The sequence below is a fragment of the Gopherus evgoodei genome, chromosome 4, assembly GCF_007399415.2.
Source record: "Gopherus evgoodei ecotype Sinaloan lineage chromosome 4, rGopEvg1_v1.p, whole genome shotgun sequence".
NCBI classification, from domain to species: Eukaryota; Metazoa; Chordata; order Testudines; family Testudinidae; genus Gopherus; species Gopherus evgoodei.
The window spans coordinates 121,349,947-121,458,295 of NC_044325.1; the positions used below are offsets into that span (position 1 = coordinate 121,349,947).

Genomic DNA, 108,349 nt, shown 5'->3' on the forward strand with positions numbered 1-108,349 from the left:
CCTCTATTTGCATATATTTTCATCCTGAAACTGCATTTTTCTGCACATTTACTATTTGAGCAAAAAATGTCACCCAGCTTTACTGGTATCACAGCAGTGGATCTCTCTTCCTTTCTCTGCAGGAGGAGACTAGGTGCCAGTTCTTGGGTGCATGGACAATAACACTGTGACCTCAGGAGAAAGAGCTTAAATCACATCACTGTGTGCCAGATTTTCCAAAGAACTCAGCACTCACAACTGGGGCTGGATGTTCAAGGGGACTGAAGTCCCATTTACCCAGGGTGCTGCTGGCTTTTCTGAAAATCTGACCATAAAAGTCACAAGCTACTGCATGCTGAGCACTTTAGAAAGCCTGGCCCCATGTGAAAGGAACACCTGTGAAAGGAGCCCACTTGTAACTTACCCCAGTTTCTGCAGTTTGCAGTTTGGGTGTTTCAGTCCTTCACATAACTGTTTCGCACCTGAATTGTCCGTTGTTTTCTCTCCCAAAATCAGCTCTGTCAGTGTCTAGTTGGTGCTGAGAGCAGAGGCGAGATCCCCACAACAAGCAGCTGTGAAATGGCAACGCTCAGTCTGCAGGAGCCAGAGAGATACAAAGATTTGTGACTGCTTATTTTTGCCCCATTCGCTGGCATCAGCAGTTTTCATTCTAGGCATGTACAGTAAACCACAGTGCTCTGAGAGGAGCCTTTGGGATTAGTCATAAATTCCAGGGCCTGAAGGGCCCACTGTGATCATCTGGTCTGACCTGCAGTACAGGACGTCCCCCAAACAATTCCTGTTTGAACCAGAGCAGAGCTTGTAGACAAAAATATTCAATCTTGATTTTAGAATTGCCAGTGATAGAGAATCCACCACTGCCCTTGGGAAATTGTCCCAGTGGTTAGCTACCCTCACGGAACCTTATTTCCAGTCTGAATTTGTCTAGCTTCAACTTCCAGCCATTGGATCCTGTTATACTTTCCTCTGCTAGACTGAAGAGCCCCTTATCAAATATTTGTTCCCCACGTAGGTACTTGTACACTGTGATCATGTCACCCCGTATCCTTCTCTTTCCTAAGCTAAGTAGATCGAAGTCTGTCACTATAAGGCAGGTTTTCCCATCCTTGTATTATTCTCATGGCTCTTCTCAGGACCCTCTCCAATTTATCAACATCCTTCTTGGACTGTGGGCACCAGAACTAGACACAATATTCCAGCAGCCATCACACCAGTGGCAAATACAGAGGTAAAATAACCTCGACTCCTATTCGAGATTCTTCTCTTTATACATCCATTAGCCCTTTTGGCCACGGCATCGCACTGGGAACTCATGCTTAGTTGATTATCCATCGTACCCTCTCAAGTCTTTTTCAGAGTCACTGCTTCCCAAGATAGGGTTCCCCATCCTGTAAGTGTGGCCTACATTCTTTGTTCCTAGATGTACACATTTCTATTGGTCTGTACTAAAATGCACATATTGTTCTCTTGCATTCAATTTCCCAAGCAATACAGATCACAATAATGTAGAGCAGAGACTTGTGCTCTATATTATTTCCCCTTCAGCAATTTTTGTTTTATCTGCAAACTTTATCAGTGATACTATGTTGCCTGCCAGGTCATTGATAAAAATGTTACAAAGCATAGGGACAAGCGATCCCTGTGGGACCCCCATAGAAACACACCCTCTCGTCTTAAACACTGCAAGCCCTGGAGGGAATACTTTACCAAGTGCAGGTGTTGTGTCAGTTACTGTGTGTTCTATATGCGATTGTTCAGATGAGTTGAAGGGACAGATAGATTGAGGTGTGTGATACAGGAGGGCGTGGGAGCAGTGGTAGAGTGGTAGCCCTAGGCTAATTAAGGTGTAGTTCCCTGTACACTAGGGAGGGTTGCTACAGGTTAATTGTAGCACCTGTAGTCAGTTAAGGCTCTATCAGGAACCTAATGAAATCCCTTGCTTCAGTCAGTCAGGGGAGGAGGAGGAGGAAAGAGAGAGGACTGGAGCTTGGAGGTGTGTTTTGAGATTTGAAAGACCAGAGAACCAAAGTAAGGAAGACTCCCTCCCCCAACATCTAAGGACTGAGGATAACCCCACCCAAGGGGGAAGGGGGTAAGAAACCCACAGAGGTTGAGAGGGACTCAGAGTGAGGAGAAAACCCAGGCCCCTTCCCCGCTTCCCTCCTCTACCACCTTTCCAGGGCCACTAGTGGGGCCCTCGCCAGGGGAAAGGGGTGGTGTCTTAGCCCTCCAACCCCCAAGAAAAGCGCAGGACCCGCCACACAAACATTGGCCCTCTTGTCACAGGTGCTATTTCTAATGGGAGGGGTAATTCTAACAATATGCTGTAATGACCTGCTGGTTCCCTACTGGCTACCCCTCCCCCATCTAGAATGATATGAAGAGAAAGGACTAAGCCCTTGGTTATTCTGGTAGAGGAAGAACTTAGATTATCATCTCACCAGTAAGGGGCGCTGTGTTAACCAGAATGACAAGGAAAGAGAAGTGACATCCTGTGGACAGAAGGGATCAGGCTGGGAGAGCGAGATGGCCAGTGTGTGGGGGGATGAGCAACAGACTAGGCAGCGAGGACTGATAGCCTGGCAGTGGTCTCCTGAGAGCCAGGGCAAGAAGGCAGGTGGGAAGGTGAGAGCTGATCAGAGAAGCAGGCTGTGGCTGGCGGGCTGGGAGCAGCAGCACCAGGACATATGGGGGTGGAGCAGCCTGCAAGCAGGAGGCGAGAGGCAATTGCTAAGGCTAGGTGACACAGGAGGACAATGCACAGAGATGCTGAGGAGACCAGAGATGACTGGGCTGAGCTTTGGCCAGTGGGGTTGCAGATCAGCCCTGAATTAGCTGCCATGAGAAGGATGGGCCAGAAAGGGCACTGGGTGCCAGCCCACAGACGGTTCTCAGTGACTTACTTGCTGACTAGGCTGTGTTATCAGTAGCTAGGGTGACAGTGCAGATTTGGCCACGCACTGCTACAGGCTGGGGACCGACTGTCTAAGCAGCAGTTCTGCAGAAAAGGACCTGGGGATTACAGTGGATGAGAAGCTGGATATAAGTCAGCAGTGTGCCCTTGTTTCCAAGAAGGCTAATGGCATATTGGGCTGCATTAGTAGGAGCATTGCCAGCAGATCGAGGGATGTGATTATTCCCCTCTCTTCGGCACTGGTGAGGCCACATCTGGAGTATTGCGTCTAGTTTTGGTCCCCCCACTATAGAAGGAATGTGGACGAATTGGAGAGAGTCCAGCGGAGGGCAACAAAAATTATTAGTGGGCTGGGGCACATGACTTATGAGGAGAGGCTGAGGAAACTGGGATTATTTAGTCTGCAGAAGAGAAGAGTGAGGGGGGCTTTGATAGCAGCCTTCAACTACCTGAAAGGGGGTTCCAAAGAGGATGGATCTAGACTGTTCTCAGTGGTACCCGATGACAGAACAACGACTAATGGTTTCAAGCTGCAGTGGGGGAGGTTTAGGTTGGATATTAGGAAATACTTTTTCACTAGGAGGGGGTTGAAGCACTGGAATGGGTTACCTAGGGAGGTGGTGGAATCTCCTTCCTTAGAGGTTTTTAAGGCCTGGCTTGAAAAAGCCCTGGCTGAGATGATTTAGTTGGTAATTGGTCCTACTTTGAGCAGGGAGTTGGACTAGATGATCTCCTGAGGTCTCTTCCAATCCTATTCTTCTATGATATTGTGAAATGATGGGTAATGATCAGAGGGGAGTCCCAGTCCCTTTGTGGGAAATTAATGTTGATGCAGCGAAGAGTCCTGTGGCACCTTATAGACTAAGGCCATGTCTACATCTAAAATTTTGCAGCGCTGGTTGTTACAGCTGTATTAGTACAGCTGTATAGGGCCAGCGCTGCAGAGTGGCCACACTTACAGCAACCAGCGCTGCAAGTGGTGTTAGATGTGGCCACACTGCAGCGCTGTTGGGCAGCTTCAAGGGGGGTTCCGGGAACGCGAGAGCAAACCGGGGAAGGAGACCAGCTTCGCCGCGGTTTGCTCTCGCGTTCCCGGAGCCACCCTGCAAACCGCAGGGAAGGAGACCTGCTTGCTCGGGGTTCCGGGAACACGAGAGCAAACCGGGAAAGGAGACCAGCTTCGCCGCGGTTTGCTCTCGCATTCCCGGAGCCACCCTGCAAACCGCAGGGAAGGAGACCTGCTTGCTCGGGGTTCCGGGAACGAGAGAGCAAACCGGGAAAGGAGACCAGCTTCGCCGCGGTTTGCTCTCGCGTTCCCGGAGCCACCCTGCAAACCGCAGGGAAGGAGACCTGCTTGCTCGGGGTTCCGGGAACGAGAGAGCAAACCGGGAAAGGAGACCAGCTTCGCCGCGGTTTGCTCTCGCGTTCCCGGAGCCACCCTGCAAACCGCAGGGAAGGAGACCTGCTTGCTCGGGGTTCTGGGAACGCGAGAGCAAACCGCGGCGAAGCTGGTCTCCTTCCCCGGCTTGCTCTCGCGTTCCCGGAACCCCGAGCAAGCAGGTAAGGAGAACCGCTTGCTCGGCGGTTCGGGGAACGAGAGAGCAAACCGGGAAAGGAGACCAGCTTCGCCGCGGTTTGCTCTCGCGTTCCCGGAGCCACCCTGCAAACCGCAGGGAAGGAGACCTGCTTGCTCAGGGTTCCGGGAACGAGAGAGCAAACCGGGAAAGGAGACCAGCTTCGCCGCGGTTTGCTCTCGCGTTCCCGGAGCCACCCTGCAAACTGCAGGGAAGGAGACCTGCTTGCTCGGGGTTCCGGGAACGAGAGAGCAAACCGCGGCGAAGCTGGTCTCCTTCCCCGGCTTGCTCTCGCGTTCCCGGAACCCCGAGCAAGCAGGTAAGGAGAACCGCTTGCTCGGCGGTTCGGGGAACGAGAGAGCAAACCGGGAAAGGAGACCAGCTTCGCCGCGGTTGCTCTCGCGTTCCCGGAGCCACCCTGCAAACCGCAGGGAAGGAGACCTGCTTGCTCGGGGTTCCGGGAACGAGAGAGCAAACCGCGGCGAAGCTGGTCTCCTTTCCCGGTTTGCTCTCTCGTTCCCCGAACCGCCGAGCAAGCGGTTCTCCTTCCCTGCGGTTTGCAGGGTGGCTCTGGGAACGAGAGAGCAAACCGCGGCAGAGCTGGTCTCCTTTCCCGGTTTGCTCTCTCGTTCCCCGAACCGCCGAGCAAGCGGTTCTCCTTACCTGCTTGCTCGGGGTTCCGGGAACGAGAGAGCAAACCGGGAAAGGAGATCAGCTTGATTACCAGAGGCTTCCTCCTTCCACGGAGGTCAAGAAAAGCGCTGGTAAGTGTTTACATTGGATTACCAGCGCTGGATCACCAGCGCTGGATCCTCTACACCCGAGACAAAACGGGAGTACGGCCAGCGCTGCAAACAGGGAGTTGCAGCGCTGGTGATGCCCTGCAGATGTGTACACCTTCAAAGTTGCAGCGCTGTAACTCCCTCACCAGCGCTGCAACTTTCTGATGTAGACAAGCCCTAACAGACATATTGGAGCATGAGGTTTCATAGGTGAATACCCGCTTCGTCGGATGCAATGTTGATGTTGTTTATTCAAATTACTGTTTACAGCCATTTTGGGAGAAGAGAACCATGTTCAATTTCCTTTTCTTAACAGCCCTTTTGGGAGAGCAGGAGTGACCGCTCCAGTTCAGAGCAGTGTGCACACATGTGGGGTTGTTACTGCCTTAGTGAGTAAAGTCATTGTTTTCTAACATCAAAATATGCTGCATTTGTGGTTTGCTAAAAGCCACCAGATTCTGTCCTCGGTTACACTCAGTTCACATCTGGCACTGCTGAGAGACTTCGAGGAGAAGATATTGGCTGTAACCCACCTTCCTACTGCACTGATCCCGGGCCAGGTGGGGGCCAAAACAGCCTCTGGTATAACTTGGAGGAACCTCAGGGCTGCTCTAAGTTACCCCAGCTGCTGTACCAGGCTAGGATCCGGTGAAGCGCCATTGCACTCCACCCTGCCTCTCCTAACCTTTCTGCCCTTCCTCTGCTGTGGCAGGAGGGATGCTGTGGAAGGGTGCCAAAAATGTGGTTAGACCTGCTTTGCACCACCTAAGGATTACCCTGTATTGAGGGACCTTTGGCTGCCCCTTTAGGGCAACTGCCCAGCTACTTTGCCTGCTGAACAGGGCCTGGGGACTGAGCACACTACAGTATCCAGAACTCCTGTATCTTGGTGGGAGTTGATCAGCTGATCCTTGTGGCCCCTTCTAGCCCTATGTTCTGCAATGCTCTGATTATTCAGTTGTTTAACTAGCAAAATGTGACCAGTGAAGACATAAGTGAGTCTCTGTTCTTTGCCTTGGGAGCAGAGTGGGGCTGGTCCATGGCTGGGTTCCATGCAGGGTATTGTGATCCTGATAAACAGAGTGTAACTCACCAAACCACAGTGTTAACAGACTAAAGGGAACCAGCTAGTACTTACTCCAGTATCTGTAATTTGCAGTTTGGATGTTTTAATCCTTCACACAGCAGCTGCACTCCTGAATCTCCTAGGTTGTTCCACCTTACGCCGAGCTCTGTCAGGGTCTGGCTGGTGCTGAGAACAGAGGACAGATCCCCACAACAAGCAACTGTGAGATCACAATACCCCAGTCTGTAAGATATGAAGATATACAGAGAGCAAAATGATGACTTGTTTATGCCTCTTCCTCTGCATTTCTCCTCCTTGATATCTGTGTGTAACTCTAAAGTGATTCTTAATTTGGAAGCAATACAGAAATCATTTCATTTTGATTCAGCTTACAAAAAGACTCCTACATGAAACTCTAGACCAGAGGTGGGCAAACTACGCCCATTTTAACATTTTAAGCCAACCCTCAAGCTCCCACTGGGGAGTGGGGTCTGGGGCTTGCCCTGCTCTGGTGCTCCGGTTCTGCAGCCAGGGAGCATGATCGGGGCTGTTCCACGCAGCTCCCGGAAGTGGCCACGTGGCCCCACTCTGGCACTTCAGCTGGAGAGCAGGGTTGGGGGCTCCATGCAGCATAGCCCTGCTCTGGCTCCTACACACTTTAATGTCCTCCTCTGGTGCTCCTATGTGAACTGCAGTGGCAATGCCTGTGGATGGAGCAATGTGCAAAGCCACCTGGCAGCGCCTCTGCAAAGGAGCCGGAGAAGAGACATGCTGCTGCTTCTGGGAGCTGTTTGAGGTAAGTGCCAGGTGGAGCCTGCACCCATGAGCCTCTCCCCAAACCCCAACACCTTGCCCCAGCCCTGATCCCCCTCCTGCCCTCTGAATCCCTCCATCCCAGCCTAGAGCACTCTCCTGTACCCTAAACTCCGCATCCCCAGCCCCACCCCAGAGCCCGCACCATCAGCCGGAGCCCCCATCCCTCCCACACACCCCACTCCCTGCCACAGCTCAGAGTCCCCTCCTGCACCCTGAACTCCTCATTTCTGGCCTCACACTAGAACCTGCTCTCCCAACCCCAATTTTGTGAGCATTCACGGCCCACCATACAACTTCTATTCCCAGATGTGGCTCTCAGGCCAAAAAGTTTGCCCACCCCTGCTCTAGACCTCTAACACACAATTAGTGCTACAACCAAAACCCCTGTAGCACTAAATTAATTATTCTAATAGGAACTCATCTATCCAGCTACAGAAAGCACCTTCCCACCCCTCAACCCTCTCTAAAACCCGATCAAACAGAGGCTTGTTACAGCATGCCCAGAAGGTTCCTAAACGTGGAGTATTTTGGACTGAGGGGAAGGGCAAGTTCTTTGAGTGCTTGCTCATATCCATTCCAATTAGGTGTGCACATGCCGCGTGCACGTTCGTCGGAGATTTTTACCCTAGCAACACCTGGCGGGTCGGCTGGGCGCCCCTTGGCGCGGCGCCGCTATGGCACCGAATATATATCCCTGCCGACCCATCCACTCCTCAGTTCCTTCTTACCGCCCAGATCGGTCGTTGGAACAGTGGAGCGCAGCTTAGCTGATCTCCACTTCCCTAGCTATTCACTCGTTCTAGTTCTTATTGTGTATATAGTTTTATAGTTCATAGTTGTAATTAATACTTTTCATAACCTATTGTTAACGTAGTTAGTGTATATAGTTCAGAGGGTTGGGGATTAGCCCTCCCCCTCTCCCAGTGCCCAGGCTCATGCCTGGTTCACCGAGCTTCAAACTGTGCTCGGTCTGCCGGCGGCCGATACCAACGGGAGACCCCCACGACTCCTGCCTAAAGTGCCTGGGGGAATCCCATCTCACAGATAAGTGCCGGATTTGCAAGTTGTTTAAGCCGCGGACTAAAAAGGAGCGGGACTTTCGTCTTAAGCAGCTCCTAATGGAGGCGGCCCTCACCCCTCCATCTTCGGCACTAAGTACCTCACATTCCACGCCGGGGAGAAGTGCCACATCGGCACCGGAGAGCGCCGGCACTGCCAAGATGCCCTGGCACCAGCCAGCACCGGCCCAGAAGCCAGCCTGGCACCGGTCCCTCTCCTCGCATACCAAAAAGGTTAAAGCTCCTGCAGCTCTGATATCTGCACCGCAGTCTGAGCACCAGCCAAAGCTGAGTTGCCTGGCACCAACAACTGCTGCGGCACTGGCAGGTTCGGCACCATTGATTCTGGCCAGGCAAGAGCCGTCGAGTTCGGTGCAGGATAGCTCCCCGGCACAAGCCTCGGTAGAGCTTATCGTTCCCACCACGCCAGAGACCTTTTTGACAGCGAGGGAACTGATTGCCCTAACGGAGCCCTCCCTGCCTCAACCCCTGGCACTGCTGGTGCGGGTTATTGCGTCAACAGGGAAGCCTGCCATCGTCAGGCCACCTTCCATCGACGCCGCAGGCAGGCACCACTCCAGATCGAGGTCTCGACAGCGTTCCCAATCTCGTTGCTGATCCCGATCTAGACGCTGCTCGCAGTCCCGGTACCGGTTATACTCGTGGCACCGCTCAAGGTCCCGCTCTCCGGACCGGTACTCCAGACGGCGGTCCAGCTCCCGGCACCGTTCGTGCTGCAGCTGCTCTCACCATAGAGCTTCATGATCCCAGTCGACTTCCCGGCACCGTACCGGTCGCAGGTCCCGGTCAACTTCTCGGCACCGGTATGACTCCCGGTACCGCTCTCTGGCACGGTACGACGTCCGGTACCATGCTCACAGGGCTCCTCCTCACACACTCTCTGCTCCGCCATGGCCATCACAGCACCCATCTGAGTCTTCGCATGTGGATAGCTCCGCATATGGGGACTCAGAAACGCAGAGCCGTGTCCTCCAGGAGGCTCAGGGCTCGGAACAAGCGCGTCAGTGGTCCTTCTGGACGCCTTGGGCATATCACCAGGCCCAAGGCGAACCCATGGTTCCACCTCGTTCCATCCCGTCGGAACATTGTGCACCAGAGGCCACTGTTAGCCGCCCTCCTCCAATGGGTACAGATGAGTCGGCTCTGGCGCCGGACCCTCAGGTGTTCCCGGACCCTGATGGTCCTCCGGAACAGGAGTTACTAAATGAGCCAACCGTGCCGGGTCTGTCGTTGTCCTCTTCACCGTACGAGGCAGTAGCCGGCACTTCGTCATCGGGCCCACCCCCGATCGACCTCCGAGCCCACCAGGACCTTCTTCGGTGAGTTGCCCTAAATATCAACATCCAGGTGGAGGAGGTCCCAGAAGTGGAAGACCCAGTCATTGACATACTCTCAGCAGATGCCCCAACTCGTGTGGCTCTGCCATTCATCCATTCCATCCAAGCCAAAGCGGACACCATTTGGCAATCTCTGGCATCTCTCTCTCCTACGGCCAGAGGCGCGGAAAGGAAATACATGGTACCCTCTAAAGGGTACGAATACTTATATACCCATCCTCCTCCATGCTCTCTGGCCGTTCAATCCGTGAATGAGTGAGAGAGCCATGGACAGCAAGCCCCTGCCCCCAAATCATGGGAGGCTAGACGGATGGATCTGCTGGGGCGTAAAGTCTACTCCGCTGGGGGCCTCCAGCTACGGGTAGCCAACCAACAGGCTCTGCTCAGCAGGTATAATTATAATACCTGGCAATCGGTGGGTAAGTTCGCTGAATTGGTCCCACAGGATTCCCGCCTGGAATTTCAAGCCCTTCTGGAGGAAGGGAAGAAAGTGGCATGGACTTCCCTGCAAGCCTCCCTTGACGCTGCTGACTCGGCGGCCAGAACCGTGGCCTTGGGGATTACGATGCGGAGAATATCGTGGTTACAGGTCTACCTCCTGATCTGCAACACACTATTCAGGACCTTCCGTTTGATGGACAGGGCCTTTTCTCTCAGAAAATGGACCCTAGACTCCAGAGTCTCAAAGACAATCGCGTCATCATGCGTTCCCTCGGGATGCATAACCCGCAAACCCAACGGAGGTCCTTCCGTACCCAACCTCAGCGCCCTTACCCACCATCCAGACCACGACAAGATTTTAGCAGGAGGCGTGGTCGCGGGAACCACAGACGGCAATCGGGTTCCCAAGGGGGCCAGAATAATGGTTCCGCCAAATCATCAGCGGGACCAAAACCGAACTTTTGAAGTGCGCCCGAGAGCAGAGCACCAGTCCTTCCCCAGGATCCTCTCCAGTTTTCCAACCGCCTTTCCTCCTTCCTCCCTGCGTGGGCCCAATTAATCTCAGATCATTGGTTCCTACGCACAGTGGAGTCTGGATACCACCTCCAATTTATTTCACTCCCTCCACGTCCCTCTTCAGGGACCCCTCTCACGAGCAATTCCTCTGGCAAGAGGTTCGTACGCTCTTCTCTATCAGAGCTATAGAGGAGGTGCCGGAGGAGTTCAGGGGCAAGGGATTTTACTCCCGATATTTCCTAATCCCCAAGGCGAAAGGAGGTCTTCGACCTATCTTGGACCTGCGCGGTCTCAACATCTTTCTGAAAAAGTTGAAGTTCCGCATGGTTTCCCTGGGGACCATTATCCCATCCTTGGATCCCAGAGACTGGTTCACTGCTCTCGACATGAAGGACGCATACTTTCACAACACCATTTACCCTCCGCACAGACGGTACCTACAGTTTATGGTGCACCATCAACATTTTCAATTTGTGGTCCTTGCATTTGGCCCCTCCACTGCCCCGCACGTATTTACAAAGTGCATGGCTGTAGTGGCCGCCTTTCTCTGTCGTTGGCGAATACACATCTTTCCTTACCTAGACGACCGGCTTATTCGCGGGACCTCCGAAGCCCAAGTTACCAGGCATGTTGCCATCATCACGGACCTATTCGAGCGGTTGGGCCTGATGATCAATCTAGAGAAGTCTACTTTAGTGCCCACTCAAAGAACAGAATTCATTGGGGCCATGCTAGACTCAAAACTCGCAACAGCCTGCCTTCCACTACCCCGTTTTCAGGCAATAACCTTGGTCATAGGAGCCTTCAAACTTTTCCGACGACCTCGGCCCGCACCTGCCTCAGCCTTCTCGGTCACATGGCTGCGTGCACTTTTGTAACCAAGCATTCCAAATTAAGCCTGCGTCCCCTTCAAACCTGGCTCACCTCGGTTTACTGTCCAGGCAGGGACGCCATAGACATGGTCGTCACCGTTCCTCCGAGTGTCTTAGGCTCCCTCAATTGGTGGCTAACACTTCCCCTGGTGTGTGCAGGAATGCTGTTCCAACCGAGACAGCCCTCAGTATCCCTAACAACGGATGCATCGTCTCTCGGCTGGGGAGCACACCTAGGCCATCGTTGCACGCAAGGACTCTGGTCTTCTCAAGAGCTAGCGTTGCACATAAACTTCCGGGAGCTGAGAGCAGTTCGCCTCACCTGCCAGACATTCCAACATCATCTGCAGGGCCGTTGTGTTCTAGTACTCACAGACAACACAACAGCAATGCACTACATAAAGAAGCAGGGAGGGACTCGATCCTCCCCCCCTTTGTCAGGAGGCGATCCAACTGTGGGAGTTTTGTATAGTCCACTCCATAGATCTTGTAGTGTCTTTCCTCCCAGGGGTCCGGAACACTCTGGCAGACCATCTCAGCAGATCCTCTCTCTCCTACGAGTGGTCACTTCGCCCGGACATTGCACATTCCATCTTCCAGAAGTGAGGCTTTCCCCACATAGACCTCTTCGCTTCCCGCAACAACAGGAAGTGTCAGAGGTTCTGCTCCTTCCAGGGTCTCACCCCAGGCTCAATATCGGATGCCTTCCTAATCTCTTGGGCGAACCACCTGCTTTACGCCTTTCCACCCTTCCCGATGGTGCACAGGGTTCTCGTAAAGCTTTGCAGGGACAGGGCTCAACTGATCCTGATCGCCCCTGCATGGCCCCGACAACACTGGTATACCACGTTGCTGGACCATTCGATAGCCCACCCGATCCCCCTGCTCCTTCATCAGGATCTGATAACGCATGACCACGGCAGGCTTCTCCATCCAGACCTGCAATCCCTCCATCTAACGGCATGGCTCCTGCATGGTTAACCCAATCGGAATTACGCTGCTCTGCACCGGTGCAAGAGATACTCCTGGGTAGCAGGAAACCTTCTACTCGGTCTACTTACTTAGCCAAGTGGAAGCGGTTTTCTTGCTGGTGCCAAACGCGAAATGTCGCACCTACAGAGGTTCCCATCCCCACTATTTTGGACTACCTCTGGTATCTTAAACAACAAGGCCTCGCTATCTCATCTTTGCGAGTGCACTTGGCGGCTATTTCTACTTTCCACCCTGGAGAAGGAGCTTACTCCGTCTTCTCCCACCCTATGGTCTCGAGGTTCCTCAAAGGCCTGGAGCATCTATACCCCTTAGTACGACGCCCCACCCCTTCCTGGGACCTCAGTTTAGTCCTGACGAGACTTATGTCCCCCCCGTTCGAGCCATTAGCAACCTGCCCACTCCTATACTTATCATGGAAAACAGTCTTACTTGTGGCCAGTACATCGGCTATGAGAGTCTCTGAGCTTCGGGCTCTGATGGTGGACCCACCATACGGTGTTCCACAAAGACAAGGTGCAGCTACGCCCACATCCAGCGTTCCTCCCGAAAGTAGTCTCGGCCTTTCACCTCAACCAGGACATATTCTTCTTCCCCAAACCGCATACATCTCGTAGTGAGCAGCAGTTACATTCGCTTGACGTCTGTAGGGCGCTCACCTTCTATATTGACCGTACAAGACCCTTCCGCAAAACGCCCCAACTCTTTGTTGCAGTGGCAGACCGGATGAAAGGCCAGCCCATCTCTTCTCAGAGGATTTCGTCCTGGGTAACAGCGTGCATCCGGACTTGCTATGATCTAGTGCATACCTCTCCCAGTCATATTACCGCACATTCTGCCAGGGACCAGCCTCGTCGACTGCCTTCTTAGGCCGAGTACCTATTCAGGAGATATGTCGGGCTGCTACATGGTCTTCGGTACACACCTTTGCTTCCCATTATGCCCTGGTGCAACAATCCAGAGACGATGCAGCCTTCGGCTTAGGAGTTTTGCATTCTGCAGTTTCTCACTCCGACCCCACCGCCTAGGTAGGGCTTGGGATTCACCTAATTGGAATGGATATGAGCAAGCACTCGAAGAAGAAAAGATGGTTACTCATCTTTGTATCTGTTGTTCTTCGAGATCTGTTGCTCATATCCATTCCAAAACCCGCCCTCGTTCTCCACTGTCGGAGTAGCCGGCAAGAAGGAACTGAGGAGCGGACAGGTCGGCAGGGGTATATATTCGGTGCCATAGCGGTGCCCAGCCGACCCGCTGGGTGTTGCTAGGGTAAAAATCTCCAATGAACATGCATGCGGCATGCACACACCTAATTGGAATGGATATGAGCAACACATCTCGAAGAACAACAGTTACAAAGGTGAGTAACCGTCTTTCCCAGAGCCCTCAGAGACCAACCATCCCTTCTCTTTTATAACAAAGCAGGGGGGTCAGCTCAGGTGCCTATGCTGACTGCAGTTGGGGCAGTCTGGCCCAGTGCCAAACACAATCCCTCAGGTAGGCTGGTCCCAGGTCATGTAGGGCTTTATAGATCACAACCAGCCTCTTAAACTCCACCCAGAGACCAATGAGCAACCAGTGCAGATCCTGGAGCCATGTGCTCCCAGCAGGATGCCATGCCCAGTGAGTGACCTAGCGCTGTCTACACTGGGGCTTAGGTCGGCTTAACTAAGTCTCTTGGGGGGGGGAGGATGTGAATTTTTCATGCCCCTGAGTGACGTAGCTGGGTTGACCTAACATTCTAGTGTGGACCAAACCTTAGTGAGTAAAATAAACAGAGGACCTACAGAAAATATCTATGAGGCATGAAGAGGCTCTGTGTGGCCCAACTTCTGTCTAGTAAAATACGACAAATCTACAGTGCAGTGGGGTCTCTCAGCTGTATGCAGGAGGAGAGCAGGTGTTTTTGGGTGGTCATTAGATGAACTGTTTGGGATTTTTTCAGTGAAATAGTTTTTTCATCATAAAATGCAAATTAGTCACAAACTTTTTGTAGGAATGTCTCAGTGTTGATGGAAGTTCTGTTGCGAAGGTTTTTCCTAGCCATGCTGGACTGTCAGGGCAAAACTACAGAGAGAGCAAGACTAGAATAGCCAGTAGCCCCGTGGTTGGGGCATTCACCTGGCCTGTGTGAGACTCAGCTTCGTCTCCCCCAAAATCAGGCAGAGCAGTGACTTTAACCTGTGCCTCTCACATCTTAGGTGAGTGCCTTAACCAGTGGGATCACAATGCAGAATAGGGGAAATATTGATTTTCCCACAGCTGTCAGGAATATGAATGCCTCAGTAGACAAAGCTCAGGTCACTGTAGTACAATGTTAATAAGCACTGACTGCAGGAAATCAGCTATTACTTACACTAGTTTCTGCAGTTTGCAGTCCGGATGTTTCAGTCCTTCACACAGCAGCTGCACACCTGAATCCCCCAGTTTGTTATCCACCAGTTCCAGCACTGTCAGGCTCTGGCTGGTGCTGAGAATAGTGGAGAGATCCCCACAGCAAGCAGCTGTGAGGCTGCAACTCCCCAACCTACAAGAGACAAAAACACAGAGAGGGAAGTGATCATTTGTTTCCTCCCTGTTGGCTGTGGTTCCCTCACTGGTGTCAGTGTCTGTCTGGAGAGGGTTTCATTTCCATTCTGGAGGGAGGGAAGGATGGCTCTTGCCACATGTGCCACTAGCCATATACTTAGGGGCTAGGGACATCCCAGGTCCTCAGTGAGTAAGGGGTTAATTGTGGCTTCCTTCCATCTGTCCTTGCACAGGTGCTCAGGGAAAGGGTTATCAAAAGAGCTGTTGGGGAGCCAGTGGGCACAGAATGGCTGTGGGTTGAGATGGCTGCAAATTCAGGCTGAGCGAGCCTCAGGCTGGGGTGGTTTGTTATTTGATGTGTTTAAGTTGTTTTGCTTTGCTGACTGAGATTTGCTTGTGCGGAAATATCCTTCCTGATTGCCAAAGTCTTGCTGCCGTGCAGTGCTAGGACCATGTACCACCACATACTCCTGCTGCCTCTTCCCAACTCTCAATAAGACATTTGCTGTTGTACCTGAGTCTTCAGAGCTTTGCTGGCCCTGCAAGTTTGGCCTGAAACTACCCCTGGGTGGATAGATCACGTGGGGTCCTGCAAGGGTCTGTCCTGGGTCCGGTACTTCTCAATATTTTCAATAACAGCTTGAATGATGGAGTGGCAAGTACACTTATAACATCTGCAGATGGCACCAAGCTGGGAGGGGTTACAAACAATTTTAGAAGACAGGATTAGAATTCAAAACGATCTTGATTAATTGGAAAATTGGTCTGAAATTTATCATATTAGAGACGTGCAATGTTCTGCAGTTAGGAAGGTAAAATATCAAATGCACAACTACAAAATGGGGGAAAGCAGTACTGCAGAAAATGATCAGGGGGTTATAGTGGATCACAAAGTGAATATGAGTAAACAGTGTGATGTATTTTTTGGAAAAAGGCTAATATCACTGTAGGGTGTATTAGCAGGAGAGTCATAGGTAAGACATGGGAGGTGAGTGTCCCATTCTACTCATCACCGGTGAGGCCTTAGCTGGACAACTATGTCCAGTTTGGGGCATCACAGTTCAAGAAAGATGTTGACAAATTAGAGTCCAGATGAGAGCAACAAAAGTGAAAAGAGGTTTAGAAAACAAGCTCCACAAGAAAAGAGTGAAAGAATTGGGCATGTTTAGTCTACAGAAGAGAAGCTGAGGGGCAACATAAGTCTTCAACTATGTAAAAGGTTGTTATAAAGAGAATGGTGATCCATTGTTCTCCATGTCCACCAAGGGTAGGACAAGGAGTAATCAGCTGAATCAGCAGCAAGAGAGATTTAGGTTGGATATTAGGAAACACTTTCAAACTATAAGGATAGTAAAGCCCTGGAACAAGTTACCTAGGGAGACCGTGGAATCCTGTCCTTGGAGGTTTTTAAGAACAGGTGAGACAAACACCTGTCAGGGATGGGCTACGTTTACTTAATTCTGCCTCTGCACTGTGGGATGAACTCGATGACCTCTTGAGATCCCTTTCAGCTGTATATTTCTATGGAGTGGAAGGTGCAGGGCCTGGGGCTGGTGGGAGCGCAAGCATTACAATTCTGGAAACCCAGCAGCCAGAACTACCATGCTAGCAGGCACAGACTGGAGGAGACCAGCCGGTACTTACAGTATTTTCTGCAGTTTGCAGTTGGGATGTCTCAGTCCCTCACACAACACCTGCACTCCTGAATCTCCCAGCTTTGTCCCCCAAAGGTTCAGCTCTGCCAGGGCCTGGCTGGTGCTGAGAGCAGAGGAGAGAAACTCACAACATACAGCTGAGAGTCTGCACCACTCCAGCCTGCATGAAATGATGAGAGAATGGAAAACGACTCATTTCTGACCCATACACTGTGTTCCCCTCACAGATGTCTGTGTGAGTCTAGAAAGATTTGTTGTTGTGGGAGTGCAGGGAGAGACGACAGTGCTGGGGGTAGAGGCTGGGGGGAATAAAAACACGAAAGGCCGTTAGTGTGGATTTCTTCCATACACACCTGTCAGGCAGGGTTTAGCTCTTATTCATGTTGGTGTAACTCTGAAGCAAATCCCTTGCAGTCAATAAAGGCAGACTTGCAAACACTCAGCAGCTGAGAGCATAGTCTGGCCCATTATGTCAGTTACCAGCACTCCAAAAGTGATTGTTCAGTTGGAGTGAAGGGAGGGGGCAGGTTGTGGGGTTGCTTTTAGTGGGTTGGGAGGGGGAAGGTCATGGCTGGAAAATAGTTCAAACGTTTTCATTGCTAGCGTTCTGGATCCCTTCTGGTTTAAGCAAATGGAGCCAGAATAAGCTCTCCAGCCCCAAATGTTCCCCAGGGTCATTTTGGGGCAGATTTTCAAGAGACAAAAGCACCAGCAGAGTGAGTGTCAAAATCAGCCTTGTTTTACTGCAGCTGCTGTCTATCATTGGAGGTTTGGGGTTAATGCCACCAACTCCTAATCCAGGGACCCCCATTCTCTCCCCAGAACATCAGACCCATGGACGGAGGGCTGAGCTGCTTCTGTCCCCATCTCTCCCCACCTGCCCCCAAGCAGGGCCTCAAAGCTCTGCCTGTCAGTACGTAGGTGGACAGGATTCGTCTCAGGGCTCTTTGTTTTTTCTCCACCATCAGTGACGACTGGCCTCTCCTCCCCCACAGCCCTGTAGAGAGTGATGGTGGCACCTCTCCCTGGTGGCAAGTGCCCCGTCTCTCCCTCACAGCTCGGAGGAGGATGGGGAATCAATAACTCACTGAGAATGATAGGGGGGTGGAGGGGCGGGAGGGAAGATACACAACTGAAGTGTGTCTGCTTCACAGCTGTGCTGCTCTGACAGATCTGCTGGAATAGTCCATGGACTAGTCTCCCCTTGGAAGGGGTGGAAGTTCCATGACTTAGGCCATCGTCACAGTAGACTAGAGAACTCACGGGGAAATACACTGTAGGGAGTAGAGCACAAGGAGAAATAATGGCCTTGTGAACCTGGTGCAGTGCCCACTCCCCAGCAGCTTTGGATCTAATGTGCTGCAGAGAAGGGGTCTCTGGAGGCTGTGTTAGTGACAGATCACTCTTACAACACCACCCACCATACTCGGATTGACAGATGCCTCAAAAGGAGGCAGCTTGTGCCACTCACTGGGCTGGGGTATCTGCACTCATCTGCTTTGATGCCATGGAAGGCTTTAAATCTGGGCAGAAAAGTGTCACAAGTTTTAATGTTAATATATAAAGGTGTCAAAGTCATTAAAGTTATCTTTGAAATGGGCTGTTAGTGGAAGGTTAAGAGTACTCTTTTAAAAAAAATGCCCAATATTAAAGAATTAGTTTAAAAAAAAAATTTATTCTCCCAAGACCGGGACTGTGTTACCAGCTGTCTGCTGCGGGCCCACCTTTGCTTAATATTTCCATTTTCTGAACAGGGCAGGCTGGGTGTGTGATGTGAGCCATTGACAATGGTGCTGGAGAGACATTGAACTCTCAGCTTTTCCATACACCTACAGGGGGCAGACACCAGCTACAGCCCCTGTGAAGCGCTTTATATAGAAGTCATCTGAAAATACACAGAGGAGACCAAATATTACTTACTTATCTGTAATTTGCAGTTTGGATGTTTCAGTCCCTCACACAGCAGCTGAACTCCAACCTCTCCCAGAGAAAAATTATAACTGAGGTCCAGCTCTGTCAGGCTCTGGCTGGTGCTGAGAATAGTGGAGAGATCCCCACAGCAAGTGCCTGTGAGACCGCAGAATCTCAACCTGCAGGAGAGACAAAAGCAGAGCAGATCCAACAGAGAGCAACAGAGGCTCATCACAGCCATTCTGACAGGTGGCCCCACCTAGTATCTCCTTTCTCTGACCAATCAGCATCAGGAATGAGCCAGAAATCCAGCCCCAGACTCTGTCCCAAGACCCATCTGTTGACCAATGAGAACCCAGAACCAGGTTTGGGTGTGACTTCCTGTATTAGCCCCACTGCTTGCACTATAAAGAGAGAGAGTGAAGTTTCAAGGAAGGTTCTATGAAAGGGTCAGGAGGAGGAAAATGGGGAAAATAGATGGAGAAGTTTAGCGGGTGGAAAATATCAGAAGAGGGAAGTTAATTGGAGGGTAAAAACAGACACTACAAAACAATGAGGAAAAAAGAGTCAGAGAAAAGGAGGGAAGAAAACATTCAAGCAGAGAAAAACTAAAAATAGTAAAGGGGAGACCTACTGGCACTCTGGTACATTATTTTATATCAAGTTTGATGCCAAAACGTTGCAATAAAATACACTCATAGCATGTGGCCAACCCCAAAAGTTCCAAAATCATGAGTCGGGCTCCAAAAAGTCACGATATCGGCTTAGATTTCATGGGATTTTTTTTACAAATACATTTTGGATTCTTTTTCTTTGTCTTCTGGTTTTTCAGACTTTAGGGTTTGTGTTTTCAGGCTTTATCTGTAACCACAAGGGCTAGAAACTTCGCCTTTGTTTTTAAAAAGTGAGGGGCTGACTTATTCACATGACTCCAGGAACTGTTACTTTAAGAAAAACCATCAAATATCAAAATTTTGTGATAAGATTATGAGATGGCAACAATATTATATATCAGACGACATGACTCCATAGGACAATGAGGTCTCTGTAGCCTGGTTAGGAATGGTAGATGGGCATGGGAGTCCATTTGTCCGGAGATTAGAGGAGGGAATAACCTGATTTTTGTTTACCTCAAAATCTTTACTGTAAAATAATGAGTTTTCAGTCCTCTAATTGTAAATCTGAATGCAAACTTAATTATAGAATTGCTAGCACTGCCTCCACAAGTTTTTCCCCAGTGCTGGTGCTAGGTTTTAGAATACTTCATGCCTGCATCAACCTGAAATAATCATATATATTTTGGGGTTCTGTGGTTTTGATGCACATCTGTTTTCGCAGAACATTACTGATGCACTAGCAAGTTATCCTAGCACAGAAGTCCAGATGAACACCAGCCGTGCTCGTATTATGGATTATATTATTACATTATTTTTATTGCACAGCATTCTGACTTGGAAATATATGAAAAGCTTCTAAAATACAGGAAATTGCACCTAACTTTCAAAAATGTCTGGATGGAGGTGGCTAGTTCATGCCGCTGCTCACCGCTGCCCATGCTACCACGGCTACGCTACTATTTTTAGTGCACTAGCTCATATCGTCACTAGCATTAATGTGTGTACATGAGCTGGGAATCACACACCCCCAGCTCCAACTGCAGACATAGCCTATGGCTTCTAGGGCAGAGAGCTACTTATCAATGGATAGACACTAGAAGTAGTGATGAGGGGTCCTAGCACAGGATCTGAGTTGAGGAACTGTGTCTGGGAAATTCAGGAAGCTGACTATCCAAGGCCTGGAGCTACCCAAGCAAAAATGCAAAAGCTGTGAACAACTGTGGGGAGGCGAATTCCTGCAATCCCGACCCCCATGAATACATACTTGGAACAGTTAGCCCATGCCACTGCTTGCGCTACCGTAACTACATCACTATATTTGGCATGCTGGGTCGATGAGAGCTAGTGCAAGTGCGTCTAGTCACTCTGGGAATCACATCCCCAGCTCCGAGTGCAGACGTAGCCTTCGTGTGGGCAAAAGACTGTGGGAGTCTCTCATGGATATGAGATTTTTCCACCCCAATGCAAGATTTACATGGAAGACACACAAGAAATACAAGCCAGCCTCTGGAAAGCATTACTCTAGGCACCAGCCACCAATCCAGTGCAAATGAGTTTCAGCTACTGCACACAAAATTACTACAGACACAGACACACCTCAGGAACAAAGCTTGTGTTGAACAAAGCAAGGTTAGTGGCTTAAAAGACGTTTATCAACTTCGATTAGATCCCTGACCTGGTCTGCATCACCAGAGCCTGGCTATCTGGCACTGCAGCCCAGGAGCTGGATCATTTCATCCTTCCAGCTGACACAGGGCCCTACAGACCCAGACTAGGCAGTTCCAGTGGCAGAGAGCCAATTTTATTGCTATCCAGCTTCAAATGCAAAAGAAGCTCCTTTGTGACAAAATCCTTTGAGTTCATCTACTTATTCTGAGAGACCAATGACAAGCCCAATAAGACATCCCAATAGCACAGATCTATTACCTACAGAGAGCTCAAGTTTTCTGGAGGAGCTGACAGAGACACTGGCTGACATGATGCAGTTCCTGAGACTCCTCATTCTTGGAGGCTTAAATATTCAACTGACAATGCATCTGATCCAGGAGCGGCGCCAGGGTTTCTGACGCCCTAGGCGGACGGCCATTTTGCCGCCCCCCACAGGTCCGGTGGACCTATCGCAGTCATGCCGGCGGACGGTCTGCTGCTGGAAAGGCTCCAGTGGAGCTGCCGCAGGCATGACTGCGGTAGGTCCGCTGGAGCCTTTAGACCAGCACACCGTCCGCCGAAATGACTGCGGCAGCTCCACCGGAGCCTTTCCAGCAGTGGACCGTCCGCCGGCATGACTGCGGTAGGTCCACCGGACCCCCGTGCTGCCCCCCCGGCAAAATACCGCCCCCCAAAAATTCTGGTGCCCTAGGCCATTGCCTAGATCGCCTAAATGGTAGTGCTGTCCCTGATCTGATCCAATGCACAAAACTTTCTATTTGCCCTGTTCACCTTTGGATTCTCACAGGTAGTCTCTAGGCCTTGAACACACACTCAGCTGGTCACATCCTGACCTTCATAGTGAAAGGGGGGAGGGATAGCTCAGTGGTTTGAGCATTGGCCTGCTCAAGGGTTGTGAGTTTAATCCTTAAGGGGGCAACTTAGGGATCTGGGGCAAAAATCAGTACTTGGTCCTGCTAGTAAAGGCAGGCAGCTGGACTCAATGACCTTTCAAGGTCCCTTCTTGTTACCACCTCCAAAAGAGAAAGAACAGCCATATTGGGTCAGAGCAAAGGTCCATCTAGCCCAGTAGCCTGTCTTGTTACAGGTGCCCCAGAGGAAATGAACACAACAGGTAATCATCAAGTGCTCTTCACCTATTCCCAGCTTCTGGCCAACAGAAGCTAGGGACACCATCCTGGCTAACAGCCACTGGTGGACCTATCTTCCATGAATTTATCTAGTTTATTTTTAAACCTGTTATAGTCTTGGTCTTCACAACATCCTCTGGCAAGGAGTTCCTCAGATTGTGTGCATTGTGTGAAAAAATACTTCCATGTGTTTGTTTTAAATCTGCTGCCTATTAATTAATTAATTTTTCTTAACATCATGGTCCATCCTAGAGAGCTCACTGATCCAGTTAGACCCACAAAGCACTGATGCCATAGCTCAGCAGCAAAGGACTAGAAGAACCAGTGAGACATCACATTCACTGACTGACCACAGCCATGAATACTTTGGTTCTGAAGTACTTTCTTTCTAACAGAGCTTTGTGGTTTCTTCTTCCTGTGACAAGATGATGCAAGGAGGCAAGAAAACCCAAGCGTCAATGTTGAGAACACTCAAGAAGAAACAGATTTCTGAACAAGGAATTCTTCTTTGCCTGCTCCTTGGCCATGGAGGAGACCAACAGATCCTCCTTCCACTCTTCCATAGCAACCACCAAGGCTACATTGATGCAGTTGGACTATGGAGGTGTGAAATGCAACAGCATAGCATTCTGGTGCACGCAGCTCCCCAGTGTGGATGGTTCTAGTGCGAACCTAGCTTGTGTTAACATAGTCCTCTTCAAACAAGACTACCTTAGCATGCACTAGGTACCTTTTTGTTTGCACCTGCATTGTCTATATGGGGGAGTTACGGCACAGCAATTTGGTGCATGCTGCACTTCACACCCCTGTAGTCTGAACTGCAGGGCAGTGTAGACAAGCCCCAAGTCACACCCCACAGAACTATTCTGGATTGTCAATAACATTGCTAACCTAGATGCCTCCTAGCTCCAGAGCCCAGCACCACTCGGCGTGAGGAACTGTACCCACTTCACGGAGAAGATCTTCCACATCCAGGATGGTCTCTTTGACCATGAGGGACAACATAAAACCCTCCTCAGAATTCTGTTCATTCACAAAACAGGAATCCTAGACATGCTAGAGGAAATCTGAACTTCTGCCTATGACTCTGATCCTTGATCTCTGTGGATAGTGCAGGACAGCAAAAGTAGGGCTGTCCCTAGGGGAGTGCAGGGCCCAGGGTGAATGTGATGAATATAATCACTTCCAGGACCGACTCGTCACTTCTGGGAGCAACCGTGCTGGCCAATTGCTCTGGCCCGCAGGCCCCCAAAGCGCGGGGCCCAGAGCTGTCGTCCTGATTCGCCGTACCCTAGGAACAGCTCTGAGCAAGAGCATCTAGAACCTCTACTAACAAATACTGTCATCGTCTGCTTTTGAGGATAGAAATCTGCTCCCCCAACCTAGAGCATGCAGTAACCTGAGCAGGACTTAAGAATCATTGCTTGATGTAACCAGCCTTACAAGCGAATGCCCAGTATCATCAGGTCTCCTGTTTCTGAGCAATCTAGTCAAGCAGTTACTGAACAGTTGCATCCAACTTCACCTGTCCATTGGCAATATCCAACTGGGTTTTAAGCCTAGAAACAGAACAAACATGGCACTGCTAAGGCTGATGGAGAACCTTCTCCTGTCCACAGGCGAGAGGATTTTTGAAGCTTTTTACCATCAAGATTTGCAGAATGGTGACAAATCCTATTCTTGTTAGAGTCAACAGTAAAACTTGGAGATAAGGGGGGGGGAGCACCTTAGTATCAGGATGTTGTGTGCCAGTCAGATTACCACACTGAACGATGACGGGAGGACATGCGATGGAGAACCGAGAAGATTAAATGGCAGCCTGTGTGTAGGTGGGGGGATGTGAGGAAGTAAAAATCAACAGGGAGGTCACAAGCCTGGATGGTGGGGGAGGGTCAGGGACAGAGGGAGGAGCAGGAGGGGATCAAGGCCGCAGGAACTGACTTAAATGAATCTTATATTATTTTGTCTCCAGTTGGATCAATGGGGTGGGAGGTGAATCCCCTGAGCTCTGTAAGTGCTTTGAGATCCTCAGCTAGACGGTGCTCTAGGAGGACATGTCATTTGCCTTCAGGGATAGAGACTGTTCCTCTCCCTCCCATCACCTACCCTACAGAGCAGGGGAGAGGGATGAGAAGTGGATATGGGGGTGACTGGATATGAGCAGAAATTGTTAACAGAGGGATCAGAGCTGTCCTGGTTTGCAAGTGGTGATTTTTATTCACTGCAAGGGTCCTCCCGGGTAGTGGCTCCTTCTTGCTCTCACATGCCTGGGGGTGGGGAGAAAGTATCCCCAGTTGAGGCATTAATAGGAGACATTCAGCTTTTAGCCTCACCACGTACCTGCAGAAAGTTTATCGTACCCCATCACACCTCCTGCCAAGGTCTGTACATAAAGGAAACTGGTCAACACTTACACTAGTCTCTGCAGTTTGAAATTTGGCTGTTTCAGTCCTTCACACAGCAGCTGCATTCCCAAGGCTCCCAGTTGATTATCACTCAGGTCCAGATCTGTCAGCAACTGCTTGTTGCTGAGAGCGGAAGAGAGCTCCCCACAACAAGCAGCTGAGAGTTTACAAGCCTTCAATCTGAAAGAGACAGATGTACAGATTAGAGAATGAGCACGTCTGTCTATCCAGTCCTCTCCTCTCAACGAAATTCCAGGGTGGGAAGCCAAGAAGCATTTATCATAGTCCCCATGACCCTTAATCTAAGGATTTGCAATGAATCAATAAAAAATGCATAGAGACTGGTGTGGAAAATGAAGAATAAGGGAATTGTATAGGAAGCCATTTGTAAATTAGAGTTTCTCCTTCCTGTAGAATAAAAATCTCAGTGGATTAGAAAGAAATATCACCCAGACCAAGGAGACTATGACCAAAATAGACAAACTGAAGATACATTGTCCTCTTGTCTCAAGCTAGCTGCATTTACACCAGGGGTTAAATTTTTAATTTATTTTAATTTTAATTGACTTTTTCACCCCTCTGTGTCATGTAGCTATGTTGACCTAAATTTTAAGTGTAGATCAGGCCTTAAACATAATGGCTAGATACTCAGGGCTTGTCTATACAAAGACATTGACCAGAATAGCTCCCTGTGTGGACAGACTCTTCCAGAATCAAAATCACTTTTCCTTTAGAACAATTACTCTGCTTTGCCAGCTATTGGGATTCTCATCTGTTGCAAGCTGCAGAATTGTCCATTAGCAGTCTGGGGATCTCAGAGCTGCTCTGGTTTGCACTAGGGAACCATTCCAATACCTGGAGCAGCCCTGAATCTGGGAGGCATAAAGGTGGTTTAAATCCACTTAGCTCCACCCTCCCTCTGGAATGTGAGATCTTTGCTGCGCCGCTTAGAAGTTCAGCAATGAATCTTAACCTTGGTGTTGGCAGAAGTGGGATTGTAAAAGAGAAGTTTACACTGGGATTCTTCTATGGGCATCTGTTATGTCCATTAGCCTGTGTTCCACAAGTGTGCGTTCAGCTAAGCTGAAGGTGAGAGTAGAGCGTGGCTGCATTTTCAGTGGGCTGGTGAATCCCTAAATGCGGCTGTGAAACTGTTCAAAACTTTTTCTCAGTGAGCTTGGAGGGGTCAGGGGAAGTGCCTAGCTGCTATTTGCCAGAAGTTGGGAATGGGTGACAGGGGATGGATCACTTGATGACCTGTTCTGTTCATTCCCTCTGAAGCACCTGGCATTGGCCACTGTCTGAAGACAGGATACTGGGCTTGATGGACCTTTGGCCTAACCAAGTATTGCCGTTCTTAGGTTCTTATGTGGTGTCTCTGTGAGGACCCCCAAATATGGGCCTAATGTATGAGGAAGAGGCTCTACGCATCCATCAGCAATATAGTAGACTCAGAGAGGCATGAACTGGCCCAGTCATCTCAATGAGACATTCTCAGATGAATGAGAACACTGCATGAAGAGAAAACAGACTGAAACAATAGCTCCGAGAGGTGTGAACTGCTCCACTCATCTCAGTGGGAGTTCTCATCGCCCACTCTGTCAGGTATTTAGCATTCCGTTTTACACATGGGAGGCAGGAAGCTGGGCTCAGATCCCCCAGAAGTTTCAAATGTAAGTAACATAGGCTGGATCTGACCTACAGGCTGTTTTAGTGTCCCACAGACAAGGAAGTTTCTGGCCCTCATGGCAACAGAGATCACCAATATGAGCCAAGTTTGTAACCAATGCAGTGAAGTCAACCTGAGTCTGCACAGAGCCTGAAGCAATGACTCAGGAATGGGGACCCTCCTGTCCCCCAGTAATCTGACTGCACTATCACCTTTATTGCTTGCCAGTGAGATTTCAGTGCCAACATCAACTACTGAATCAATGATCATTATAGTGGGTGAAATAGGGGATTAGGGGATGGGAGTGAAGCCTGCCTGGTTGGGAACTGGAAGTTGCTGCAAGGAAGGAAATGCAGAGAACACACAGGGGACAGCAGAAGAGAAGGCAGAGAGGGGAGGATGAAGAATGAAGAGAAACTAAAGGCAGAAAACCAATGGACTTAAAGGTGAGCAGATTTTTCCATTGATGATGAATGCAATAATAAAGCACTAAACAAACAATAAATAGTAACAAAACATTTAGTTACTACATAAAGGCCATATTCTCCACTGGATCTCTGACATGAGGGGGGCATTCCACTGTGCATCACGGAGAGACTATAGTATTTATAGCCTGACCTATGGACCATAGGTAACCACAGAATTCAGCTCTCTTCAAGTGAGTTAGACACTCAGGCCTTACATGCTGAAGCATCTATGTACCTTTCTCATGAACACTCTGCGGGGTTTACCTTCCTCATGGATCTTAAAACTGTGGTGTAGCGATGCGACGACTCACTCCCGTGCAGCACCTCCTGCTGGCTGTCTGGGAATTAGCTCTTTTCTAGCCGGAGCATTCTCCAGGGCTGCTTTTAACCCGTTTACCTAGGAGTGGGGCAACCGCCCCACTACATGTGGCCACCTACTCTAAGACTATGACATGGTTATCAAGTGGCATATTGCTTATTGAAAAATTAGGCCCATCAATTGCTGGAATGTCACAGCTACCTGATGTAACCCAGAGAGCCTCATCTATTATTAGAACAGCTACTGCAGTGGCTATTGTGACAATAGTGACTAAATGCTTTTCTATTACCCAGAGGCGCTATGTGTCTAAGGTCTTTCTACAAACTGCTGATTTCTCTCTGCTGAGAATAGTTTCACCTCCTGCTGTGAGTACCTCACAGGCCAGACACACCTCAGCCAGCAGGAGCTGAAAACGGTGAATGTTATAGTTCACACACTGAGCTGGGTACTGAAAAGGTGCACAAGGGGTGGGGAGATGACATTTATATATGATGATTTATTCTTCAGATTCAGGAAGATTGGAACTACTGCTCCAATATGTGCCCATCTTTATTTATAAATTCTATTTACCAAACATGATAGGCTAGCGGACTGTTGGGAGCCCCTAACACACCAGAGGCTGGAGGGACACTCAGTGTTCAGTCTCCAGGTGTATCTAACCTGCAGTGAGTCCCAGAGCCTGGGTTAACTGACTTGGGCTTGCAGGGCTTGTGCTACAGAACTAAAAATAGCAGTGCAGATGTTTCTGCTTGGGCTGGAACCCAGCATGGGGAGTGGATCTTAGAGCCCAGGCTCCAGCCTGAGCAGGAACGTCTACACTGCTTGTAGAGGTGCTGGCCGGGGCTCGACCCTCTCTGGGGTGGAGGGGAGCCACACTGGCTCACTGCAGAGGTTTGGGGAATTAGTCCGGCCATGGAAGTCTTTCCTGGAGGCCCTTGCGGTAACTGGAATAAGCACCGTAAGCCTAGGTCCTGGGTCGGGGTGTGGCAACAGTGAGTCCGGTGCTCAGGCCCTCAGGTTGGGCTAAGCAACCACAGTACAATAGAAATAAGCCCAGGCCCTGAGTCAGGGCAGAGCAACAATGAGTCAGGAGCTAAGGCCCTCAAGCAGGGCTGAGCAACAACAGTACAAATAGTAGCAAGCCCAGGCCCTAGTCAGGGTGGGGCAATAGGGAGTCAGGCGCTCAGGCATGGCTGAGCAACAACAGTAGGCCCAAGTCTCCAAGGCCTGGGAGAGGGGGAGACTGCCACCCACGAGTTGGGTGGCAGGGGGGATGCAGGCCCTTCCACTCCACTCCACTGCATCCCAGCCTGGGGTCCTAGCAGCAGTAGACAACCCGCTGCAGTGTCAGTGGGGATCCTGGCCACAACACACCGACATGGACTCTGGCAGTGCTACAGGCAGACTAGGGTTGGCTGCCCCCGGGCTACTTCCAGACTCCCCCTGGGGTAGTACCTGGGTCAGGGTGGTGTCCTCCGGGGGGTCCAGTATCATGGGTTCCACGGGGCAGTGGGAGAGTGGCAGGTCCGGCACCTCCTCTGGGTAGTGAGCGCAGGGCATGTCAGGCCAGTCCTGGAGTGCACCTTGATCTGCGGGGTTTTCCCAGTCGTGGGCTAGGCTGGAGACGTCTGGCCTGCCCGGCGGTTGGCTCTCTAGTGAGCTCTGAGGGCGAGCCTTTATACTTCTGGGTTGCCGCCTGACCCTCTGAGGGGTGGGCTCCGAACTCCCTAGCTCCGCCCACTCTGGTCTCCAGAGAGGCTCGTCCCGCTCCAGGGCGGAGGGCAGCTACACTGCCTCACTACACAGCTGTTTTTAGTTCTGTAGTATGAGCCTGGATCAGTTGATCCAGGATCTGAGACATCATTGCTGTGGGTCTTTTTTGCAATGTAGACACCCCCTTCATGTACCTGCAGGGAGCCAACTTACACCATCCTCACACTCCATGGAGGCTTTTACGGGAAAAAAATGGTAAATACACACCTCAGTTTCTGCAGTTTGCAGTTCACATGCTTCAGTCCCTCGCACAGTAGCTTCACTCCTGATTCTCCCAGGCTGTTTCCTGCCAGGTGCAACTCAACCAAGGTCTGTTTGATACCAAGAATAGAGGAGAGATCCTCACAGCAAGCAGCTGTCAAATGGCAATCACAAAACCTGCAGGAGATAAGCAGAGAGGAAAATGAGAACTTCTGTCTGTCCAGTCCCTGCCGGGGGTTTCTAGAAAGATTCTTTTATTTGGGAGTGGGAGGGGGGAGAGAGGGGGAATCACAGAGCTGTAGTAATGGATGGTGGGACCACATGGTCATGTGTGGATTTCAATCCACGTGCATCTGTAGCTCTCATTGATCCCATATTCCACATATGAGTGTTTTCCATCTCTGAGCAGACACACTTGGGCGTCTGCTAATAAGAAGGTTTGTGGATGGGAGGAGCCTTTTCTTCTCTCTTGCTGCATCTTTTCAATTGAGGACTCAGCAAATAAGCCACCATCTATGGTAGACTTAGTATTGAACATTCAGGATTCAGGGATGGCTCCACTTTGCCATGTCTCAAGTCCTCCCCATCTCTCTTGACCATACATTAGAAAAGGCTGGAAGTTGCCTAGAGAGCCCAGTCTCAAAGGACACCAGAGAGAGGGAGGTCTCTCTTTGCCACATCCCTGAACAAGAACCTACCAGCCATCTGCTGATAGCCTGGAGAATAGATGATGTTAGCAAGGGGCCTCTCTCTACCTCTGGGAGAAGAATGCTCCTGTGGATCTTAATATCTGCTCCTGGTGACACAGGCACTGGCACATCTCAGAAGAGACAAGGGTTCTATAATCTTCATAGCCTCATACTGGCTAGGCCAGGTGCAGCTGGCCAAAGCCGACTCCATTGGGCTGAATCTGGTCTTTGCTGCTAACATAAAATGAAGGCACCTTGCTGCATCTCTGGAGCCCTCTTCCTGACAGCTTGGCTCCTGACTGGGCACAGGCCACATGCAGGAGCAGGGGGCTCATGTCTTCCTAGAATCATATCATAGAATATCAGGGTTAGAAGAACCTCAGGAGGTCATCTAGTCCACCCCCCTGCTCAAAGCAGGACCAATCCCGACAGATTTTTACCCCAAATGGCCCCCTCAAGGACTGAGCTCACAACCCTGGGTTTAGTAAGCCAATGCTCACACCACTGAGCTAGCCCTCCCCATCTGCCAGTGGAAAGGGGTTCTGGCAGGGTGCAAACAGGTCCACATGGTGCCCTCTATTATCTCCACAGAAAAGCAGATGACTGATTCCTTCATCTGCATCTACCCTAAAGACTAAAACCACATAGAGGCATTTAGCAACTGTTCCAGCCTCTCAGGAAGTAGACAAAGTGTCCTGTCCCTGCAGCCCTTATTATCCGCTTCACATGGGGCTTGACACTTTTGAAATCCTGTGTAAGAGAGGGGTGTGTGTGTATGTGACCGTACAAAATTACAAAGCCTATTTTGTATTAGCTGTTGAACACGTCTGAACTTGCCCAGGACAAATCCATTGAATTGCATTTCTTGTGTAGGAATGGTGCATGACAGCCAGTTGAAGGACTGTCAGTCAGAAGCCATCAGGACTATGCTCTGGAGTCATTGACTGTGATTATCTCAACTTCTGGCCCAACCCCTTGGAACAGAGGGGCCACAGGCAGGGCAAGGATGACTAGGAAAGGGTGCAAGGGCAACCCAGTGGGTCACATGGCAAGGGGACAGAGACCCCAGAGCTGCCCTGTGCAGGGGATGGGTATGACCATCATGATATGTAAGCAGGATGTACACGAGCGAGAGAGGACAAGAGGGACTCTGCCCAGCCTGAAACCCTGACATGCCTCGGTTTACAGTGCAGTATGGAAGCTCAAGCATGGGCTTGTAAACGCTGAGTCTGCAGGTGCGGGTCCCACAGGCCCGGGGTTACTATGCAGTGCAGACATAGCTATGGAGACCAGACGAGAGGATTGGGTGTCTGTTTCCATATCTTTCACACAAGGGTTTTGAACAGCACAGGAAGTTTCACATTTTTGTAGCAGTCAACATTTTCCAGTTTTTCTCTGAAGTGAAAAGAATTATTTCAGTTCAAGTCAAGATGAAAATTTTGGAGGCTTTCTGATCTGTAATTTCCTGCATCCCTCCTAACAGTTCTTTAAAGATGGTTGCAAGAATTGCTACACTCCAGCCCTGCAGATATTATGAGAATTTATTTTGGTTAGTTGCTCAGCTGCTTCAATCTCCACTTCACAGTTTTACTAAGACTGGAGACTCGTTGCTCTTATTTTTTCAATATGTTCCAGCCCTTCCTCCTTAGACACCCCCGTTTGACAGTCCCTCATTCTCCTTTCTTTAGGTTCCCACAGAGATTTCCCTCTCTTCTTCCCTGAACCACTCCGCACAAATCTCTTCTCCCTTAAGTTCCCCTCTCCTCTGAAATGCAGGATTCTCCCTCTCCTCTCACAGGAGTTATGGATTACACTGCTGCAGGGAGACCCTCACTTTGCACTGGTGCAGCATGTGATCTGGGAACTCGCACCACTGTCACTCACATAATCTCACCATAACGGATTTCCTTAGTGGAGAAGAGGCCTTAGATATGGCTTCTAACTCCCCTAGACTACTCTGAAAATGTCAATTTAGGATTTTTAGGAGAAACCATGACAAGCTGTCAACTCTAGTGATCGGTTCATCCTTTGAAGAGGTCTTCACATCAAAAAGGGTTAAAGATTTTATTGGTTTCACAGAATCATAGAATATTAGGGTTGGAAGGGACCTCGGGAGGTCATCTAGCCCAACCCCCTGCTCAAAGCATGACCTAATCCCCAACTAAATCATCCCAGCCAGGGCTCTGTCAACCCTAATCTTAAAACCTTTCAGGATGGAGATTCCACCACCTCCCTAGGTAACCCACCCCAGTGCTTCACCATCCTCCTAATGACATTTTTTTTCCTAATATCCTCTAATTTGTCTAGGTCCTTCGGTATCCTTCCCTATGCTGCAGTGTATCTACCACTCCTCCTACTTTAGTGTCAGCTGCAAACTTGCTGAAGGTGGAATCCACACCATCCTCCAAATCATTAATGAAGATATTGAACAAAACTGGCCGCAGGACTGACCCTTGGGACACTTCATTTGATACCGGCTGCCAACTAGACATGGAGCCATTGATCACTACCCACTGAGCCCGATGATCTAGCCAGCTTTCTATCTACCTTATAGTCCATTCATCCAGCCCATACTTCTTTAACTTGCTGGCAAGAATACTGTGGGAGACTGTATCAAAAGCTTTGCTAAAGTCAAGGAATAACAAGTCCACTGCTTTCCCCTCATCCACAGAGCCAGTTATCTCATCATTGAAGGCAATAAGGTTAGTCAGAAATGACTTGCCCTTGGTGAATCCCTGCTGACTGTTCCTGATCACTTTTCTCTCCTCCAAGTGCTTCAGAATTGATTCCTTGAGGACCTGCTCCATGAGTTTTCCAGGGACTGAGGTGAGGCTGACTGGCCTGTAGTTCCCCATATCCTCCTCCCTCTGAGGTTTAAATGTCTCAGATTAGTTTTTTATACTGAAACCACCACCCTAGTCATTAGTGATAGGACATTTCATCGCTAGAGTCACAGGGGCTCTTATTTAACCAACCAGTTTGCAAGAAACGCTTTAATGACTTTGTACAGAGCAGCAGTGCACAGAGCAGGGCTAATCCAGGCAGAGGGGGCACAACAGAACCCATAGCTCTCTAGTCGCTGTCAGATGCAAAGATGTCGGGGAAGCAGGAATATGCAGCATGTTACAGAATTCAGACCAAAGATTCTTCTTTACTGCAGCCAGACATTTGTGATGACAAATGCCAGGCAGGACGAGCTAATTCCCCACTGACCCGTACAAAGCTGTACTGAGTTGAGTCATAGTAACATGGAGGATGATGCACTTACTGTGAGACAGGGAGAGTCCGGACAGAACTTGGGAGTCAGCTTTCTTTCTCTGCCTGTGTTTTCTCACTATTTAGACCCACAACTACAAAGACAAGAAGAGGCCATGAACCAGAACCAGCAGCGCTGGCTCCTTCTCTCCTCACCCTTCAGAGTCTGTGTTAGAGAGACAGTTGCCAACTTTCACGCAGTAAATAAGAACCCCAACTTTCACAATAAGCCAAAAATCAAGCTGATCCCATTTCAAAACAAGGGCAAAACAAGCCAATCCCTAAGAACCCCAACACTCTATGTGACTAGATCCCCCCCGGCGTGCAGTCTGGGACTGCAGTGGGCCTGTGTTGCACCCCTCTCTGTCCCCCTTGCCACTGCTCATCCTTTGCCTCTGCTTGCTGGGAGCCAATCAAAAAAAAGAAAAAGGCAACAAGCTACAAGCCCAAACTAGCCCTATTTCTGTGTTTGTTTCCCTGGGTTTGACATGTCTGATTAGAGAGTGAGAATAACTCCACCTGTGAAAGTGAAACACTTAGTATCTGAACAACTCACAATATTTTTTAATTTGTTTCTCACCCAACACCCGTGAGGTAGAACTATCACATGGAGACAAGCCCCTAAATTCTGCTGGAGAATCAGGATGCCACTCCCCTCCGTTCATTCTCTGATGCAGGTGCAGAGGAAAGAGATGTTATAACCCCTGAACCGAGGACCCTGTTACTGCTACTTAAGGAACATGAGAGTAGACCAAGGGTGAGAGGGATCTGCTGGCTTCAAGCAAGAACCAGCCCAAGCAGTTCCTAAGACAAATGCTGAAGAAGTAGGCAGGGGAAATGTCTCTCTCTGCAAAAGCTTTCACTGCCGTGGTACACGCAGTGGAAAACCCCTAGATCTGCACCAGTGTAGTATTCACATTGTGCCTTGCAAAGACCTCACCCCCTTCCTGACGAGCCCTGGCTGGGATTTGAGGGGCCCCACCTCACCAGTTAATCCTTTGGCCATGCGTTATTCTCTCCATGTCTCCTGTCTGCACCACTCACTGATTGTCACAAGCTGCCTGCAATCAAACACAATCCTGGGGTGACCTGCCATATCACACAAAGGCAAGGATGTTCCCATTGCCATGACCACATGCCGGGCATAATCTTTCACAAAAAAAGGCCATTGGGAGGGGAGCACATAAAGGGATACAGATCTCAGCAGGGTGCACAGGGAGAGGGACAGCCATGGAGCAGGGCGCACTCTCTACCCATTCCAAAATGCAGCTGGGGTCTCCCATCTTCTGGTGTTGCTAGATGCTCTGTGGCTGCATTTTGGAAGAGGAACCATCCTGACTGCATAGAACATGGGACACTCTGGGGATGGGAATGTTCTAACACAGCCCCAGAACAAGACCATCACACCCCGACTCACCTTGGCTTTTGCTTTAGAGTCTGGGGAAACCACCATCTTCAGAATAAGCACCCAACCAGCCGAGTCACATCCTACAAAGAGACTGATGCAGGTATGACGTGGAGGTTACTCCTGAGTTACCATTGTCACATATGGCTGAATCCAGCTCCTATTAACATCAATGGAAAGACTCCTTTTGACAGCTTTGGATCAGGCCTACAAAGCCTGGGTGATCCGGTTGCTCCGGGGCTTGCTACAGAGCACTGTTGGGTCCCTAGTCAACTCTGTGTTTGACTGTCACACCAGAGGAATTGGGGGGGAACAACTGCAGCCTGCTCAGCACCCACAAGCAAGTCACTGGTAACAATCAAACACTAGCCCCACAGGAAGCCTCCCTTCTCTCAGCGAGGCTCTGGCAGGCAGCTCTCTCTAGTCAGGTCCTGGCCCCAGCCAGATCTCTCTCACTCTGGGAGCAAGGGGTCTAGACACCATCCCAGCCACCTCAACTGGGCAATCCCCCTTTAACCCCTCCCTCCAAGCCTCACCGCCTCTGCAGGTGTAGCATGGCAGGGCTAATCAAGCCCACAGTAGCTTGCTACCCTTTCCTGGACAGTGTGAGGTTTGCATCCCCTGTAACAATCCATTCCTGCCCCTCTGCAGTCAACGAGTGTTGGAGTGACTGCAATGGCAGCAGTACCAGGCCTAGAGTGGATGAAATTTCCTAATGAGGTTTAATACGCTCTTCACACCAGCTTTGTTCAGACACAGCTGTTTGAACATGGGGCCGTGCAGGGGAGAATCACTCAGAGTGTGTTAGGGGCAAATTCCACCTTGAGTTACCCCCTGTGCAGCCCCTTTGGCTTCTGCAAGAACAACCCTGCACTGGCAGGAAGATCCTGGGTCTTGTCTTGTCCATGTGTAACTTCTGTGGTTCAGGGGAGCTGCACGGATGTAACTGAGGGCAGAATTTGGCCCTTGTGACCTCCCAATCTATTAAGTACATCCTAGTTCTGTAAGAGAGGAATTAGCATGTCAAACAATCCAGGGTTAGCAGGATAAACTAAGCATGGCCTGCTCCAATTACACACACATTGAAACACAAACACACACATTGAAAAATCCAATTCATGGCTCCTGAACTAAGCAGCCCTGAGTATGGAGGAAAACAAATATTTGCTTCTTCAGAGGCAGAAACATTTTATATTCAAAAGTAAGATGCACTTCAACTTTCCCAGAGAGACGAGGAGCATTTAGAAATGGGCAGGTGACACTTTCTCTGCATTCTCATTGTTAGGGCTTGTGCACACTAGCACTTATGTCAGTATAACTTACGTCCCTCAGAGGTGTAAAAAAGCCACCCCCCCACTCCCTCCAAGCGACACCAGTGACACCAACCTAAGCACTGGTGTGGACAGTGCTATGCTGGTGGGTGAGCTTCTCCTGCTGACATAGCTACCGCCTCTCACGGAGGTGTTTTTATTGTGCCGACAGGGGCTCCATCTCCCACACAGAGCATCTTTACTAGCCGGACTACAGCCACGCAGCTGCATCAGGGCAGCTATAGCACTTCTAGTGCAGACTAGCCCCATGTCACACCTCAGCCAGGCATTACTAGTCACTCCATGCCCCTGGAGGCAGATAGGGTCTATCAAAATCCACCACCACATGCATAAGAAGCTCAAATTTTATGTCCAATAACTTCTCCAGTAGTCCTGGGGTTCCCCCTAAAACATCTCACCCCCCTGTATTATTTTCAAGAATTTCCTCTCTTTTTATGAGACTGTATCATATGAGAAAACTGTACAAGCACCACTCAGAGTATAATGGATCTTCATCTATAGTCAGTGCGTTAACTAGTTTAGGAATCTCCCTGAGGCCACCTTTTGATTATGGGGTGGGGTTCTGTTGCAGTTGCAGAACAGCTGAGTTTTCAAAGTGCTTTAAAATCCACTTGTGTGAATAGCAAAGCCTGAAAATTGCTAGGCTGGTAGAAGGTCCAGGGTAGAGATTGTGGTTTAAATTTGGACTTATTTGGTCAAGGGGTTCCCACGTTACATCATCCCCCATTCACCACATGAACAACCTTCTTTTAAAACGCAATAATTAACACTTTTTAGCACAGAGCTAGGGAAAGTCCAGTCCTCCTCCTGCCCAGGTCCAGCCCACAAACAAATACACAACCTCTTTGTCTCACTGAAAAACAAACTCTGTGTGTTTTGGGGTAATTTAATTGTTGTGTAATGGGGCCTGCAGGTGTGTTGTATCTATGTGAACAAGTCAGTGGCCCTGAGCAGAGTGAGTTTTCTGCAGCCTCCTCAGTTAGTCGTGCAACAGCTTTAATGGGAGAAGCAGCAACTGTCTGGGCACATGGAACTCCTGTTAGAGCCTTTGAAAATGCTAGGTGATCACCCATGTCATTAACAATTTCTCTGTCCTGCTCCTTTGTTTGTCACTTACGCCTGCACATTCAGGGCCGGTTGGTGCTCACTCACACCACCTTTCTGAAAAAGCCATGAGCTTCCAGAAAGGTGTAAAAATGTTGTCATTTCTGACTGCACTAGCTTCTGCAAGTGTTGACCATAATAGATAAGAAACTGGGACCATGAAAAGATGTCTGGGAACAATCTCAGAGAACTCTCCTGCCCCTGAAGCATGGGAGAATTCTTGGGCATTAGCACAGACTATAACAAGAAACAAACTCTAACGTGCAGCATTATTTCTTGGTTCATGGTATTTATTGAACTCATCAAAACTGAAACGTACATCCAGGAAAAACAAATGTTGGACCCAGATACAAAAAATGCAAATTTCATAACTATGGGTTGGGGTCCAAATGAAAGAACTGTTGGAAAGGAAGAAAATTCCCCTCCGGATTCAAGGATGGTTCTTGAGTCTCTCCCCTGCACCGACAGACACTGAAAGGGGATGGCTACCAGACTCCTCCATCTCACGATCCCACATTTGTTCCTCCCCTAGGCCCTGATCCCCTTCATCCCTCCTTCCTTCCCACCCCAACCCATTAACTCCTCCAAGGTCCATCCAAGCAAGGTCCATCCAAGATCAAACCCAGCTCCTACTCCTGAGTCTCTTGCCCGCAGGCAGTAGGGTTGGCCCAGACAATCTTTACCCAGCCCCATGTCATAGATGCTAAAATATGCTGCTGAAGACACTGGAGGTTGCAGGGGTCCCTCTAAAAAGGGGAAGGTCCCCCCACTGGCTGGCTGCTGTCCCAGCTAGTGGAAGGGCAGCCAGGCCAGAGCTGCACTGGTTTCTGCTCAAACCCTACCATATCTCTATGACCAGAACAGGTTTTATCACTTTCACAGCATACAGCTCTGGTCTTGTTTCTTCATTAACACTGTGCTGGGACAAGCTGTAGGGGAAACAAGGAAAGAGAGGGACATGTTAATTCTCTGCAGGTCCAATGTCTGATTCCTCCAGCGTCTGAGGCCTAAAGCACTTCCCACCACTGGCTTTAGTAGCATTACTCCTTGTAGTGTGGTGGTGCCTAGGAGCCCCCATCATGGGCCAGGACCCCATTGTGCTGGGCGCTGCACAACCACAGAACGCAAAGACGGTCCCAGCCCCAAAGAGCTCACAATCCCAGCTGCCTGCCAGAGCCCCCAGATCTGTGTCACTGTCACTCCCCTGCCTGCTGAGCTCACTGCCAGCAGGTGCCTCTCACTTGGGGGAGGGGAGGAGAAGTGCTGGCGCAGTCTGTAGCCTGGCCTGCTCCCCCTACACCCACTCACCCTGTAAGCTCTGGGCAGGGACAGCAATGTCCTTTCTGCACATAAAGGGCTGGATTGTGCAGCCCTTGCTCAGGGCGGTGAGCCCTGACTGACACGAACAGTCCCATTGATCCCTGTGGGGTGCACAGTGGAGCCTGCAGCCATACACATGACATACCACAGCAACAGCTCCTGTGGCTCTGGTCCTGTGGGGCTGGCTGGGCTCGGCTCCCGGTCCAGGCGTTGTGACCTCAGTGGTCGCAGCGCTGCTCAGGTTTTGCCGTGCTCTCCTGACCAGGGATGGGGGAGGCCCGGAGGCAGTAGACAGGTGAAACGTGTGTCAGTGGTGCTGCAACCTCCTGCACCAGGTCACACAGTCACTCACACAAATTTGGCCTGGCCAAGCCCATCATCACGATGGAGGAGTGGCTGGGCCAAGCCTGAACCGGGGTGCGACCCCAGAGGTTGCAACACCAGGAGAAAGGAGCCAACCCTAGTCAGCTCCATGGGACCAGAGCTGCTGGAGCCGCCACTGCAGGGTGAGTGTTGTGAAAGTAGAATGAATTAAATTGTAAAAATAAGAATGGATTAAAGAAATGTGTATGTACCTTTAAGCAGAAATAAGAAATGTTGAAATACAGGTGCCAGGAAAAGAAACATTAGGCACAAACAAGGGTGCTAATGGCGAAACATTAACAGAGGATGGGTAATAGTTAGTAAGGAAATAAGATATGCATGCCTAGCCCAGGTAAACTTATAAGATTCTGCTTCCTTTGTTATCTTGTTAAGTTCTTGCCCTTTTATCTGTATAAATAAGATAATGTGAGCACCATGCAAGGCACAAACTATCTGGGTGTTATTGGTGGAGCGCTGCGCTAATAAAACAGTGGTCTGACAAATTGTGAGTCCTGATTCTAACTTTGACAATTTGGAGGTTCCACTGAGATGGCAACCATCTTCACTGGGGCTGTGTGATTCCTGACCGTTTTTGTAGGATGACCGTGGTAGCCGGCACCTAGGCATTTGGCCTGAGCAGTCATCCACTAGAGCGGAAAGGCACACAGCCACAGTGAGGTCTATGCCATCGAACCTGTTGGTTCCCACTCTGTTCTGGTAGGGATCCTGGGATCTGACATCAGGAATCTGGTCACGTAATTATTTCTGTGTTTTGTCCGGACTGAGGACTGTCCTGTCTCTGTGTCTATCCATCCTCTTGTGGAGTGTTTGAGTCTGGGTGCTGTCTCCGTCCGGGGATAGGCCGACCAAGGGGTTCCTGTCCCCGCAGTCTGAGTGAGTGGAATCTGCACAATCGCAGCCACACCGCACTTTGGGTAAAACCCCTGGTGTGAAAGCAAGGGCGATTGAGGCAGTAGCCTGTGGGCTCCTTTTGTGTGTTGCACAGGGCATTGCTCTGATGAACCTGAATTTCCTTCTTGTGTGATTGGTGTGTGAAGTCCTCCTGTATGGGTAACCAGACGTCTAAGTCTGGACCGTTCCCTAAATGAACGCCGGCTCATTTTATGTATTTAGGATGGGTCAGGACTCCTGTAAAAAGGGTCCAGACTCCTGTACATTTCTGGAAAAATGGTCTAGGCTGACTCAGGGGAATCCCAAAACTCAGTGGCCACTGTTAAAATCTTGAAACAAAGACTGAGTGGACATCTTAAAGGACAGACTCAACCAACCTAATACTAAATTGGCTAAAGGAGAGGTTAACTGTTTCATGCAGTGGTGGGAAGAGGCAAATCATAGGTGGACAAAATCAAAACACGCCTCTCTCAAATATTCAAATAATAAGTTAAAAGCTTTATTAAAAGCCTCCTCTCTCACCACCAGACTGAGCGCTCCCCTTTACCCTGTTCTCCAAACCCCGGATCAATCCAACCCCCTTCATACTCCCATCTCATTGTAAAAAGGACAAAAAGCCCCTTGTTCTGTTCCCCTTTGTTGTCTGCTTCAAAAACTGATTCTTTAGTGTTCCACTACCAATTCAGCAAGGAGGGTGGGCTCCTCAACTAGCCCCCACCCTTCCTGGTCCCTTTCCTTGAACATTTTTTTCAAAATTGTAAATGACCACAATATCACTCACAAACGGTTCATTGAAGGAAAAAAAAAGCAGGATTGGGCCCAGACAAGCAGGCAAGCAACAGATAAACAAACTGAAAAACAGGTTGAAAGCCCTAAAGGAATAGTGTCAGGAATAAGAAAAGCAGTAAGTGCAGGCATGAACCCTTGGAACAATACTTAAAATAGTGAAATCTGAGGTGATAAAGGCGTCATTTTGGGACATAAACAAATGATTTAAGAAAAGAGAGTGAAAAGTTAACTCTACAGAGGCTGAAGAGAATTAAGCAGTTAAACTTTGTGGAAAATGTTAAAAAGGACCATGTTAAAGAGAAAGAATTCTTGGTTTCTTTGCAGCCATTCTGAAGGGAAAATGGGCCCTTTTTCCAGAAGAATGCCTGTAAATAATCCATATATATATATATATATATATACACACACACACACACACACACACACACATACAGCCATGTAAAAACAAAGCAGTGTAAAAAAAAATGTTAAGGAAAAGAAAATGTGTATGTATCTATTTGTCTGTGAAAATATGTAAAGTTCTAAGAATCTAAACCAGCACATCTGGTCTGTAAAACTCCTGTTTTGTAGGTGTAAGATAAATTGATTTTGTTTTTGTTTTTAATGCCACTAAAAATTCATTTGACTCTTTAATTCAAAGTTGCAAAACTGACAGACCTTTGTGCAAGACACAGGTAATTAGTGCTGTTTGGCTTTGGGATTTAGCATTTAACCCCTAAAGGGTAACTTGATTCTTTACAAAAATTAAAATGTTTTTAAATAAAGACCAAGTCATGGCTGCAATAGGGCAGTCAAAATCAGGAGAATAGGTAGAGATTCTGGAGTCTTTTTGTTTGTTTGGTTTGTTTTTTTTTTGTAACAATAGCAGATAAGAGCTATAATGAAAGAATAAGAAATGAACAGTGACCCTCTGAAGCAACAGCAGAGGTGAGGTGCACAAAACAAACAGAAGCAATGTTAAAAACACTGAGCCTTAAAATGGCTCTGTGTAAACAGACGGTCACTTTGATAGGAGTACATGAAACTCTGTAAGAACAAAAGAAACAGTTACACCTTATGTAAAAATTAATATGGCTAATGTTTTTAAAAAGTTATAGTATAGAAAGAATGTGCATTTTCCCTAGGACATGTGCAGTGTATATTGTAGAAAGGGGTAAAAAAAAATGCAAATGAAACGTGCTGCTGAATTAAAATCCTATTAGGGCTCCAAAAAGAGCCGCAATAGGCTGTGTTTTCTTTTTCAGATCCCTGTGTGTTAAGAGAGAGTCTCTGAGGCCTTGGCTACACTCACACTTTACAGCGCTGCAACTGGGGTGTGAAAAAACACCCCCCTGAGCGCTGCAAGATACAGCGCTGTAAAGCGTCAGTGTAATCAGGGCAGCAGCGCTTTCCCAGCGCTGCACGCTACACCCGTAAGGGATGTGGTTTACATGCAGCGCTGGGAGAGCTCTCTCCCAGCGCTGCCGCTCTGATTACACTCACAGTTCAAAGCGCTGCCGCGGCAGCGCTTTGAAATTCCAAATGCAGCCATACCCTGAGCTCTGCTGATGGCTTTGAATCCAAAAGCCAAGCCTGTGTTGATGCAAATTACCTAACTGATAAAGAAAGGTGAGAAATGCCAGCACAAAAGAAGCTGCAAATAAAGAACATAACCTGGTCAGCAAACAAACTGCCTACATAAAAGGCATGGTATAACAAGATACCTTTAATAGATTTGATGCTAATGTTACTGTTAATATTAAACATTAAAATAAATTTGATGTTAGTAAGTTCCCGTGTAACAACTTATAGTGTGTATGATTTTTGGAAAAATCCTTTAAAGTAATATGGTAATGATGCTTCTCAGCTATTACCTGTGAATAAACTAAAAGCTTAACACAGCAGGAAAAACATTACAAACTTGGTCTGCTATATAACAGGAAAAACTTGAGGTACACCACCTCATAAATTTAATAAACAGCGGAATAATTTCTGCATAACCCTTAAAAAGTAGAACCCTTTAAAACCTGGCCTGCCTATAGAACAAAAAAACACAGGAAAATATGGGGTAATTCCTCCGTTTTGCCTGCAATCAGGAAGGGTATTTGTAAAAGAATGGAATCTTTAAGCAATAATCGATGCCACCCCAAAAGGGGTAGAAAAATGTTCTTTTTGTCTTTCAGATAATCCACAGTACTGTATAATGGGCTATGTGTATGTGTTAATTCTTGGGGAAAAGTGTTTAAAAAGTGTTAGCAACCCACCAGAAGACAAATGTAAATGTAATGTAAGTACTGTGTTTACCAATAATCACATTTACTATTTGCCACAACAACAACAACAACAACAACAACAACAACAGAGTCTGTGGCCATGTCTACATCTAAAATTTTGCAGCGCTGGTTGTTACAGCTGTATTAGTACAGCTGTATAGGGCCAGCGCTGCAGAGTGGCCACACTTACAGCAACCAGCGCTGCAAGTGGTGTTAGATGTGGCCACACTGCAGCGCTGTTGGGCGGCTTCAAGGGGGGTTCCGGGAACGCGAGAGCAAACCGGGAAAGGCGACCAGCTTCGCCGCGGTTTGCTCTCGCGTTCCCGGAGCCACCCAGCAAACCGCAGGGAAGGAGACCTGCTTGCTCGGGGTTCCGGGAACGCGAGAGCAAACCGGGGAAGGAGACCAGCTTCGCCGCGGTTTGCTCTCGCGTTCCCGGAGCCACCCAGCAAACCGCAGGGAAGGAGACCTGCTTGCTCGGGGTTCCGGGAACGCGAGAGCAAAGCGGGGAAGGAGACCAGCTTCGCCGCGGTTTGCTCTCGCGTTCCCGGAGCCACCCAGCAAACCGCAGGGAAGGAGACCTGCTTGCTCGGGGTTCCGGGAATGAGAGAGCAAACCGGGGAAGGAGACCAGCTTCGCCGCGGTTTGCTCTCGCGTTCCTGGAGCCACCCAGCAAACCGCAGGGAAGGAGACCTGCTTGCTCGGGGTTCCGGGAACGAGAGAGCAAACCGGGAAAGGAGACCAGCTTGATTACCAGAGGCTTCCTCCTTCCACGGAGGTCAAGAAAAGCGCTGGTAAGTGTCTACATTGGATTACCAGCGCTGGATCACCAGCGCTGGATCCTCTACACCCGAGACAAAACGGGAGTACGGCCAGCGCTGCAAACAGGGAGTTGCAGCGCTGGTGATGCCCTGCAGATGTGTACACCTTCAAAGTTGCAGCGCTGTAACTCCCTCACCAGCGCTGCAACTTTCTGATGTAGACAAGCCCTCAGCTTACTAAGCACTGATTTAGCTGAGTTCTCTATCAGTCTTGGCATTGAATGGCAAACAGTTACCAATCATCTGTTAAAAGGTAAAAAGGTAACATAGTTCCTAAAAAAAAAAAATAATAATGTGGAAAACTGGACTATTCATATTATACACGCAAATGGGGACATGTTAAGAATTGCCACTGCAGAAAGACATAACAGCTTACCATTGGTATAACATATTTCCTTAATGTATGCAAAGCTAAAGCCACAGGCCCAAATCACCTCCCAGTATTTTCTATTACGCGGACTAAATAAGAAGTGACACTAGCGATTAATAATCTTAGTGTCAAAAAGGGGATATGTTGTAGGAGCAGGATTTAATAATGTCCCATAAGAATTAAAGTATAATTTGACTTCATCCTGCTAGCCACTTTTTTAAATAGCAGAAAGAAATGACCCCCTGGGACTATAAGATTCTGTTTTCCCATATGCATTACAAATTGGGCCCTCTCTTAACTCTTCAAGATTTAGTTAGTAAGAGACAGGATTCTCTATTGTGTCTATGTTAAGCAAATTAGAGAAACATTGAAGGCCTGGGTCTCAATGTAAATTGTCTTGGTTATCAATTGTAAAACTTAGCAAGGTTTAATTTGCAATGGCTTTTTTTTTGCTCGATATAAAATCGTACTGTTTGTATTCTCAATCTATTTGTGTGAATGAGGAATGTATGTATCAGGAAAAGATAAGGTGTAAAGGCCATTGTTATAGCCAGAGTCAAGGAAAAAGTAGTAAAGAGACTTAAAGAACATCAAAGAATCACCAGGCAGTGCTTACTACCCCGAGGGCTGTTAAACTGTCTGGCATCTCAGAGTGGATACATGCTTCAAAGTGTAAGAATGCCCCACCCCTAGTGAACCAATCATCACCTCAGGACCACGCAGAGTCAGTTTTGACTCCAGAAGAAGACGTAGAGGAACAGCCTGCAATACCTTACAATTTAAGCCCCCATAAGGGTTGCCGGAAGCAGACGACTACATAAAGCAAGGCCCAAGAAGAAGCAGTAGTGAGTCTAGCGCTTGCTGCCTGGTGGGCATAAAACTGTGACTGCAGTTCCCTCAGTTGAGGTTGTCAGAACCAGAAGGGCCCTGCCTCCAACATGCACCTCTGGTGATGCCTGTTCCTCGGCTGTTGGTGTCTTAAGGTCTGGGGAGTCCACAATGACAATTCTTTTATCCAGCAGCAAGTGTGGATAGCTCAGACCCTTATTATTTCTAAATGATAGGTCTGCAGCCACATCCCAGCCCACTTTCAAACTAGTGTTCCTGTCCTGGCTACCCATTCAATTCCCCAGACCTCACTGGAGGACCTTGTCCGTTTAACACAATATGGAACAGTAATGACACCTGGGCAGAGGCTATTGGTAGTACCTTTATCCCACTTGGGGGAGCAATACACCAGGCAAAAAGGCTCCTAAGGTTACAATCAGTAGTTAAAATAATGGTAAATAAAACCAGAGAAAGTTTAAGAGCCCTGGCAAAAGAAACAGGGGCGATCCGACAGGCGGCCATCCAGACCTGTGCTCTCACTGGAAAAGAATGTTGTGTGTTTATACCTGACAATACCAATGAGGTAATAGATTGCTATAGTCACTTAGTACAAATCGCATATCTTCCCCATGTAGAGCCAAGTTCTTTATGGAAGTGGCTAAGTAACCTGTTCAATTTCTCTGGCATAGGAAACTGGTTGTTTCACAGAGTCCTAACTATCCTGTTTGGAATCTTAGTGATTTTTGTATGTCTTCAGTTAATCTCCGGTTGCATCCAAAATGGCGTAAGACATGCCACACAGATAGCTGCCCCAAACCAGAGTGCTAATATGATTATTTTAAATATCACTGATGAAGAAATAAAGAATGATTGATTTGTGGAACCAGTAAAATTTTGGTCATGGCGTGAGCTTGACCTAAAGGAGGGACTGTGAAAGTAGAATGAATTAAATTGTAAAAATAAGAATGGATTAAAGAAATGTTGTATGTACCTTTAAGCAGAAATAAGAAATGTTGAAATACAGGTGCCAGGAAAAGAAACATTAGGCATAAACAAGGGTGCTAATGGCGAAACATTAACAGAGGATGGGTAATAGTTAGTAAGGAAATAAGATATGCATGCCTAGCCCAGGTAAACTTATAAGATTCTGCTTCCTTTGTTATCTTGTTAAGTTCTCACCCTTTTATCTGTATAAATAAGATAATGTGAGCACCATGCAGGGCACAAACTATCTGGGTGTTATTGGTGGAGCGCTGCGCTAATAAAACAGAGTGGTCTGACAAATTGTGAGTCCTGATTCTAACTTTAACAGTGTGGGGTGGCTCTGCCACTCCCTTAGGGCAGCACCCAACTCTCTCCAGTGCCCACCCCCCCTTGGGGCAGCACCAACCCCCCCTCCCCAAGTGCCTCCCATGGAAACATTTCTGTAGGTGCCCCTGGAGCTAATCAGTGCTCACAAGGAGCAGGGGCTGAAAAATCCAGCTCACAGAATCTCGCCATGGAAGAAGCAAGATCTCAGCTCTCATTGCTGCCCAGGCTCCTCACACCCTCTCCCCATAGGGCTTCAGTAACAGAGTCCTTGAAGGGGAAGAATTTTCAGCAGGGCTGCAGACTTGGACTGACTCTGTTGAAATGCAGGTGGAAGCTCAAAAATCCACCCTGACTGGAAGACACTGTTGTGTTACTGACTTTGACTTAAATTTTACAGCCAGATCAGGAGAATGGGGCTTATGTGTTTAGAGCAAATGTGAGAGCAGAAGCTATTGCTCCAGTTCAGAGCATGATGCTGGTCTAAGGAAAGGGATGTGCTAGTGTAACCCACCCTTAGCACGTGTGGCTCTTTGTCCCCTCTAGTGGCTAGGCTACAGAGGTTTGAGTCAGCCACAACCTTTCGCTCATGCAATACAAACTTGTACTTTTAGATTCAGAGGTTCTATCCCCACTTCCAATGACCCTCCTGAGCAGGGGAACATTACACTAGCCTTGTCAAATTTATGTCAGGCCAGAAAGAACAGACATTTGGGAAATAACTTATATCCACGCAGTCATTTAAAAAGTGAGCTTCAAAATCTGAATCATTCAGAAGGCTCCCTTGCTGTGTCTCTGAAGGAGACTGTTTATAACATCCCAGAACCAAAGCCCTGTCTGGGGGATATCTAGAACTGTGAACAGAACTGGGCACTTATTAAACACATTTGCAATCCCAAAGCTCCACAGAATTTGCTTCCATTTCCTCCCATCTGACTTTCATCTCCCCATTTCATCTCGTCTTTTCTCTTTTCTCCTTCTCAGTCTCTATTAATTTTTTTAAACAGTTTCCCATTTCCCTCTCGGGCTTATGGCCTAGTGACTTTACCACCTTCACTTCTAGCTGTAGATTTAAAACACTTGGCTGGGTGGTTGTTTGGGTACTTAATCTAATGCTCTTCTGTGTTCCCTTCCACTCTTCCTTTCTGTTTCTCTATTTGTCTGTTAGGCCATGTCTACATCTAAAATTTTGCAGCGCTGGTTGTTACAGCTGTATTAGTACAGCTGTATAGGGCCAGCGCTGCAGAGTGGCCACACTTACAGCAACCAGCGCTGCAAGTGGTGTTAGATGTGGCCACACTGCAGCGCTGTTGGGCGGCTTCAAGGGGGGTTCGGGGAACGCGAGAGCAAACCGGAAAAGGAGACCAGCTTCGCCGCGGTTTGCTCTCGTGTTCCCCGAACAAGCAGGTCTCCTTCCCTGCGGTTTGCAGGGTCGTTCAGGGAACGCGAGAGCAAACCGCGGCGAAGCTGGTCTCCTTTCCTGGTTTGCTCTCGCGTTCCCCGAACCACCCTGCAAACCGCAGGGAAGGAGACCTGCTTGCTCGGGGAACGCGAGAGCAAACCGCAGGGAAGGAGACCTGCTTGCTCGGGGGTTCGGGGAACGAGAGAGCAAACCGGGAAAGGAGACCAGCTTCGCGGCGGTTTGCTCTCGCGTTCCCCGAACCACCCTGCAAACCGCAGGGAACGAGACCTGCTTGCTCGGGGGTTCGGGGAACGAGAGAGCAAACCGGGAAAGGAGACCAGCTTCGCGGCGGTTTGCTCTCACGTTCCCCGAACCACCTGCAAACCGCAGGGAAGGAGACCTGCTTGCTCGGGGTTCCGGGAACGCGAGAGCAAGCCGGGGAAGGAGACCAGCTTGATTACCAGAGGCTTCCTCCTTCCACGGAGGTCAAGAAAAGCGCTGGTAAGTGTCTACATTGGATTACCAGCGCTGGATCACCAGCGCTGGATCCTCTACACCCGAGACAAAACGGGAGTACGGCCAGCGCTGCAAACAGGGAGTTGCAGCGCTGGTGATGCCCTGCAGATGTGTACACCTTCAAAGTTGCAGCGCTGTAACTCCCTCACCAGCGCTGCAACTTTCTGATGTAGACAAGCCCTTAGTCTTTGTCCCAGGATTACTATGACAAGGGCGGTGGATGTGAATGAAGAAGGTTCCTTTAATTAAATTGTGGAAGGATCATAAACTAGTGCTCTCAGTCTTGTTTACTGAATAAAATACCAGAAGGTTCTGATATAAAAGTAGCTGCCTTCAGAGGGCACTAAAAGCTGCTACATCAGAGGTTCTCAACCTTTTTCTTTCTGAGCCCCTCAACATGCTATAAAAAACTTCACAGTCTACCTGGGCCACAATAACTAGTTTTCTGCATATAAAAGCCAGGGCCGGCGTTCGGGGTTAGCAAGCAGGGCAACTGCCGGGGGCCCCACGCCACAAGGCCCCCCACGAAGCTACATTGCTCAGGCTTCTGCCCCAGGTGGTGAGGCTCAAGGACCTGGATTTCAGTTCCATGCATTGGGGGTTTGGCTTTCTGCCCTGGGCCCCAGTGAGTCTGCTTTGCTTGGAGGCACTCCTGAAACCTGCTCGAGGCCCCCTAGGGGCCCCAGACACCTGGTCGAGAACTACTGCACTACATTACCCAACTTTTAAACTTGTAACATGAAACCAATCAGCACAGCAGTGGGAGAAGAATGAGAACCAGTTCTTGGTTGGGGCTTGGACAGTAACACTGTGATTCTAGTGAAAACAGCTTCATCACAATATAATTAAAAGGAATCCAGCTGTAACTTACCACACTTTCTGCAGTTTGCAGGTGGGATGTTTCAGTCCCTCACACAGCAGCTTCATGCCAAAGTGTCCCATTTTTTTCTCCTGCAGATTCAGCTCCCTCAGGGTCTGGTTGGTGCTGAGAGCAGAGGAGAGCTCCCTGCAACAAGCAGCTGTAAAATCACAATCCCCCAATCTGTAGATACAAGAGGAAACCATGCATATTTTTGCCCCAAACACTGATGTCAATGGTGTCTAAAAGGAGATTCTTCACTCTGGACATGCACAGGTAGATCCCATTGGCACCACAGGTCCCTAAGGGTATTCCATGTGCATCTGTTATATCAGCTACTGTTACTCCTGGGGGAATTCTGCATATCGTTCAAAATTCATTTGTCTTGAATAATTTTGTATTTTCCCTCATAAAAAACATTTTGGGTAAAAGGTGCTGCAGTTCCACCTTTTGCCCACCAGAAGCCGCTCTGGCGCCAGAAAGCCAGCTACATTCATGTTCTAGCTCCACAGCGGCCTCTGGTGGGAAGAAGATGAAACTGCAACACTTAAGCAAAATATATTTTATGCAGGAAAATACAAAATTCTATGCCTAGTGCTGCAGAATTTCCCCAGGAGTAGAAGTTTATCACAGCACCCTGCCCATGAAGCCAGGTTAGGACAGAATGGGGCACATAGGGCTGCTAGGGGGGGAGAGTCACAGACTGGATTCAGAATGGCTAGTGTAGGGGGAGGGACAGACTGGAGCATGGAATCAGGATTTAGTGGGGTGACAGCAGCCTGGGGACAGGGGAGGGGGCTGCAGACACCCATGGGGATGAAGGGTGTGGGGACAGGGGCAGATGTGCCTGACTGAATGGGAAAGGCTTGAGGTCAGCTAGGGTCTGTATGGGGGAGACTTCCCAACACCCAAACAATTCCCCTAACCCACCCCAAAGAAAAACCTCCCATCCACACCCAACACCTGCCAGGTTCACTCCTAGGTTCCTTCCCTCTTCCTCAGCGCCTCCATTACCCCTGGCTCCCCCAACCCTTTGCATTGCTTCTGGCAATTGCAGTAAATACAGTTCTATATTGTCATTTAAATGAATTACACAAAGTTCTGTATTAATTTGCCTGGTAAGGAATCTATTTGTAAAAAACAAACAAACAAACAAAAAAAAAACAGAATCTTTTTGGGGGGAGTCTGTTTGTTACAGACATACTTGCTGACAGGTATTTTGAAATCAAGTAAAATAATTGTTACTGGCATGATTGTATGGTGTCATTTTGACAGGATATGCAGAATTTTGCAGAATTTTTAATTTTTTGGTGCAGAATTCCCCCAGGAGTATAGTGTGTATTTCCCTAAGGAATGATCAGCATAGTTGAAGGGAAAAGTATACTATTTCTAATCAATTGGGGAGTCCTAACAATATTCTATAACAAACTGCTGGTTCTGTTCTGGGCACTCCACCACCTAGAATGGGATGAAAGGAAAGGACAGCTTTGGGGTTGGTCTTGCTTTGAGCAGGGGGTTGGACTGGATGACCTCCTGAGGTCGCTTCTAACCCTAATCTTCTGTGAATCTATGACTGGGCCCCAGGTTAACCTGAGAGAGGAAGGAACACAGATCAGCATCTCACCAGTAGGGGGCGCTGTGTTAACCAGAATGACAAGGAAAGAAAAGTGACATCCTGGGCACAGAAGGGATCAGACTGATAGAGCTGGCCAGTGTGGGTGAGGGTGAGCAGCAGGCTGCAGGCAGCAAGGGGAGAAGGCTGAGTAGCAGCATTCTGAGAGCCAGGACAAAGAGGCAGGTGAGAAGGTGAGAGCTGATCAGGGAAGCTGGCTGTGGCTGGCAGGGGCTGGGAGCAGCAGCAGGACACATGAGGAGCAGCCTGCAAGCAGGAGACAAGAGGCAATAGCTAAGGTTGGGTGATAGGAAGAAAATGCAGAGGGACCATGAGGAGATCAGAGATGACAGGGCTGAGCTCTGGCCAGTGAGGCCATAGACCAGACCTGAATTATCTGCCATGAGAAGGATGGTCCGGAAGGGCACCGGGGGCAGCCCACAACTGGCTCTCAGTGACACTTGCTGGCTGAGCTGTGTTATCAGTAGCTGGGTGACACTGCAGGTTTAGCCTGAAATGACAGGTGATGAGCAGGAGGGATCCCAGCCCCTTTGTGGTAAGACATTAATACTGATGTTATTTATTCCTATGCGTTCTTTACAGCTAGTTTGGGAGAACAGATAAGTGTTTAAATTTTCTTCTCTTCACAGCCCTTTTGGGAAAGCTGGAGTGATGGCTCCAGGCTGGGGGAGGGGAGAATGTTGTTACTGGGTTTTAACATCAAAATATGCTGCATTTAGGGTTGGCTAAAAGCCACTGGACTGTGTCCTCAGCTGCACCATGTTCACCCTCAACACAACTGACTAGACTTGTGGGTGAGGAAACCGGCTCTAAGTCACGTTTCCACTCTCCTGATCCTGGGTCGGATACAGAATCATGGGACTGGAAGGGGCCTCAACAGGTCAGCTAGTCCAGTCCCTTGCCCTCAAGGCAGGACTATTATCTAGACCATCTCTGACAGGTGTCTGTCTAAGCTGCTCTTAAAAATCTCCAATGATGGAGATTCCACAGCCTCCCGAGGCAATTTATTCCAGTGGTTAACCACCCTTGCAGTTAGGAAGTGTTTTCTAATGTCCAAACCTAAACCTCTCTTGCTGCAATTTAAGCCCATTGCTTCTTGCCCTATCTGCAGAGGTTAAGGAGAATAATTTTTCTCTCTCTTCCTTGTAACAACCTTTATGTACTTGAAAACTGCTATCATGTCCCCTCTCAGTCTTCTCTTCTCCAGACTAAACAAACCAAGTTTTTTCAATCTTCCCCCATAGGTTATGATTTTTAGATCTTTCATCATTTTTGTTGCTCTTCTCTGGACTTTCTCCAATTTGTCCACATCTTCCCTGATATGTGGCTCCCAGAACTGGACACAATCATCCAGGTGAGGTAGAGTAGAGCGGGAGAACTACTCCTTGTGTCTTACTTACGACATTCCTGCTAATACATCTCAGAATGATGTTTGCCTTTCCTGCAATAGTGTTACATTACTGACTCATATTTAGCTTGTGATCCACTATGACCCTCACCTTCTCCTGTCGACATAGCAACTTCCTCTCAGGGAGGTGGAGTACCTACGTTGATGGGAGAAATCCTCCTGTCAGCGTAGATAGTGTCTCCACTGAAGTGCGACAGTGGTCCTCCTGCAGCATTTTAAGTGTCAACCTGGCCTTAGAGGAACCTCAGATTTCTGTGTTACCCCAGTGGCTGTGCCACCCTAGGATCTGACACAGCACCATGAACTCTGCACAGCCCCCTCCTGCCCCAACATATGTCTCCATGCCCCTCCATACACACTGTACTGAGGCAGGGGGATGGGGAGAGGGGTGGTGTAGAGTTGGCCACACATGGTTAACACTACTTAAGAATTACCCTGTGCCAGGCAGACCTTTGGCTACCCCTTGAGGGCAGCTGCCCCCCAGCTGCTCTGCCCTGATGAATACGGCCCAAAGACTGAGAGTTTATTTGATTGTTAATTAGTAAAATAAAACCAATGAACACATAAGTGGGTCTCTGCCTTTTCCTCAGGAGCAGTGTGGGGCTGCTCCATGAGTGGGTTCCATGCACTGTAGGATATTGTGATCCTGGTAAAGAGAGCAACACACAACACCACCATATTAAAAGGCACAGACTAAAGCGAACCAGCTGTTACTTACGATAGTTTCTCCAGTTTGCAATTTGGATGTTTCAGTCCCTCACACAGCAGCTGCCCTCCGGAATCCCCCAGGCTGATCTTCCACAGGATCAGCTCTGTCAGGCTCTGGCTGACGCTGAGGGCAGACGAGAGATGCCCACAACAAGCAGCCGTGAGAGCACAATCGGACAACCTTCAGGAGCCAGACATACAGAGAGGGAAATGATCACTTGTTTATGTCCCATTAGCTTACAAAAAGTAAAATGGTGTAAGTCAAAGTAGCCCTCCCCTTACCTGAACTTACACATTCTTACACCTTCTTCTGGCTCCTTGGTTTTAAACGATCAGCTCAGACTCCCTTACACAATTGGGCACTAGGTGTAAATAGGTGCTGAGGAGTCTAAATTAGGTCTGGTCTACACTACAGTCAGGTCAGTGAAAGGCAGCTTAGGTCAACCTAACCATGGAAGTGTCTACACTTAAATTTTGCCCCCACTGATGTAACTGCCCAGTTACACTGACTTAATAACTCCCCCTCCATGAGCGGTGTAGAGTTGAGGTTAGCTAGGTCAATGCAATGTCAGTGTAGACGCTGCCTTACTTATGTCGCCTGTTCTTGGCTTTCAGGAGCCTTCCCACAATGCCCCACACCAACAGTACAATCGATACAAGCGCTCCTGGTGAGAACGCGCATGGCTGACACACGGAGCAAAGTGCAGACATGCACAAGCGGTGTAATCACAGTGGCAGCTGTATGCAGACATAAGCTAATTCTGTATTGCAGACAGGGCCTTAGTCTAGGGCATTCTGAGTTTGAGGGACTGACTGAGAGCAGCACATCCCCACAGGCCCTAAGGATTTCCTAGCTGGACTATTGTAATATCCTCTATGTGAAAAATACCTCCATGGCAGTAGTGGGATTGTATCTCTCTGGGGGAAACATTAAAATGTATTTTAATTGCTGTTTACAGCAGTTTCTGGAGAACAACGTTATTTGTTTCATCCCAGCATGTTTGGGTTAGTGGAAGCCAGTCTCCAGGGCTGGGGATGCTGATGTTCTAAAGGAAGGGACATGGCCACCATGTTTGTGTCAAGCACCAAAGAAAAGACTTCTATAACAATTCAGGAACAAGTGATTTCCTAGCCTACAATGGTAAAGTGCTAAACTCCAAACAACTGAAAAGCTGCCTGTATGGGACCCTGATACTGACTGCTCGAGAAGAGACATTCCCCCACCACTGCTTACAGCTCCCTGCTGACCTTTATGAGGGAATCAGGTGATCCCTGCTCAGGTGTGCCTAACTAGGGCTGGCTGGCCCAGGTCTCCAGCCCTTAAGGGGAAAGCCACCTTGTTAAACTATCCCAAAATACCACAGAACTCACTTCCATTCACTCACATCCATCTCATCTTCCCTCCTCTCGCTTTGTTTCTTTTCCTTTCCATTCTCCATTGATGAGGAAGCCAGGCTGTAGCCCATTCTCTCGGAATGGTGGATTTAAACCCTGAGCCAGCTGTCTGTGCTGGACTGAAATAGCACCTAACCTCATACTCTAGGGGTTTTATCAACTAAAGAGCTTCACAATCATTTACAGCTGCCTGGGATTGTTCCTGACCAGCCAACTAGACCTGCAGAGCTAACTGGACCTGCCAGTGCTGCCAACACCTGTGAAAGCTGCTGCCTGGAGTGACGGGCAGGCTGAGGAAGAGAGGGGTGAAGCACGAAGTACTTACCAACAGATACCTGCCCCCAGAGGTAGTTCCTGGCTGAATCACTCTCTTTTTGCCCTTTGCCCTTTTTTCCCTCCCTTTCTGTTTCTTTGTCTCTGCGTTAGGTATGTCCCAGGATTAGCTCTTATGATGGTGGTAAAGGATTTGAATGGAAGAGGGTTACTTTAATCAAATTAGGAAAGTCACCTATAACTGTGTTCTCCTTCACACTTAGTGAGTAAAATAACCTGAGTTTCTACACTAACTTGTACTGCATTTCCAGTATCTGAAGAGCCAATGTGTGATCTAACTTCTTATCTAGTACAATATGATCCATTTACATGGCAGGGGGTTTTCTTTCCCACTCCTTTGGAAGACGGTAGGACCCAGATTTTTAAAGGTATTTAGACGTTTCCTCTTCAGAGCCTAAATCCCACTGACAGTCATTTAGACATTGCAACACTGAGTGCCACAATGCCGAAATACCTTTAAAAATCTGGGCCATGGTGCTTTTCAAAGGTTGTTGGTGCATTCACACTGGTACTGTGATCTCAGGAGGAAGAGCTGAAATCACAATAGTATAACCTTAACAGGCTCAGTCTAAAGGAAATCAGCTCTTACTGTATTTTCTGCAGTTTGCAGTGTGGATGTTTCAGTCCCTCACACAGCAGCTGCACTCCTGAATCTCCCAGCTTGTTTTTCCACAGGTTCAGATCTGTCAGAGTCTGGCTGGTGCTGAGAACGGAGGAGAGAGCCCCACAGCAGGCAGCTGTGAGACCACAGTCAGACAACCTGCAGGAGACAGGAACATACAGAGAGGGAAATGGCTATTTATTTATGCCCCATTCTTTACAGAAGAGTAAACAGTGTAAGAAGAGTAAACAGTGTAAATCAAAGTAGCCCTCCCTTATCTGAACAGACACATCTTACACCTTCTTCTGACTCCTTCGCTTTAACAGATAAGCTCAGACTCCTTTATACAATTGAGGATTAGGTGAAAATGGGTCTAGAAGAGTCTAACATTAGTCTAAGGAATTCTGAGTGTAAACCTGAGGGCAGCAGCGCCACACAAGCTCTGGAGCTTTCCTACCTGGAGTACTGCAATACCATTTTTGTGTTTCATCCAGGACTCACCAACTTTGTCATTTTCACTCCTGTGTTGATGACACTTGGGGCAATTTTTTTTATACATGGCTTCAATAAACAGTGGGGGTTGGGAAGCAGTAGTGCAGTGTAAGAGCCTTTTCCTTCACCTCCTGCTCCAAAGATACCAGTCTGAACCCAGGTCAGTGATTAGTTATTTCGTGGTTTTATGTGAGGAATATCTCCATGGTAGCAGCAGGACTGTGTCGCTCAGTGCTTGGACCAAGGTTCTACTCCACATGCTTCTTATGCTGCTTCCCCACTAGGGTCTCGGTAACAGATTCTTTGAAGGGTCTGAGTTTCTCAGCTGTGGTGGTGATGCAGGTTTGGCCTAAAGCTCCCTCTGAGAGCAGGTGAGGAAGTCATGACCTTCGGGTGGTAAACACTAACATTGTATCTGCTCATTTATTTATTTTTATAGCTGGTTCTGGTTCTTTTCTTCCTGGCCTGTTTGGGAAAGCGGGAACCAGTGCTGCCGATGCTGATGTTCTAAGGAAAGGGCCAGGGCAACCATGTTATCTTACTGTCAAGCACCAAAGAACAGACTTTGGGAAATAACTCACTCCTAACTGTGTTTAAACTGCAAAGCTAAGAGGTTCCAGTACAAACAATTGTGGACCCTCACCTTGATGTGTGTCTGAAGGGAACCTGTTTTTGTTTTACAGAAACCAAACATGGGTGAGGTATCTAAGACAGTGTAAACAGCTGGATGTTTTGGAAACACATCACCAGGCCCCCAAAATTCCATAGAACTCACTTTCATTCACCTGTATCCATCTCTCATACTCCCTCCTCTCATTTTGTTTCTTTTCCTTCCCATTCTCTGTTGGTAAAGGAGACGGACTTGCAGCCCAGAGACTTAGCAACATTCTGTTGGAACTGTGGCTTTAGACACTGAGCCAGGTGTCTGTGCTGGATTCGAATGGCACTTAATGCTCTGGGATTTTTATCAGCTAAAGAGTGTGATTAATTCTTGAGATGGTGACTAGTGATTCTAATCAAACTGCACATCTATCATTGGTTCTCATTCACATTAAATGAGTAAAATAACCCAAGTACCTATATTAAAATATACTACATTTACAGTGTGTGAAAAATAACTGTGGGCCCCAACTTTTATCTAGCAAAATCTGACAACTGCACAGTAGTGGGTCCTTTTCCTACTCTTTGGGAAGACAATAGGTGCTTTTCAAAGACTGTTGGTGCATTTGCAGCAGTGAATCCCAAGAGAAAGAGCAGAAACTACAATACTACAATGTTAATAGGCAGAGACTAAAGGAAACCAGCTGTTACTTACCCTAGTTTCTGCAGTTTGCAGTTTGGATATTTCAGTCCCTCACACAGCAGCTGCACTCCGGAATCTCTGAGTTTGTTTTCTCCCAGGTCCAGCTCTGTCAGAGTCTGGTTGATTGCAAGAGCAGAGGAGAGATCCTCACAACAAATAGCTGTGAGATCACAATCTGACAACCTGAAGGAGACACATATATAGAGAGGAAAATGACTATTTCTTTCTGTCTCATTGTCTGTGTTGTAGGGGGCAGAGACAGAGAGAGTATCAGACACCCTCAGAAGAGTTGGGTCCCTCCAGAACCCATCCCAGCTTATCTGGGAGATAAGGATGTAAGGCTGACAGATGTTCCCCACTCCTAACCCTTCCCACTTCCCCTGACATATCACCTGTCCCAGTGTCCCATTTTACCTCTCCTCTCCTCTCCAACTCCCAGTCTAATCCCTTCCCCTGACCTGAGCTCCCAACCCTCTCCTACCACCCATCCACATTTATCTCCCTCCCCATGATCCTCCTTCCCTTGCTGCAGCCCCCAAACTCTCTCTTCCTATTCCCCCCACTCCTTCACTCCCCGGTCCCAACAAGCATTTGCAGCTGTGATTTTTTTCTTTTTCAAAAAGAGTTTGAGCATTTTTGGAATTTTCTACTGTACTCAGATTACATTTCCTCAAAATAAAAAAAAACAACCCACCCTTTGATGGAGACAGATTGAAGCCACTTCCTGCTGCTGCCCAAGGGTGACTTTGAACTTATAGCACCTGGGTGTTTCTCCACTTCAATGGCCATAATAGATGCCTTTAAGCTATTCAGGTCCTGTGAGTAGTACCTCCCTAAAATGCCTTTTTGGCTCTGTGTCTGCACATGCACAGTGTAATCAATTTGACATGATAATATTTGGAACGTCCCTCGTTAGAGAACTAAACTGTTTCTTAAATAGCATTTTCATTCTGCTCCTCCAAAGAGGCAATGAGTGGTGTACGCACTAGCTAGGGTATGGGTCAAAGTATTCAGATCATGTGGCCATGATCAGAGCTACGGTTTGATCTCTAGAACTGCACACAAAAAATTTGCAGAATTCTTCAGTTTTATGAACACTTTTTTTTCTGGGGGCCCCTTACTCAACCCCTTACTCAAATGACTCCAGACTTGGATCAGTAACCTAGCTCCATGTCCCCATGAAGCACACCACATTTCAAGGGAATGCAAATAATCATGTGGCACATACAGCACTTAGAGCTTTAAATAGACAGGCAATCTCACTCTTAACTACAACGGAGCTGGCGCTCTGCTATAATATTCATAGAATCATACAAGTGCAGGACTGGAAGGGACCTCAGTAGGTCATCTAGTCCAGTCCCCAGCACTCAAGGCAGGACTAAGTAATAACTAGACCTGATGAATATATATTAAGATAATAACTAATATTTTGTTTTGAACAAGTCACTGTGTTCTCACTGGCCACAGCTCCTGAAGAGAAATCTAACAGGTGTCTGAACACAGTAAATCTATCAAGTAATCAGGGATGGTAAACAGGGGTACTGCAGCCTGGACCACTCCAGTCTAAATGTGGAGGAATCAACAAGGTTCCATCCTGAAAGAAATGAATGTGCCGGGCCTCTGAGTGGGAAGGGTGCACTCAGAGGGTACATCTACACTATGGGATTATTCCGATTTTACATAAACCGGTTTTGTAAAACAGATTGTATAAAGTCGAGTGCACGCAGCCACACTAAGCACATTAATTCGGTGGTGTGCGTCCATGGTCCAAGGCTAGAGTCCATTTCCAGAGAGTTGCACTGTGGGTAGCTATTCTGTAGCTATCCCATAGTTCCCGCAGTCTCCCTCGCCCTTTGGAATTCTGGGTTGAGATCCCAGTGCCTGATGGGGCAAAAATTGTCACGGGTGGTTCTGGGTAAATGTCATCACTCATTCCTTCCTCCGGGAAAACAACGGCAGACAATCATTTTGCGCCCTTTTTCCCTGGATTGCCCTGGCAGACACCATAGCACGGCAACCATGGAGCCCATTCAGCTTTTTTTTTACTGTTACCGTATGTGTACTGGATGCCGCTAACAGAGGCGTTACTGCAGCGCTACACTGCAGCATTCGTTTGCTTCTGCATGATGGCAGAGATGGTTATCAGTCGTTCTGTACTGTCTGCTGCCATTGTAAATTGGCAGTAAGATGACTGTTATCTGTCGTTCTGTACTGTCTGCTGCTATCATGGGGGCCCCTGGCTGAGGTCGGCTGGGGGCGCAAAGGCAAAACTGGGAATGACTCCCCGAGTCAATCCCTCCTTTATGGTTTCTAAAAATAGAGTCAGTCCTGCCTAGAATATGGGGCAAGTGTACTAGAGAACCAGTGTATCAGAGAGCACAGCTGCTCTGTGCCAGATCCCGCAGAAATGATGAGCTACATGCCATTCACGGGGGGTGCGCCTGCAACAACCCCACCCATTGGGGGAGGAGGGGAGCAACCTTCCTGGGCTACCGTGGCAGTGTCCCCTCCATTTGTGTCATGAAGTTATAAAGAATGCAGGAATAAGAAACAGTGACTTGTTAGTGAGATAAAATGAGGGGGAGGCAGCCTCCCGGTGCTATGACAATCCAGGCAAGACATTAAGTGGTGTGGAGGAGAGGAGCCCAGCATCCCGCTGCTATGATAGTCTAGGCAGTACAGAATCTTTTCTTTACACAGGAAAGGGAGGGGGCTGATGGAGCTCACCCCCAGTTGCTATGATGAGGACGGTTACCAGCCATTCTGTCCCATCTGCTGGGAATGACCAGGAATCATTCCTATTTTTACCCAGGCGCCTCCAGCCAGCCTCACCTGAGGCCAGCCAGGAGCACTCACAGGCTGATGGTGATGACAGATAGCAGTCATATTGTACCATCTGCCACCAGGGAGGGGAGAGGAGCAGATACTGCTCTTCACTGCTGCAGCATCGCGTCTACCACCAGCATTCAGTAGATGCAGGGTGACATTGAAAAAAGACAAGAAACGATTTCTTTCCCTTTTCTTTCACGTGGTGGGGGGAGGGAGTAAATTGACGAGCTATATCCTGAACCACACTGGACAATGTGTTTGAACCTACAGGCACTGGGAGCTCAGCCAAGAATGCAAATAGTTTTCGGAGACTGTTGTGGAGTGTGTGATAGCTGGAGTCCTCAGTACCCCCTCCCTCCCTCCATGAGCGTCCATTTGATTCTTTGGCTTTCCGTTACACTTGTCATGCAGCACTGTGTAGCCTGGAGATTTTTTTTAAATGCTTTGGCATTTCGTCTTCTGTAACAGAGCTCTGATAGAACAGATTTGTCTCCCCATACAGCGATCAGATCCAGTATCTCCTGTACGGTCCATGCTGGAGCTCTTTTTGGATTTGGGACTGCATCGCCACCCGTGCTGATCAGAGCTCCATGCTGGGCAAACAGGAAATGAAATTCAAAAGTTCGCGGGGCTTTTCCTGTTTACCTGGCCACTGCATCCGAGTTCAGATTGCTGTCCAGAGCAGTCACAGTGGTGCACTGTGGGATACCGCCCGGAGGCCAATACCGTCGATTTGCGGCCACACTAACCATAAATCCGATATGGTAATACCCATTTTAGCGCTACTCCTCTTGTTGGGGAGAAGTACAGAAACCGATTTAAAGAGCCCTTTATATCGATATAAAGGGCCTCGTAGTGTGGACGGGTGTGGCGTTAAATTGGTTTAACGCTGCTAAAATCGGTTTAAACGCGTAGTGTAGACCAGGCCACAGAGACAAAGAGGGGTCAAAGATGCAGCAAGCCTTGAACTGTTACAGTTAGTGTTTGTGGTAGGCTTAGTTCTTGTGGTGGAGGTAAAGGATTTGAATGAGGGATGGTTATTCTAATCAAATTGTGAAAGGATCTTGGAACTGTTTTTTCCATTAATGGTTTGTGAGTAAAACAAGCTGAGTACCTACATTAAACTATAATGCATGTACAGTGCATGAAAGTCATTGTGTGATCCAACTTCTTATGGTTTTTTCAAACAGTTTTCCTTTCCCTCAGTGATACCTTACAACATTCACTTCTACCTGTAGATTTAAAAACAATTGGCTGTATTTCTGCGATGGTAAACAGTACTCTTCTTTGTGTCCTTTCACTCTGCCTTTTTCTCTGCTTGTCTCAGGATTAATTGTGATAATGGTGGTAAATTAGTTGAGTGAATGAGGGTTCCTTTAATTAAATTGGTAAAGGATCCCAGCCCTGTGTTCTCAATCTCACTTACTGAATAAAAACTTGAGATTTTAACATGCAAATGTGTTTCATTTAGAATATACTGTGAGACACTGTATTATCTTACTTTTTAACAAGAAAATGCAAACTATCAGCACAGCAGTGGGAAAAGAATGAGGGCCAGTTCTTGGGTTGGGGGATAGACAGAAACACTGTGATTCTTGTGAAAAGAGCTTAATTGTGACACTGTGTTAACAAACACAGATTAAAATGATTCAGCTGTAACTCACCATAATTTCTGCAGTTTACAGTCTGGATGTTTCAATCCCTCACACAGCAGCTGTACTCCAGAATCTCCCAGTTCATTCCCCCACAGTTCCATCTCTGTCAGGGTCTGGCTGGTGCTGAGAACAGAAGAGAGATTCCCACAACAAGCAACTGTGAGACTGCAAATCCTCAACCTACAGAGACAAAAACATATGGGAGAGAAAAGTTTATTACTTGATTCCTCCCTGTTCGCTGCGATTCTCTCATTGACGTTAGTGTCTGTCTTGAAAGGGAACCATATTTGTTCATTCAGAAGAGACCAGTCACAGAGCTCTAGCAGGAGGCTGTAGGTTGGTCAGTACCAAAGACCCCTGTGTGGATTCCAGTACACGTGCCCCTGGCTCTGCTAGTCACCCCCAGCTCAAAAAGGGAACATTCAGATGAACTGAAGGGAGGGCATCAGACTGCAGGGGTATTTGTAATGGGCTGGAGAATCCTAACAGTAGGCACTGAGGAACAGTTCAAACCCTTTCCCAGTGCTGCTATTCTGGTTCCTTTCTGCTTAAGCAAATGAAATCTAAAGCTGCTATGTAAGCTCCCCTTGTTACCCTGGATTTGAGGGGTGTGTGTATCCCAGAATTTGATCTAGCCAATTGCAACCACATTATGTCCATTCAGCCACAGTGAGTTAATAAAATAGAACACCACATAGTACAGGGTTAATTTGAAAGCAGGGCTTTTGAAGGCAAGATCAAAACTAGCTGGCAGTTTCTGCTAATCAAAATGGGTGGAGGGGAGAGAAAGGTAAATAACTGAGACTGAAAGAAGATAAGGGGATGAAACACCTTGAGCCTGAGCACTTGATATTAGACATTTATTGAAAGCTAGGAAAAGTGATGATTTTGTAGAGGTTATTATGACCTATGTGTTTTGTGAAAGTTAGTTATAAAAGACTAGGTAATATAGTGTATTTTAGAGCAGTCCTCTGAAGCCACCTTGGGAGACATTTTTTCCTGACACCTTTTCTCCCTGATGGGTGAACAACTGGCCACTGTGAACCTGCTGTTAATTACTCAATACCGCTCCAGATGTCAGGTAAATATCTGGGATGTTTTAAACGTATTGCTTATGTCTGTGTTTGCTTAAATCTAATAAATTGCTGTTTTAGATAGAGCATGCTTACTTGCATTAATCTTTTATCAGATGGAATTGCTGTGCTACCATTGATTTATTCTTGACACCGCTGGGAGTGAAATAATTAAGTTACCACTGCTGTGGGTTCTGAAAACCCTGGGTAAGATCCTGCCTTCCCCAAAACATTCCTCAGTGCCTAAAAACTAATCAGTCATGTCCGTGGAAGCCAAAACCCTTCCAAATTGGATGACAAGTTACATTATTTTTCTCCCAGCCAGACTCTCAGCTACATATACTGCAGATGAAAGCCTCCCCCGCCACTCATCTGTTTAACACAGCTAGATTCCTTACTCCCAGAGGGACTTTCTGGGGCTGGTGGAGAAATTACCTTCCTCTCCTCCCTGTATCAGACCCACTTACAAAAGGTTAAAGGGGGGGTTTACAGTACTTGTGAAACTAAGGGATTCACAGTGCATCCAAGCAAGTGCTCCTTCTAATCAGTTTCTTAGCTGGGACACATGATCTCAGGGTCCAAGTTAACCCCTCAGATAAATGGCATGCTGCTGTTTTTGTAAAGGGACCATTCAGCCTTACAAGAATAACATTTTAGTCACAGAACTGCAGGCTGGGGAATCTATTACTTTATTCAATTGCATCTCACCAAACTAAGTGTGGCGGGGAACTCTCCCTCCCAAAACAGGAAGTGAGGGAAGGCTGGAGTATGGCTCCATTGTCTAGTACTCTGGATAACTTGGTTAACTCTATGATGACCATTTCACTGCAAATTTGCAGGCTCCACAATCAAAAACACTATGACGAGAGGGTATTCCTTGGACTATTGAACTACTATGGGAAGTTTGTAGTTAACCTCCATGCTTAACCCATTATTTAACTGCTACCTATGAAAGAAATCTGGGTCTGGATCACAGAATGTGACATCTTGGAAAACATAATTAAAATCTCTGCCCCTCACCTTCTCCTCCTACTAGAATGAGAGCAATAACACTGACCGACCTCAAAGGAGTGGTGAGGGGATTGCACTAAATTAGGTTTGTTAAGTGCCACCCAAGTGCAAAGTGTTGTTAAGGCCAGTCACTGGCAGAACAGGGCATAGATGGCAGGAATTCATGGCTCCTCGCCCTGTGTGTATTCCTCTGCTTCATATTGTCTGTAAATATAGGTACAACATTTACTAATCTCCAACTCTGTGGCCTAGTATCTGGTTTTAAAGATAGTGCATTATAATGGGGCAGTAGCATCCCTAGTCTAGGGGTATGTCTACATTACGGGATTATTCTGATTTTACAGAAACTGTTTTTTTTAACAGATTGTATAAAGTCGAGTGCACGCAGCCACACTAAGCACATTAATTCAGCGGTATGCGTCCATGTACCAAGGCTAGCATCGATTTCCGGAGCGTTGCACTGTGGGTAGCTATCCTATAGCTATCCCATAGTTCCCGCAGTTTCCCCCGCCCCTTGGAATTCTGGGTTGAGATCCCAATGCAAAAAACAGGGGCGTGGGTGATTCTGGGTAAATGTCATCACTCAATTCTTCCTCCATGAAAGCAACGGCAGACAATCATTTTGCGCTCTTTTTCCCTGGATTGCCCTGGCAGACGCCATAGCATGGCAACCATGGAGCCCGTTTAGCCTTTTGTCACTGTCACCGTATGTGTACTGGATGCTTCTGACAGATGCGGTACTGCAGTGCTACACAGCAGCATTCATTTGCCTTTGCAAGTTAGTAGAGACGGTTACCAGCTATAGCACCATCTGCAATTGGAAACTGGCGATGACATTTATCAGTCCTTTTGCACTGTCTGCAATTGGAAATTGACGATGATGGTTATCAGTCCTTTTGTACGGTCTGCTGCTGTCATGGGTGCTCCTGGTTGGCCTCGCTGAGGTCGGCCGGGGGCACATGGACAAAAATGGGAATGACTCCCCAGGTCATTCCCTTCTTTATGTTTTGTCTAAAAACAGAGTCACTCCTGCCTAGACTACGGGGCAAGTGTACTAGAGAACCAGAGAGCACAGCCGCTCTGGGTCAGAGCCCCAGAGATCCCGCAGGAATGATGTGTATGCCATTCTAGGGGGTGCCCCTGCAACAACCCCACTCATTGCTTCCCTCCTCCCCCACCCCTCCTAGGCTACCATGGCAGTGTCCCTCCATTTGTATGAAGTAATAAAGAATGCAGGAATAAGAAACACTGACTTTTTAGTGAGATAAAATGAGGGGGAGGCAGCCTCCCGCTGCTATGATTGTCCAGGCAGTAGAAAATCTTCATTAGACATGAAAGGGAAGGGGGGGGCCCTGCAGGAGCTCAGCCTCCAGCTGCTATGATGAGGACAGATTTCAATCCTTTTGCTCCGTCTGCCAGGAATGACTGGGAGTCATTCCCATTTTTGCCCAGGCGCCCCCGGCCAACCTCACCGAGGCCAGCCAGGAGCACTCACAGGATAATGAGGATGGTTTTCAATCCTTTTGTACCATCTGCCATCAGGAAAGGAAGGGGAGGGGATGCTGCTGTTCAGCGCTGCAGCACCGTGTCTACCAGCAGCACGCAGCAGACATACGGTGACATTGAAAAAAGGCGAGAAACTATTTTTTCCCCCTTTTCTTTCATGGGGGGGAAGGGGGTAAATTGACGACATATACCCTGAACCACCTGGGACAATGTTTTTGACCCTTCAGGCATGGGGAGCTCAGCCAAGAATGCAAATGCTTTTCGGAGACTGCGGGAACTCTGGGATAGCTGGAGTCCTCAGTCCCCCTTCCCTCCCTGCATGAGTGTCCATTTGATTCTTTGGCTTTCTGTTATGCTTGTCACGCAGCACTGTGCTGAGTCCCTGCCGTGGCCTCTGTCTATGATAGCCTGGAGATTTTTTCAAATGCTTTGGCATTTCGTCTTCTGTAACGGAGCTCTGATAGAACAGATTTGTCTCCCCATACAGCGATCAGATCCAGTATCTCCTGTATGGTCCATGCTGGAGCTCTTTTTGGATTTGGGACTGCATCGCCACCCGTGCTGATCAGAGCTCCACGCTGGGCAAACAGGAAATGAAATTCAAAAGTTCGCGGGGCTTTTCCTGTCTACCTGGCCAGTGTATCCGAGTTCAGATTGCTTTCCAGAGCAGTCACAATGGTGCACTGTGGGATAGCGCCCGGAAGCCAATACCGTCGAATTGCGGCCACACTAACCCTAATCCGACATGGCAATACCAATTTCAGCACTACTCCCCTCGTCGGGGAGGAGTACAGAAATCAGTTTTAAGAGCCCTTTATATTGCTATAAAGGGCTTCGTTGTGTGGACGGGTGCAGGGTTAATTCGGTTTAATGCTGCTAAATTCGGTATAAACGCATAGTGTAGACCAGGTCTAGGTTAAGAATCTTCCTGTGCTGCAAGGCCTTTCCCCCCCAGGATAGCCTGCAAAGTGGAGTAGGGAGGCAGGGACTTCCCTTCACTCCCTTGCTGCCTCCAGCCAGTAGACGTGCTCCTCACAGCCCATCGGTACCAAGTTCCTTCCTCACAATGGCCCCACCAACCCTACTGATGGCATGAAGGGAGCAGGAAGAGACCAAAGCTGGTAGCTGAGTGGCACTGAGGTGTTCCCAGGAAGCCTCCTTGAGGCCCCCCACACATGCAGGTGCCCCACAATCATGTCATTCTCCCTACCAGCACTTCCTCAAAAGACAAGGGAAATTCACTGCCCAAAAACTTCATTAACATAGTTAAGTTTGACTGCTCATAGCAGAATGCTAAATGCACTTTTACGTAACCCTCTGATATCCCAGAAATACACAGGTAATGTCCACAGAAACTCTGCCCTGCAACCTTAACTCTGCACCCCCTGAAGCTGCAATAGTCATTAGGGATATACTGTGAGTAGGTTGCAGACAGGGCTGCCCCATAATAAGCAGACCTGAAGAATTATGAACAAAATCTGCCATTGTGCATTGTGTCCAGCAGAATTATATTCACTCATTCCCCTGCATGCACTGCCCATTCCTATGTTACATGTAGCTATACTGGATGAGGAGCGATTCACTGCAGCTGGTGCCACAGCTCACACTGTCATACAAGAATGGTGTAGATGTGCCAAGAGGACCAGGGATCTCTTGTCTCTGTGCTGGTGTGCTGGTTGTCTGAGCAGAAGGCCACAATGGTATATGGTTGCCATAGGGATTTGTAGCATTTTGGTGCAGGACATTACAGGACTCGCTAAGGGGTAGATGAAAGTCATGTCCCAGAGGGAATCCTTAGGTCAAGGATGAAGGGGCAGTAATTCCTGGAAACTAAGGTGGTTTGTTCAGATTAGGCTAAGTGGTTGAGTGCAAGCCAGGTGCAGCTACCTCTTTTTCACTGAGGCCAACTTAAACCTGGCTGTTGCCTTGAGGAAGATATAGTATAATAGTTTCTCCTTTAGTACTGATGTGCTCTGTTCCCACTGTGGTCCATGTCTTCTGGAAGGACAGCATACTATGATTAATGATTCAGGGGTGGATTGGTGCTCAGAGTGGACAGTGTTAAGGTTACCTTTCCATTTCCCAATTTTCAGGGGGTTAAGTACAGATGCACTTGACATTCTAGAAGGGTACAAGGTGCTGCCAGTCAACTTTAACTCTGCGTTCACTGGGTGTTGAGGCAATTGATATTATTGCAAGAAGCTCACCTACTTCATTCTTAAATTCAAAGGGCAGCGGGTCAAAGCCCACTACAAAGCTTTTAGCGTGTGGCAGCAGGTTCCATGCAACAAGTTAGCATGCACCGGGCTAGTTCACTGCACATTCACAGTGTGGCTTGCCGCGCACTAAGTTGCAACGCAGACAAGCCTTGAGGCAAGTCAGGAGGTGACCTCCCTTATACAGGCTGAGACAATAACTTCATCCTCATGCAAACACACTCATTCACCCCACAATGGACATGGCTTTTCAAGGCAGTTCCACAGCTTGATGCCCGAGGTGCTGTACCCCACAAGGGGCCTTCAAAGAGGAATGGATGATCTCCTCATTAATTCAGCAGACCTGACCCAAATCCTCAACACACCAGACTCCCGTGTGCACACTTTGCACTGGGCCAGATTCCACACAAGGACTTCAAAAATCCTCTTCATATCAGGAAGAGATCGCAACTAACTAAATCAGTAATTTCCAAACCCAGTGGGTGGATTCATCCCCTGAGGTTTCATCAGGGATTCCTATTGCTGGGACCAGCGAGGCTGGCAATTGCTACAGATGCCAGCCTGCATGGCTGGGGGCCTAGGGAGTGTGGTCCGACTCGGAAAAGATGTATAAGCTGGTCAGAACTAAGGGCAAATCAGGTGAGCCCTCCTTCATACCCAGCAGTCAATATCATGTTCTTAACATCATCTACAAAACAACTGATGGGGAGAAGCGGGGACAGGTGTGCAGGGCTGGAGCTATGAGAATAGCAGCTGGGGTAGCAAACTTATGCAGTCAAGTTGTATGAATGGCAAGGTAGAGATTTTTTTTCTGGTAACTTGTTTTGCTTTATGCCTAGAAAGATTAGGTGGTGCTGAAATATCCTTGCTCTCTTACCGTGGTAGCATCATGATCCTAGCATGCCTGTTTACACTACCTTCTGCAGTCTCAATAAGACAATCACTGGGGGAACTGATGTTTCAGCAGCTTTGCTGGTTCAGCAACTTTGGGCAAAACTTACCCCTGAAATGTGAATGAGAGCTGAATGTGCAGGAATCATTAATGTTTGTTTATCTCATACAGCCAGCTGAGAACAGTTCCCAGGGTGAAGGGTTTCCCCCAGACTCAGAAGAGTGTGGGCATCCTCCACCACACAGCATGAGGAGAGCAAGGTCTGGTCTTGGGCTGTCTGGTGCAGCTGTGTTTGATTGTTGTAAAACCATTTCAGTGTCACTGTTCTGATAGGCATAAGCTAAAACAATCAGCTGTTGCTTACTGTAGTTTCTGCAGTTTGCAGTTAGGATGTTTCAGTCCCTCACACAGCAGCCTCACTCCGCTATCTTCCAGTTTGTTCCTCCACAGGTCCAGCTCTGTCAGGGTCTTGTTGGCTCTGAGAGCAGAGGAGAGAGCCCCACAACAAGCAGCTGTGAGTCCACAGTCCACCAAGCTGGATGAAGAGATAGAGAACAGTGGCTTATCTTTGATATAATAGGTGCTGAGTTTTCTTTTTCCCTGAGGGTTCTCCACCACTGCTCTGCCCCAAGGCCCTGACCCCTCCCCAAAGCACCTCCCTCACTCTGCCCCCTCCTCTGAGGCCCCACCCACATCTTCCTGGCCCCACTACACCCATTCCCCTGAGGCCCTGCCCTCACTCTGCCTCTTCCTGCCCCACTCTAACCTCTCCACCGAGGCCCCGCCCACCCGCCATTCACTGCTCTCCACTCTCCCCCAAGAGCCTCACCTAGCCGCCAAACAGCTGATCAGCAGCTGCTGCCAAACAGCTGTGGCTGCTGGCCGCTGAGCACCCACTATTTTTTTTCCATGGGTGCTCCAGCCCTGGAACACATGGAGTTGGCGCCTATGGGGGCTCCAGCTCCAAAGCACCATGGAGTTGGTGCCTATGTTTGACATAATCACTATATTGTGGGAGTGCAGGGAGAGGTTGCAGCAGTGAGCATTGGGAACAAAAATTTGGAAGGCTGGTTGTGAGGATTCTTTTTATTTATACCTGTTGGGCAGGGTTCAGCTCTCGTTTACAATGGTGTAACTCTAGAGCTAACCCACTGCCATTAATAGAGACATGCTTGAAAGTACAGAACTGAGGGCCCCTTATGGCAGTTACCCTGTATTGCACCAGTGAATGTTCTGTTGAACTGAAGGGACTGGGCACACTGTGGGTGTCTTTTCAGTAGGTTGGGGTAATCTGAACAAAATGCAGATGGGTGTATCTGGGAAATAGTTCACTGTGCTTCATGGCTAGCACTCTGGTTCCCTTCCGATTAAGCAGATGGAGCTGTTATTTTGGTATGAGCTCTCCTGCCCCAAAAATATTCCTCAGGGATCAAGACCATTTATTAACTATCCCCAGTGTGAACAGAAACCCTTCAACCCAGAAGCCAAACTACCTGATTGTTCTGACACCAAACACCCTCTGTCTACCAAAGAGGGACTGGAATCCCTTGTCCCAAACCACCTTCCAGACCTCTCAATATCAGGGGTAACACGTCTCAGTGATAACTCATTCAAGCAAGAGGGCATTGTCACCCCCCTATGTCAGCTAGCAGGAGGCTATGTTGTCACATCAATGGAAAACGTTTCCAAGTCAGTGGAAAACTAACAAAGACCATGACAAACGATCGAAACCACTTGGAGGTGAAAAGGACCATTACAGCAGGCATGGGATTGCCCTGGCTATGAATGAAGACAAACCACTGTTTTCAGTATAACAGAGTGTAGCAAAGGCACTCTGGATCCATTCACTGAGGAAAACCCTTTCTGGATGAGGTTGCATTCATGAATGTTTGGATCTTGGTTCTTGGAAACCAGCTAGCTCTGCAATACACACAAGCTGAGGTAAAGTCAACTTTATTAGATAGGAAAGGTAACTATTAATTAGTGTACATCCAGGTTTGCATTTTATGATTTTGTTTTATATTGTAACTATTTGGTTCCACTGCTCTCTATTATTTCTCTATCCTCTCAAATAAATCTTCTCGTTTTATTACAAATGGTCACAAGTGCTATGTGGTTTTACAGGGTTTAAGCTGAAACTGGTAAATTGGGGTACACTGCACCTTTGGGCTGCAGAGGATCTGGAATTTCTGTTACCACAAGCTGGATATTAGAGGGGAATAATTCAAAGGGACACCAGGAGTGGGGTTAGGGTTAGGAGACAGCTTGTGTGGAAGTGGAAGTTAACATGAAGTTAGGATTAGGAGACAGCTGGAGTGGCTGAAGGGCTGGCAGTGTCAGTGAACTGAGACCCAGCCACCACCAGCAAGGCCACCTCTCATTAGAGGTGGAGGGTAACAAGTTCTGGCTACCCTGAGAATTGCCACAAACCTCCAAACCAGGTGATGAATGACAGAAGCAACTAACATGTGACAAGGGCTGGAGAGTAGACTACCTGTTATGTTGCACCATGATTGAACAGATCAATGATTTTTTACTATAAAATCTGTTTTTAAGGATGTTTTCTCCCTGCATGAATTAAATAAAACAGGGCTTTAAAAAGAAAACTAGAAGAACAAGGAGTGACTCCTGTGTGACCACAAGGAGCTCTTCCTGGGGCAGGAGCAAGAGTTCGGTCAGAAATTTTCAGATCCAGTGAAATGGATCAATACTTACCGCAGTCTCTGCAGCTTGCAGTTTGGATGCTTTAGACCTTCACACAGCAGCTGCGCTCCCGTATCTCCCAGTTCATTATCACTCAGTTCCAGGTCTGTCAGGAATGGGTTGGCCCTGAGCACAGAGGAGAGGTCCCCACAACAAGCACCAGCAAGTTCGCAACACCTCAATCTGCAGGAGACAGGTGCACAGGTTAGAAAATTAGCGTGTATGGCTAAATCCTTTTGTTGTTGTCAGTGCGTTCCTAGAAACATTGTTTTAGAAGATGTCATTCTAGTGGAGGGATAGTAGGTGCTGAGAACCTAAACATGCTGAAGAGACAGATTTTTAACAGATGTTAGGATGCATAAGGAATGGGACAAGAAATATCACTGAAAATATTATAGTACTGTGATGGGGTATCCACCCCACACAGGATGGGAAAGGGTTACAGCATCCAGGTAGGACTATTAACTCCACAGGCTACACCTGGAGGGAGAGCCAGGGAGCAGGGAATTCATGGCTAGCAGGCTCAGCTGGGCAGGAATAGGTGGGGCCTCCAAAGCCAAGGAGCTGGTAACAGACAGCTGCTGGGAAAGGGCAGTCGCTCTCTGGGAAGAAGAAGGAGGGTTTGGAGCTGGCACACCCAGAGTAAGGAGAGGAACAAGAAGTTGCAGGAAGCAGTCCATGGAAGAAGCAGTGAGGGCTGGGAGAGGAAAGCCCAGAATTTCTGGGATGAGGGTCTCTGGACTGGAACCCGGAGTAGCGGGTGGGCCCGGGTTCCCCTACCAGCCACTAAGGGCGTGGCATAGACTGGCAGGGCAGTGAACAGGAAGACTGCCTGGGTCACCGTGGGAGTGACAGAGAATTGAAGGATTGTACCCCGAAAGCAGGAGTGCTGAGTGACCTGGCCAGAGGGCTAAGTCACAAAGAGGACACTGCAGTTCCTGGGACAAGAGAGGAGCTGCAAAGATGGTGTAACGGTGAGCAAACCACAGAAGGGGGCGTCCACCTTAAGAGCTAATCCCTGGGGTGACCAGGAGGAGGTGCCACACAACCGCTGAATGGTGCACCCCATGACAGGAACACTGCGTGCAGAACTGGAGGAGGTTCCAAGAAGAGTGATGAGAATGACCAAGCTCCTGGAAGAACGTTCATATGAAGAGACTGAAAAGACTGGGACTGTTCACCTTAGAAAGAAGATGAATAAGAGGGGACATGATGAAAGTATATAACTAAATGCCCCCAAATTTTATTAATGCACAGCTAAGGCTGCCCAGTGCTGTCTCCTGCCCTTCTAGAGAATGGAGAGTGGCTGAACTTGGACCCTGAAAATAAGGAAATACAAAGTACAACTACTTGCTACCCTTACAGTGCAACTTTAACTCCGGCCCCTGGAGCTGGCAGTAGCCCCTGGGAGTGGGTTAGTAAGGACAGAGCAAAGGTCTGGCGATGGAGGGAGGTGATGGATTCTCCCTCTCTTGAAGTGTTCAGATCAAGACTGGAGCCTTTCTGGAAGATGCTTTAGTCGAACACAAAAGACACTGGGTTCAGCACAGGAGTAACTGGGTGAAATTCTATGGCCTATGTTATACAGGAGGTCAGACTAGATGATCTGATGGTCCCTCCTGGCCTTAAAGTCTATAATAAGTAGATATGATGAAGGACTAATGAGAAAAGGTGCTATTGAGCGTGCTGTGTTCTACGGATTTTATTTCCATATTTATCTGCATGTGTTCCAGCTGCATTCACTGTGTAAAGTGCAGCTGTGTTGAATGGCGGAGACTTAGATGGAGCAGCTTGGCAAAGCTATTGCTGTGATATGAAGTGAGCTGTATGTGTACCTCGAGGGACCTGTGATGCACTGACAGATTCACATTCCACTTTTGTTGGAATCTCCATCCTTAGAAGTTTTTAAGGCCTGGCTTGACAAAGCCTTGGCTGGGATGATTTAGTTGGTGTTGGTCCTGCTTTGAGCAGAGGATTGGGCTAGAAGACCTCCTGAGGCCCCTTCCAACCCTAATATTCTATGAAAGTATCTGTAAAACTTTAAGAAAAGTTATGGAATTGAGATAAAGGTTATTGAATTAAGTTAAATCTCATTGAATTTGGGGTAACCTCTTTGGAGTTCACTGTATTTCAAATGAAAAATGTTTATGTGCTTCTCTGAGATTGTATGGAACTTCTTTAGCAGAAAGACAAGATTAATGCAATCTCTGGAAGGTATAAGGAAATTCACATGTATTTATCCAAAAAGACCACAGAAGTGGATTTTGTTAGGAAATACCTTGAGGTGAGGGGAATACAAATTCTCCTCCTCTGAAAGCCAAGCTTTTGAAGATATGGCATGGGGAGAGAGACCCTTTTGTATACTAACTACTTGCTTCTGGAAATTCCAGTTCAAAGATCCCTAAACTGTAGGAAAAGGGAACTGAGCATGTTATGAGCATGCTTGTTCTGAACTGAAGCTCTGATGAACTTGTAAACACAATGAGACCTGGAGGAGGGGTATTAAGAGACTGCACTTGCCAGAGGCCCTGTGAGAATTGGGATGAACTCTGCTAAGCTTATTAGCAGGCATGTAAGTTCTTTTATTGTTTTAAAGTTTTCTGTGTAACGCTTTGTACCTTAGGAATAAAAGTAGGCTTGCTTAGAAAGAATTGTGCGGTAACTTATATCTGTAGCAATTATACTCAGGACCGGAGCTAGGGTTTTGAGCGCCCTAGGCGGATGGCAAGTTCGCCGCCCCGCGTGCTGGTACCGCGGCTCCGGTGGAGCTGCCGCAGTGGTGTCTGCGGGAGGTCCGGAGCAGCGCGAGCAGCCAACCGTCCGCAGGCACGACTGCGGCAGCTCCATGGGAGCTGCCTGCCGCCCCTTCCGGACCCCCTGGGCTGCCGGCTGCCGCGGCGGCGCCCTGATCCGGGGGACCCCCTGGGCTGCCAGCTGCCGCGGCGGCGCCCTGACCCGGGGGACCCCCTGGGCTGCCAGCTGCCGCGGCGGCGCCCTGACCCAGGGGACACCCTGGGCTGCCGGCAGCTCAGACTCCCTCTCTGTCCCAGCAGCAGCGGCTGCGCAACCATTTAAAAAAAAATTGGGGGGCGCTTTTTGGTGCCCTTAAATCTCGGCGCCCCAGGCAACCGCCTAGTCCGCCTAAATGGTTGCACCGGCCCTGATTATACTCTTATCCATCTCTGAAGAGAAAGCAAGTGTTCTACGGCAACCTGTCTGCGCTGGGAATGACACAGTAAAGTCAGCGAACTGTCCAGCCTGGGAATATCCTAGTCAGAAGGAAGAGAGACCTGTGTCTCAATCCAAGAGTGGTAACAGCTGAGGAGCTGAAAGCCAAGAGTGGGTGCCCTTAATGACCCGCTGAGGGGAAACACCGATGCAGTTGCCCTGCCCTGCGACAGGACCGAGCACCTCAGCACTGAGATCTGTAGGTTGTGTCAGTAGCGATGAACAAGAGTTTCTTTTTGCCACAGGGGTTGTCAGCAGTGTAGAGGCATAGGTGACAGAGTTGTTGCCAAGATTCAGACAGGGGCACATGGAGGCAATGGCTCAGAAGCGATCCAAAGGACAAGGACAAGGGGTTGCATATGTTCCCTTTCTTTCACTGTTCATGAACATTTTTGAACGGTCTTGGTTTTCTCCTGAGGCAGAATGGGAAAGTTTCTGAAGTTTCAAACATTTTTGTGGGACAGGGAAACTGTTTCCCAGCCAGGCAGCATCACGTTAACAGGTGTTAGTTACAGAAACCAGCTGTTTACCTTATTTTGTGCAGTTTGCATTTGGGATGTGTCAGTCCTTCGCACAGCAGCTGCACTCCTGGATCTCTCAGTTTATTGTGTCCCAGGTCTAGCTCTAAAAGACTCTGGTTAGTTCTGAGAGCAGAGGAGAGATCCCTGCAACCATCAGCTGTGAGATGACAATACCACAACCTGTAGAAGACAGATACATACAGAGAGTCAAATGACTGGTTGTTTATGCTCCGCTCCCTCTCTTGCCCTCACTGTTAGTCAGAGTCTAGAAAAGGATTGTTTAATTTGGAATTGTAGTGTTACAGCCGGAGTTTAAAAGGGGTAACATTTAACTTTAAAAAGAGGAACTACACAAGAATGAGGATAAGAGGATCAATGGCTAATATTTCCTCATAGCTTTTGAATGTGAAAGTAAAGGCTGCCCCTAATAACCATGGCTTCTACATCCTGTTGCCTCCCATGATACTGAAGGCAGGCTATCCCTAGGGAATATTACCATCCCTTGGTCTCCACGGATAGGAAACTGGACAGGAAACTAAAAACAACCCAAAGTGATGTGGGGAGCAAAAAGAAAACAGGGTGCGAATAAAGTGGGACACAGGAGGTAGCAGTCAGAAAATGAGGGGGGCATGGGAAGGGGGGTAACCAGGTCAAGGGCTGGAATGGTGCGATGGGGCTCTAAAAACTCCAGGCCTGGTGGCGGGAGAAACCTGATGACCCTCCCACAATCCCTGACAAGAGGCTTGTTCTGGGGTGGGGCTAAAAGGCTGGAGGAGAGTGGCCTTAGCCTGTGCCATCAGCCAGGGCTCTCCACTGCTGCAGAGCAGCCCCTGGCAGGGGGAGCTGTGAATCAGAGCAGCCCTCAGAACTGTCTAGTTTTACACTGGGGCCATTCAGCCCCCCGAGCAGCTCAGAACCTAGGATTTGTATAGGTATCTTAAAGCCATGTTAGCCCAGTGCATGGCCCCTCCTCCAGACACAACAATAAATCTCATTCTCGGGGTTGTCCATACTGGGAGTGTGAACCTGGAAGGCCCCATTGTGTGAATTTCCATGTGTATCTGTTATGGCCCTTACCCTGCACCCCACAAGGGCCTTGTGCGGAAAGCTGAAGGAAAGCAGGGGGTTGAGCGTGGCTGCATTTCCAATGGGCCAGGGAACCTCGGCTTTAGAGAGAAACATGTCGCTGGGCTATAGTCAGGCTCACTCTCCTTCTCTGGCCCAATGACTATTTAAATACTTACACAAAGAGGAATGGCTCCAACAGGAGAGACCGAGCGCTCCACATAACAAATATCCTGTAGCCCAGTGGTTAGAGCAGCCTCTTGAGAGACAGGAGACCCCTGTTCAAATCCTTTCAGACTGAGGGGGAATTAAACCTGAGTCTCCCACATCCCAGGTGAGCGGTCTAACCACTGGGCTAAAAATTATAAGGGAAGTGGTAGTACTACCACCAACACTGCATTGTATCAGGCCCCCCAGGTACGAGAGACTAGCAAATGCCTGTCTTCCCCTAGATTGTGAATCATGCTGGGGCTTAGACCTGAGAGAGGCATCCACGCACCTAGAGTGAGGCTGCAGGACACGTGTCCAGAGGCAGAAACTTGGCTGTAGAAACTTTTCTTGTAGAAATGTAGGTGCCAAGTGAGTTTAGGCATCTATAGGGTTAGGTGACAGCCAAGTGGGCTGTTTGTGGATTGCAGTGGGGCCTAAATCTTAGGTTTAGGTGCCTAATTCCCTTTGCAGATCTGGACCGGTGTGAAGCTGTTCCTTCCCTGAGGCCTGAGAGAAAGGGGAAAGCCAGCCTGCCTTCGAGAACATGGAGGGAACTAAGAACTGTTACGAACAAGGGCCATTTGGAGGCCTTCTTAACCACTGACACTTCCGGTCTTGGAGGGACACTTAGTTTTCATCCTCTCCACATACCTGCCGGGAGCTCACATCATACACCATCCCCACACCCTGCTGAGTTCTTTACAGAAAGGAAACTTATCAATACTTGCCGCAGTTTCTGAAGGTTGCAGGCTGGATGTTTCAGTCCCTCGCACAGCAGCCTCAGTCCAGAATCTCCCAGGTTGTTCCCCTCCAGGTTCAACTCTGTCAGGGTTGGTTTGGTACTGAGAACAGAGGAGAGATCCCTGCAACAAGCTGCGGTGAGACCACAACTCTCCAAGCTGCAGGAGACAGAGATAAACAGGGAAGAAAATGAGCACTTCTCTCTGCCCAATTCCTTCAGTGAGGACCAATGGGAATAAAGATTCCTTTATTCTAGGAATAAAATCACACAGCTGGAGTAGTGGATGCTGAGGATCACATGACCATGTGGTGTTTTTGAATCCATGGGCATCTGTAGTTTTCATTGATCCTGTGTTCCACATACAAATGTTATTATAAGATAAAGTTCCCAAATTCCATCCCCTTTCCCAGGGAAGATCAGACTGAGCCTGGGACTGTCCATGATCAGATCTAAATGCCAGACCAGCCTCTCTGATCTCTGACGATAACCTTTGTTCAGGAAGCTCTGATTGCTGCGCAGTATGTAGCCTTCGAACATATGGAGGGGAACAAGCTCATACTCACGTTTCAGAAAACCAGGAACTACTCAGCTAAGGTTCCTGTGCCCCATTTGGAACTGGACAGGCAACCCCCAAATGTCAGAAATCCCATACATTTCCCCAAGGAAAAGGAACGCATTTTTTAAACAGCAAATACACAAGGCTTACACTTCATACCCTGCCACCGAGGCCCTGCAAGCACACCCGTAAGAGTTAATATGGCACAATTATTTTCCTTGCACTCTGCTTCCAAAATATGAGCACAAAGCCTTCTTGATCCTGGGTCCTTCGATGACAGAGGCACTTGCCAGAAGCATCTTCTCTGGCTATTCAAAACAAGTTGAAAGTCTGTCTACTTTGCCTCCCACCCAGAAGCAAGGTTCTCACACACTGGGAAAAGTTCAACAGGCATTTCTCATTACATGAAAAAGGAGTGAGTTTCTAAAGATCTGAGCATCATGGACCTTGCCCTGACACCCCAAATTAATGTTAGTGAACCTGCCATACTGGATCACCAGGCTGTGCAGGATCATGAAGAGAAAGATGAAAATTTGGTGATGGGAAGCAAATTAAATAGATACCTAAATTCTGTCCATGGCCCCGATACAATTTGGGAAACCTAAGTGTTTAGATCTATCAGTTACTTCCTGCATGTGGACCAACCTTATGACCCAGGCAGCAAAAACCCTTTGAATAGCCATGTACACATCAATTATAATAGCTCCATCTATGCATTTTCCAGCATCACATTGGTTAGCCACACACTGGTAGCAATTGGAGGTGGTAGGCTTCCAGATGGTGACTGTCACGTGCTTCTCCACACTAAAGGGGACAGTCATATTGTCTCTGGTGCTGCAGCTCCAATGTGAACTCTGCACAGACTTACAGCAAAGTGGTCTTCTGAATCTTGAAATTCTGAAGCCATCGCTGGTGACCCTGGGCCTGAAGCCCTATCCTGTCCCACCAGTTCTGGCATACACATATGCTGTATTTTACTCCCAAAGTAAACATTTGTTTTGGATTTAAACAAATCCACAAAAGTTTCAAAAGTCTTTTGCAAAAATGAATTTAAAAAGGAATCAGGAGAGAGGAATTAAAAAAAAAAAAACAAGTTAAACCATCTCAGATAGGACAGAATTCTACCAAGCAATCAGGACCTTGCCAGTGCTTAAATGTATACAGGAACAATTCCAAAGGACTGGAAGTATTTCTGATTATATGGAGGGGAACAGCACTCTCTATTTTGTGTCTTGCCTTCTAGGCCAGTATTGTTCATGTTCACAAAAAGATAGCCCATAATTATCACCAATCTGCACTGTCCACTTACTTGAACACTTGGGTGATCAAGGACACAGTTGTGGAGGGTATCAAAATCACTTGGGTTCACACTAAATTGCCTCAAATTGCCACTTATCCCCAGAAGACAATTAGAGTGGGTAGGAACTTTGCAAGATATGGCTCAACTCAAAGCCTTCCTGTTACATGCCAATATCCAAGACACCACCGGTCTGGACGAGAGGATGAAAAAAAGCCAACAGATGACATGCTAGAAATGTTGGGTCTGACGCCTGCAATGGCATCTATGGTACCCAGGGCACATCTCCACATGGGATAACCTCACTAGCTCTTCAAACCCCTGTTCAAGTAAGCAATTCAGGCACTCTCTCATCACATCCGGGTAACAGACAAACTCTGGGCTTCTCCAGTTTGGTGCCCAAAGGGGACAATCCACAATTGGGAATGGATTTCCAAAACCCTCCTGTCCAAATCACAGTGACCAGAGAAACTTCCAGCCTGGGACAGGGAGCCCATATAGAAGGACTCCAAACCCAGGAAGCTTGGTTTGTCCAAGAACAACTGCTCATAGATGTTTTCAAGATGCAAACAGTCCTCTAACCACTAAGGACCATCAAAGACCTGGGCTGAAATCCTGGCCCCATTGAAGTCAGTGGCAAAACCTTCATGAACTTCAGTGAATCCAGGGTTTAATACCTTAGTATCCCCAAAGGGGGTCCTTATTCCAATGGACAAACAAGCAGGAGGCTCCTGACAGCGAGTCATGCACTGGGAAGCCCTGCAGGAGTGAGAGCAGGCTCTGCCCCACCAGGCATTCTTAGCCATCACATACATGGCAGGGAAGGAGAACACAATCATAGACAGAGCAAGCCAATACATGATAAATCCTCAAGAGTGGTCTGTGACCAGGGAATGACAGATCAGAAATACCTGTAATGTTCAGTGGAAAAGGTTTCTGGAGTACATGCAGACAGGTTCACATAGACCCTTTATTTGCCCCCAACAAAAACAGCCTGACTAATTTCTTCACCTGAGTCTATCCTAAAGACTAACTCCATCCAGGAGCATTCAGCAACTATTTCCACCTGTCATGACATACGCAGCCCCTTATCATCCAGTTCATATGGGGTTTGACACTTTTGACCCCTCCCATTAAGTAGCTCCCTGCATTAGCTTCAGGCAGTAGCGACTGACCCACCTTACCCCATATTGCAAAGCTATGGTGACAATACATACTGAGATTCCTCCCAAGGGGGGTCTTGAACTTCTATCTTAATGAGCCACATTATGCTTGGTAAAGACAGATGATGTGGAACCAGAAATTAGTGCATCAAAATTGGTGTGTTGGGTATTAGGCCTAGTTGGTGGACAAAACAATGAGGGAATGGGCTACTCCACTCATCACCCTCTTATTGGTTCCTTAAAGAAAGACTTTGGAGGCGGGGAAATGAATAGAAGAACAGATGGAGGCTACAGGAGTGAGTTTCACCATCATGGCTGACATGTCCACCATCTCCCGGAACCCTGGACCTTCTTTGTCCTAGTCCCGAGAGATATTCTGACCAGCCTGGGCCAGACAGAAGGGTCCCAATGACATCACCAGCCAGACAAGCTCCAGCTGAATGCCAGACACCACTTGCAATAAAATGGGATTGGACTTTAACAACAACAGTTCCAGCCCATCTCCGTTGACTTCTCTTTTCCCCAGAGGACAGTTATTACCATCTTTGATACCATCTCAGAAACTGTCGAACAGGAGTTCTTCTCCTTCTAAAAACTCTCTCCAATTAAAGGGAAAGGGATGTTGCTAAAATGAAAGTCTGATTTAATACTTTACACCTCCAATGTTTTAACTATTTTCCTCTCTTCTTTATCTTTAAAAAAAGGCTAAAAGGAAATTTAATGGTGCGTTGCCATGGTACTAAGCAGGCTAAGGTGCCCACATACCAAATCCCAGACCTCGTTCAGCTCTGTTTAGCATTGGACAATGACTAGGTTGTGTTAATATTTTTGGCCCATATATTTCATCTAAATTAACAGAACAGCTGCTTGCTTGTCATATGACTCATCGAGGGATGGAAGGATGTAGTAAATCCTCTTTCCAAGGCTAAGGGACAAGGAGGGCCCTATCCTTGGAAGCAGCGACGCCGAGAAGGACTTTGGCATCATGTTGAATAATCAGCTGAACATAAGCTCCCAGTGCAATGAAGTGGCCAAAAGGGCATTATTTATAGCCCTTCCATGCTAGTTATAATGCTTCTGATACTGTACCCACAGCAGTTATAGTGAGGAGAGCCTCATGGCATTCAGGCTGTCTCCCTACCCAAGACTGAAACTCACTTGTGCTGAGCAGGGGCTCACTTAACCAAGCAAGGGGAAGTGAAAAGGTTAGGTAAGAATCATGCATATAGGCCTGCTTTGTTATTTTAATCCAGTTTCTCTGCATACTGTATTCCTAGTAAATATTAATGTGGTTTTAAAAGGCTAAGCAGCGTCACTGCATTCACCTTCTGGTTAACAAAGCTCCCAAGAGGGCAAGTCTCTGGAGGCAGGGAGCCTAAGCCCATTTGGACCTGCTAAGAAAGCCATGGTGAAAAACAGGGCTACTGAAATCCAGAGACACAGTCTCAGGGCATGTCTATACTTACCATTTAAAGCGGAAAAAGTCCCTTTACTGTGCAAAAAACTGGGCGCATCTACACTTGCCAAAGACTTTTTTCAGTTAAACTCAGAAATTTCACTGCAAAAAGAAAAGCACCTCCACGAGAGGCGTACAGCTCTTACTGGTGATGCTTTTGCAGTGATGTGCAAGTGAAGACACGTTCTTCCTGTATAACAGCTTGCAGCCTCCGCAGGATATCCCAGAGTGCCTACCTGACCACTCTAGCCAGCACTTCCGCTGCTTTGATGCCAGGTAAACAGATGTCCGCCCCTCCCTTTGTAAAGCCCCAGGAACATTGAAACTCCCCTTCCTTTTTTCTGGCCAGGTGACAATGCCTGCTCCAGAGGGCAAAGGATCCCGACTGCAGCAATGCTGAGCTACTGGAGCTGACTAGTGTTTGGGGAAAGGAGGGTGTATAGGGATCCAAGATGCCCTGCAATCACCCCCCCTAGCTTTCCTGGAGAGCTGCACTGTGGGATAGCCGCCCTTAGGGCGCTACTCTCATCAGTGATGAAGTTCTGATGCCTGTGACTCTAAGTTAATACACAAACCAGCGCTTTTCTTTGACCATTTCCCTATCACTGGTGAAACTGACAGCACAAAAACTGCAAGTGTAGACATAGCCTCAGAGTGTGCTCTGCGATCTATTACATCACTCCTTTGCTAAAGCCACTCCCAGGGTCCTCGTGAGATGGAGATGGTGAAGATGAGAGTGCATTAAAAGAGGAAAGAGAATGAAAAAGAAAAAAGATAACAGAGAGGTGAGTAGGAGAGAGAGAGAAAAAAAAAGAGTAAACAACTCCCATTCCCACCCAAATCAGGGAGAAATTAGATTAATTGAGGATACATGAACAAGTGCTTTAGAAATATCCAAGATAGTCTCTCTAGGCTCCTCTTTGCAGACCGCATGCAGTTCCCTCATGCCATACTCCTGTGAGCCTGGTGCCAAACATATTTGTGGGCCCCCATGAGTGAAGTGGCGCATGGTATGGGGAGGTTGGTCCCCAGAGCGAGGGTCTGGCCAGGGACATGGTATGACAGGGCACTATTTACAAACCAGCAGTTGCCAGACACACAGTGGCCTGCCAGCATGCCCCTTCCCCTCAGCAGGCCATGCCATGCCACACATCCCCCCTCCCCAACACCGGAACCACTCCCTTCATTCCCTAAGACCAGAACCCCACCAGACCCTCTATACCCATCACCCTCCCTGATCCTGCCACAAATGCTCAGTGCCCCCTTCCCCACAGCCCACAACTGCCCAGCACCCCACACAGAACCCCCACTCCCTAGTGCCCCAACACACACAGATCTTCCCCACCCCCAACCCTCCAGAGACCCCTCCTCCCCCACTCCCTGCCCCCCGAGCCGCACTCATCGGCCCTCTGGAAGGTGACTGTTCCTGCCGGGCTGGGGAATCACTCCAGCCCCTCGGGAGTGGTGTGATCAGCCAGGCCAGGGCCTGTCCCAGACAGGCTCCCTCAGGACCCACTTGCCTGGAAGGGCCCATCCAAGCCTCCCACACTGTCCCCCCCCTCACAACCGGCAGAGACTGGCCAGCCTTCTGCACCAGTCCCAGGTGGCTCAGCTCCAGGGAGACAGGCGTGTCCCCACAGGTGACAGAAAGCAAAGACTGCCCTGAGCCAGAGGTACACAGGTGTCTAGCCAGGTGGTAGAGAGGACCCAGAGGGTGGGGCCAGGGGTGAAGAGGAGCCCTCTGCCAGCTGGCGGGCAGGACAAGAGGAGCGGGGGGGGGGGAACCGTGTGGGCTGGCGGGGTCTCAGGGCACAGTGCAAGCAGAGCAGGCCGGGGCCCTTTGTGAGAAATGGGCCTGGCTCCATGGCGTCACTGTAAACCTTGCACTGCCTACCTCTGTCTCTTCACTTTACTTATTGATATGGTAATTGGCTTAAGTGGCATTGAACTACTAGACTGACATTAAGCCAACTCCACACATACTAACTAGAAATTTAAACAAATTCTTAAGCACCAGATGAATCTATACAGTTGCTACAGCAGCCACAGCAATGAGAGCTGCACTGATGTAGAGATACTCAAGAGAGGAATTGTTTCTTACTGTAGTTTCTTTAATTTACAGTTTGGATCCTTCAGCGCTTGACAGAGCAGGTAAATAGAAGAATACTTCAGAACATCCTGATGCTGTTCCCTAAAAACAAAAGAATAGAAATTGTCTATGTTGTTCTCTGGAAACAGATTTTATTTCTATTTCCAGAACATTTAAGTAGCCTCCTGCCTGGTGTAATCATACATGATTTATGAATTACGCTGCAGTTTCTATTAATTGTAAATCCTCCACAAACAAAAATAAAGCGACAAAGAATCCTGTGGCACCTTATAGACTAACAGACGTTTTGAAGCATGAGCTTTCGTGGGTGAATACCCACTTCCTCAGATGCATGAGGACTAACACGGCTACCCTCTGAAAAATAAAGCGGATACCAAAAGATGTTCCTTAAATGCACATAGTCAAATAGAACAGGTGCGACTAAGTAACCCATTCAATTTTTTTTTAACTAGTGGAACTCTGGTGCTTTGAGCATTCAAATACAATTCTAAGCGTTCACACAAATTCCAATGTCTCTAGTGGTTACATGCTTTTGTATTGGTCAATAGCTGTTTTTATCATTTCTGGAGATATCATAGAAATTATCATTTTTGGCCAAGATTATTGATTTTAATTTACCCGCAAAGATAAACACTGATAATATGATCATTGGCTTAATTTTTTTACTATGAAAACTAAACATTCAGTATTGTACAATTGGTGTTTCACTTTCTGAAATTACATCCCCACATGTAACCAGAAATGATGGCTTATTAGTTTCTGACACCAAAGGGTATATAAGAGGGGAAGTTAAAAACAAAATATTCTTGCCTTAAAATTATCTGATACTGACAGAAGCAAGTTTCTGAAATATTTTAGATCATATGTAGCAATGAATGCTTTTAAAACACTAACTTTAGCTCTAACCATATTTTACTGCATGTGGGAAAGTGGTTTTCAGTGTTCTTTATTATTTTAACATGCTACATTATGGTGAGGTACTATTGACACTGGGCTTATGGCAGAATCCCTGATACAGCAAGTTCATTTAAGCATTAAACCTTTATTTTTAAGAAATGTCTTAAACAAAACATAGAAATTAAGACTGACACAGTATTTTGGATTTATCTGACTCGTGCTGTAATGCAAAACCTTATCTGTGACCTCAGCAACCATGGTGTGCATGAATGAAGCAACTGGGGTCAAGGTTGCTGGAAGAGATGTGAAAAATCTCTAAGGGGGAAGCACAAGGCAGGAGTTAAGGGTCTGCATTACAGCATTAAACGATGAATGTGGGGAGTGCGGTGTGCGTCTGTAACTCTTCTCCTCTCTGATGGGTGTCAATGTCTCATTGATAGTGAATAATTGGAGCTGTGTGCTGCAATGTGGGGCAGACTTTCCCTTTAACTGGGTTTTCCCTGTCTCTTAAGGTTTTGGGTTGGTGGTAGCAATGTGCCCTTGAGCAACATCACCTCTTTTTAATGACATTTGCCATTTTAATTTTATTTTAATACCAAAGCAAACAGAGTTCCACATTTTGCAGCACTGCAGAACTATATGCTAATTTTTATTTAGGCCTGGTCTACACAGATTTTGTCTAACAACCATTTTGGCTAGGGATGTAAACTTTTTTTAACCAAACTACTTATACTGGTAGTGGTACAAACTCTCGTGAGAATGCTGGTACAGTAATGTAAAAGTGCCTTATACAGGTGGACCTTATTCCCTTTTTCTTATGGGAATAAACTCTATTGATATAGGTATCTTTATACCAATATAACTGCATGCAAACTAGGTGGGTTACAGGTGGGGTTTTGGGGGGTAGGGGTTACCATGTTTTAACTCTATTGGTATTGTTAAAGTGGTACAATTTGTATATGTAGACAAGCCCTTAGCAGTACAGACATTTCCTTCATAATCTCAAGGGTCCATTCTCAAATTATTCCATGCTGAGGTGCTGCACGGACTGCCTATGAGCTGTTCTGCACTTTGTCCATTTTACAGCAATGTTCTCAGATTGCTGCAGCCTATGGTTTTGTTTGCAATTGGTTCAACTGGATTTAAAGCAGAGGAAAATGCCTGCTGTCTGCTGCAGGCTATGCCAATGGGTATATTGCTCAAACTGAGTGAGTTGTTGGAGCATAAATACTCTGAGATGACAAGCAAGTACGGAGCAACCCAATGTAATTTATCTCCCACAGCTCCAGACCATTGAACAATTGGAGGATGCTGCTCTGAGAACTACAGAAAAGGGATCTGCATCACCAGGCACTAAATTCAGCATTTAGTTTTACTCCACTATTGAGCATTAGCAAGGCATATAAAAGGCAGTAAGAAGAGGTTCTATAAATACATTAGGAGCATGAAAAAGATGAAGGTAAGTGTAGATCCGTTACTTAACAGGGAAGGACAGCTAATAATGGATGACATCAAGAAGGCTGAGACATTTAACACCTATTTTGCTTCAGTCTTCACTAACAAGATTCATTGTGACCAGATCCCTAACACAATTAATATCAAAAGCCAGGAGGGAGGAACGTAATCCAGAATAGAGAAAGAACAGGTTAAAGAATATTCAGGTAAGATAGATGTATTCCAGTTGGCAGACTCTGAGGAAATTCACCCTGGACTACATGGAGGAACTAGCCAAAGCAATATCAGGGCTTGGCTACACTTGCAAATTAGAATGCATTAAAGCAGCCCCAGGCACCCTAGTTCACTACCTATCCACTCTGGCAAGGCACGTAGAGCGCTCGGACTCCGCAGCTAGAGCACTCCTGGTACTCCACCTCGGCGAGTGGAGTAACATTTGATGCGCACCGGCTGAAATGCCCGGGCGTCAGTGTGAACAAAATATTGCATTACTGCGCTCTGATCAGTCTCCGGAAACGTCCCATAATCACCTTACGTCAAGTGGCCACTCTTGTCTTGGTTTTGGAATTGCTGAGGATATGCCCTTTCAAAGCTCCATTTCTGACAGCAGACATGCTTATATGCTCCAGGAGAGAGGCGGGGAGAGGGGGGTCTGCTGCTGTGTGAACTTACAAGACAGCATGCTGACATGCTCTCAGCCACCCAAAAACCCACTCTCTCTCCCCCCACATACGCACAACACACTCCCTATCACACTCCACACACACCCCCATTTGAAAAGCATGTTGCAACCACTTGCATGCTGGGATAGCTACCACAATGCACTGCTCTCTGTGGCCGTTGCAAGAGCTGCTAATGTGGCCACACCAGTGCACTTGCAGCTGTCAGTGTGGACAGACTGCAGCGCTTTCTCTAATGTGCTCTACGAAGGCTGGTTTAACTCAAACCACCCTACATCTGCAAGTGTAGCCATGCACTCAGAACCATTAGCGATTATCTTTCAGAACTCTGGGAGGACACATGAGGTCCCAGAAGACTGGAGAAGGGCAAATACAGTACTTATCTTTAAAAAGGGGAAGAGAACTCAGGGAATTATAGACCACTCAGCCTAACTTTGATACCTGGAAATGATAAAACTATCAGTTTATAAGTACTTTGAGGATAATAGGGTGATAAATAATGGCTAATGTAGATTGGTCAAGAACAAGTCATGCTAAACCAATCTAATTTACTTCTTTGATGGGGTAACCAGCCCAGTGGTTGTAGAGAAAGTAGCAAATGTGATATATCAGAACTTCACTAAGGCTTCTGACATGGTCCCACATGATATTCTGATTAGAAAACTAGAGAAATGTGGTCTAGATTAAATTACAATGAGATGAAAAACATACTAAAATGGAAGTTATCAATAGTTTGCTGTCAAACTGGGAGGCTCTCTCAAGTGAAAATCTCAAGTGAGGTTCCACAGGCACCTATTCTGAGTATGGTGCTATTCAATATTTTTATTAATCACTTGAATGATGGAGTGGAAAGTATGCTTATAAAATCTGTGGATGACATCACACTGGGAGGGGCTGCAAGCACTTCAGAGGATAGTATTAGAATTCGGAATAACCTTGATAAATTGTAGGTTTGAAATCAATACAAATGAAATTCAATACAGACAAGTGCAAAATACTGCACTTAGGAAAGAAAAAAATCAAACACACAACAACAAATGGAGACTAACTGGGTAAGCAGTAGAACTGTGGAAAAGGACTGGGGGTTGTAGTGGATTACAAACTGAATATGAATCAACTGTTTGATGCTGTTGTGAAAAATGCTATTATCATTCTGGGATGTATTAACAGGAGTGTCATATGTAAGACATTGGAAGTAACTGTTCTGCTCTATTTAGCACTGGTGAGACCTCAGCTGGAGTACTGTGTCCAGTTCTGGGTGCTACACTCTAAGAAAGATGTGGACAAGTTGGAGACAGTACAGAGAAAAACAACAAAGATGATAAGAAGTTTAGAAAACCTGACCTACGAGGAAAGGTTGAGAGAATTGGGCATGTTTAGCCTACAAAAGAGAAGGCTGAAGGGGACATGATAACAGTCTTCAAATATTTTAAAAATTGTTGTTAAGGGGACAGTGATCAGTTGTTCTCTATACACACCAAGGGTAGGACAAGAAGTAATAGGCTTAATTTGCAGCAAGGAAGATTTAGATTGGATATTAGGAAAAAATGTCAGCTAAAAATAGATAAGCACTGGATCAGGTTACCTAGAGAAATTGTGGTTTCCCTTTTTTTGGAGGTTTTTGAGATCTGTCAAGGATGGTTTAGGTTTACTTGGTCCTGTCTCAGCATGGGGGGATGGACTAGATGACCTCTTGAGGTGCCTTCTAGCCCTACAATTTCTATGATTCTAAGTAAAAAGGCATCAGTCATATCTGCTGTGTTTTACAAGGGAAACATTGTTTCCCTGCCATTCACTGAGTATAGGTGGTACTTTCTATCTTTTACATTCAGTGAGTTCCATGAAATTAAGAATGAGAAGATAGTTTGAGTTAGGCTAAAGAGAATGTGAAAAAGCCCATGAGTTATTTTTGCTCCCTTTATTGAGAAGTTTTTACACTGAGGATGTGGAAGCAGGTTCTGTATCCTTGTGATTTGCTGGCTCCCTGATGAAGGGCTTTGAAAAGTCAAGCAAGGTCTCAATGAGGAGCTCCCTAACTTCCTTTTTCAATTGCTGACACAAAGCACATTCCCCTCCCCTGAATTCGTCTCAGCTGCATCCCTATTCCTGTATCATACACATAAAATGACAGAAAACTTTCCAGTAATGGAGAGAACAGAGAAGACCAAGCAATCATTATAATTATTATAAGAGATAATATCCTGGTAGTTTGAACCTGAGGAAGCTCCATAACTATTTCATTAGCTTGCTGAAATATTAGAATTGCTTTGTGGTGGGTGATTCAACCATATATTAGTTATCAAGATGTATGGGAAAATAATATTCTATTAAAGAAACTGAAAATGTTGCGCTCTCGTAATACTTACTGATATAACCCATTTGCTGGTGTTGGAAGTTCTTCCTCGTGGTCTTCAAACATAAATTCACAGCAATTCACATAAAGTGACTCCAGCCTATGACAATTCTTTATACAAAATGAAAGAACCATTTGATCCATTTGGGTAAATTTATTTTGATTTAACTTTACTTCAGTGAAATCCAGTGCACTTTTCACAAACTTTTGTTCTTGGATCTCATACAAACAGTGAAACACATCATGCTCGTACATCTCCACATCATACTCAGTGGGACTAAAAGGAAATAAATCTGTTTGTTGTTTTGCTTGAACCCACTTCAGTAAATCTGGTTTAATTTTAGGTGAAATTTTACAGCCAATTATTTTCTCCATGTCCTTCATTCTTTCTTCATTTAAGAGCCCAAACAGGAATCGCACTGTTAACATTAAATAATTTCTAGAGTTTCCATAGTTTTCTAATAATGTTTTTACATCTTTCTTGGGAGTCCCTGAATCATTTCTTGTTTCTTCATCTTTCTCCAAGACATAAAATAAAGCTGCAAAAAACTCTTGAAAACTTAAGTGAATGAAGCTATAGACGCTCACACAATCAATGTCTTTTTGAAATACGTTCTCATTCAAAAAGAGAGGAAGAGAGTCTCTCTGATCTAAGCCATATTTCTTGATTTCTTCTTCCTCAAACAGTATCTTTTGTTTCCAGATTCCATCAGCAGCCAAGGAGCAAAGTCCCCTCAGATTAGCTTGCATCTGTTGCTTCATATTGCTTCTTAGAGGCTTTACTAAACTGGAAAGGTAGAGTATATACACTCCAGTGGTTGTTTTTGAAGTCTGTGCAAGATCCTCACCTTTTTCAAGCTGCTGTTTCACAACAGTGCAGATGATCCAACACACAATGGGGACAAAGCACATGGTGAAGAGAATTTCATTTCCTCTCACAAATCGTAAAGCTTGTCTTGCTTGGTTTTCATTTCGAAAGAACTTGTGGAAATATTCTCTCCTTTCAGCTTCAGAAAATCCCAGGATCTCTGCATACCGGGACCACTCCAAACACTGCCCCAGTTTCTCCAGGGCAGTTGGCCTTGTAGTGATTATCAAATAACTTTCAGGAAGAACTGTTTTCCTAAATAAACTGCTCAGTATGATATCCACTGGCTTCTTCTCCCAGGGGTCCGAGCACAAGTTATCTTCTGACTGGTCAAAAGAAAATCTCAGTTCATCAAAACCATCAATTAAGAACAGAAGTTTTTCTGGCTTCACCAAAATCTTTCTAATCGGTGCATTTGTATTAGAACAATTTTTAAAAATCAGGTCAGCCACACTTCCCTGCTCAGTAAGTAGGTTCATTTCCCGACAATTTATGTAGAAAACAAAGTCAAACATTTCCTTATAGAGTTCTCCAGATGCCCAATCGCACATGATCTTTTTTGCTGTCATTGTTTTTCCAATCCCTGCAGCTCCCAGCAGCACAACAATTAGTGGTGTTTGTCCATCTTTATCAGGTTTAAATAGGGTGTCTATAGTAATTACAGAACTAGCTTGTTTAGTCATGATTTTTGCATGTCTCCGCCCCATGGCCATTATTTCATGTTCCTTCTCATTTTCATGACGAGGTTTGTCTAGAATAGTCAGCTTTGTGTATCTTGTGTTTAGAATCACATTCTCACCAAGACGACTGTTCATGTCTTTTATTACTCTGTACTTCTTAAAAACATCTTCTTTATACTTCTTCCTATAACCTGAACCAGTAACATCGGATATTAGAAATATTGAACTGAAAGTTCAGAAAAAAGGTTTATTAATCTGTTACAACAAAATTACTACAATAGTAAAGGTATCCAGCACTGATGTTGCACCTTTACCTATAAATTGGATCCTGAAATCACTTGATTATGTGCCTGGCCCTGAACCCTTACAGGGGTGGGGAGCCTTTTTTCTATCAGGGGCCACTGACCCACAGAAAAAATCAGCCATGGGCCACCCACAGCCCTGTGGGGGGTGGGGGAGGGGAAGGCACGGAGGCTCGGGGCTTCACCTAGGCCGCGCCCGCAGGTGCCACCTCCGCAGCTTCCATTGACCACAGTTCCCAGTTAATGTGAGCTATGGAGCCAGCACTAGAAGTGAGGGCAGCGCATGAAGCTTCCCTCATCACCTAGGGGCCACAGGGACATGCTGGTCACTGCCGGGAGCTGTGTGAAGCCAACCAGACTTCTGGCAACCCAGTGGCTTCTGGCCCACAGTGCGGAGACTTGCCACAGGCCAGATTAAATGAAGCAGCAGCCTGGATCTGTCCCATGGACCATAGGTTCCCCGCCCTGCCTTGCTCAAATAATTCATCCCACTAAAATTATTCATGTGCTTAGACTGTAGGCATCAATTCACCCCTCACACAAATGTAGTCACTGCTTGGGGGAAACCTGGCAACAATTTATCAATTCACAGCAACACTATACAAGTTATGATACAAAGTGGAAGAGATTGTCATATGCAACTGAAACAATTCTGAGAATTTAGGTGGAAAGAATGTAACTTCACAAATTAGAATGCGCCTAGGGCATTTAAATTGGAAAGAGAAACTGTCATAGGATTCTTAATGATCAAAGTGGAGTACTTCTAGTAATCTTCCTATTTAATTCTGAGCTGAAATAATGCTCCTCGTAGTAGTGTCCTCCAGAGAGATGTTGTGCAAACATATGTTATAAGTTGCCCGAGGCAACAAAAGTCCCATTCGGCCCATCACATAAAATTATTTGTAAAAAAGTCACCAAGATTTAAAACAGAGTGACTGGTTCAAAGGGTCTACAAGGCTCATGGTGAAGTCATGAGTAGGCATGACAATTGGCTGAGAGAGTCTAAAATGAGAGGAAATGTTTATAGTCAAAAACACCAAAATGCACTTTTATTGGTTAATTTTGATGGAATGAGGTAGACAGCCTGTTTGGACACAATTTGTGTGGTAGGAGTCATGCAACAGAAGAGCAGGACATGTGGATTGTAAGTAGAGAGCTTCACCATTATGGTCACCATCTCCACCATCACCTGAGATCCACCATGACACTGCTGGGCCTTCATCTTCCTGATCCTGAAAGATGTTCTGACTGGAATGAGTCCCAGAGAGGTACCCAAATGACATCACCATCTCCACTGGCTTTTGCCAATTCATGAACTTGACTTGGGATGTGAACTGAGACCCACCCTCTCATAGAATTTCAGAGCCTGGGATCTAGCCCAAGCCCAAACTCCTACACTGCAGTTTTTAGCCCTGCATCCTGAGACCCGCAAGCCTGAGTCTGCTGACATGCACCAGTAGAGAGACACCCTCTGAGACCACAGGGGCAGCTAAACACAATGTCTTAAACAGCCAGACACTAGTAAGAGTTTGCTGGGTCTCAGAGTGGATGATCAGACCATGTGCTGGATCTGTGATCCCCAGCAGAGAGGCTGCCAGGGAAAGTCAGCACCAGAGAGAGAGAGGCTGCATTTTCTCTTTGCTCTGCTTTTCTCTCCATTGGTCTGAGTAGAAACAAGACTGGACATCAGCAATTACAGCAGCACCACCATAACGGCATTTCCTGGGGACTGATGCCAGCTGCTGCCCATTACAAACTAGGGAATTCTAAAGGCTATATTAAGACAGGTCAGTTTCTGTGTTTCACAGGGACAGTTCCAGGAAAGCATCCAACCAAATAAGCACAAGGCCACCACACTGGGGTAACTTCCCACGCAGATATCACATACCTTTAGCCGACAACTCTGAAGTTTTTTGATTTGGACGCCAATCTGAAAGGGAAAGTACTTGTAAATAACACAGTAAGAATGTTTTGTGCATTCCAAGACAAGTGCATTTATATTCTATATAGACTCACCCAGGGACTGAATGATGCCATTGCATCTCATGCTAAAAGTAATCACTGAGGAGAGCATGGCTACCAGCAGTCATTTCACTCAGTGCAGTTCGTGAAATATAGTAAACGAAGTTCTATTTCTCTGATTGTGATGGAGTGTTCACTCCAGACTTGCACTGAAAGGGTTAGTGCAGTGAGAACAGGGTTAATTAGCCCAGCAAGTCATAGCTGAGGGGAATCAGGTGGCCAAGCAATCCCCTGACTGAGAGGGAGCCCAGCTAGAGAGGAAGTAGCTGTGCTGGGACTATAAAGACAGGAAATTGGAAACAGAAGGAGAGCTGCTAGGGAGAAAGGAGATGTGGGTGGGCTGGCAAACCTGGGGGGAAGAGCCAGCCAGGTGGATAGAAAGGATGGATGGACAGACACGGCTCAGGGAAAGGCAGTAAGGTCTAGAAGGGAACAGACCTTGACTGCTGGCTAGAGGCTCTCTGAGCTGGAACTTGCAGTAAAGGTCTGGCCTGGGTTCCCCTGCCAGCCACTGAGTGGCACCAGGAGGCAGTGAATGGGAAGACTGCCTAGGACTGCTGTTGAGGAAAGACTTTGGTACCCCAAAGGGGAACATGTGTATATTCATGTGGCCAGAGGACTGAGTCATGAAGAGGTAACAGCAGCTCATAGAATGAGACAGGGGCTGTAGACCCAGAGAGAGAGGTAGAGAAATGGCATGCAACTGTGGGAAGAGGCACAGACCTCCTGTGCTATCCCTCAGAGTCACCAGGAGGTGCCATCCTAGTGATGCGTGGAGCACACTGTCACACTCATCTCTCTCTGCCTGTTTCTATTCATGAGTGGGCTGTAATTTACATAATGAGCAGTGCACTGGGGCAGAGTCATTCAGACTAGGTGAAACAAATAATAGATCCATATTTAGGACAATTCTGCCCTAGTGCAGGGGTGGACTGGATGGCATGGCAGAGCCTTTACAGACACCAAAGGCGGTTATGGGGGCCTTTTATTTGTTTGTTTGGGAGAGCGATAATTCAGATGCAGTCACATTGGGTAGAGGGAGGGATAAGGGGGCCTTCCTGTCACCCCCAGCATTTTACTATATTCGATTTTTTAATAAATGTTTGTTGTCTGGTCAACTAGATCAGTGCTTCTCAAAGCCGGTCTGCAGCTTGTTCAGGGAAAGACCCCCAGAGGTCCGGGATAGTTTGTTTACCTGTCGCGTCCGCAGTTTCGGCTGATCGCGGCTCCCACTGGCTGCGGTTCGCTGTTCCAGGCAAAGTGGCGTGGGCCGAGGGACGTGCTGGCCGCCACTTCCCCCAGCCCCCATTGGCCTGGAGCGGCGAACTGCGGCCAGTGGGAGCCGCGATCAGCTGAACCTGTGGATGTGGCAGGTAAACAAACCGGCCCGGACCGCCGGAGGCTTTCCCTGAACAAGCAGTGGACCAGCTTTGAGTAGCACTGAACTATATGATTTTTTTTTTAAAGTTGTATAAGCAAGCCACTGCCATTGCCAAGTATATGTTAATAAACTAAGTTAGGAACAAAGTAGCCTCTTTCCAGCCCCTCAAATATAGACTTACTATTGTGTGTGTTCTGGTAGGATCTAGAGCCCCAATCAATGAGCAGGGCCCCATTGTACTAGGTCCTGTGCTCACAAATAACAAGACCATCTCTGTCTACCAGAGCTCACAATCTATAGCAGGCAACTGCCCCCTGCATTGTGCTATGGAGACTGCTAAACTCATGCACTGGGGGACTGTCCAGGGCAGTGAATTCCAAAGGCCTCTAGGGAGAGCCTCACTGCCAGCCCTGAAGCTTCCGTCCCAGGGACTCCAGGCAGAACCAGCCCAGCTGAGCTCCACTGTCACCGTGGGTACAGGGGAGAGGAACAGGAATGACTGAAGCTACATCTGCACTGGAAAGTTCAAAGCGCTGCCCAGGGCTGGCTCCAGGCACCAGCTCAGCAAGCAGGTGCTTGGGGTGGCCAAGGGGAAGGGGTGACACGTTGGGCTCTTTGGCAACAATTCGGCATTGGGTCCCCTCAGTCCCTCTCAGAGGGAAGGACCTGCCACTGAATTGCTGCTGAAGAAAGAGGCGCGGTGGAGCTGCCTCCAATCGCGATCATGGCTTTCCCCTCCCTGTCACTTGGGGCAGCAAAAACCCTGGAGCCAGCCCTGGTGCTGGCACGGGAGTGCTCCCATGCCAGTGATTTGAAGTGTGAATGTGGTCATGTGTGAGCTCTCCCAGCGCTTCTGGTAATCCACCTCCACAAGGTGATTAGCTCCAAGCGCTCCGAGCCAGCCTATGCTAATGCTTTAAAGTGCTCCAACTTGCTGTGCTCGAGGGGCAGGAGGGTGATTTTTCACACGTGAGCCAGCAAGTTAGAGCACTGTAAAATGTAAATGTAGACAAGTCCTAACAGGGTTTGAGTTCAGCTCCACCACAAAGCACATGGATTCTAACATTGCTCCACTAAAGCTGGGATTCTCAACCCTTTTCCTTCTGAGCACCTTTCCCTACCCGCCACCCCCGCCCCGACACCATCCTGTGAAAACTCCAAGGCCCGTCTGTGCTACAACAACTGTTTTTCTGCATATAGAAGGCAGGGCTGGCATTAGAGGGTAGCAAGCAGGGCAATTTCCCAGTGCCTCACACCACAGGGAGCCCCACAAAACAAAGCTCAGGATTCAACTTCAGCCCCAGTTGATGGGGCTCAGGGCCCCAGGCTTCAGTCTTGCGGTACGGCTTCAGCTTTCTTTCCTGGGCACCAGCAAGTCTAATGCCAACCCTGCTTGGCAGCTCCCCTGAACCCTGATCACTGCCCCCCAGGAGGCCCCGGACCCCTGGTTGAGAACAACCGCACTAAATAGTGGATCTCCAATGGCACTGGCTCTTACGCTGTTGTGGGACACTGAACGGCAAGCTGGAGCCTTTGGAACTGCAGCTCTCCAGATTTGCAGGTTATTTGACTGTATTTTACTGAATTTGTCTTTAATTAAAAAATATTCTTGACGATAAAGTTTGTGCCCACAACCCCAGAAATGTCTCATGGGGCCAGGCAGCTGTTTGGTGATATTACACTGGGTCAGGTTCTCTTCTGTAATCAGTTTCTAATTACATATCTTTAATTCTCTCCCTCAGGCCCTGCATAGGTTAGAGCAGCCTGGCGGCAGTTCTAACTTACACCAACTGCCAGTGGTTCCCAGGGATTGGGCCACCAGCTGGGTATGCACTCCAGTCACTCCTCCTCCCCACCTCTCTGTCCAGGATGCTTCTTCTTCACCACCAGGTTATGTCTACACACACTGGGGACTTCCCTACACTAGGCATCTTCTCAGATGGAGAGTTACAGGCTGACTGGCTCCCCTTGTGGCATCTGAGTGTTGAAAAGGCCGTGGAGCAGGTCAGAGAAACTGCCCCACTCTTGGCATCTCTGCTGAGTCCCCCTAACTTCCTGCTGGGATTTAGAATTTGTCATTCCTGCCATCGGTCTGTTTCTTCTTCTCCTGTTGCTGCTGCCTTTGGGCAGATTCTGAGGGGAAACCTGCAGGTTTTACAGTAACTTTCTTACCTTTCCTTCCTTCTTCTCTGAGTTTAGAAGCAGAATCTCTGAGATTGATCTGTGTGAAAATGTCCATAGTTATATCTACTGCAGCCTCTCCACCATAGAATGCCATCAGGAGGTTCTTGGTATCTATCCTGTCGGCATTCTCCAGCCGACCTCGGGGGATGTTACCTTTCCCCTCAAAGTTAGAGTGCAAGAGTTTGTCTTTAAATCTTTTGAAATTTTCATGAGAGAGGTTGTCAAGGGCATGCACAAGCAGCTCACTAATTCTGCTGCTTCTATTTTCCATCACTGGGTACCAGGAAATGAAACTTATATACAATGCAAACTCCCATTAACATGATATAATATTTTTCCCAAGCAGAAAAGGAAAGAAGTGTAGTCTGGCGGTGGCAGTAGGTCAATGAGGTTCATAACTCCTTGATGCTTTTCCTCACACATGACTCATTCGACAGCTCATGGTGTGTCTCCATGCCTCAGTTTCTCCATCTGTAAAATAGGGATAATCATACTCATCTGATACCCAGGCAGTTACATTAGCTGTGAAATAAGAGATTTGGACATTGTGATGCATCCATAGTAAAACCTCAGTCTAACTTTTGTGACTGTAGCCAAATTCTTCTATGCATTCAGGGCCAAATTCTGCCATCTTTACTCATGTTGGTTTCTGTGGAATTACTTCTAGATAAGACATACTCAAGGTGAGTAGGCAGGGTGGAATTCAGCCCTAACAAAGTAAACCAAATTTTGATGAACGATTCATCCCCAAATCTCTAAACTTCTTCCTACATTTGTGGACAAAGGAAAGTTTGACAGATCCCTGAAAAGCCACTGACAGAAAGTATGACATGCTTAACTAAACAAAATTATCCTCATGCACCTAATTACAGCTAGAGGCTTGGGATCACAGATGTAAAAACAGTCTCCAGTTTTCTACCTGCACCCAGTGACAGGATGCAATTCTGTGCGTGCAAATCACTGTGGGCACAACAGATGTCAGGCTTTGAGCCTGCAAAGGGAAAGATGCGTCAACTCTTGCACCCACACAGATTAATTGGTGGGATGGTGGCCTCGGAAGACTTACTAACTGATGGTGCCTGCAAATCAGAAAGACTTCTGAATGTCAACACTGGAGTCCAGGATTATTTGATATCTCAATACAGAGCCTCCAATGGATTAGAGGGGCAAAGCTGGAAGCATTTTAAAAAAAATGCCCTTAAAAAGAACTTTCAGCAGAGTTGCAAAAGAATCATTAATTTAGTCACCAATAACTAGAAGCCATAATAAAAATGAAAAGAAAAAAACAAAAATTGTTTAGCAACCAAAAATTAAGATGAATGGTGAAGAAAGCAAACCAAATCCACAGTGTTCTTCCTGAGTTACCTACTGTCATAGGGTAGCTGCCTTCTGAGAGAGTCAAATACGTAGCCTACTCTGACAAGCTCTGCTACAGAGAACAAGTCAAGCCAGATCCACTAGTGAGTAGCTAATTACCTAGGTGGCTAGGAGACAGTTAGCAAGTACCTGGACTTAATAAAGGCTAATCAAGGCTCATTGAGGAAGCCCTAAAACAGAGGAATCTCCTGAGGAGAGAGACTCCTCAGCATTGCTGGTTAGGAAGCTACTACCAGTGGTCTCCCCTGGAGAGCAGAGGCTCCCAGAGAGAGAACAGGCCCAAAGAGAAAGTGCTCCCAGGCAAGAGATCTGAGCAGCCCAGAATTGACTGGGTATGGGCCCTCTTGAGGACTTGCTGAGAGAAGAGTGTCACGGCAAGAGTGGCATCCGTCCAAATGCCCAGCAGAAGGCCAAGCTCCATGCAAGGAATCCAGTCTGAGAACACTTTGGGGCTGGTGGGGCAAGGTATACAAGTGAGTGATTAACCCAGAGGTGAGGCGCTTCGGTGGAGTAGCTGATTGAACCTTTTCATGTTTTCACATTGTCCTTTCCAGTTAAATAAATGAGACTCCGAAGAGGGTGCTCTTTGATATGACAAAGGCCTGCTTGGACTTGGTCACATCCTGGGTGAAAGGAGAATGAGGTAAGGGCTCACCTGCCGTGCCACACCTGACAGCAGAGGATGTGGTGGGGTGACCTCTATGCCATTATGCTACCCAATAGCAACCAAAGACACTTCTGGTCTGCAAGTCAGATTGTACTGGGGGAGAAATTTATTCTGATGAGGACCATGGTTTCAAGCAGAAGAAACTCATTGCATTGGAGCAAATAGGACCATTTTCTCAACAGAACAGCCAATTATTTAAGAATGGAAAAATTTCAATCACCCTATTCTCCCCTATCAACAGCTGAATCTATGTACTTCATGCTCAGGATGTGAAGGGTTTTAGATACCTTTTATCAAAGTGAAAATTGTAATAGCCTGGTTTATAGGCTGAGACCAAGATTTTAGAAGTGACCAGTGACTTGGGTGCCTACAGTGAGACATACTGAAGGGGGGAACCTGATTTTCAGAGTGGGAGGGGGATGTTTATCGCTTTTTGAAAAATAGGCTCTTTTCAAATGTCTCGAGTTGAACATTGATAATTACTAGTTGCTTTTGACAATCCCAGCTGAAATATTTAATTCCCAGTTTCTACACAGAAATCATTCACATGGATATGGAGGAAAATGCAACTGGAAATTAAAATGGGAAATCTTTAAAGCAGTGGTCTTAGATTTGGAGAAGAGTTCCTCCATCCTCTGTATGAGTTTATATTAAAATAAACTTTAGGGTGCTGTTTCACTGATACTATGCTACCTCTTAAAAAACAAAAACAAAAACCTATCAGTGCTGAGGTTTGCTTGAGAGAGTGGATGAGCAAAGGTTCTATTAACCATATTTCATCTTTGAAAGCCTGGGCTCCTAATCAGACCTCTTAGTGATATCACTGGGTCACCCTGGGAAAGGGGCATGTGCACTAAGCATTAACTCCTGGCCCCACTGAAGTAAGTGACAAAACTCCCATTGAGTTGACTGGGGCCAGGACTTCACCCTAGAAAATTCCAATTCGTGCCTAATCTCCCAAATGCATCAAAATTCTTTTTGACCACATATTAGTAAAAGAACAAGCCTCCCATAGACAGTTATTTGATATAAAAGAACCTGGGACAAATATTATAGAAAACTTGACTGGGAATAGGAAAAATGGGTTCTGGTGAGTTCTAAACAAATTAGCTCCCCTTTTTAGAATTTGAACAAAACAATCCTTCAACAGCCCATACAAAGAAACCAGATTCATTGCTTCATTATATTGTATTGACCTGACAGTCTTCTACTGAAGATGGAATTTAGGATTCCTTTTTAGTTCTGCTACCTACCCCTTTGGCTCTGTTCCACAACCATGACTGCTGTTTTGTCCCCTTACGATTATGGTGTCCCATCTCTCCCATATCATCTTTATTTTATTTCTGAAAGCTTTCAGCAGCTGCAAACTAGCAAGCGTGTTTAACATCTTCGGTACTTCAAGAAGATGAACCCATTCAAACCCCATTTCCTTATTCAACGAGCACTTGGAAAATGGAGATGGACGGAGAGTTTGACTTGGAATAGCACTCCGCATGAAGAAATAAGCTGTGTGTTGGGGAGCAGCAAGTCCTGGGATCTTCAGAACTACCTAATGGTGATAGATGTGTCACCAGGGTGACCAACCACCAATAATAAAAATATAACATTAGGGATCTATTATCGACCACCTGACCAGGACAGTAATAGTGATGATGAAATGCTAAGGGAAATTAGAGAGGCTATCAAAATTAAGAACCCAATAATAGTGGGGGATTTCAATTATCCCCATATTGACTGGGAACATTTCACTTCAGGATGAAATGCAGAGATGAAATTTCTCGATACTTTAAATGACTGCTTTATGGAGCAGTTGGTACAGGAACCCACAAAGGGAGAGGCAACTCTAGATTTAATCCTGAGTGGGGCGCAGGAGTTGGTCCAAGAGGTAACTATAGCAGGACTGCTTGGAAATAGTGACCATAATACAATAACATTCAACATCCCAACACTGTGGCATTTAATTTCAAAAGGGGGAACTATACAAAAATGAGGGGGTTAGTTAAACAAAAGTTAAAAGGCACAGTGACTAAAGTGAAATCCCTGCAAGTTGCATGGGCCCTTTTTAAAGATACCATAATAGAGGCCCAACTTCAATGTATACCCCAAATTAAGAAACACGGTAAAAGAACTAAAAAAGAGCCACTGTGGCTTAACAACCATGTAAAAGAAGCAGTGAGAGATAAAAAGACTTCCTTTAAAAGTGGAAGTCAAATCCTAGTGAGGCAAATAGAAAGGAGCACAAACCCTGCCAGCTTAAGTGCAAGAGTGTAATAAGAAAAGCCAAAAAGGAGTTTGAAGAACGGCTAGCCAAAAACTCCAAAGGTAATAACAAAATGTTTTTTAAGTACATCAGAAGCAGGAAGCCTGCTAAACAACCAGTGGGGCCCCTTGACGATCAAAATACAAAAGGTGCGCTTAAAGACGATAAAGTCATTGCGGAGAAACTAAATGGATTCTTTGCTTCAGTCTTCACGGCTGAGGATGTTAGGGAGATTCCCAAACCTGAACTGGCTTTTGTAGGTGACAAATCTGAGGAACTGTCACAGATTGAAGTGTCCCTAGAGGAGGTTTTGGAATTAATTGATAAACTCAACATTAACAAGTCACCGGGACCAGATGGCATTCACCCAAGAGTTCTGAAAGAACTCAAATGTGAAGTTGCGGAACTATTAACTAAGGTTTGTAACCTGTCCTTTAAATTGGCTTCGGTACCCAATGACTGGAAGTTAGCTAATGTAACGCCAATATTTAAAAAGGGCTCTAAAGGTGATCCCGGCAATTACAGACCGGTAAGTCTAACATCGCTACCGGGCAAATTAGTCAAAACAATAGTTAAGAATAAAATTGTCAGACACATAGAAAAACATAAACTGTTGAGCAATAGTCAACATGGTTTCTGTAAAGGGAAATCATGTCTTACTAATCTATTAGAGTTCTTTGAAGGGGTCAACAAACATGTGGACAAGGGGGATCCAGTGGACATAGTGTACTTAGATTTCCAGAAAGCCTTTGACAAGGTCCCTCACCAAAGGCTCTTACATAAATTAAGCTGTCATGGGATAAAAGGGAAGGTCCTTTCATGGACTGAGAACTAGCTAAAAGACAGGGAACAAAGGGTAGGAATTAATGGTAAATTCTCAGAATGGAGAGGGGTAACTAGTGGTGTTCCCCAAGGGTCAATCCTAGGACCAATCCTATTCAATTTATTCATAAATGATCTGGAGAAAGGGGTAAACAGTGAGGTGGCAAAGTTGGCAGATGATACTAAACTACTCAAGATAGTTAAGACCAAAGCAGATTGTGAAGAACTTCAAAAAGATCTCACAAAACTAAGTGACTGGGCAACAAAATGGCAAATGAAATTTAATGTGGATAAATGTAAAGTAATGCACATCGGAAAAAATAACCCCAACTATACATACAATATGATGGGGGCTAATTTAGCTACAACAAGTCAGGAAAAAGATCTTGGCATCATCGTGGATACTTCTCTGAAGATGTCCACGCAGTGTGCAGAGGCGGTCAAAAAAGCAAACAAGATGTTAGGAATCATTAAAAAGGGGATAGAGAATAAGACGGAGAATATATTATTGCCCTTATATAAATCCATGGTACGCCCACATCTCGAATACTGCGTACAGATGTGGTCTCCTCACCTCAAAAAAGATATTCTAGCAATAGAAAAGGGCAACTAAAATGATTAGGAGTTTGGAGAGGGTCCCATATGAGGAAAGATTCAAGAGGCTAGGTCTCTTCAGCTTGGAAAAGAGGAGACTAAGGGGGGATATGATAGAGGTATATAAAATCATGAGTGATGTGGAGAAAGTGGATAAGGAAAAGTTATTTACTTATTCCCATAATACAAGAACTAGGGGTCACCAAATGAAATTAATAGGTAGCAGGTTTAAAACAAATACAAGGAAGTTCTTCTTCACACAGCGCACAGTCAACTTGTGGAACTCCTTACCCGAGGAGGTAAGGAAGGCTGGGACTATAACAATGTTTAAAAGGGAACTGGATAAATTCATGGTGGCTAAGTCCATAAATGGCTATTAGCCAAGAGGGGTAAAGAATGGTGTCCCTAGCCTCTGTTCATCAGAGGATGGAGATGGATGGCAGGAGAGAGATCACTTGATCATTGCCTGTTAACTCCACTCCCTCTGGGGCACCTGGCATTAGCCACTGTCGGTAGACAGATACTGAGCTAGATAGACCTTTGGTCTGACCTGGTACGGCCGTTCTTATGACCAATAATTTCACTTTTATGTGGGGTAAAACCTCAGTTCCTTACTTCTTTCTGTGCTGGGAAAATGTCTCTTAATTCAAATATCAGAAAAGTTGCTGCCAAGAACTACATAGGCCTGATTCATTGCTCCATGGCTATGCTGGGGTCAACACACTGTTCTCAGTGCAGTTACGCCAGTGTAAAAATAGCGTGGGAAGTGGAGAATCAGGTCCAATATGTTTATTTCAATCATTAAGTGCAGTGAGGCTTCCCACTGACGGCTGTTCTAAAAACAAACTACGATAATACACCTCTACCCCGATATAACGCGACCCGATATAACATGAACTCGGATATAATGCGGTAAAGCAGAGCTCTGGGGGGAGGGGCTGCGCCCTGCAGCAGATCAAAGCAAGTTCAACATAACATGGTTTCACCTATAATGCAGTAAGATTTTTGGCTCCCAAGGACAGCGTTATATTGGGATAGGGGTGTATTGGCTATCCTTTACATTAAGTTGTTAGACAAAACTAGTTCAAAGACTTTCTGTATTTAGAGGTTAGTATGCTGGAAATATGGATCTTGCTTTCTTTAATTAAAGAAGTTGATGTAAAATGCACAGATTTTTTTTCCTAAATCTTTCAATTACATTTCCTGCAGCTAGGGAGAAGCTCACGGGTCTTGTATTTTGTTTCAGCCTCTACCCTCATTTGTTATCGCCAATCAGGCTGCGTATAAACTGGAAAGTGAGCACTGTACTGGAAGCAGAAGTTATTCGGGTCCCAGTACGAGTACTAAGAGCAAAGCACTGTATTTATATGCAACAGTAGCCTATGGTAATCAGAGATGAAGAATGAAAAATGTAATTATACAAATTAGAAAATTTCATAAGTTCAGGCTCCTACAGTGACTTTATCAGGCCTATTCTAATAGCACACACAGTTATTATAAAACAGCCTCTGAAGTAGCTGTGCTGTTGCTGCAATACCAGATGCACAATGAGTTTCACAGACTTTAATTCAATATAATGTATATCGGGGTAGGCATCCTGCGGTACGCAAGCTGATTTTCAGTGGCACTCACACTGCCCGGGTCCTGGCCACCAGTCTGGGGGGGAGAGCTCTGCATTTTAATTTAATTTTAAGTGAAGCTTCTTAAACATTTTAAAAACGTTATTTACTTTACATACACTTGTTTAGTTATATATTTAGACTTATAGAAAGAGACCTTCTAAAAACTTTAAAATGTATTACTGGCAAGCGAAAACTTAAATTAGAGTGAATAAGTGAAGACTTGGGACACCACTTCTGAAAGGTTGCCAACCCCTGATGTAGATGGAGAACAGGGAGTTAAATGGGTGAGGAGAGTATAATAAAGAATGGCCTTTTATCAAGCTGTGGAGAATATCAAGGACTATTTCCCCTGCCCTCCCCATGACTGCTTCCCCTCCAGATCTGAAAGTCTGAGCTCTGTGGAAGGGCCTCCTTGGGACTGGGGCAAAAACAGAAGGATGGTGTGGATCAAGCACCGCTTTCTCCTTCCCCTCTAGGGCCGGGATCCTCAGATCCAACCTCCTCTCCCCTTGCAGGCACAGAAGGGAGCACTTGGCCACTGCCTTTGCCCTGACCCAGCCACTTTCATTTACTGTCAGAGACCTTTCAAGAGGTTCCGAAATCAGAGCACACGCCACCGTTCTTGCTGCAAGTTTTCATAAGACACAAATCACAGAAAAACGTGACTGACCGTGGGAACATACACTCTTTGTACCGATGAGGGAGCTGAGAACTCACTACGTGTTCATTTTCTATCTGCACAGATGACTCTGGCTTTCTTCATAGAACTTGATTATTGCAATATGACATAACTCAATAAAATATTATGTATTGTGAACTCACCCTGAGGCACCGAAGAGAGCGTGTTTAGGCTGACTTTGAGAACTTTTTTCACGCTAAAATGGGGGAAACACTGTACTCCGCAATCCGGTGAGATTGAAATCACTTTCTCTTCCTACATCCGGGCTCCGCATTTTCTCTTTAAAATCAGCCCTCCCCCTTTCCCACTGAAAAAAAAGGTGTTCTTAAACTGGAATTAAGCTTTCAAATACGCATTAATCCATATTAGCAGAACACCAGCACTAATCCATTGCAGAGACTGTGAAGACCCAGGCCACACACCCCTCCCGCACCGCCCCACAGGCATTTATGTACCCAGTTGTGCAGGTGGGCCCCGGCAGCCCCGCCCCCATGTGACGTGTAGCCGGTGCGGGGCAGCGCACAGACCCCCCCTCAGCCCGCCCCGGACCTGCCGGGGCTCCGCGCACACGGTGGGGCTGGCAGCGCCGCCTCCGCCGGAGGAAGCTGCTGCTGCTGCTGCTGCTGTTGTTGTTCTGCCCCTTTCCCCGAACCCCGCACGCAGGCGTGGCAGGTCCCGTGGACGGGGGCGGGGCTGGGGGTTCTGCTCCTTTCCCCGCCGGGAGGGGCAGGGGGAACAGCAGCACCTTCATAGCGCTCCCAGCCCCGCCCCCAGGTAACGTAGGGAGGGGAAGAGAGTGGCGGGTCCTGGGCTGCGAGGGCGGGGGGGGGTGGAGTCACGTGCCCCCAGCTGGTGTGTCCGCCCCTCCCATAGCGGTTAGAACTTTTGTTTACCTGCACCACTATGTGTGTCATCCAGCCACACAGCAGGGGCGGGTCCAGGCCCCAGCATGCCAAGCGTGTGCTTGGGGCGGCATACCGTGGGGGGCGCTCTGCTGGTCCCCGGGAGGGTGGCAGGCAGGGCTCTGGTGGACATCCAGGACCAGTGACTGGCAGAGTGCACCCCGGGGCATGCCACCATGCTTGGGGCAGCAAAATGTCTAGAGCCAATGCACAGGCGCACACACACAGTGTGCCTCCTAGTCAGTGCCCTCCAACTTCCTTTCTGTCCACAACAGCAAAACTGACAGGCGGCATCTTATACCAGGGATACACACATTGATGGATGCTAGAAAGAGCTATCAATTAACAGCCCACCTACCTGTAAACTTGGGAGGAATAGCTTAGTGGTTTGAGCATTGGCCTGTTAAATCCAGCTGTGAGTTCAATTCTTGAGGGGACCACTTAAGGAACAGGGGTGAAAAACAAACTAAAAAAACTGTCAGGGGGTTAGATTAGATGATCTCCTGAGGTCCCTTCCAACCCTGATATTCTTTGCCAGACACTGACAACTGTACAGCCAATTCAACCCTTTACTGTCTGTTGGGGGCAGTGGCTCCCTGGAACTGTGGCAATATTCAGTCACCTTCAGTTTACAGTCAGGTTTTGAATGCTCTGCTAGATTGAACAGTGGGATACTGTTTAATTAATTTTATACTGGCCTGGACTTGAGTTAAAACACACACATGAAACTAGATTATTCAAGTTTTCCTATTTTTAACTCTCATTGGGCCAGAAACCCTCTACTTGAACTCACCAGCCCTCCATAAACAAATTGAAGATTATTCCTACACCCCGCATGGGGGTATATACCCCCCTGAATTTCCCCAACATCCCCCCCCTTTTTTTGTGAACTAGTTACATGCCAATTTAGTGATTGTTTGGAAATCTGAATTGAAATTGAAACATTAATACACACTTTAAAAGCATATACCGTGTATAAGATATGTGTGTCTGAAAAAGTATAGTAGATTTGAAAAGTATGAACATACACTAGCTTCCTTATACAGCTGTTGTTTTTTATGAGAATGTCAGTGCATTTATTTTGGTGATGTTGGCCAACCTAATAATTTCACATTATGATTTGTAAGCAAAGTCAAAATAAGCTCTCCCTGACAGCTAGTGATGAGCTGGGGGAAAGGCTTCACGATCAGATAGTATTTACATTTACATCTAATCTAGCTAGGTATCCAGCAAACAGCTGTGTTGCCCAAGTGATAGATTTTGGCTGGGGTTGGGTTACAAATCATTTGAATGTGGGGGCGGGGCAGAATGAACTGTTGTTCTGATTGTATGAGTAAAGAGCAGTAGAACTGTACTTAACCTGTACTGATTGCGGGAATCAAGAGGGAGGGTGGGGACAGATGTTTTGCTTGATGGTCTGTCTGAGTCACAAGTACTATTTGACCTGCTCCTCTGCACTGTTTGAAGACAGAGCTGATTAGGCTTCATAGATAGTCTTTTGTTTTGTTAAGTGATCACTACAGCTGAAATCACTGATAATCAGGTCTAAGTGTTTAGTCCTGCTGCGGGGACAGTGTTCCTGTGGGTACAGTGTTTTTGTGTAAGAGATGGCCTAGACTGCACTAGCAGTGACGTTTCCCCACTAAGAGCTCAGCTGAAATCACTGAGAGCTGGATGGAACTTCAAAAGACCAACTCACAGAGGTCACAATGGCAGGTGGCAGCAGAAGGTAACGGCGCAGGGCCATTGGCAACAGAGCGATGGAATGAATGGTGGCACAACAAACAACAGTGGCCAGAGCGAACAGTGAGCAGTTGGAGGAACAAGCAAGGTGCCTTCTTGTCACCTACCTGGGAGGTGTACTCACGTGAAAGCACCTCTGAACTCTAAGTCTCTGCTGACCAAGGACAACACCAATGAGTCGGGTGAGGTGGAGGGAAAAACGAGGGGCACGTTAAATAAACATTTGTTTGTTGGACTATATTTCAGTGACTTTGCTCCAAGATGCTAGATTTGTGACTGGGAATGGAAATTTATATAAATGTCTTTCCTAGTAGGCCAAGATTTTTAAAATGCATTATTTGCCAAGGTTGTTATCTCACATCATTGCTATCTTGAGAGGTCATTATGTTGGGGAGTTTCTGCACTAAACATTATTTTTTATTATAATTAATTTTTACATAAGAATGGTCATACTGGATCCTGTTTCCCGACAATGGTCAAGGCCAGGTCCTTCAGAGGGAATGAACAGAACAGGTAATCAAGTGATCCATCCTCTGTTGCCCATTCCCAACTTCTGGCAACAGGCTAGGAACACTCAGAGCATGGTATTGCATCCCTCCCCACCTTGGCTAATAGCCACTGATGGACATATTCTCCAGGAATTTATCTGGTTCTTTTTTTAATCCTGTTATAGTTTTAGTCTTCACTCCATCCCCTGGCAAAGAGTTCCATGGGTTGACTTTATGTTGTGTGAAGAAGTACTTCCTTTTGTTTTTTTTAAAACCTGATGTCTATTAATTTCATTGGGTGACTGCTAGTTCTTGTGTTATTTGAAGGATTAAATAACATTTCCTTATTCATTTTCTTCACACCAGTCAAGATTTTATAGCCCCCCTGTCATAATCCCCTCTTATTCATCTCTTTTCTAAACTGAAAATTCCCAGTCATTTTAACCTCTCCTCCTGTTTCATACCCCTAATCATTTTAATTGCCCATCTCTGTAACTTTTCCAATTCCAATATATCTTTTTTGGGATAGGGTGACCAGATCTGCACACAGTATTCAAGGTGTGCACATACCATGGATTTATATAGAGGCAATATGATATTTTCTGTCTTATTATCTATCCCTTTCTTCATTCCGTTTGCTTTGTTGATTGCCGCTGCACATTGAGTGGATATTTTCAGAGAACCATCCACAATGACTCCAACATATCTTTCTTGAGTGTTAACAGCTAATTTAGACCCCATTATTTTGTATGTAAAATTGAGATGATGTTTTTCAGTGTGCATTTGTCATAAATCGATAAGTAAGAGTTAATAGAACAGAAGTACTTCATCTCTCTTTTGCCTGTAAAGGGTTAACAAGATCAGTAAGCCTGGCTGTCACCTGACCAGAGGACCAATCAGGGGGCAGGATACTTTCAAATTTTAAGGGAGGGAAGTTTTTGTGTGTGCTGTTAGATTTTGGCTGTTGTTCGCTCTGGGGGCTCAGAGGGACCAGACATGCAACCAGGTTTCTCTCCAATCTCTCTGATACAGTCTCTTACATGTTCAGAATAGTGAGTACTAGGTAGATAAAGCGAGTTAGGCTTATGTTTGTTTTCTTTATTTGCAAATGTGTATTTGGCTGGAAGGAGTTAAAATGTGTATTTTGCTGAAAGGATTTTAATTTGTACTTGTATACTTAGGCTGGGAGGGTATTCCCAGTGTCTATAGCTGAAAGACCCTGTAACATATTTCATCTTTAATTTACAAAGATAATTTTTACTGTTTTTCTTTCTTTAATTAAAAGCTTTTCTTGTTTAAGAACCTGATTGTGTTTTTATTCTGGTGAGACCCCAGGGGACTGGGTCTGGATCCACCAGGGAATTGGTGGGGAGAAAGGAGGGAAGGGGGAGAGAGAGGTTAATTTTCTCTCTGTGTTAGGATTACTTTCTCTCTCGGGGAGAGTCTGGGAGGGGGAGAGAGAAGGAGGGGGAAAGGTGAATTTTCCTCTCTGTTTTAAGATTCAAGGAGTTTGAATCACAGTGATCTTCCAGGGTAACCCAGGGAGGGGAAGCCTGGGAGAGGCAATGGTGAGGGAAAGGGTTTACTTTCCTTGTGTTAAGATCGAGAGGGACTGGGTCTTGGGGGTCCCCGGGCAAGGTTTTGGGGGGACCAGAGTGTACCAGGCACTGGAATTCCTGGTTGGTGGCAGCGCTACAAGTACTAAGCTGGTAATTGAGCTTAGAGGAATTCATGCTGGTACCCCATCTTTTGGACGCTAAGGTTCAGAGTGGGGAGTTATACCATGACAGCATTACATTGCATTTATTAACATTTAATTTTGTCTGCAGTTTTGTGAGATCCCTTTGTAACTCTTCGCAGTCTGCTTTGGACTTACCTATCTTCAATAGTTTTGTATCGTCTGCAAATGTTGCCACCTCACTGTTTACCCATTTTTCCAGATCACTTATGAATATGTTGAACAGTAATGGTCCCAGTACCGACCCCAAGTATACCACTATTTATCTCTCTCC

At 47.1% G+C, this 108,349-nt stretch overlaps 1 protein-coding gene across 2 annotated transcripts; it reads right to left on the reverse strand.

Moving 5' to 3' along the window:
• Nucleotides 1-36,791: 36,791 nt before the first annotated feature.
• On the reverse strand, nucleotides 36,792-103,672 carry LOC115650587 (NACHT, LRR and PYD domains-containing protein 3-like). Of its 2 annotated transcripts, XM_030560764.1 has the most exons (15): nucleotides 103,348-103,670; nucleotides 95,172-95,654; nucleotides 91,485-91,526; nucleotides 87,760-89,485; nucleotides 82,353-82,442; nucleotides 75,766-75,936; nucleotides 73,772-73,942; nucleotides 70,026-70,196; nucleotides 67,675-67,845; nucleotides 60,622-60,792; nucleotides 56,141-56,311; nucleotides 54,322-54,492; nucleotides 52,015-52,185; nucleotides 48,268-48,438; nucleotides 36,792-37,444 (listed from the first exon to the last, which is right to left on the reverse strand). In XM_030560764.1, the coding sequence occupies exons 2-15, from the start codon at nucleotides 95,452-95,454 to the stop codon at nucleotides 37,354-37,356; spliced, it is 3,771 nt and encodes a 1,256-aa protein (XP_030416624.1). In that variant the 5' UTR covers nucleotides 95,455-95,654; nucleotides 103,348-103,670; the 3' UTR covers nucleotides 36,792-37,353. The 2 variants fall into 2 exon arrangements, with proteins under 2 accessions (XP_030416624.1, XP_030416625.1); XM_030560765.1 differs by lacking the exons at nucleotides 54,322-54,492; nucleotides 56,141-56,311; nucleotides 60,622-60,792 and having other exon boundaries at nucleotides 103,348-103,672.
• Nucleotides 103,673-108,349: the final 4,677 nt, after the last annotated feature.

What these genes read in the sequence shown, in the direction of transcription:
- LOC115650587 (XM_030560764.1), bottom strand. Translation starts at nt 95,454, where the DNA reads ATGGAAAATAGAAGCAGCAGAATTAGTGAGCTGCTTGTGCATGCCCTT. An exon ending in TGTAAACTGCAGAAATTATG is followed by an intron (nt 56,312 to 60,621) that starts GTGAGTTACAGC and finishes TGTCTCCTTCAG; the next exon opens with GTTGTCAGATTGTGATCTCA. An exon ending in TGCAAACTGCAGAAACTAGG is followed by an intron (nt 54,493 to 56,140) that starts GTAAGTAACAGC and finishes TGTCTCCTGCAG; the next exon opens with GTTGTCTGACTGTGGTCTCA.